Source organism: Lissotriton vulgaris, chromosome 3_1 (assembly GCF_964263255.1).
Source record: "Lissotriton vulgaris chromosome 3_1, aLisVul1.2, whole genome shotgun sequence".
In the NCBI taxonomy this organism is placed as follows: domain Eukaryota; kingdom Metazoa; phylum Chordata; class Amphibia; order Caudata; family Salamandridae; genus Lissotriton; species Lissotriton vulgaris.
In genome coordinates, this window is record NC_141689.1 from 1,711,088,335 (window position 1) to 1,711,232,513 (window position 144,179).

The following is a 144,179-nucleotide window of genomic DNA, read 5'->3' on the forward strand; positions in this document are numbered from 1 at the left end:
TTATTGCCTGGTGATAAGCGTTGTTAATAACGAGCTACCCGGGCGATAAAATCCTGCGATAGTCGGAGATAATTATCATTGAGCTACTTGCGCAAAGCGATATTTAGTGCACGTTGTTGGTAATATGCCCCTACATTATTTTCAATTTCTTGTAAAAAGGGTTAGTGATATTTAGGACCATCAATAAGCGTATGTTCCACGATGCTGCGATCTCCAGACATTTATGCCGGCAAACAGAACTTCTAGCTGGGCAAATTTGCTGTAATTTCAGCAACTCTACAATGCAAAATGCAAAAAGGATGATGCACCCTAAAAGTCAAGAGCTTTGTGGGCCTTTGCATTTTGCTCGTCCATTTGCATATTAGTAAATTATGTAAATTTGCTCCATGAAAACTTTGAAGTAAGTGATGGAATGGAACGCCAGCTAAGTTCATTAAAATAACTTCATAGGCTCATGACGGTTTGACGTCTAGTCTCCTGAAATAGGCTCCTTCACCAATATTCACTCTTTACCTTTACTAACTTCCAGTTGATTTCCTTATATGTTCAAGTGAGGCTAAGTTTTAGCGTTATCAAAGAAGTCTTCATTAAATTTGCAAGATTAAAATAATGGCCATCCTATTAACAAAATAGGTTCCAAGCTGCTGTTATCCTAAATGGCTCAACCGCTGAGAAATGTCATATGTCATATGCAAATGCATATAATGATATGCAACGTAACACTCCCAGGCATACACTTAAAGTAATGGCACAATAGACTAAGCAAACAAAAACTAGTTCGATTTAGAAAATATAAATTTTAATTTGATTTAAAAAAGGATAATAAAAATCAGTACATTGATCAAAGTTGATAAAATGACATTATATTGATACATGTGTATTCAAAAAAGAGATTTAAAAGAGATTAGATGGTATCCTGTCGACGCGTTTCGACATAAAGACTATGCCTTCATCAGGACTATTTACCATCGAGTTTCTAGCTGTACTCATGTACAACAGCAGTACCACTCTTGTATAACACGACTTTCTGGATGTTCTATTTTAAATTCTCTTATATAAAAATGGTTCTATATTTGTTGTAACTTTCAATTCTAGAAGCCAATTCACTGATTAATTTAGATCCTTTAACCGGCAGTTACCCCAAAATTTCGGGAAACTATTATTCTCTGGGTATCTACTACGTGAGGGACATCACAGCGGTATCCTGATATTAAAAAGGACCCTAAGGCAAAAAGTGCGTTGTTTGAAAATGGTCCGAATACCTCCTCGTGGCTTGAAATGAACGTATGCGGCGGCGGCGTGTCGTTCTACAGATATGTTATACTTTCTTTTGCAGCTATGTGCGCGCTACATCGACAAAAGTACACGAGGGTTAAGCGGTTCAGGAAACACTGCTGGCGGGTCAGTTTTCAGATTAATTGCATATATTGTTTACCCTGTCCCAGGATATCGATCCATATCAGGGGGTCCTTGTTGTTCACACAGTCAACCGCTGAGACAGCCATTTACGAATCATGGTGTTGGAAAATGTGTTAAGTATTCCGGATAAAGAGTGGTAAATATATGTTGCTTAAAAGTTGTGGAGTGCTGCGGGTGTGATGCTAACCAAATGCCAGTCAAATTTTCAGCAAGAGATATCAACCCAGAGCAAAAAATGTCACCTCAGCTTTCTTCTCTACCACACAAAACACCTCACTCTTGTGGAATCCTCAACCCTCTGCTATTTGACTGGTTTCTTACCACTTGGACCTTCAAAAAAGGGCTTTCAAGAAAGAATGGGGGCCTCGTCATGAGGTTTTGATGAAGGGCAGCGCCGAAAGGAATCTTGCTGCGCTGCCTTACGTCAAATGAAAAGGGAAGGAATGCGCCGTATCCATAATATACAGTACGCTCCTGTCCTTTTCGCCAGCGTCGGCGCACAAAGGGCTGCTGTGCGTCAACGCAGGCTCACTTACACCATGATGGAAGGTTGCCTGTGTTGCGGGGCTGATTGATTTTGAGCAAAAGGGGACACATTCCTGAACAAAATCAATCAACTCAGGTGATTCCCTCTTTCTATGTGTGATGCAGTATGCAGCACACATAGAAAATGGAAAAAAACCGAAGAGAAATTAAAACATTTCTCCTCGTTGCTCCTCCCTAACGCCACCCCTGGATTTCTCATAAATCTGGGAATGCTTCAGAATCCATGGATGTTGTATGGGAACACCTGCAGTAACATCCATGGAACGCCACTTTCATGCAGTTTTCTGAGTGAAAGGGGCAAATATTTACAGGAAATATGCTGGGGCACAATGCACCACCGTAATGTGAAAAAGTGATGTTCCAGTGCCCCAAGGGGTCTTTTCCACGTGATTACTATCATAACTAAGGGCCATATTTATCTCGAGGTAACACAGTGCAACAAGTTACCTTGCTGCTCTGCTTTACATGGAAAGGGCAAGAATGTGTTGTATTTATCCCAATACTGCACATTTCTGTTTTTTCCCAGTTCTGTTGCACAATGTGCTGCCTAACACCAACACAGACAGTCTTGCACCATGGTGCAAGGGTGCCTGCATTGTAACGAGGATTGATTTCACAAAAACTGTTCCCTGAGACATTGTCCTCCATCTATGTGTGGTGGACAGTGCAGCATACTAGAAAGAGGAAATAACGAGAAGAAAAAATAGTTCCCCTTGTTACGCTTCTCATGAGATGGCGTAGCATTTTGGTGCATTCCCAAGTCTACCAGTAATAGTAAACCTGATAATGCATTAAAATCCATGGGTGTTGAGTGGAAGCACCCATGCAGCACCCATGCAATGCCTTCCCGGGGCAGAGAAACGCAACACAGCAATGTGTGCATCATTGCATTACTATAGACTCATCAAGCCACTTAAGGCCATGCAAAGTAGCCTTGCAAGGCTTATTTAATTGCTTTTTAGAGTTGAGTCGCGCATGCACCACGTAGCACAATGCAACACATAGATAAATATGGCCCTAAGTGTTTATTTCATATGAATGTTGTGGTCCAGCTCCGTTGCAGTTATTTTTACATCAAATCAAATCAAAGATAGCTTTATTCGGTATTTGTTAAAAAGACCATAAAAGCACATAAAAATTCATGTTGCGTAGAATAATACAATTTGATATTTCTATATTACAAAAAAAGGAAACTTTAAAAGTTAAAAAACATTAAAAAAAGCATGTTAAGAAAAACTTCAGAGAAAACCTGGTTAATTAAATATACTGTTATGTATAGTAATGTACAGTCCAATGCTAACGTTATGTCATAGTGCCTCTGGTTCTAACCACATATTTCAGAAATTTAGCAGCTACATCCACAGTAAGTTCATCTTGTAACATGTAAAGTCTGATTAGTGCTGGTTTGCATTGTCGCAGACCCCATAACCTTAAAAGGGGTAACAAGATCCCTTTTCTCCCCTACTCATAGTATTTACAAAAAAAGATGCTGTGGATATTTGACTGAATAGATGTGTCATCGCAAGGGCATTTTGTTAATATGGCGGACCAGTCATTTGGGGTGGGAAATGTTATCAGCCTGTAAAAACAATCAGTTCTCATCCTAGTTAAAAGCATTCTTGAATAACTAGCGATTTCCGGGGCCAGGTATGGATGTAAGCCTGGGGCATGTAGAATGCGGCGATGGGAAATGATTGTAGACTTGTTTCCATCCAAGTACCACCGTCTGTCTTCTAGCAGCTCAAGACAAGTTTCTTTTAGAACTTTTTTCGATATTAGTGTACATGAGCTGGGGGTTGCAAAAAGTTCTGGGTGACCAATGGAATTCATGAATTTTTTGACATATTGGAGCCAGATAAACTTCATGGACGCTGATTGGTTCATGGAATCCTGGATCACGTCCCTGCTAAAAGCCGTAGCATAACAGGTGTTATCTTAATTAGATCTGTAATATGCACTCGGTTTAATTCTTTGTGGCATATGGTAGTAGAGATCGATCTTTGGACAGCTAGCAAGTATCTGAAAAAGGCATTTTCCGCTACTTGGATTTGTGTACAGTCGGCGGTCCCCCATATGCCGGCACCATAAGTCGCAGTCGAGACACATTTAGCTGCGTATATCTTAATCAGAGTGTCTATAGGTTTTCCTCCCAGACGTTTGGCAAATTGTTTTACTGCACCGATGGTGCGCGAGAAGGCCAAGTTACGTGTAGCTATGGCTGTTGTCCAGGTTCCTCTATTGTTAAAAGTAATAACTAAATATAAGAAGGTTTTGGTCAAGCCTATCTTAGTCTGATTAACGAAGGTTTTGCAGTCTATTTTTGAATTTTTCTTTGAGGTACAGCACATGGTAAAGGTTTTTCCCACGTTTACCTTCAAACCTCTGGACCCCATGAAAGTTGAAAAGCCAGTTAATGCCTTTTGAAGGCCGACCTGGGTTCGCAACATTATTACGTTTATTTTGGGATAGTCAACTTCCAAATTGATTAAAAAGTCTGCCACTTCGTTGATATACAAATTAAAAAGAAAGGGTGCAAGGATACATCCTTGCCGAACACCCTTTTCTATGGGGAATTTCCTAGTGCATTCTCCGCTTTTGCCATAGCGGACGGTTGCTCCTGCGCCTCTATAAAGTTCCTTAATATAATTCAACATAGGGGGATCTATCCCTAACTTAGTCAAGGTATTCCATAACAATTTGTGATTCAAGCAATTGAAAGCCGAGTTTAAATCGACAAATGTCATGTATAAGTTCCCTTTGTTGGCCAGCGTATATTTACTGGTTATTAGAGCTAGGTTCAATCCCTGCTCAACTGTGCCCAATCCACTCTTAAACCCATATTGGAATTTAGAAAGAACCCCTTCAGATTTGGCCCATGATTGTAGTTTGGTAAGTAAAACTCTCCCTGCTACTTTCATTAAAGAGTCGAGCAGGGAGATTGGCCTGTAGCATTTAGGGTCCTGCCTGTCGCCTTTTTAAAAAATGGGAATTACAATGGCTTCTTGCCAGGTAACAGGAAAGCCTGCTTGGCTATAGGCATTTAAGACATTTGTGAGGAGGGGGGCCCAGAGATCCATATTGTCTTTAAATAAATCAATAAGGATACCATCTGGGCCTGGGGCTTTTGAGTTTGTGCTCTCTTGTATGTCCTGCTCAACTTCTATTGAGGAAAAGACTATGTTCAAAGGAAACGTATCTATGACATGTGTTACTTCGGGCTGTGGGTCAATAGGGATGTATGATGAAGTTTCACGACAGTTTATCTCCAGTAGGTCATCCTTTTTGTATAATGCTGTGAAGTAATTGACCCACACGTCCTCGGCTATGGCTACTTCCAGGGAGTCAGTCTTTCTTTCTACAAAGAACGGGCGTTAACTTCTCTCCAGAAAGAAATAGTATCGCGAAGGGCACTGGCTTTAATTAATGCTTCCCATCATGATTTTTGAGTTCATTTTTCCTATTTAGAAGTGACTGTTTATAAGCTAACCTCGCTGCTCTAACTAACTTGATATCTTTCGGGAGAGTCTTTACAGCCTGCAATAGGGATGTATGGGCTTTAGTGCATGCAGAGTTGAACCAACGGTTCAATCTAATCGTTTCCACGTCTTTACATTTCCTATTCAGTTTTTCATTTATGGTTGCAGCTATCTTACCGTGAGCCATCTTAATCATATCGGGATTGAGATCTTGTTCCAAGCACGTCATAAAGTGCTTTTGATCTTTCATAATTATCTCTTTTAGAAAATTTTTGGGGTCGACCTTACCCCATTGGATGGCATAACTATTTCTTTTGGACAAAGAAATGGAGTGACGGTAGAGTTCATCAGGTAGACTCGAGACATGGCTATAGTAATTGTCAATATAAAAACTAATACTGATTGGGAAATGGTCGCTCATTGCTAGGTCTTCAGTTTTAAAACCCTGTACAAATCCCTGTCTGTTATTAGATAACAGCATGAAGTCAATGATGGTACCTGACCCATGCCCGTAGAAAGTTGTTTGAAAATCGACCGTAGGCTCGCAAAGCTCATTTGCGTGGACTAGATCCCAGTCGTGCCTTAATAGATTTAGCATATTACCTAAGATGGTATGTTCAAAGTGCGTGCTAGGTTCCCCCTTAAGGTCGGTTATGCCACAGATATCCGAGCCATTATGAGGGCATAGATGGCAATTGAAGTCTCCCATTATGAGGATGCAATCAGCCTGCCCTGAGCCCATGTTTAAGATATGGGTTAGGTCATCTATGATAGCATCAGCTTTTTCTTTCAAGATGTTATTGTATAAGTTAATCAGAAGAAGATGTATCCCTTCCCCTTTGACAGAAAAACCTTGCAGGGATTTGCACACTCTATTGTTTGCCCCCTCCCATACTAATTTCTTCACTGTCACGTTTGCCAGATTGGAAATATAAGTGCAAAGGCCGCCAGAGCCCCTGCCTCGATTGCCCTGGGTAGACGGAGTAAAGAGAGTACTAAAACCCTCTATATGCGACTCCTCCTGGTCCCAGCACTCCTGAAGACATATGATGTCAAATTTATTTACAAAGGATAGGAATGTTTGGTCTTTCAATTTCTTGGATAGGCCCGCGATGTTCCATGAGGTTAGAGACAATCTAGCTCTCCTTGCTGTTTGTGCTGATGGTATATCAGGATGATGTGGGCTAGTAATTATATCCACATTATGCCCTATCAGATCTAAAGGTTCTTTATTTAATTTATCTTGTGTGGAAGTTTCATATGCCTCTGGGAGTGTTTTAACATCGTACGCTTCAGGCATGGAGCCTGTGGCTAATTGATTTAAAGAGGGGGATGCCAGGGTAACTAATGGAGAGGGAGGATCTAAATTCGTGGTTGTCGGGGTAGGGCTGATATAACCGTGGGGGGGTTTAGTATTACACAAGTCAGGTGCGTTGCCTAAGGTTGTAAAGGCAGACAGGGAGATACGATCCTGTTTTGCCCTTGGTGAGTGCCCTAATGGTCAATCGACCATATCTAGACATTCATATCTGTTTCTTAAGGGAATGCCCCTCCACCCTTCCGGATTAAACTGTTCTCTTCTGGGAAGCCAGGGCCGTGGTTCCCAGTCTCTAAATCTGTACCTATTACTGTTCCAGTGACCCACTTGGTTCCAGGACCAGTCTGGGGCCTCCTCCCAGTTTGGGGGTTCTCCATTGTTATAGAAATTCAATGGTGGGTAAAAAAAGGAGAGACGATGAGCGTCAATCCCCCCCTTTTTTCCAATGCAGGCCGAGAGCAAATATAATCAACCGTGGCAGAATCACCACAGCTGACTATAATGCAATCGCCCGCTATATTTTTTCTTGAGTCCCCAATCCAGGATACTTTTCGAACTGAGGTGATTCTACTGGAATTTGGGGATTGGAGAGGTCTATTTATGCTTAACCACTGCAGCACCTTATTACGAAGGGACCAAGGAGGTTCGTCCGTATTTTCCGCCAACTCTGGGACCCCAGGAAGAATAACAGTGTAAGGGGTCACCTCAGGGGGAAGATGTATAGGACGCCTAACCCTTGCTCCCTTCTTGTCATTTCCCATAGATTGCGAAGCCGACCCTTTAGAGGGTAGATGTGGTGTAGGTTTCGGCTTAGCTAACTTGGATGGGCCTTTAATTGGACCTGGAGTGGCCTTAGAGATGTCTTGGGTTGTGTTGGGCTTTGCCTTCACGGTTTCTACGGTAATGTGGGTGGTGACTTGTGTAGGTTTCCGTTCAGATTGCACGTCAACGGGTTTTGGTACTTGTTTGGATGTTATTCGGGAATCAGATTGGGCTGATTTGACTGGTGTGCCAAGGGCTTTAGATTTACCCCCCCCCACACTTTTACGGGAACCCAGGGTTTTCTGAGTGAAAGGTAGTGTATTTAGCTTAGCTAATTGTTTTTCGATGTTCATTAAGCTTTTTTCTACTGGGTGTAAAAAATGTTTGAGAAGCTCTCCCACGCTATTTATTAATTGGGCATATGATGCGCATGTATTACAGGTGCCCCCAGCTAGCCCCATGTTATTTAGATTCTCAGGGAGTCCCAAGATATTAATCACGGGAGTATTACTATCATTTTGTGGGCACTGTAAGGAATGATTTGTACCAGATATGGGAGTATTTGAAGAGGTTGTGAGTTGATTTGAGTTGGATTTAGTCATTTTTTTATTCTTTGTCCGTTTTGCTATGGCACCCTCCCTCCTCCCTTTAGCATTATTTTCCGGTGATTCAGCATGGGTTTGACATTGCTGTAAATCAGGTGTTTTTTCTAGGTCAACAGATGATTGCAAATCAAGGGACAACTGGGAGGCAGAGAGATCAACCGTGCTAGGAACGGTATGGATCTCGGCTGTGGTTTCGGCTCGCATTACGGGGAGGGAGTAATCGGCCCTGGCTGTATTGGGGTTTGGGCAGAGGCGAGAGGGCCCATAGAGGACCTCCTCGCTATTGCCAGCTCTTGTGAAACCCTGCGCTCAAGCATAATTATGCTCTGATCTATCGCCTCATTAGTCCTAGTAATGAAAAGGTCTGTGGGGCCGGTTATCTGTGCGGCATTCTGCGCAGTTTTACTTCTTGAACCTCTGGTCATTGCCAAACAGAGGAGAAAGCAAATGAAAGAGTATTGTCGTCGATGTCAAGATGACAAACAGTCAAGTGATGTAGTTCTCCAGATGGGGCAAATGAGCGCAGTTACAAAAATGCAAATAACATGGCCCAGTCCAGTCTTACCCGGTCTTTAACGGGCTTAAACGGGCCCGCCCTTGGCCCGGGCTTCGCCCGGCGCGTCCCGCGCGCGTCCCCGCGGGACGAGGGCCCTGACGCAGCTTTAAGCGCCTCCTGGCGCGCTCGGTGCTGGCGTCAGCCTGGAGGAGCCAAGATTCCTGGGTAATGCAGTTTTTCAACTGACCGGCGGAGCCAAGCCCGGCCGGTCGTCCGAGAAGGTTGGGGGCGGAGCCAAGCCCGGCCGTAAATCAACAACAAACAGGTGAGCCCCGGTAGCAGAAACGAACAACAAACAGCAAGGGACTCAGCCCCTGACGCAGCTTTTAGCGCCTCCTGGCGCGCTCGGTGCTGGCGTCAGCCTGGAGGAGCCAAGATTCCTGGGTAATGCAGTTTTTCAACTGACCGGCGGAGCCAAGCCCGGCCGGTCGTCCGAGGAAGTTGGGGCCGGAGCCAAGCCCGGCCGTAGATCAACAACTAACAGGTGAGCTCAGGTAGCAGGAACGAACAACAAACAGTAAGGGACTCAACCCCTGACGCAGCTTTAAGCGCCTCCTGGCGCGCTCGGTGCTGGCGTCAGCCTGGAGGAGCCAAGATTCCTGGGTAATGCAGTTTTTCAACTGACCGGCGGAGCCAAGCCCGGCCGGTCGTCCGATGAGGTTGGGGGTGGAGCCAAGCCCGGCCGTAGATCAACAACAAACAGGTGAGCCCCGGTAGCAGGAACGAAGAACAAACAGCAGTTATTTTTACTTCAACTTGTATTGGGTGTTTTCTCAGTTTGCTTTAACTGAATAGGCTTGCATTCATTATTTACTGTTGTACAGAGTGACCCTTTTAGGGTGAGGATTGATCTATAATTGTTTAGTTCCATAAAAAAATAATTATTTAGATTTTTGTTGACACAAAACGGTTCTAACAACCGTGAACAAAAAAAGAAAAAAAGTATGCCTTTAAAGAATGATGAACAGTGAACCCATTCTATGGAAATTAGTACGTTTCAGGGCTGAATTACAGATGAAATAGGGTTTCCTATTAAAGAATACACTTTTCTACACCTCTAAAAAGTGAAAGATTAATCTACTTTGAGGCAATCTCAGTTTGTTTCATTTCTTTTTAAATATGTTACATGGAAGGGGTGGTCAGATGTGCAAGATAGCGGTCATTGTTAGAGAGCACCTGCCCCACTGCCGCCATGTAGCAAATATTTTAGGGCAGGGCTGGTTCTGCGGGGCAACAGATCTTTGTGGTGCAACCACTCAAGGATGTGAGCTCACTGTACAGGCAGCTGAGATGTGATACTGAGGGCCATATTTACCAAGGGCAAGGCAATACAAGCCTTTAACTGGGATTCACTATACCTGGCATGCACACGTTGGTTGGCTCTGTGTGGTTTAGTAAATCTAAGGTAATGGAGGGCAGCACATTTCGCTACCTTGCCTTAACATCCAGCATAGAGGTGTTCCATGGATGGAGTGTGGGAATTCCCATGGATCCACCAATGGATGGATTACCAGATTTGCAAAGAGTAATAAACCTGGGAAAACATTGAAACAGTTCTGAATCTCACACAATAAAAGGAAAATGCCGCTAAGGATTGTTTTTGTGCAAGATGGGGTATCTTACTGCTCAAACCTAATGTATTTGTATTTGTATTTGTATTTTGGTATTTGTAGAGCGTAACTATCGCTCCGTAAGGAGCATCCTGGCGCTGGTTAGATAGTATGCATACAATTACAGAGGCGGAGTTAGATGGCGGCCATAACATAATCGTCTGGGAGATTGAAAATCCATGTTTTTAGTTGCTTCCTGAAATGGATTTCTTTAGTCTGAGACCTGAGGTTGTGGGGCATGGAGTTCCATGCTCTAGAGGACAGATAGGTCAGGGTTTTCCCACCTTTGGTTTTTAAGTTGAATTTGGCTAGTTTTAGCAGGTTATTGTTGGAGGATCGTAGGGTCCTCAGGGGGTTGTAGTGGGGGTAACGTTTGGTTAGATATTTGGGGCCTGTGCAGTTGAATGCCCGGAATGCGATGATTAGGATCTTAAAAAATATCCTTTTGTGCAGAGGCAGCCAATGGAGGGTTCTGAGAGCGGTTGATGCTGAGGACCTCCTGGGAAGTTTTAGTACCAGTCTGGCGGCTGAATGTTGGACACTCTGCAGTTTTTTTAGTGTCGTTTTTTTCACTCCTGCCATTAGACCATTGCAGTAATCTAGGCGGGCGAGGATTAGTGCGACTGCTACTGCCTTTCTTGCGTCAGTTGGTAGGAAATCAAAGAATTTTTTAAGAGATTTTATAATTCCGAAGCAGCTTCCTGCTACATTCCTGACGTGTTGGTCAAAAGATAGGTCAGTATTGAATATGACTCCGAGGTTTCTTGCTGTTGTAACGGTCTGGGGAGGAGCGGTGGAGTCCTCAGGACACCATAGGCTCGGACAGAAATTGACATTTTTCCCCATAGGGAGGATTTCTGTCTTGCTGGCGTTGCATTTGAGGTGTTTTTTTTCCATCCAGTGGAAAACGTCCTTCAGGCAATTTTTAAGATTTTGTTCGGCATTAGTTGAGTTTTCATCTAACGGGACTATGAGTTGGGTATCATCAGCATACGATGTCACAGGTATGCCGAATGATTCGAGCAGGGAAATGAGAGGGATTAGGTAAACGTTAAAAAGCAGGGGGCTTAAAATGGAGCCCTGTGGTACTCCAGAGCAAATCTTTTTCTCTTCTGAGCTGAAAGGTCCCAGTGCGATGGATTGTGATCTGTCTGTTAGGAAGGATGTTATCCACTCCAGAGCCACGTCGGAGATGCCAATATCTTTTAGTCTGTCCAGTAGTATAGAGTGCGAGATTGTGTCGAACGCTGCTGTGAGGTCCAATAAAATCAGCACGGCGTTCTTTCTTTGGTCCTGTAGTAGTTTTATGGAGTCAGTCAGTTCAATCAAAGCTGTTTCCGTCGAGTGCTGAGGACGGAAACCTGATTGTTGGGGATGGAGGATGTTATAAGTTTCTAAATGGTTTTTTAGTTCTCTGTAGACCATCTGTTCCGTAATTTTTCCCAGTACTGGGAGGAGTGAGATTGGGCGTAGATTGGTAAGGTCTGAGGGGGATTTATTCGGCTTTTTCATCAAGGGCTTTACGATCCCTTGTTTCCATTCTCTAGGAACTACGCCTGTGCTGAGGGAGGCGTTTAGTATTAATTATTTATTATGGGATTCACTACTTCAATTCGCTGGTGGAGAATTCTAGGGGGACATGAGTCAGAAGGAGCTCCTGATTTGCACGCTAGAATTACTTCACGGGTTTGGGATAGACTGACCTGTGAGAACGTTTTTAAATTTCCAATTGTTTTTTCTGCTTGTTCCGAGAGGGTAGAGGTCTGAGAGACTTGGTATGGGGGAAAGTCTTTCTGAATTAGGTTGATTTTCTCTTCAAAGAAGTCCGCTATTTGATTGCAGAATTCTTGGGAGGGAGGTATTTCGGGCTGTAGCGCTTTGGGGTGAGTAAAAGTCTTAACTATTAAGGAACAGTGTTTTTTGTTTTTGTTTAGCCTCCTTGATGGCTTTGATGTAGAATTCTTTCTTGGCGGTTTTTATACTGGAATGGTAACTCTTCCTTAGCTGGATATAAGAGTTTTTATCCGTAATGTCGTAAATTTTACGCCAATTACGTTCTCCTTTTTTGCACAGTAGATGGGCTTTGGCTAATTCTGGCGTGAACCAGGGGGCATTTATCTTGCCTCTTTTATCTGTTTTCCGGGCACGTTTAGGTGGGGCGCGTACTTTGATCTCATGCTACATCCAGTTATGGAAGAGTTTTGAGTCGTGTTCTACGTCACCCGTCAGACTAGGGATCTGTGTCTGAATGATAGGCTTGAGTTTGAAAGTGTCCTCTACCGTTTTCCAGTTGATGTAGTTCTCTGGAAGTGAACTGGGTTTGGTTAAGTTCTGAGGGCGCGGGGTTCTGATGAAGAACGGGATCAGGTTATGGTCTGTCCAGATTTGTGGAACAGGAGTTTGGGTTTCTAGAAGGGGAAAGTTAGTGCAGACCCCGTCGAGTGTGTGTCCGGCTAGATGAGTGGGTTGTTTAACCCTTTGCTGAAGGTTGAAAATTTCCAGGGTTTGATGGAAATGTAGTGCCTGAACGTCAGCTTTGGAGTCGAGGTGCAGATTAAAATCGCCCAGGAGATTGAAGTGTGGGTATCGGGTTAGGAGCTGACCTAGAGCATCACTAAGAGTTTCTAGGAATCTAGTTGCAGTGCCTGGGGGGCGGTAAATAAGTCCTCCTGAAAAGGAAGAGGACTCGTTTAGTTTGATAGAAAAACCGAGGCCTTCAGCTCCTTTCAGGGAGTCAAGGGTGAAGGTATGGCATTTGAAGAGGTTGCGTAGCAGCACGGCTACTCCTCCGCCTCTCCCCTTCAGTCTGTCTTGTCTGAAAATGGTGTAGCCTTGTGGGAGGGCTGTGGCTAGGTCTGGGTTGCTGTTATCAGTGAGCCAGGTTTCAGTTATAAGAAGGCAATCAAGGTCTAACTCCAGGATGAGATCTTTTATGTCTTGGTTATGGCTACACATAGAACGGGCGTTGATCAACCCTCCTTTAAAGTGTGGACTGTTATCCACCGGGTAGATTTGGGGAACTGTGGTCTTGGGCGGGGAGGAGGTCCACCTACACAGCCTACAGCTGAACGACCCTTTGATGGTATTCATGGCGACCTTACTAGTACAGTTGTTACCAGTGTGTAGGCTTTGAAGAAAGTTGGCCTGGTACCTTACTGTGGGGGGTCCGTGTCCAGAGTTTCCTGCGCCTGTCGCGGTCTTGGCGCAGACGGGCGCAGACGGGCTTGCCTTAGGCAAGGCTTGCCTTGCCTTCGGCGTTCAAACGGCGCTCCCGCTGCGCGCGTCCGCTGTGCTTCCGGTGTAAGCACATTTTAGTATGCAGGGAGAGGAGGTGGGGCGGAAGGGCGTGGCCTAAAAAGGGGCGTGGCCTGTCTTGTGGCCGGGAATGGCGAGTGTCTTTGGCGGTGCAGCAGCGCTAGGATCCGCTTTGCGTGCCTTAGACAACAGTCGAAGTGCTCTCACTAGCTTGTGAGTGAAGTTAAAAACACAGTAAATCGTGACAATAACAAAATAGTACGTTTTTAAAAAGGTGATGCGCGAGTGCGCCTTCCGGCTTCCGCCTCAGAAGGTTGTTAGCAATCTATCTGGCTTAGTCGCTTGTTTTCAGAGGCTATTTAAGGCGAGGGTGGGTGTGGCCTAAAAAGGGGCGTGGCCTGTCTCGTGGCCGAAAAATGGCGAGTGTCTTTGGCGGCACGGCAGCGCTAGGATCCGCTGTGCGTGCCTTAGACAACAGTCGAAGTGCTCTCACTAGCTTGTGAGTGAAGTTAAAAACACAGTAAATCATGAAAATAACAAAAGAGTAAGTTTTTAAAAAGGTGATGCGCGAGTGTGCCTTCCGGCTTCCGCCTCAGAAGGTTGTTAGCAATCTATCTGGCTTAGTCGCTTGTTTTCAGCGGCTATTTAAGGCGACGGTGGGCGTGGCCTAAAAAGGGGCGTGGCCTGTCTCGTGGCCGGGAATGGCGAGTGTCTTTGGCGGCGCGGCAGCGCTAGGATCCGCTGCGCGTGCCTTAGACAACAGTCGAAGTGCTCTCACTAGCTTGTGAGTGAAGTTAAAAACATAGTAAATCGTGACAATAACAAAATAGTAAGTTTTTAAAAAGGTGATGCGCGAGTGCGCCTTCCGGCTTCCGCCTCAGAAGGTTGTTAGCAATCTATCTGGCTTAGTTGCTTGTTTTCAGCGGCTATTTAAGGCGACGGTGGGCATGGCCTAAAAAGGGGCGTGGCCTGTCTCGTGGCCGGGAATGGCGAGTGTCTTTGGCGGCGCGGCAGCGCTAGGATCCGCTGTGCGTGCCTTAGACAACAGTCGAAGTGCTCTCACTAGCTTGTGAGTGAAGTTAAAAACACAGTAAATCGTGACAATAACAAAATAGTAAGTTTTTAAAAAGGTGATGTGCGAGTTCGCCTTCCGGCTTCCGCCTCAGAAGGTTGTTAGCAATCTATCTGGCTTAGTCGCTTGTTTTCAGCGGCTATTTAAGGCGACGGTGGGCGTGGCCTAAAAAGAGGCGTGGCCTGTCTCGTGGCCGGGAATGGCGAGTGTCTTTGGCGGCGCGGCAGCGCTAGGATCCGCTGTGCGTGCCTTAGACAACAGTCGAAGTGCTCTCACTAGCTTGTGAGTGAAGTTAAAAACACAGTAAATCGTGACAATAACAAAATAGTAAGTTTTTAAAAAAATGATGCGTGAGTGCGCCTTCCGGCTTCCGTCTCAGAAGGTTGTTAGCAATCTATCTGGCTTAGTCGCTTTTTTTCAGCGGCTATTTAAGGCGATGGTGGGCGTGGCCTAAAAAGGGGCGTGGCCTGTCTCGTGGCCGGGAATGGCGAGTGTCTTTGGTGGCGCGGCAGCGCTAGGATCCGCTGTGCGTGCCTTAGACAACAGTCGAAGTGCTCTCACTAGCTTGTGAGTGAAGTTAAAAACACAGTATATTGTGACAATAACAAAATAGTAAGTTTTTAAAAAGGTGATGCGCGAGTGCGCCTTCCGGCTTCCGCCTCAGAAGGTTGTTAGCAATCTATCTGGCTTAGTCGCTTGTCCTGATGGTAACACAGGTACCCATGCACCATGGTGCATAGGTGCTTTCACTGACATTAGGCAGCACACATTGGAAAAGTGCAAGAAGAGAAGGCAGCAGAAACGCTCGCTATCTTTGTAAATATGGCACATTTATACTCACTGCATTGCATGAAATGCTGTGCAGCAAGTTGCTTTCCTGTGTTGCATTGCATGAAATGTTAATAAAACTGCCCCTCATTCTTGAACAGCCACTTTGGTGAGTGTAGAAGGGTTTAGTAGGTGAGTGATGTAGGGGGCTGCCACACCTGAGCATACCAGAGGGTTTCATGAACTACTGTATTAAAAATGAGTGACACTCAATTAAAAGACATATCACACAACAAAAAGCTACCCTGACTCAGTATCTGATTCTTACCAAAAGTTGAGGCATAATATGCAGATAAGTAGGTGGTGCTGGACATCTCATAAAAAGGTATTGACTGGCCTCACACACCAACAGGTGTCATGCCTTATCATTGGCTGTCCTCGCTCTTTAAAAACCATGTTTGATAAAGGACCGGCCTACACCTGGAGACAGGAAGGCACTTCTATAACTAAGTGGATGCCTGTGCTGAAAAAAGTGAGTAGGGATGTTAAAAATTCATTCATGATCCTGCGAGAAGGCTTTAATAGTGCAGAGCGTGCTCAGTAATAAAAATAATGGTGGAGATTAGGGGGTCTAGTACCTCCTCTCCATCTGTGTTGACAACATGTTTCTGCCACTACGGCCAGGAGGGTCCATTGCATTCATCAGGGTGTAAGTGAGAGAAGGACTCCTATCTTGTCTCTAAGTGACAAAGACAAATCTACTCACATAGGTTGGCTCTAGTCCAACTCTACCACAACATTTTCAGAACACCTGTAAGACAATGACATATCACAGTATAAGTAGAACAATTTTAAATACACTCATACTGGTCAGGAAGGAATTTGACAAAGAAACGTCATGCACTTGGTACTGCATACATGGTGCTCAAAAAATAGTTGCGAGACCAGCTCAAACTCTTACCCTATGAGCGGTATGGGGATGTCCCATGGGAAGGAAGGAGTAGACGGACCCCTATAGTCAAACTCTGTATGTCAAAATAAGTTGGAGAAAATTAAAAAGGGGGACATTAAAAGAATGCATACAATTGCATTTACTCTTATTTGTAGTGGTTGCTTGTTCCACCAAGCGGCTCAATCACACATCCATTCATCCCCTTCCTACATCAAGGTGCATCCATCTTGATGCTCCTAGGTCCTTCCTCACTGCTTCCCCACTGGTGAAAGGCTTGGGGAGGCTGTGTTGTATATATATATATATATATATATATATATGATGAGCAATCCAGTGGTAATTTGACTCATTAGACTATAAATGATTTACACCTGTGACGCCGATAGAAGAGTGTACCAGATGCTTTGATATTACGTCGTACTTCCGCTGTCCGCATAAAACTGCCTCATGTAAGCATCATGTTGTGTGGCTGTCAGGGGCGTAGCTAGAGCTTGTGGTGCCCGGGGCTATCCCACAGGTAGTCGCCCCTGGGGGTTGGGGAAAGGGGTGCTGGGGAATAAGTACGGCGAGCACTTGAAAGAGGTCCGAGAGACATGTAGTATCGCCGCTAATAGTTACGTCAATCAATCATGCAAGTTACATACATGACACGGGCCAAGGCTACACAGTTGAAAACACTGGTGACCGGCAGTACAAAGGAGAACACACAGACTGCATAATCGAACTGGGGACTCAGAAAAACCGCATGTAACATCCATCAGAGAGCTGCATGAACGATTACCTGGTAATCCCCGTTGCACAATGCAAACATACACATACATGACACTGTTCGGGAATCCATCATCTGCAGCTGACATTAAATGACCAAACATCATGGTCCCCCCATTAAAGCAGTGGGGACATGCACAAACGTGATGTGCTCTGACTTGAGGTGAAATAATGCTATGACGAATTCAGAACAGCATGAACTACTGAGGGGAGGTGGGGGCAGGGTGGTACACATATAGCCTGGCCTTAGAACATATTCACACCAGTCATAACCACACCATTGCAGCCAGAGACTTTCTGCCAAACTCCTGGTGCCTACTGCTTGGTGCTGATCTAAGTTGGAGTGTGTGCAACAGCTAAGTTCAATTCAAGTCAAGGGAGATTTCTAATTTCTGAGTATCTTGTCACCAACCTAGGATCAGCCTGCATTAATTGAGAGTTGCACTAGTGGCCCACCACAGCAGCAAGCCACTATAGCAACAACAAAGTTCGACCCTGCAGGGTTACAGCATCACCATCCACCAAAGCATCCAGGCCTATCAACAGTGCCGGCTTCTTAACGGATGTGTTCTCATTCCTTGAGAATCCCAGGCCCCGCCAACTTGCCTTACCAGCACCCATTAGGATGCAGAGCCGTAGCGGAAAGGCACCTGAAATCAAACACGGAAATGGAAAATATAGCAGTGTATGCCAAATAAGAACACACCCCATGACACGATGCGGGCAGAGCACATCTCCCTTAACACCCTTGACACCAATCCATGCTGTTGCCATGTCAGCACGAGAACACATCTCCCTGCCCTTCACTTTAGAGGGTGTCAGAACACATCCATCTTGCTCTCCCTACACCCAGGGCATGCAGCTGTACGGAACACATCAATCTTGTCCCCCCTAAGCCACATTGCCTGGCGTGTCCACCTCACCCTACTGTACAGCAGTGTCACAACCATTCGTTTTTTACAAGCCCCTTTGTGAAGCATAAGTACTTGGGGTAGATTTGCAAGCCTCTTTTGCATCACTTTTAACATGGGGAAATGTGACGCAAAAGTGGCGCAAGGGACTTGTAAATCTGCCCCTTGATTTTTTCCATAGACTCGTTTGGAAGCCTGGCCTGATGAAGAACCAATATTTTGAACAATCAGAGTTGAAACCCACAGCATTCACTTTCAACAAGGACAACCACTTTTAGTTTTGAGTCTGGGAGAGGCAGAGAACTGTGGCTTTACTCCTAACAAGACTGCAGATGCTGCCCACTCTGCACGGATTTCAATGGCCACAAGGCAATGACCATATAGCCCAGTCTGTTCCTACTTTATTTTTATTATTATTACTGTCACCATCCACTAAATATCACGGCTGCATTGTACTGATTATGAACACTACCCAGGCTCTGCACAAATAAGGAATTCAACTTTTCTGCCTCTAGGATTTCCACTGTGCAACTGACATGCCTATGCCAGGGCAATTCAGTAAAAATAATCAAGCTGCCCGTTTCCGCCTGGAATTATCTAGCAATCAGAACAGAAAACGAGACCCACCAGATTTGCGTGGGGGCTGCAGCCAGTGCCCCTTTCAGTATGATGTGGGCGCTGTTCTCTTATTACATTCATGAGGAAAGACTACATGCATGCACACACGACCTTTCTCTTGTAACTCACTGTTTGCTACCTCTGTTGTCATCCGAACGAAAGATCATGCACGCCTATCCGGTTTAGTTGTTTTATGAACAATGCATGCGCAGATGACAACCGGAGTGTTCCGAGTGTCGCGCATTCGTTTTACAGCCCAGAACGAGTGCGGGCAGAAAGTGGGGTGCTCTCTTGTTAGTAACTGTCCCCGGATTGCCACTACCCAGGTTGAGGGTGTTAGTTAATAACAACCCAGCGCAAAAGGTTAAAGGTAGAGCTGATGAGTTCCAAAGTTTGAAAAAGAACAAGCAACAATGATCACTCAGTTTCTGATTAAACATGCCTTACGACTGCTCCTAAAAGCATGGGACCCTAAAGGAGGGGAATATATAGACTGTAATAGCACTCATAGTTTGATGTATGGGTAAAGTGAATGGACGTGAGGGACCACATACTTAAGATGCATGGTCCATCTGCATATATGTCAACGCAACTATTTACAGAAGGTTTTTTATATATATATTCATATGCACATCATTGCTTGTCTCTAGTCTGAGTTGTTGGTTTGTCATAGAGGTCATGCTGTCATATGGGTCTAACCCATGTGGAGCCATGGTATTTCGTCATTTAACCCCTGGTCATTAGATTCTAGGCAGTACACCCACCTCTGTTCTCAAATGTGCAGTATTTGTTGTAGATTGGGACTGTAAGGATTCATCTTCACCAGCACTACCCACTCAGGGTGTTTGCCGCAATGTCCTTGCTCTAGAAAGTGACGTGCAAGCTTTGTGTTACTTTTCTTGCATCCTATGGTGCAACAGTAGTTCAATGTCGGAATCTATATATGATGGTCAGTACATTTTCTATCGCCCGATCAGGAAGAATATATTTGGCGTTTATGGTTTTATCATCCTCCTTTGACTGAGTTGACAGTTATGGGAGACCTTGTTGCTCGTGGGTGTGGAAAATGACATTCTGTTATTCTATCGAGAGCTGCATAGGGACACCAGAGCAGAGGTGCGGTACTCCAGAGACTGTAAGATTACCCAACAGTTCCCCATTCATAGAGGAGTTTAACAGGGATGTATCTTGGCCCCATGTTTATTTATTTTATATATAAACAGCTTGGAGAAAGTGTTAGTTGACACCCAGGCAGATTTCCCCCAGGAAGAATGGAGGGGTCTGCCTGTATTATTATTTGCAGATGATGCAGTCCTTAGGGCCAGGACGGCGAGGGAGCTGCAAATTCTGCTCAATTCCTTTCTAGAGTTTATGGAGGATCGGGATATGCTGGTCAACAATTCTAAGTCATATGCGATGAAGATGGGGCCAATTTCTAAAAAGGATTTGAACTTTAAGGTCGGGGACATCCCTATCCCTAAGACTAGTGCCTTCTCATATCTGGGGGTTATGATGGATGCTATACTTAACTGGGGCCCCTTGAGAAATAAAAAGAAGGGAAATTTTTTAAGGAGTAATGCAGCAATTTTTAACTTTGCCTCACGGTTAGGTAGTAAACCCGTGGGGCACTTTTGGAGATTTATAGGGCTAAATGTCTAACTCAGGTCTCCTATGGAAGCGAAATACACCTTTCATGAGGAATTGCAAAGAGTAAAAAATGGGTTTATGAGATGCCTCCTCTCGGTTCCACAGGTACATGAGGAATTGGGTATGCCTTATGTGACTGATATGTCTGGATGAATAAGGGATCTGCCCTAAACAGAGAGATCCTTAGGGATTGCATGGCTTTGGACCATGCTCATCATATTCCCTGGTTAAAATATATCCGGGAGGAATACAGAACCCTGGGTAAGTTAGACCTGTATAGTAATCCGGACTCTATGGTAAGAAATGGTCTTCCATGGGCCAAGGAGTCCTTTTTCAGACAGAGGTTGGTGAAGAGGGAGGAGAGGAAGCTAATGAAGCCCAGTGTCCGCAAATATGTGATCCTTAAAACCATACACATATCAGAACCATATCTCTTATGGCTCCGTAACACTCAGGATAATTTTTTATTAACTAGACTTTGTTTCAATTCCTTTCATCTTCTCCTTGCTCACCCACAGGGGTGCAGTAAAGGTGAGTCCCTGTCACCATGTAGTTACGATGGTAAATCCCCAAAGGATATGACCCATTTTCTCATGTTTTGTAACTTTTATGAGTTGCCAAGAAAAACTTTTACAATACCTGTTTTAAAACAAGCTAATTTTATGCAAGGGTGCCCCGCTTTTATCTTTTTAGTTATGCTCTTGGTGTCCAATTTATGGCATGTTCTTAGCCTTTTAAAGGTCGCAATCAGCTGTCCTTAGTATTGCATGTTAACCCTGGGTTTAGGACTACCCAACACTCACGTAGGTTGCATAGTTTGCGCAACTACGTGCTACACGAATTGCAGATAGCACAGTGCAAAAACGCGTAGTGTAGCGTATCGAGCATTTTTTGCTTGCTCGCAGTCCTCAACGTCAAGTTGGTGACCACGAGCGAGCAAAATGACATCCCGGCAAGACTTTTTCCTCGTTTGTGATCAGCAACATCAAGTTGCCGATCGTGAGCATGGAAAATAAACCTCCCAGTGAGATTTTCAACGCCGGGAGGTCAGGTTTCTCATTGCAAGGGGTTGCGTATGCTCGCGACCACTCACGATGAGAAACTACCAGTCCACGTTGAGAAAACTGCTGCTTGAGTACAAATCTACTGACCGCTTGCACTGTGCAAGATGCCATTTGCAATGATTGCACAGTGCGGACAAGCATCCGGCACTGTGCAATCAGTGCAAACAGCATTTTCCCTACCGCACTACGCAGTTTGCGACTACGCAAACTACGCCCAGGATAATTGCATGTATGATGTCGGCCGGATAATGTGTTTTCTGTTAACCTAGTTACATGGGCCTCTTTAGAGAACGTATTATTTCATGAATTAATTTGCACAGGAGCTTTTAACCTATTGAACTTTGGACTTTTATGGTTTTAAATCCAAAAGGCGAACAAAGTTGATTTGATTTGATTTGACTGTTTGAGTGTTCTGAGTGTCATGCATGCGTTTTACAGCCTCTCTTATTATTAACTGTCCCTGGATTGCCACTACCCAGGGGGAGGGTGTTAGTTAGAAACTACTCATCGCAGAAGGCTATATAAATGCTAAAGATAGAGCGCATGAGTTTCAAAGTTTGAAATAGAGCAAGCAACAATGATATCTCTGTTAAACATGCCTTAAGACTGCACCTAAAAACACTGGACCCTAAGGGAGGGGAAGATATAGACTGTAATAGCACTCATAGTTTGATGTATGAGTAAAGTGAGTGGATGTGGGGGACCATGCATGGTCCAGCTGCATATATGTCTATGCAACTGTTTACAGAAGGTTTTTGTTTTAATATTCATATGCACACCATTGCTGGTCTCTAGTCTGACTTGTTGGTCTGTCCTAGAGGTCATGGTGTCATATGAGTCCAACCCATATGGAGCCATGGTATTTCGTTGTTTAACCCCTGGTCATTAGATTTTAGGCAGTACACCCACCTCTGTTCTCGAATGTGCAATTTTTTTTGTAGATTGGAACTGCCAGGATGCGTCTTTTCCAGCACTACCCACTCAAGGTCTTTGCCGCAATGTTCTTGCTCTAGAAAGTGATGTGTAAGCTTTGTGTTACTTTTCTTGCATTTTATGTTGCTGCGATGTTCGTTGATTCTGACCTTTACTTTATGGAGTGTCATGCCCACATATAGAAGGGTACAGGGGCACCTTAACAGATAGACTCACTCTCACTGTTACAATTGGTCAGATTCTTCAAGACCCATGGTCTGTCTGTGTTGATTTTGACCTCTTTAGTAGGATGAGTAAATTGGCATGCTACGCAGCTGCCGCAGGGGTAGTGGCCAACAGGTCTTTTCTGATCCCACAAAGTGGTTTGTGTCTGTGGTGGAGGTGGTGTAATTTTGGAGTGGGCAAGTGCGTCCCGGATGTTCGAGTTTCACTTGAAAGCAAATAATGGTGCGGTTCATTGCTTTCCTGCTCCATTCAGTATATGCCATTGTTTTTGAATGAAGTTTTGGACTTTGTTGGAAATTGGGGTGTATGTTGTGACACACACTATCCTATTACTCTCTTGTTTCTTATTTTACTCCAGCAACACCTCTCAATTGTTGTTCCGGGATATTTTTCTTGCCCTCCTGACCATTTGTTGGGGGTAATGGCATTGAATCAGCTTGTCTTCTAGGGTTTGGGCATGATGGTTGTCGGTTTTTAATGATGAACAGTTCCTCCTCACTTGGAGGAATTGGCCCACTGGGAGATTCTGTCTGAGTGCTTCAGGGTGAAAGCTTTCGTACATGAGAAGGCTGTTCTTGTCAGTGGGTTTGATGTGTACTTTCGTACTCAGTCCTTCTTCATTCAGGGTAATCACGAGGTCCACAAACACCACTTCATTCTTGTTAATGTTGCACGTAAATTTGAGATGTTCGTCTCTTGTGTTGACCCACTCGCAGAAATCTGTAGCTTGTTGGTGATTCCCATGCCAGATGATGAGGATGTCATCAATGTATCAGCACTACATCTTCAATTGTTGTCTGAAGGGGTTTTCCTGGTTGTATATGAAGTCTTCCTCAAATTGCTGTACATAGAGGCACCCCATACTGGGAGCACAGTTGCTTCTCATAGACGTATCCCATATCTGGTGGTATATGGTGTTGTTGAACTCGAAGACGATTTCTGTCAGAGCCATTTCTGCTCATTTCTTGATAAAACTGAGAGGGGTGATGACGTCCTATTGCTTCTCTTGGAGTATATGTTCCACAAAGGATAGGGTGCACCTTTGGGTGATGCTCATGTACAGAGCCTCTATGTCCATTGTAATTACCCAGTGTTCTCCTGGGTCAATCTCCATGTCTCTAATGAGGCATAATACATCCTTTGTGTCTTTCAGATATGATATAGATGTTTGAAAAATTGGTTCAAGGAACCAGTCACAGAACTGTGAGAGGGGTTCTAGTACCAAAACAATATCTGACACAATCGGTCTTCCCGGTGGTGGATCCTTGTCCTTGTGGATTTTCGGTAGGGTGTAAAACCTTGGGGTCTGTGGGGTGTCACCCACTAGAAATGAAACCTCATATTTTGTTATCCAATTGTTGGTGATACCTTCTTCAACAAGGGTTTTGATCTTGGTAGAGAGTCTGGATGTGGGGTGATTTGTGATGATTTCATAGCTGTCTTTATCCCATAGAAGGCGCATGCATTCAGCATGATTGTTGTCTTGGTCCATAAGGATGATCGCTCCCCCTTTATCCGCTGGCTTGATTATCAGATTGGTGTTTCTGTTCAGGTTTTCTAACGCTATCTTCTCACCGTGCTTCAGATTTTGAAAACCCCTTTTCTCTGTACAGGTAATTGCATCTACCTCTTTCAGGACTGCTTGTTCAAAAGCCTGTATATGGCATGAAATAGCCTGGGTGGGTGGTACAAAAGTGGATTTTTTTCTCAAGCCAGTGTGTTCCCTATCATGTTCTTTTCTCCCTGCTAAATTGTGATTATAAAATCACCCAGATCAGAAGGGTTTTATCAGGGGTCGTCAGCTTCATGAGCTAACACAAGAGCTAATTTTGGCAATTGATATAACTACAGCCCATAACTGTCCCCTCTCGATTTTCTTCTTTCGACGAAGCTTTTGATCGAGTGAACTGGCCTCTTTTTAACATATATGACTCGACGGTTTGGGTTGGGTGACTATTTTATTAGAGCGATTAAAAAAATCTACACAACGCTCACTGCCAGACTTATTATTAAAGGCAATCTCTCTCAATCTATTAAGCTAGAAAGAGGGATGAGGCAGGGATGCCTGTTATCCCCTTTATTATTTAATTCATACATAGAACTCCTGGCTTGTAGCATCAGCACCAACAATATATTTACACCTTTTAGATGGGAGGGTTGGGGAAAAAAAGTCACCCTATATGCATATGACTGGTTGATCTTTTCTAGCGACTCCCCTGCTAGCTTACCCTGCCTGGAGAATCTACCGCCGTGTTTAGGAAGGATCTCAGGGTATCTAAATAATCCTCAAAAAACAGAGATTATGACATGGAACACTATTGTAAGTTCAGTTACAGCAAAACAGCAAATTCGATATCTTGGCATCCATTTTACTCATGACATTACTAAAATGACCCGGGTAAATTTAGATCTTAAACAGAAAGAAATTATTATATTATTAAATTTGTGGAATATTCTTGCACTATTTATTTTGGGCCGTTCTAACTTAATCAAGATGTCAATTTTGCCAAAGTTCACTTTAATCTTTAACACAATCTTTATCTTTTGCTCAATCTGCTTTAAAAAAAAGTAAAAGGGTTAATAATAGTTTTCTCTGGGCTAATAAGGGGGTGAGGATTGCATGGCTAAAGTTGAGATGCTCAAAGCTAGAGGGTAGTATTGCCAGGCTGGGTCTCAGGTTTTACTGTCTTCTCTTTCAACTGCTGCTAGCCATGTCTAAAAATTAGTTCTTTTTAAGTTTGGACACCTAAAATTCTTTAAAAAAATAAAACAAAAGGTTTTAGGTTCGTCATGTGAAGTTTGGTTTCAAATCAGGAAGATCCTGAAGATCTCTTATTATAGTGCAGGGGCCTTCATTTGGAACGCACCAGGTATGCCAATCTTCTTAAAAGACTGCCTATCTACTGTATTACAGGTGGAAGGTATAATGAGTTGGGACCAACTGCTTCAAGGAAATAAACTCCTCCTGTGGGACGTGTTGTATAATACTACAAATCAAAGAAATGCAAGATTTAAGTTTTATCAACTATCTAGTTGGGCCTCACATTTGGACAAAAAAGAAGAAGATAGTGTAGATCATAAACTCTCTCTTCGTGGCCGTCTATCGCAACAAAAGGAGGTTTCCAAATGGTACTGGCTTCTGATTAAGAGGGAACCCCCTTTGGTATCTATGGAGGAGTCCTGGACAAGAGACCTGCCCTCGACCAACGTAACACGTCTTTGGCAAGTATCAATGCACACTCTTTGGAAAGTGGTTAAAAGCTGCCTATCTTAAGAGAAACCATCTGCTCACCCTCCATAGGGCATATTGGTCTCCAAAGAAGCTGGACAAATAGGGAGGTGCTCATCGAAATGTTTGTCCAAAGTTTGAGTCTGGTGATGTGGATGATCTGCTCATGTTTTGACAGTGTCCTTTTATCCAGGACTTCTGACAAGACATAGGTAAGACTGTTTAAGAAGTTTTGGCGTGTGAAATTAAGGTAAGCTTAAGTCGGGTTATATTTGGGGTCCTATTTTAGGAGGATATTATTTATAATTTGTCTAAGTCACAGGCTTCTCTTTTGTTTGTGTGGGTTCTTTTAGCTAGGCGTGAACTTTGCCTTAAATGTATTATACCACAATCACCAGTAATTTTGGATTGGGTGGCTTCAGTTAGGCGCATTCATAATTTAGATATGGCTAGTTCATCAAGGGAAAGATGTAAAATATGAAGGAATTGGGTTGATTGGGAGAATGAGGTTTGGTAAAACGTATTTCGCCTTTTGATTTTTTACACATAAAAGTCCAATGATCATTACGTAAGTGAGTGCAGAGTTAGTGTATTTATCTTGCGGTGTGAAAGGTATCCCCCGCTACACCTATCACTAATCTCTAGCAGATTCTTGGCAACTGGTTTTGTTGGATCGCCGAGGGCTCAGCAACTCGAAGGTATCATTATATATGTACGGTGATCCTTAAATAAACCTTGGTTTGCCTTAAGATTTCTCACTTATTTATGTTAAAAGAGGACAAAAAAAAATAATTTTCGAGATCCTCTTGCTGATGTTCCCTTGTCTCCAATTTCTCTGCTGCTCCTCTCGTCTCCTGACCTGAATGTCCAGTTAATCGCGGTTGGTCTGGGTTTGTGGTTTATCATAGTACTCGTCTGTCACATATTGGTTTGTAGTCTAATTTTTAAACTTCTGCACATCCTTTTTAAGTTTTGTCAGTTTGGTTGTTTCTTATTTGAAGTCTGGGTCGGTGGTTTATCATAGTACTCATCTCAACTGTTTGTCTTGATAGATTTTTCGAGGTCCTCTCAACGATGTTCCTTCATCTCCACTTTCACTGGAAATCAAGAAGAACTTCCTCCCAGATATTGTGGTAAGAGGGCACTTTTCTGTGAGAAAGAAATGATCAAGAATCCGACAGAATGGACTGATTACATTCACTGAAGCTCAGTCACAGATGTATCAGCAAATGTCTGACAAAATGTCAATACAAAAAATATCAACATACAAAAATATCGCAACAAAAATATCGATTTCAAAAATATCAACATCCTATCTCCAACAAGGGAAGTACAAAAATATAGAAAAAAAGTATTGAATGTCAAAAATATCATAATTAATAAATATTGTTTTTTTTATATAAAAAATATGTAAAATAAATTAAATAATACTTATACATAAAATAAACATAGTTAAAAATTGTTTATAATATTAAAAATTAATATTTATACATCATTTAATAAAAAATGCATTAAACCTATACCTATAATACATAATATATATACTTACTTAATATGAACTTTTATTAATTATTTTAATAACTTATAAATAATTTAAAATATCATTAATTACAAATGTATCTATAGACATAAAATGATAATATAAATAAAAAATAAATAAAAATGTAAAACAAAATGAAAAAAAGTAAGGAGAATGTTGGATAGCGTAGGGGCAAACAATTACTATTCCAACTCCAAACAGTGCAACAGTAGGGAAAGTGTTGGATAGCGTAGGGGTAAAAATTACTATTCAAACTCCAAAGAGTGCAACAGTAGGGAAACTGTTGGATAGCATAGGGGTAAAAATTACTATTCCAACTCCAGAGATTGCAACAGTAGGGAAAGTGTTGGATAGCGTAGGAGTAGAAATTACTATTCCAACTCCAGAGAGTGCAACAGTAGGGAAAGTGTTGGATAGCGTAGGAGTAGAAATTACTAGTTCAACTCCAGAGAGTGTAACAGTAGGGAAAGTGTTGGATAGCGTAGGAGTAAAAATTACTATTCCAACTCCAGTGAGTGCAACAGTAGGGAAAGTGTTGGATAGTGTAGAAGTTAAAAACAACATACTTAAAAATAATTAAAATATTAAAAAATATTAATGAATTAAATATTAAATACCTATAAACTTTTTAAAAAATACCAGAAAATAATTGAAAACATAATTACCAATGAATAATTTATTGACAATAAATCAATATTACATACCAATAAATAAAAATGAATTAATAATAATTAACAATTCAAAAATATATTTAAAAAACATAATAACAAGAACACATTAATTACACAACATATTTACCAACTAACAAATATTAACAATTAAACAATGTTGTATTCCGAAATAAATTAATAATTACAAATAATTACCAATTAATAAAAAGGTATTACCAATTAATAACAATTAATTACCAATTAATACAAATTAATTACCAATTAAAAAAAATGATTACCAATTATTGAAATTAATTACCAATTATTAAAACATCATTTCCAAATAATAATGAATTAACAATAATATAATTATCAATACCAATTAAGAAAAATACATTATTTATTAATGACATTTAAATTACTTCCCACCCTATTCCCCTATGAAACCACACCCCGCTACAGAACTTAAACAATAACATTAATTAAATGTATTTATAATTAATAAAAATGAATTATTAATTTACTATAATTAAATTACTTCCCACCCTATTCCCCTATAAACCCACAACCAGCTACGGTAATAAATCACAAAATTAAAATATACATAAAAAATTATAAACAAAATACATGAAAAGAATCCAAATATCGATATTAGTAACAGTGATATATTTGATATTGATATTACTAACTTTGATATTAAAAACATTGATATTACTTACCTTAAGGTCGATATTCTGTCCATCGAAATTATTGACATCGATATTTTGTACCATGGAAATTAAAACATTGATATTATTGTATATCGATATTTTAATTTCAATATTTTGGCTACGCACCGTATCAGCGCCTGTCTACTGTAACTTTGACTAAATGTAAGGCAATCAAACTCCTACAGGTTTTCTACAAACCAAAAGCATCACCCCAAAGGGTCTGTCTGACACTTTTCACATGAGAGACCAACAAACTGATATACGGAGTCCCACAAGGATTGTTCTTCAACTCTACCCTTTTCAACATACACATGACAGTGCTCACCAACGTCATCTGTTCAGAAGACATCACTATTATCTCCTACGCAGATGACACCCACCTCATCCTCTTCCTGATGGACAAGGCAACCATTACCAGAACTAACTTCACCAACTGCATGACCATGGTAGCAGTCTGGATGTGAACTAACTGCCTGAAGCTCAACTCTGACAAGAAGGAAGTACTGATCTTTGACAACAAGAAGACCTTCCCGTGGGACTCCACCTGGTGGCCGTCAGAGCTAGGACCAACACCCACAGAATATATAATAAATCTAGGGATCATTATAGATGACAAGTTCAGCATGACGGGCAGGTTAATGCTGTGTACACATCCTGCTTCCACATCCTAAGCATGCTGCAAAGATCTTGAAATGTCTGCCACAGAACACCAGGCGGACCATCATGCAAGCACTCATCACCAGCAGGCTGGACTACAGCAATACTCTCTATGCTGGAATCTCCAGGGAACTCCTACACAGACTCCAGACTATCCAGAACACCACTCCAAGACTCAGACTCATTCGCCCACACTGCACACATATCACACCACACCTCTAGAAGTTTTACTGGCTGCCCATTCACAAACACAGCCAATTTAAACTTCTCACACACACACATATATAACCGTACACAACACAGGACTAGAATACCTGAACAGCCACATACTCTTTCACCAATCCACCAGACACTTACGCTCTGCCTCACTCTCACACCCATGACATTGAATGACCTCCCTCAAAACAACCTAGCCTCCTCCTCATTTCTTGAGTTCCACAAGAAGCTCAAGACATCCCTCTTCCTATAAGCTTCTTGGGGAACACACACCTACACACCTTCCTGGACACTGTCTCAGTGGTTTATGTGTAATGCAAATTAACATAACATAACGGAAGATGTATACATGAGGGTGTCTGTCAGACTGCAGTTACAGTGTGAGGTCAGTGGTGCTCCATCTGCTACCTGAAATAAATTTTAGCCATCTTGGGCCTTGAACCAGAGAACAGCAAAGGCTCGCAATCTGGAGAAACGTTTATCCCACTGCCTACCCAAAAATGATGTTAAATCAAGGGAGGGTCTAGGGGCTAATTATTAGGTCAATTACCTACGCTCCAGAATAATCGTATTAACGTGAAAGGGGGAGGCTATTCCTCCAGGAGAAGGAAATTATATTAAACTGTCCGTTTGGACTAGGTACCTTATCATAGGGATCCCGAGGTGGGGGGGGGGGGCAAGTGATCAAAAATGACCCCACACACCCAGATGGGTGACATGGATGTCATGCTTCATCATTGGGCTGCTTCTAGTTGGGCCAGCATTACAATGCTCAGCGGGCCCTTCAAAGGAGCTCTTTATCATAGATCTTATAATATTAGCCGCAATGTTGAGTGCAAGTGAGTATGTAAGTGTAAAGTGGCATACTAATGAGTTAAAATAGCCTAAGGTTTACCGAGGACAATTTTCGTGCCCTCCTGACCATTTTTACAGGGTAATGGCGATGACAGGGATAAAAGCTATCACAGGAGTTAATATGTTTAGCCAGCTTCAATGTGAGTGGTGTAGGGTCAATATGTATCATGTCTTATGGCCCCACAGGATCTTAGGCAATTCATAAGAACCAGTTGTTGAAGTCTATCCTACAACTGATTGGGGGCAAGGAGTCCTGGAGGCAGAGAATGGTAGGTCCTCGATTAGTTACCCAGTTGGTCCACTTTGTTTCTTCAGCTAAGTTTGATCCTCTGCTCTACCTAAGCGGCATTGTTACAACTCAAATAGTGTCCTGTACTACTGCTGGTGCTGTTGACACATTTTGATTTGGGCATGTTAACTGCACACTCTTTGCTCCCAATCAGTTATAAGGTTGGTGTTATCACCTAGCCCTGATGAAATGCCTAAGATTCTGCTGGTGTGAAAATGCACTAGACATGTGTCTAAGTGACCGCAATTCACTCCTGGGAGTGTAAATCAGAATTCTTTAGTAGTGGATACATTTTTTAGCAATTTTGAAAAAGAGTACACTCAGTATTCAAACGTAGATAGGATAAAATAAAACATATAGTTCGTTTTCTTTTGATTGTGCTTCTTTTAAATTGAAACAGACGGTTCATCCATGGAAAATGTTCAAATTCACGAAATCCAGGTTTTAGGTATACAATTCTATCTACGTTTGAATACTGAGTGTACTCTTTTTTAAAATTGTTAAAAAAAGTATCCACTACTAAAGAATTCTGATTTACACTCCCAGGAGTGAATTGCGCTGTGCATTAGGTCACTTAGACACATGTCTAGTGCATTTTCACATTTAATGACAAAAGGTTTGCAGGACCTTTTTCCTTTTGCACGCAATTGAGTATCAAGTTAAGAATTTGTTTCTATGTCACAACCATTACTGACTACTTGTTTAAACTGAGTGCATCCAGGTTGCCTCTATCTCCTAAGATTCTGCTGGGCCATAAGGCATGAAACATGTTGGGCCAAATTCACAAGGGTAAACTGGGATGAAAGTCTAACTTTACAACTTTTGGTTTTCACAGAGGGCATTTACTACTTGTAAATGCCCTTTGTGAATACAAAAATTTGAACTTTATGACTTTCAGAATTCACAAAGGGCATTTCCGAGTAGTAAATGCATTTTTTGAATACCAAAAGTCATAAAGTTAGACTTTTGTCTCATTTTACCTTAGTGAATCGTGCCTGTTCCTACGTCACTCACATTGAGGCTCACGCAATGCCAAGCTCTCCAGCTGTTGGAGTTGGGTGGGGCTATTAGTGCTCCTCCGGCACATTAAATACAGGTAGCAGCGCAGTTGTGCTGCTGGCACGCCCAAGGCACACCAAAAGCAAGCCCATCTGCACCAGTTAGTGCCTGGAATGGGACTTGCACCAGCCTTGCTTTCCATTTTGCACCACTGAAGTCAGGGAGACAAGTCTATGGTAAGGAAGCTTTATTAGTCCTCCACCTGCCATATGGTGGTGATACACTGTTATGTTCTTAGGAGGCTAATTTCTGGGTGCGATGTTCTAAATTTAAATTTGAATAGCACACCCTGCCTGGTGCCTCAGGGGCAGTTCTTTATGATCTTAAGTTGCCCCACTCTCAGAGTTGTAAAGGGGTCTTTTGTATCATCAATGGAGTTAAGCGCATTTCTAATTTGTGCCAGATCTCTTTCCAAACACTAAACACATATCTGGGACCTGTTAAATAATGATGACTAGGAAACTATGGGGCATATTATTAAAACGGCGTTAAAATTATTGCCGGTTTAGCAGCTGAAAACTGCAGCTAAAGCGGCGATAATGGGTTTGATAATATGCCCTGGAGAATTCCAATAGAAGCCCATGTTCACACCAGAACATGGACATGTTCTTGATGCCAACTCAGGCCCAGATATCACTCTGACTATAGCACAACGCTACTTGATCTCCCATGTAGATCAACCAGTAGGACAAAACAGTGGGATCTCCAATATTTATCCTTTGGAATTCAGCTGTACCACTACTAAGCTTGACAGTCTGGAATGTATTGAGGGGTGGGTTCTCTCCCTCAAAATTTAAGACAATTTCTCCATTTTGGGTGCTTTAGATTACTGTCCTCCTAAAGCCTCCCCTAAGTCTTTGGATGCACTTATCAATGCAATCAACCCTTTCTGTCTGCAGTACTGTAAGTGGTTTAGTGAGACTTACTTCAATATACACATGGATGACAACAACTGCGGATTGACAGAACAGTTAAAGAAATCAATGGCAGATCTCAATTTAATTCAATTTGACATGGGTGCCACTCATAAATATGGGCATAACACTAATCATCCCTCCATTGTTATGGGCCCACCTCTTCAATTAGCCTGGACTTAATACTTCCTTCCTTCTTTTTTACGTGACAAATGGAATTGTCCGAGTCAACATCATTGAGATCAAGGGAATTTCTAGGCCTTCGGATGCTATCTCTGACTTAAGTGTGGCCAACTTGTACTCCAAATTACGATAAACGCGTCAGAATAGATAGAGCTCTAAGTTCCTTTAATAATGCCTTTTTTCCAGCATTTGCTTATTTGGCAACTCTAAAACCTGTACTAGGAAGATAACTGCAGCCTTGGCAGGCTGATTATTAGCAAGTCTTCAGGTAGAACATTTACATGCAAACAACTTGAAAGGAAATGGAGGTCGAATTAGCCAGTGTACAGTATTGCTCTCAAGCAAATTCGTAAAGATATTAAGAAAGCCAAAATAAACTTTTTTACCAAACAAATAGTTGCCTCTGAAAATGACCAATTTTTTAATTTTTTTTTATTGTTAAAGCATTCCTGCAGTCAGAGGTTCACAAACAAGCCATTCTACCTCTCAGAAGTTGGCAGAAGACTTATCCTTATTTTTTCCCATTAAAGTGGAAAAAAATAGTTCTAGCTTTGATAAGACAGTGGAGCACCCTTCTCTGGGCTTAAATTCTAACCTTTTTTAGGATAAGGAACATCTGATGGGTGAATCATTCGAAGAGATCATGACAGCTGAATCTGAACATGTAATCTAAAAAGTCAGTGACCTCAATCAATCAATCAGCAGTATTTGTAAGAGCAACACTGTCACCCCTAGGGATATCTGAGCACCATGTCTCTGTCCAGTAGCCAGCTCTTTCTGAAGTCTGTCAGCGAGGAGGTTGTGCCGAGCTGGAGTGGAAGGTCATTCCAGGACTTGGCAGAGATGTAGGAGAAGGGCCAACCACTGTTGTGGCTGCGACAGATGTGGGGTGTGTGTGAAAGGGTGAGTGAAGAGGAGAGCAGATGCCTAGGAGGTTGGTGTACATGTTTTCAATGGTTGATGTAGGCAGGTCCTAGGTAATGGAGGGGTTTGTAGGTGTGCATGAGGATCTTGAACTGGCACCTCTTCTAGATGGGAAGCCAGTGGAGGGTGATGTGGGTTTGTTTGGGGAAGTCCTGAATGAGTCTGGCTGCAGTGTTCTGTATGGTATGGAGTCTTCTGAGGAGCTCAGTGAAGATGCCTGCATAGAGGGTGTTGCAGTAGTCGAGGTGGCTGTTGAAGACGGCCTGAGGGATGATATTTCAGGTGTTATTTGGGATCATCTGAAGATTATGCAGAGCATGCAAAGTTTGTGAAGCAGGAAGAGGCAAATGCGTTGTCTTTGCAGGGTCAGTTGGCTGCTGAGGATTAAGCGGAGGTTGCATGCATGGTCGGTCTGTGTGGGTGTCGGTATGACTTTTGCAGGCCACCAACTGCGGTCCCATGCAGAGTTGTTCTTCCCATTGATCAGTATTTCAGTTTTGTTGGCGTTGTATTGAAGGCATTTATCTCTCATTCTTTTGGCTACATTGGTGATGGCGAGCAGAAGTTGACTTTGGCATTGAAGGGGTCCTCGGTGAGTTAGAGGATCAGGTGGATGTCGTCTGCCTAGGAGATGATGGTGAGTCTGAGGGAACTGATGACGTCTGCGAGGGGGGACATGTAGAGGTTGAACAGAGTGTGGCTGAGGTATGGTACACCGCATATGATGTCTATGGGTGCGGAGGTGAAGGGAGGCAATTGGATGCTCTATATGAATCCTGTACGGAAGGAGGAGATCCGCTTGAGGGCATCTTGCTGTATGCCTGTGTTGTAGAGTCTGTTGATGATGGCGTTGTGGGAGACGGTGTCATTCACCACATAGAGGTCAAGGAGGGTCATGGCCATAGTTTCTCCATGGTTGAAGAATGTTCTGATGTCATTGGTGGTGGCACTCAGTCTCAATGCTGTGGTTAGCACAGAATACTGATTGTGAGGTGACCAGTAGGTGGCTTTGTGACCAGAATTCGGTGAGATGCTGGTTGATGGCTTGCTTGAGTACTTTGGCTGGGTAGGGGAGCAGGGAGATTGGACAATAATGTTTGAGTTTGTTTGCTGGAGTCGGCAGAAGCATTTTAGAGGAGGGTTCTGACATCTGCTTATTTCCATCAGTCTGGAAAAGTTTCTGTAGAGATGGAGGCGTTGAGGATGCTGGTCAGTTGCATGCTGCTTGGGTTTGTTGCAAGCTTGCCGAGGAGGTGGGGGCAGGGGGCAGTGAGTGCCCCGGAGTGGATGGAACACAGGATGGCTGAGGTGATAATGGCAGTGAGCAGAGACCAGTAGGTAATAGTTTAGCTGATGTCCACTGGTTGGTTGAGGTTGGTTGGTTGAAATTGTTATAGGTGTTGGTGATCTTGCTGTGGAAGTAGTCTGAGAGGGTGTTGCAGAGTTCTTGAGAGAGGTGCATGCTGTTTAAGTCATAGAATTTTATGTCTATTTTGAAGAGTTACTATATGTGGTTGGCCGCAGAGTCAATGTGGGTGGTGATGGCTGCTTTGTTGGCTTCCTTGACGTGCTGGTGATAGTTGTTAGGAAGCTGTTTCGTGATTTGCTCTGTAGGCAGGGTTCATAGTGGTGCACCATCGTTTATCCAGTTGGTGGCAGTTGAGCTTGGTGGTTCTATGTTCTCGGGTGTTCCAACAGGCATGTTTGGAGGTCTTGTTAGATTCTGTACACTTCAGTGGGGCATTGTCGGTGATCCAGGTAGAGGAGATCTGACGCCTGGTGATATTGGGATTGGCATCAGCGATGATGAAGTGTACGATGGAGTGGTCAGTCCAAGTGAGATCTGTGGTGTGGCTGAATTCGATTCTGTCACTTGTGGTGAAAAATGGGTTCCAGTGTGTGTCCGGCTTTGTGTATGCGTTCGGTAGCCAGTTGGCTGAGGCCAATAATGCTCAGGTTCTCTAGGAGAGCAATGGTGTTGGAGACTTTGGGGACTTCGATGAAAAAGTTTAGGTCGCTGAGTAAAACTGAGTAGTGAGAGTCAATTGCTAGGGGATGAGGAGGCTGAGTATGAAGTCGTAATGATGCTGCTTGGTGTCTCAAGGGTCTCTAGGTGAGGGTGCCTCTTATTTGGGTCATTGAGCCAGTTTAAAGTAGGATGTTGAGGTGTACATGAGAGAAGAGGGGCCACCATTGGTGATGGTGCATCTGATGGTTTCCTTGGAGATGATGGTGATATCTCCACCTTGCTTCTTGACCGAATCTCAGTGTATCATCTTGTAGCCTTTGGGAGTGGCTGTGGTGATGGAGGGGTTGAGACACCTTTCCGTGACGAAGGCAACATTCATGGAGAGGATTGTGATGGTATCCCAGATTTCTCTGGCATGTTTGCAGAGTGAACGGGTGTCCAGCTGGATAACATGGAGTGGTTGTGGGGTGTTCTTGGTCTTGGTCTTGTGGGCAGGCGTCCTGCGTTTTGAAAGGTACCTGTGGTTATCACCAGCCACTCCCCACCGCTGCCTGAGGGTTTTGCATAACACTATGGGGGAACTATGGACCTATGGCGACCCTACTAGCGATAACAAAGCAGTCAGGGTAAAAGCTCACGAATATCTGGTTACTGTCAATTTTACATTTCGAAACAATTGTGCCGCCCTATTATATTTAATAGGATCGAACATCGTTTTTTTGAAGTTTACGGCAATAACTAGTAGATTTGTACATGGTGCGACAGAAATAGACAACATACTCTACCACCCGGCAGCGTCCCATCGGGCGCGGCCATTTTTTGTTAGCACTCTAGCCTTTCATACAGGTCCCGCATCACCATGACACAGCGCGCCAACTTCCAGTATAAGATGTCGGAACCAACCGCGTATCCGGTAATTCATCGGAGCTGCCGAAGGGTATGGAATGACTTGTTCTGCTTGAAGCGGTAACGTAAGTGAGACCCTGACCTCGGGTCTGTAAAAACATGGTCTGATACTGTTCTACTTGTACTGGTGAGAAAAGCCACACTCTTTCACTGGCACCTCAAGTGATTACTCCACAATTGTCTCCACAGTAAGCCGCTAATGCCCTAGACGCAGGCTCATGAGGCACGGAACACATCTGCCAATGTATGTATTCTGAGCGTGACATCAGTTCGGATGGATGTCTGTCTAGATGAATCGCCTTAATTTTGCATTTCCTAAAAGCCATGAGGAATAGGCTTATTTTATAATTATTTCTTGACTACCGCAAAAGCCCGAAGACGCAGGCTCACTAAGCGTGGCACTGACGGGCTGAATGTATGTGTTTTAAAAGTCATACCAAGTACGGACGGATGCTTGTTAATTTTCGTTAACACCTTCAGTGCGGCCCCGATTTCCTCAGTGTGCTGGACATTCCTTAACTGGGTGCGGTTGTGACTGAACCATTCCGTCATCAGCACAGCTCAACCGTGACTGATGACAGAATGGTTCCGTCACCAGCATCGAAGGGGTTAATTGAACCATTTTGTCTTTACCATTAAATCCACATTGGTTTTGACCCAGAATTACCTCTTTTCTAACGAACACCAAGTTTGGAACCTCTTGTTTTATTCAGTGTGAATGTGTGTGTGTGAAGTGGGTCTAAGCGTGAGCTCCGACTTGTGTTGAAGTATTTACCAACAAACCAAGGGGTATAAATCGTATCTCACTGTTTCAATATGAATTTGAAGGCATATATAGTGTACATTGTGACTCACGCAATCAGTGAATCCACAACATCGCTTGTCTTAACCCCTTCCAGGCTCATGACGAGCTGGGCTCGTCATGGAGTAGCCTCCTCAAACACTAATGACGAGCCCAGCTCGTCATACATAATGGGAGTAACGATTTCTCAGCACAGCAGGGGAATATGCTGAGCAGCCATGGGGTTAAATGTTTTGTTTTTTTCCCCATTCCTTTACAGAGACCACAACAGGTCTTTTTTCAAAACAGCTCCGCTTGGGCCAACTCATGCCCAGAAGCAAGAGCAGACAGCCGATTTTTGCAAGAGGTTTCATAGAACAAAAAGAGATTGTTTGCAAGAATGGCAAACCTAGGACTAACCTTCACTGTAGAAGAAATCTCCAACCTCATGGCTTCATTGGGGACTTTCGAAGGCCTAAATTCTTCCACGCCTAGCACCAGCAACGGCGATTGGGATGAGTTAGAAGAACTGAGGAGAATGCAGATAAAAACGGCACTCCATGGCTTACTCATGTCCAAGTATCTCAGAGTAAACACAGCGCTACCAGGACTGGTCGTTCACAACGAACCTTACATCTTTCTGGAAGATAAAACCTTTAAAATCGACTGGTCCCAGATATCATGGAGGTGCACCCGGACTGGATAGTGCTTATAATAAAGACTGAAAGAAGACTAGCATCAGAACTCAAAGTGGAGATCCAAGCCATTGAGGTCCGACTAAAAAGCTGAGTCTCCGGCGGCTGTCAAAAAACACCTGGACGAGTTAAACAAAACCCTCAATGATTTTGAGACTTCATTAAAATTAAGTAAATACGACAAATTCAAAAAAGATACCGCAAGATGGACACTAGAAAAGATCTACCCCTATATCAAGGATGACTACAGATCTGCCAGAAATAACACCACAGATGACGATTCTTCGGACAGTGGATCCACAGGCTCGAACTCAAGCAGAAGCAAAGGACGAGGAAACCAGGGAACTCGCCAGAACTACAGGTGACCGAGCTATCACGGGGCGAGAGGATGGAACAACCAACCACCGCCAATGATGTTTCCTCATCATCAATATGGCCCCCGCCATTCCAACACCCACAAGGACCTTACCCACCATGGGCATACCCACAGCAGGATTATAGCTACTACAACCATAATCCTTTTTTAGGGGTGCGCCAAGGGGCGAGCAGGGGATGCAACCGGAGGGGCACAACCGTGCACTGGACCGAGGAAGAAGAAGAACCACCAAGAGTAGCGACAAGAAGCATGACGGGGGCGCAGAAGAGCAAGAAGTGAGCCTTGTGGTCAACCTGACTAACTACACCCTAACAGAGGCAGAGACAAAGGTTTTGGAAAAAGGCTTAGGTTATGTCCCCACAGCCAATATGGACAAGTTTCTCCTCTGCAAAGAGGTCCAAGAATTCATTTGACGCTTGAAAATACAGGTTTTCTTCAAAGACAAGGAGAAGGAGACGCAAATGGGTGACACCGGACTCAGGCCCAAGTCAAATTTCACCCCAATGGACAACAGCTTACCCGTGGAACTTCTAACGTTTGTAAAAGCTGTCATGAAGTATCTAAATGACCTCGACCCAAGAGAAAGAAGGGTGTACCAGAACATTACCAAGGTGGAACGTGAAGCCTTGCATGAACTGAGCAACAATCCTGACCTGGTAATAAAGCCAGCAGACAAAGGTGGAGCGACGGTTATACAAAGTAAGGAGCAATACAACAATGAATGCGTGAGACTACTTCGGGATCAGCGCAACTACGAGATACTGAGAACTGATCCAACTGAGAAAATCCAAGTGAAAATCAACACAATGGTGGAAGAAGCACTAGCCCACAATTGGATAACCAAGAAGGAAGGGGATTTCTTGTGTCAAAAGAACCCAAGAATCCCGTACCTATACACATTACCCAAGGTACATAAGCAACTGGCCAACCCCCCTGGACGACCAATCGTGTCAGGCATCGGGTCAGTGCTGGAACCGGTTTCCAAATTTGCAGATGCCTTTCTACGACCAATGGTACAACGAACATCTACATACCTCCTGGATACCACAGATGTATTGAATCTTTTGGAAGATCTCCCCTTTGATCCAGACTCCCAATTATTGATCAGTTGTGATGTGGAGAGTCTGTACATTAGCCTCCCACACAACGAGACCCTCGACATCTTCGAGGACGTCCTCTTTGAGGATGATTGGGAATACCAGACGCAAAGAAAAATCATTATGCAATTTCTTTGAGTATGATGGGACACTCTACTTACAAAAACACGGGACCAGCATGGGGAGCACATTTGCTCCCAGCATAGCTGGTCTATATGTGTACAATTTGGAAGTCAAAAAGCTACTCCACCTTAACAATCCGTTCAGACAATATATAAAACTCTGGAAAAGTTCATCGACGATATCCTTATCATCTGGGATGGCGATGAAAAAACATCACAACAATTTTTGACATGGCTTAATCTCCAGGACGATTTCCTGAGATTCACAAGTACCGTCTCCAGAAGCAGTCTAGTTTTCCTCGACCTCAATATCTTCCCTAAAGAAGCAAGATTAATGACTACGACACACTTTAAGAGTACATCAAGGAATTGCCTGCTCATGTACCAGAGTTTCCATCCGAAACATCTTCGAGATAACCTGCCCTATGGGCAATTCCTCTGTCTCAGACGGAATTCCACAGAGATTGAAAGTTTCAAACTCCAATCAAAAGACCTGAAGAGGAAATTGGAAGTACGTCGTTACCCAGAGAAAATCATCCATCTGGCCTGCAAAAGGGCACGCAACAACTGCAGGGAAAGCCTTTTGGAGGAAAAGATACCAGAAGAGGAAGAAAAAAGACCAATATGCATTACCACTTTCAACACGTGCTCTGATCAGGTCTCCAAGATTGTCAATAAACATTCGAGAATCTTAAACAGTGGGGGCCTCCAGCTACCCAAACCTATGTTCTTGCACAGGAGGGGTAGAAGAATAAGAGATATGCTTGTACACACCAGACCAAGAAACACAAATACCAACCAGAGCCAGGGAACGGACTTCGTTAAAGGCCACCATCCATGTGGCAATTGTAAGGTTTGCTGCTTGACAAAAAAGAGCAAGAATCTGACCTTCAAAAACGGTTCTACCTGGGAACAGAGAAGTTTCACCACATGTAATAGCAGCAGCGTTGTGTACCTCATCACATGCCCCTGCCATCTAGAATACGTAGGAATGACCAGCAGGGCAATAAAGACCAGGATTGGGGAACATAAAAGTACAATCAAATGTCAGCGAGCCAGTACTAAACTGACAGCACATTTCCTGGAAATGGGGCACAAACCAGAAGACATTTCTTGGACCATAATAGAACAAGTGGCGAGAGAAGAAATGCATCTGGAAAAGGAACAGAGGTGGGTGTTCCGTTTGGACACCAACAACATCGGTTTAAATGATGGCATTCCACGGGGGCAACTTTAATTTTCTCTCTGCCCTCCCCCTTTGGACAATACTCAGCATGCATCGCCAATTTTTTTGACCAATTCAGAAGGACCCAATGATCCCACCTGCGTTTTGAAAGGTACCTGTGGTTATCACCAGCCACTCCCCACCGCTTCTTGAGGGTTTTGCATAACACCATGAGGGAACTATGGACCTAAGGTGACCCTACTAGCGATAACAAAGCAGTCAGGGTAAAAGCACACGAATATCTGGTTACTGTCATAGCCTGTATGTTAATTTTACATTTCGAAACGATTGTGCCCTTTTATATTTAATAAGATCGAACATCGTTTTTTTGAAGTTCACGGCAATAACTAGTAGATTTGTAAAAGGTGCGACAGAAATAGACAACAGACTCTACCACCCGGCAGCGTCCCATCGGGCGCGGCCATTTTTGTTAGCACTCTAGCCTTTCATACAGGTCCCGCATCACCATGACACAGCGCGCCAACTTCCAGTATAAGATGACGGAACCAGCCGCGTCTCCTGTAATTCATCGGAGCTGCCGAAGGGTATGGAATGACTTGTTCTGCTTGAAGCGGTCACGTAAGTGAGACCCTGACCTCGGGTCTGTAAAAACATGGTCTGATACTGTTCTACTTGTACTGATGAGAAAAGCCACACTCTTTCTCTGGCACCTCGAGTGATTACTCCACAATTGTCTCCACAGTATGCCGCTAATGCCCTAGACGCAGGCTCATGAGGCACGGAACACATCTGCCAATGTATGTATTCTGAGCGTGACATGAGTGAGAACGGATGTCTGTCTAGATGAATTGAATTAATTTTGCATTTCCTAAAAGCCATGAGGAAAAGGCTTATTATATAATTATTTCTTGACTACCGCAAAAGCCCGAAGACGCAGGCTCACTAAGCGTGGCACTGAGGGGCTAAATGTATGCATTTTAACAGTCATACCAAGTACGGACGGATGCTTGTTAATTTTCGTCAAATGAACCATTTTGTCTTTACCATTTAATCCACATTGGTTTTGACCCAGAATTACCTCTTTTCTAACGAACACCAAGTTTAGAACCTCTTGTTTTATTCAGTGTGAATGTGTCTGTGTGATGTGGGTCCAAGTGTGAGCTCCGACTCGTGTTGAAGTATTTACCAACTAACCAAAGGGGTATAAATCATATCTCACTCTTTCAATATGAATTTGAAGGCATATATAGTGTATTGATATGTGGGTACTATGCCACATTGTGACTCACGCAATCAGTGAATCCACAACATCGTTTATCCTAAATGTTTTTTTTTCCCCCATTTCCTTTACAGAGGCCACAACAGGTCTTTTTTCAAACTCATGCCCAGAAGCAAGACCAGACAGCCGATTTTTGCTGCCGGGTCCTAGGACAATAACTTCACTACATTTAGTCAAATACTGAGTACTTTTCTGTAGGGACAAACAGAGGTCCTGATGAGTAGGCAGGAGGGGACTGCCTACGAAACATGTCATGTTGACATAAGTAGACTACACGTTTTGTTCTACTTACTAACCCCTTTTTAACGTTCCCAGCCTGCGAAGCCATTAAATTAATTTTTTTCGACTAGCCAAGGAATTTTATAAACCTTTTTTGCACCAACACTCACTTATATAGGTCCCTACACTCCCCACTGTCTGCACCAATCACATAGCCTATCGTCAAATAACTAAGTGCTCCCGCATATCACGTAGGTTGTAGCACGCCCCGCCCTGTAGAGGGACGGGAAGACCCCAATGATGGGAGAATAACACTATGGGATTCATAGTGTGTGAGGGGTATTTTAACAACACATAGTGCCCTCTTTCTGCCATTTGCAGAGAGGCACTTTTTCCCACTGTATAGATAGATAGTCTACACCTATTTATATATAAAAATAAACTATAAATTATTCATGCATTCACATTGATAGAATCTACTTGTTTGCTTATAACGTTCTGGAGGGTGATTCTATCATTGCCTCTACACTTCCTCAAGTGATTTTTGGGTTTCGGGACTGAACGTGCCCTCTCAGAGGTTACAGAATATAGTAAAGGGAAACTTGAGCTAGGACATAACGCAGTTCTTCCTTTATTAGTCCTATCTGCTGCCTTAAACACTTTGTGCCATAAACTCCTTCTACAGAGATTGGAAGAGTGGGCAGAGCCTCAGATTGACTTTGTTCCTACTTATCTGAAAGACAAAAAACTGTTTTTTTTAAATCATCATTCAGCTCCCAGTTCAGAGCCACAGGTTGTGTTGTCCTGCAGGACTGTGTTATTGGTGTATGCATGATTGGCATATTGAATTTACCTGCAAGTCCCTTATAAAGAGGTATACCATAATCTAGGACATGTAAGGTAAATGCTACAGTGGGCTTGCAGCACTGATTGTGACACCCACAGAAAAGACTTTACAAACCTATCTCAGGCCTGCCACTGCAGTGTCTGTGTGTGCAGTTTACTGCCACTTCAACTTTTCCTACACCTATGCCATCCCTCTGGTGGGCCCCAGGTAGCCCTAATGTCAGAGTGATGTGTGTAAGTAAAAGTTAGTACATGTACTTATGTTTGAAAGTCCTGGTAGAGACAAACAGCTACATTTATTTTTCACCACTGTGAGGCCTACCCATCTCATAGGTTCACATTCGGAATCCCTCAGTACACTTTAAGCTGTAATTCCTGATCAAAGAGGAGTTGCCAGTACATGTTTTATATCTTTGGAACGGTGATGATAAATCCTCCTTACTGGTGAAATTGTGTTAACATTACTGTTTTAGAATGTCCACTTTTAGAAGGTGAAAACAAGGAGATGATGGACAGAGTGCTGAATCTTTTCAAACGCTCACCTCCAGTCAGAGATTTGGGTTGAATCCATCATCATTCTTTAGTTCACTTCACAGCCTCAGTTCAGACCCAGCTATATGCAAATCAGTCTTGACCCTTTGCCTGACACTGACACTTTTCAGATGCTCACCCCCAGTCACAGATCTGGGTTGCATCCATCATAATTCCTTGGCTCAAATCACCACCTCAGTTCAGACCAAGCTATATACAAATCAGTCTTGACCCTGTGCCTCACGGGAACAGTCCAACCATAACTTTTAGAAAGTGGACATTTCTGTGCACTTACTGCTCCATGTTCCATACAGTCTGTCTCTACTACATGTTGGGATGGGTGACAGCTACACTTTGTGCATATCGTCCCGCCACCCATAAACACAGGATGGCTAGGTGTGTCTGAGTACCCATCTACATACATCTGCATTCTGATGGCCCTGTCTGGACTGCATGGAAGGGAGTGGCAAACAATTCACCGAATAGGTAGTGTCCTGTCCTCAAAGCAAATGCCTGATTTATCCCCCCCCTCCATAAACAGCCTGTCAGATAGGATCGGATTGAAAGGATACTTGTATACTCCAATGACCACTATTTGGAGTCACCTCACACTTCAAAGGCACTTTTGGGAGTAAAGATTTACCCACAAAAATCAGACACCACTCAACTTTTAACTGAAGCTCTGCCAGAAGTACTGCTATGCTGCTTAAAAGACTCAATTGAACTGCTCATCTGGAAGGCCTGCTTTTATGTTGGTAGGCCTGCAGCCTACTGCTCTCTGAATTTCCTAAAGTGCGCTCCAAGGATTTTTTGACTTGCCTCCTGTTGCTTGAGACTCAATCCCCTAAGAGTCCTCCACAGGTCCAGAAGTGAAGTGAAGAGTCGGTCTGAGGATCTGGTTTTTATACCTGGTGCAAGCTTTGAAGTGGAATACATGTTTTCTTCCACAGATAGTCCTGGAATTGTCTGCCAGCCTTCCCAAGGTCCACTGTGTCTCTGGACAGAAAAGGCTTGTGTGTGTTGTTATTATTGGCCCTTTTTGCAAGGTTACCCTAAACCTTTTGTCTCCCTCCCCCTATTTTTCTGACTCTTTACACTTTACCACTGCTAACCAGTGCTTAAGTTCAAGTGCTCTCTCCCTTAAACATGGTACCATTGGCTCTCACCCATGGAATATTTAATTTACTTATAAACCCCTCGGGAAGAGCACTACATGTATCCAGTGCCTGTAAATTTAATGCATGCTACTTGCGGGCCTGCAGCACTGTTTGTGCCACACACATAAGTAGCCCCTGAACTATGTGTCAAGCCTGCCACTGCATGGCCTGTGTGTGCACTTTACTGACACTTTGTATTTAAAACTACTCGGCAAACCTTTTATTACACACAGTTCACCCTTAAGCTAGGCCCTTGGTAGAACTATAGGTAGGGGCTGTGTAAATAAAAGTCAGGACATGTACTTGTAAGTTATAAATGTCCTGGCAGTGACAAACAGCTAAATTCATTTTTCTCCACTGTGAGGCCTACTGCTTCCAAGGGCTCACATTGGGGATTCCTTAGAACACATTTTAAGCTGTATGCCATATTGGAAAGGAATAACTAATTTGTTTTTAATATCTTTGGAATGGTGCCGATAAATCCTCTTTCATGGTAGAGTTGGATTTGACATTACCGTTTTAGAAATGACACTTTTAGAAATTGGACATTTCTCTGCTCTTAACTTTGATCTGTGTGCCTTCAGCCTGTCTCCAATACACGTCTAGGCTGGGTGACGGTTGCACTTTGTGCATTCCCTCTAGACAGCTGCAACATAGGAAGAGCTGGGAGTGACAGGGGATACATCTGCATACATCTGCATAATGATAGCTCTTCCGGACAGGAAGGGGGAAAGGCAGTTCATACTTACATCTGAATAGTTTGCGTCCTGCCCTCTCGCTAAAGGTTGATCTACCCCCTTCTAGTAGTCTTTAAACAGGGCTGGGTTAAAGGGGATCCTTGTGCACTTCAGAGGGCTCCTTTGAACTCACCTCTTTTATCAAATCTACTATTAGGTATAAGTGCCAGGTCTCTGGATTTCTCGAATCAGTACACTACTGGATCTGGGAAGAACTCTGCTGGAGTAAAGACCGCTATGCTGAAGGGATTGCGACTTTGCTGTGACTGACTTTTCTGAGCCACTGCTTCTCTGCTTTGCTAAGCTACTCTGCTAATATGTGCCCTGCTGAGGTCAAGGACTGTACCATCTCACTTGAGACTAGGGTGACTCTAAGAGCTTGCTGGCTTGCCTTCTGTTTTCTGAAGTTTCAAGGATACAAAAGACTTTCTGCAATCCTGCTGGTGCTGCTGAACTCTGCCATCTGTGAGTCCTACTCTTAGGTGGCCGCTCCAGTACTGGGCTTCAGAAGTGGGTTATGCAGCTGATTTCTGCAAAAATCGACACATTGTCTTGACTTTGTGAGAACTTCAGGCCCACTGACGCTTTGATGCCAACTCAGAGGCTGTTCGATGACGAAGAATCCACAGCCTGAATGACTCAATGGCAATACAAAGGCAGTTCAACATCAAAGCTTTGCATTCACTTCAACGGACTTGATGACGACGTGGGATCTTCTCTGTGCAGCTCAACAACGAGGCAGAAGACTATCAACAACAACAAAAGCTCCATCCAAGGTTCTTCTTTAGTGGGATCTGTCTGGGTCCTGTAGGCGACCTGACCTCCATTATGGTCGGGCCATACTTTGACTCTGCCTCGGTCCCTCGAGACTTCAAGTAACCTTTTGACTGTTAGCGACTTCTAAGCACTCTTTTTCATTTATTCTTTAAAAATTCATATCTTGGCTTCTACTTATTGGATTTTTGTAATGTGGGGCTAATTTTGCTCAGATAAATATTCTCTATGTCTGCCATGCTACCAGAGGGTGAGTGAGTATGTATCTGACTTACCCCGAGTAGAGTGATGGTCCATACTTGAATTTGGTGGAAACCTCCCCAACTAGAGACCCCATTTCAAACATGTGTGCTGAGGAAGCTCCTTTGAAATCCAAGTGGGGCTGTGCACAGCTCCACCCCTCCCATCCCATCAACATGGCCCATCCTCCCAAAATTAGTCCCCCTTTGTGATACTTGCTGTAAGGAATACAAAAAGGCCAGTTACACTTAGTCATGTGACCCAGGAAACAGACTGCAGGCACCAAAAGCTTAGGACAAGAAAATGCCAGCTTTCAAAAACTATTCATCCAAAAAATGTTCTGGCTGTCTGTTTGAAGTGTCATATGCATATAATGATCAGAACCAATCACTTGATTTCCTTTGCTCTTGTATTTATTAATTTCGATTCTTTCATTCGTTTTCTTAAAAATACACAATAGAATTTATGTCAGAAAATGGGCCACAATAGATTTTTGGGATATGTAACAATCGCTTTTTTGTGTGTCAAATTAACAAGAATTATGAACAGCTTTTTAAACAAAACAAACCAACAATCAGAAGAAAATAATTCAAACAAGGTAAAACAATACATGTATGCACTTTTCACAAATACTTTATCCAGTTATATATTTATATAATCAAACAGTAGTACAAAAAAGAGGAAGGTACAAAGTTCCTTGGCGGTATGTTAACCACTCAAAAATGTCCTACAGGTGGGGCTCCTCACACACCCAGCAAGCTAGATGTCATCCAGCTTGCTGGGTGTGTGAGGGCCCCAGATTCAACAAGAGGAATCCCCCACCTCCTCACTACCTGCAGTACATTTTGAGTGGTTAACATACAGCCAAGGAACTTCGTACCCTTCTCTTTTTTGAGACTGAGCCTAGGGCACGTACGTTGGACCTACACAAGCCCTATTCGTCCCTCCTTTTGCTTAACAAACAGTAGCCATAATTCCGGTGTCCAACATGGTTTTATAATACTTTTGAAAGCTCTTGGGAACTGTTGCTCAATTCTAAAGGTTGAAAATTCAAAACCTTTCCCCTAGATAGTCCTATTATTGCAGTTCTTTTTCCCAAGATACTGTGCTGTGCTGATGTGTTTCATACCCCATTATCTTTATTGGGGTTATCTTCATAACAATGACTGTGTATGCTCTGTGAATGATAATATGAGAATTTAGATTAGTGTCCTTTCTTAGTAACCCTCTATCTCCACTCATTTTGCTTATTTGTGGTTAATAATCAACAGTACATTGTTCGTAATGGAACTCTTCTGCTCGTTGTTATAAAAAGGTTTCCGAAATGTTTTATCTATTTGTCAAATATTCGATCAAAGATCTTCTGCATATTGTGCACTTTAGTATGGGCTTACAAGTAAATGAAATATGCCAAATAATGATAAGCCAATGTTACCATGTTTAGACTACAGTCCAAATGTACTTTAGCATTTGTTAGCAGTGATAAAGTGCTCAGAATGTTCAAATCAGTAAACAAGGAGTTCAGAAGGCAAATAAATCAGGGGAAACGGCACCAAGGATGCCAGTTGTAACAACTTGTTAACTTTGGTAAAGTGCGCAAAGTGCTCAGGGCAACAAAAACATATTCAAATTAACAAGAGAGGAGAAGGCAAAAGGTTTGGGCAAAGAACACCCTAAGGCTGACAGGTCTAACACTGTACTAACTCAGATGCCTCTCTCTTCAGCGTTTTTTTTCTCTTGATAATACATCATGCCTCAACGTAATAAAAACCCACACCTTCCCTCACCTTTTTAGCCGTTTTGTTAAATGCCTGCATTAACATCTTAATGTTGATTTACTTCATATTGCTCTTTAGGAAATTCAGCACTTATATTTTATATTATATTATATAGTATAAATGTATGATATCATGTGTTCCTTAGACTAGTTAGGAGAAGACCTTAGAGATGCTTGCTGACTTTAAAATGAGAAGTCCCTTCTTGTCTCTGCTAATCTCCACTGCTTGAGTACTAAGGGGCAGCAGGGATGCGCCAGAACAGATGTGACACGCAATTCCCTCTATGCGCTACCATAACTGCATCGCATTTACAATGTGGCGCAAGGATAGGGCGATGTGTGTTGCATCCAGTGGCTTAAGGGCGGCGCATTGCTGTAGTCTTGTCACAAGCGCGACGCGGCTCCAGCAATAATCAGGGGTGCCCTATGCCTAACATGCTGCCTCATTCCTTAGGCCTGCTTCAAGCAGGTGCAGGTTATTGACGCAGAATGGACGCAAAAGTGATTCAGTGAAATCTTTTACATTTCACTGCGTCACTTTTATAAGCCGTTCCTTAGACAGAACGCCCACCCTGCGCCGGTACGCCCACATAAAACCTAACGCAGGTTTCATGTGGTGCAGGGCTTTACACGTGACGCATCTCCCTAGATGTGACACGTTGTAAATAAGGCGCAACGTGGCACATGTTTTACGCCGCCACTTCGTCACAGAAGTGACGTAACGTCGGAGTAAGTGTGGCACATAAGGCTGGAAAATCTGCCTCACAGACTTCATGCTTATGCACTTCGGTTCTCTCATCAAAAACCTTCGTTTGGGATTTCTGAATGTGACCCTTTACCTTATTTTGCTTCATTTAAATGCCAGTCGCATTCAAATGTTCTTTAATTTAAATTACGGATTTTACTTTATAGAATACATTTGCTGTATATTTTACATGCTAATGTAATTCTTACCAATGTGCTATCTTATTTAGAAATAGTGGGGCATATTATCAAGGGGGTTTATCTCCGCTTTTTTGGCTTTAAAAGCCAAGAAAGCGGAGATAAAATTATCTCCCTATTACCTAGCTGTCGCTAACACCAGTTAGCGACAGCTAGTAGGAGATAGCGACCATCTTGGGCCCCACTTTGCATGTCAGTGATATTTATCACTAATGACATGCAAAGTCGCTACCATCGCTATCTCCTATTACCAACTTTTGGAGATATTCGCGCTAAGCGCGAATATCTCCAAAAGCTAACACCTGCCCTGAGCAGTTCTTAGCCATGTTATCCAATGGGAGATGGATAACATGGCTAAGAGCATTAGCTCAATAATGCATGAATATCGCTGACTTTTCAGCGATATTCATGCATTGTGGCCGATTTTTATCGCATCTGCGATAAACCTTGGTAATACCAAGGTTTATCTGCGACAAAAATCGCCGCAGCTCAGCGGTAAATTTTTGTCTCTAACCAAGGAATAGCGATAATTATCGCTATTGCTTGGTAATATGCCCCATAGACTTTTAGATTATTTTAGTCTGTAATACCGATTACTAAAATTCTTCTTGTCATTTCCTGTGAAGTCCAAATTGGTCTACACTGTTTATGGAAATTAATTTAAATGAAAGCTCCTTATCCACTCTCTTTGTTGACTAAAATTGGCTCATACAACTAATAGTGAGGGTTGTATGGCCATTAAACCCGGTAATTGAGATAGAAGAATTCCCAACCCTGCAGTACCAACAAAATTATTTTTAATGTGAGTAAAATCTGTTATCACTCTTTTAATGTGCTCCTTTGTGTTGCACCTTAAAACCTGGCATTCAGTACAATGTATTTTAATGGTGGCCATGGCAGTAATAACATGTTGTCCATATTTTGGCTAAGTTATCAACAGGGGGGTTTCCTTTGGGACCACCAGCCCCCAAATGCCCCTTAGGTCATGCTGTTTTACCTGATCTATTTTTTTTAATTAGTTTTCAGAATACAGGAACAATGTCCTTAAATACCGTAATGGGTGCCACAACATATTGGTCAGGTTTTGGACAGGCATTATGGATTGACTTGTTCCCTTTTAATTGGCCAATCACAGCATATCTGAACACCAACTATCCAGATATACCTAACCTTTAAACCCCTTCATTACCACTTTGAGCACCTCTTTAAAAAAAAGTTCTCAAAAAGGGCTCAACAGATTTCTACTAAAAACATAATGCATTCTAAAATTAATAAAAATTCTCTGAACATAAAAAACATAATGCATTCTTTCGGAGTAGAACGTTAACATTATGCAAAATTTGGTGTTATTCTGTTCAACTGTTTTTTGGTATCACTTCCCAAAATTTCCATTAGGAAATCCATGTTTTGAGACCCCTTCTTTTATATGCCCCCCTTGCATCTTTTTAAACAATGGTACACAAACAGGATTTATCTACTTTGTACAATAATGATGAGCATCTTAAAGGTGTAGTTTCATTTTTCTAGTCAAGTCAAGTCAAAACCACATTATTCGATTAATTAAAATCATAAAAGTTCACAAAGATATCACATATAAAATACAATAGGGTGATACAAAAATGTTAAAAAGCAAGGAACAATCTCAGTTAAAACAATTTCATACTCTTTAAAAAATCCAATGAAATTCATATTTCAATCAGTGCTGGGCATCTTAATTTTCTCAACCGAACAGCAGCTACAATAAAGTTTGCGGTATTAAAAATGTTCCAGGGGTTGTCAAATAATTGTAAGTACAATAGAGCAGGTTTAACCTGTAGAAACCCCTTGCCTTTTAAAAGTGGAATTATGAACTTATTTCTGATATCGGAATAGAAGTCACAAAATAATGTAAAGTGCGTAGTGTTCTGGGTTGAGCTGCCGTCACAAGTACAAAGTGCTGCATCCTCTGGTTTACTCCAGCCTTGAAAGTTCCCCAAAGAAAGGTGAATCAGATTGAAACGGAATCTAGTCAGTAACCAGCGATGAAAGGGCTTTGTTACTAACCATAAATAGGGCTCAATAGATGGTGATGTAATTAATGGAAAATGGGCCCTGACCAGAGTTTTTTTTTAATTCCTCACCCTCCCGTTCCAGGGCCCTTAAACTCTGGAAATGTTCTTTAACCTATCTAATATCACCTTTAACAATTCCTTCCGGTTTTCCAAAAATTTCTGGGCGCCAAAGTTTTATGAACATTGCCTTAATAGACGAAAACCACTGTGTTTCATTAACTGTATCTAAGTTGACACAATCTTTTAAAATCCGGCGATTTAATGTAAGTTCTGGGTTCAGCCATGTTTTTATCCAGCAAATTAGGGGAGCCATGCTCATCCGATCGAATACATACCCCATCCCCAACTCCTGGAGGATGGCAAAAGTCGGATTTGATTGAGGGATGGACAAAAGTGAGCGAAGACATTTATTTTCAGCCTTCTGAATCTCTTCAGCTTGCTTATACCCCCATATTGCTGCACCATAAGTTGCTATTGCCAAGCATTTTGCCTTATAGATGGAAAGTATCGCCTCGTAGGGCTTCCCTCCTAGTCGCCGAGCAAAACCTAACAGGGCAGATGAAGATCTTCCTACAGCATTCTTTTTTGCTAAGAGCTGGGGGGCCCAAGAACACCTATCATGTAACAGGACCCCCAAATAAGTAAAAACCTTCACCCTTGTAACCTCAGCCCCTTTACAGTAATAAGTACTGGCTTTTTTCTTACGTTCTCTCATGGTCAGAATGTGTGATTTAACGATGTTAACTTCCAGATACAAAGAGTTCATAAACTCTCCAAAGGAGTTCAGTAATCTTTGTAGTAGACCTAACGAGGTGCAGGCTAGTAGGACGGCATCATCCGGGTATAGGAGAACGGGATGGTACTGTTCCCTACACGCGGAACGTCCAAACTAGCAGTGTCCAGGGTTTTATCTATGGCATTTATGTAAAGAGTAAATAGTAAAGGGGCCAGAATGCACCCTTGTCGAACCCCTCTGCCAGATTTAAAGTGTCTTGTGCAATTGCCCTCCTGGGTCACCCTAACGGACGCAAACAAATCCCGGTGAAGATCCGCTAAACAATATACCAGACAGAGTTCAATCCCTAAATCAAGCAAAATGGTCCACATCCTCAATCTGTTCACCAGATCAAAAGCTGTGGATAAATCCATAAAGACCAAGTAAATATAGCCCTTAGAGGCTACAGTATACTTATTTATTCACAGATACAGATTAGGACACTGGTCCAGGGTGCTTCTACCAGATCTAAATCCATATTGGAGATTGGACAGGATCCCATTTTCTGTCACCCTGTCTGACACCTCAGTCAAGATCACTTTGCCCAAGATTTTAACGTAAGAGTCTATTAATGAAATAGGCCTATAACACCTAGTATCCCCTCTCTGTCCTTTTTTAAAAACAGGGATGATAATAGAGTGGGACCAAGAAACAGGAAACCCCTGAGAAATACTAGAGTTAAAAACATTACTTAAAATTTTAGCCCAAAATTTAACATTGCCCTTATAAAGATCGGCAGGGACGTCGTCTGGGCCAGGAGCCTTATTACTTGCAGATTCATTTATTGCCCTTTCCACATCTTCCTCATTGAACACTAATGCGGGTCAACGGGAACTACTGGCAGGAGCTGTAAAAGGTTCAAATACCTTGTTACTCGCATAAATACCTTCACAGTGAGTCAGCCACTCATCTACTGGGATGTTAATTTCCAGTGGACCATTCTCCTCACCCGAAAGCAGCGGGCTATTAACAATAGCTCAAAACTTTGAGCTATCCTTTAAGACTTCATTAGACGTTAAAGCGTCCCATATCTCTGTTTTAATTTAATTTGTATGAGTCTGTATAATTAATGTATATTCTTTTCTGAGGCTTACTATAAGGGCCTTATCCCTGGGTTTAACGTTCAATGATTTTACTAAGTTTTGGTGGTCCCTAGAGCATTTAGAGACAAACCATCTTTTTTCTTGTTTTGGCTTGGGCCTAGAAGTTATGGTTAGGTCTGTAGCAACCTATCTGCATATAGCTTTAAAGTCCAAGATAATTTCCCCCTCTGGGGTAGAACAATCTAAGCATTTTGTGATATCATCTTTAACCTTCACACTTAGACTATCAAGAAAGTAATCAGGGACTACTTTTGCCCATTTAAGTTTTCTCCCTTGATCTTTAATTATCACAGTGCTAGGCCCCTTCTTATTGGCTATAACATCCATACAGGAAAACCCTTTATCTAGCTCTATGATGACCGGATTATGATCACTGAAAGGAGAACATATGGCATTATAAAAAATTACGTGCCCTAAAAGTGCAGGTGATATAAATATATAATTGATAATCGACTCGCTTTCCCTTGCTTCAAACTGATATCAAAAAAACCTGGCACATAAAGGTCAGCAAGTGAAAGACGTTCTTCAAAGTGAGGAGGTGACGAATAAGAGGGGCCATGAATTTAATTAATTTGACAGTTAAAATCACACAAATGAGTATTAAAATCACCCATAAGAATAGTATAAACATAAGTGGTTTGCTGCGCTTTATATGTTTCTAAAAAACGTGTCAGGTAGCAGAGATGCTCATTACTGTAATCACTTTCCCCAGAATTATAAAAATTAATTATCAGTATTTTGGGATAATTCGAGGTAGTGAGCTCGGCTATTTGAAAATTAGGGGAAGCTGAGTCTAAGATCATTACTGAACCCTTTAATCTTACGGAAAAAAGGAACATCAACCCTCCCTTTGCTCTAACCACTGGGGTTGGCGGGTGGCTGAAAGTAAGATTTGAAGCCGTCCACCCAAAAATTATTATCCTTGTCCCAGGTCTCTTGCATGGCTATAATATCACAATCTCTAATAAACCTTAACCATTTCTGGTCAGCCCTTTTAGACCGTAGCCCGGCAATGGTCCAACTCATTATCCTAAATTTAGCACCCACCTCTGCATTGGTACCATACTCAAGGGTAGGGAGTCGAGGGATAGTGACTGTGGGCCTTAGTCAGTCGTTTTCATCTAATCGAGTCAAGGGGGAAAACCTGTTCGATAGAACTGTTGTCTCCTTTCTCTGAATTACCTGACTACCAGGTGCTTTAGGTGAGAAAGGGACTCTAGGTCTGCCCCAGTCAGAATGATGTTCGCTGTTAGGGGAGTTATAGGTAGGTGTGAGCGGGAAATCCGTTACGCTCGCGGATTTTTGGGAAATCCGCAATCCGCGAATTTTGCGGATTTCCCGCAAAATCCGCAAAAAAAAATCCGCGAACGTAACGGGTTCAAAAGTTGAACCCCCACTCATGCAACTATTTTACAATGGCGCCAGCAAGCTGCCAGCGCCGTTGTAAAATAGTTACAAAGTTAGCTTGCACAGGAACCACTAGATAAAACGAAGCAGGTGCTGCTTTATTTTATCTAAGTGCTTCCTGTGCAAGCTAACTTTGTAACTATTTTACAACGGCGCTGGCAGCTTGCTGGCGCCATTGTAAAATAGTTGCATGGCTGGGCACAGGTCTGCAGCTCACTCAAGGGACCCCTGCGCCCTTCGGGGCGATTGCATAGTAACACACACACATGGTCGCTCGAACTAGTTGATGCTCAAATTCAGTGACTCATTCATTAGCCCAAAAACAATCGTGAGCGTCGTCGAGGCTGGACAGGTGTGCCTTCTTCCCAAATCTACTGTGGAAAATCAGCTGTGATGCTGGATAAGCTTTGCATCCTTGACTTTCACGAGTGCAATACCCGTGCTGTTCCTGTGACCAGGAGCTTCTTTCTCTTCATCTGCTGAACTGATCTTTCTCTGACCTTTTATTCACACAAGAGGCACATACCCTACTGGGCACATTGTGTTCGCACGGGTTTCTGCAAGTTCGCACGCGTTTTGTACAATTTCGCAATTTGCGAAATTGTACAAAACCCTCGCGAACTTGCAGAAACCCGTGCGAACATAAAAAAAAAAAATCCGCGCGGATTCACGGATTTTGCGGATTTTGCGGATTTTTGCAATCCGCAAATTCGCAAATCTGCAAATTTGCGGATTGCCAATCCGCAAAATCCGCACATGCCTAGTTATAGGGGATCCGTGCTAAACTCCCACACATCTGTTCTGGACAAAGTCTTATAACTGCATTTGACCGTCTGGGGGGAGGGGCAATGATAAGGCCCTAATGCTTCCTTCCTCCCTCTTCCGATCTGAAGCATCCCACAGGAGACGGGGAGCAGCATGAGAATTATCAAAATTGATGATAACACAGTCCCCTTTTACTACCTTTTTGGAACTACCTAACCAGCCAACCCGCCTGGCCATTATAATACTGGCGGAAAATTCAGTGTCGCCAGAGCAATTGAGGTCACACCATTTTTTAGTTACTGATAATAGCGCTTCTGTTGATTCTACCTCTCCCTCTACCAATGGAGGAACCCTCACAAGAACTGCCACCAGTGGAGCTGCTCCAGGGGGTAGATTAATGATAGGTTGGATGACAATTTTGCTCCAAGACTGTTGATCCGTGGGTTTCCCCCTGCTCCTGGGTAGAGCTAGATTACGCCGTATCTCAGGAATCCTTACTGGGCTCCTCTGTGAATCCCTATCCCATTATGATCGTGATGACCGCTTTTACTGGTTGATCCAAAAGGGGGCTCAAAACCATAGACCCTTCTCCTTCCCCCGTAGTTTTCCCAATGAGTATTTTGGGGTTACATTTAGGGGGCACAGATGTCTGAACCAAATCAGATATACAGTTAGGCACATTTAAAAAGGAATTAATACGTTCACATTTTTCTAATAAACCGGCCACACAAATGTTCAGAGTATCAATATTATCCTTATCAATACCGGTTAGAGCCATCTCCAACCTAGAACTAAAAATTTCTTCCACCATGTCCCGTACAGTTGTTTCTATGAAATTTGTTGTAACAGGCCCTTGTTTCAGAGAGGCATTTTTTGAGGCTTTATCTCGCTTATTCGATTTCTTCGTTACTCTCTTTGTCACATTGTTCTGTTTGTTAAGCTGCCCTTTAGCAACTGGAGCCTGACTGGAGCTATAGTGGGAGTGTCACTTGCAGGTATCAAAACCCTCTCCTCAGAAATGACATGTGGTGACTTCTGAACACTATATGGGGGATAAATAATTACAAGGGGCTCCAGGGTGACCGGGTTTTAAAAGGTGATGTCCAGGGGAGAGGAGTCAGCTACTTGAACAACGGTCGGATCCAGCCCAAGTTCCCGCTCTGCAATGGAAATTTCTGTAGTCAAAACACCCACCGCCGAGGTTAAATAGGAAATGATAGATGCTGATTTCCTTGGGACTGTGGCTTTAACCCCACCCTCGTCTTGTGAGGTATATAGTTTCCGCTTACCCATGATGTGATTCACGCTAAAGAGGGGTGGCCCGACCCGGCCTCTTCTGGCCCCTGACGGCCACAGACGGCCCACCCTTTGCCCAGGCTTAGCCCAGCGTATGCCCGCGCGCGTCCTGCTGGGCGGGAAAGGGCTATTGGTTAAATCACCCCAGTGACAGGGGGAGGGGCCGCTTGTCTGTTCCTCGGCCCACAGCCTCCTGGGGCTTGCAGTCCTGGCTCAGTGTCCTTGCCCCCAACCAGTGCTGATGCGATACCTCTCCCTATTTGTCTAGTCACACATAGGGGTTAAAAAGCCCAAGCATGATTTTTCACTTCTTGTTTTGAAATTGGGCCTGTCAACTAAAATATTTTATACCGAAATTTATAGGTGGAGTTAAGAAAATGTAAACTGTTCCTTTGTCAATTCCTTTACGCACAGGTCAGGGAAATTGACAAGCATTGCTTTGTGCTGTCTGATCTAGGGTCAGAAGTATTGCATTTTTAGGGTGAAATGTACTAGGAAGTGGAGGAGAGAGTTGTTAGCCGTCATGGATTTCTTTCTCTCTCCTCCACTTCTGAAATGCAAGGCTGCACCATCTTTACAAGAATGTAGTGCAGCCTTGCATTTCCCCCCTGCAATGGCGCTAAGTTTAACAACAATGGGCTCCATTAGGATGATGGGCGGACTTTGCCTGCCCGTCATCCCATCGTAAATCGGGACTGCCCGCCATAAGGGCGGGGGTCCCAGGGGTGCCATTAGGATGTGCCTGCCACAGTGGCGGGCACATCCTGTATTTTCAGCATTGTGGCGGGCGGTGCTCTCTGCACTGCCCACCACAATGTTGAAAATGCACTTTAACATTGTCATTTGCAAAGCGGCAGGCACCGCGCGCTGCATGCCGCTTTGTAAATGATAATGAAGGGGGGTACCACAGGTACCCCCCACGTGCACCCCTCACTTGTACTTCACTCTGGGGGCCCGCAGGGGACCAACAATGGCAAGAATGCATGCCTTTCAAAGGCACTGCACACCACTCATCATAATATGTCTGGCGGTGTCTATTAGACACCGCCACCATATTATTCCTTTTCCGCCCCGGCCACAAGGCGACCAGGGCGGAAAAGTGGCGGGGGCGGTGTTTCCCTCCTTTGCGGTCGCCCTGCCATTGTAATGTGGCAGGGGGGAAAAGGGTGGCGGGCGGGCATTTCATGGCGGTGGCGATTCGCCCGACATCATAATGGAGCCCTTTGTGCCAACGCAGGCACCCTTGCACCAGGGCGCAAGGGTGTTTGCATGCAGGGGAGGATTGTTTATATGTAGGAAGGTGTCCTTTCCTGCACATAAACAAACCTAGAAATGCCATTCTGTCACTTTCATGCGTGCTGCTTCATGCAAAATGGAATTTTAAAAAAATATGTTCATGTAGAGAAAAGGACACCTTCCTATACATAAGCAAACAATGGCATTTTGCTTTTTTCCATCTGTGCTGCACAAGGTAGCATACATGGAAAAATCAAGAACGAGGTGAAATATAGCATTTCTTCCCTTTCGTCATCCTAAGACCAGTTTTACCTGGTCTTAATATTGGCGCAGCCTCCTATGTATGCCACCCCTGTACATAGGGGGCAGAATCAAAATGAATGGGGGTTGCTGTGGAATAAACCACCGCAATACCTACTGTCCACCCCTTTGAAGCTAACCATAACTTGAAAAGTAGCCTTATGTACAAGGCAGCGTTACGCCATGTTAAGTGGCTTAACGCTGATTTGTACATAAGGATAGTAAACATGGTAAGATTGGTCTTCACCTGTTTGGCGTATTTAATTTACCTGTCAGTCCCTTGTAAAGTGGTATTTCATAAACCCAGGGCCAGTAAATAAATGCTACTGTTGGGCTTGCAGGGCTTCTTGTGAAACCCTACAAAGTAGCCTTTCAAACCCGTCTCATGCCTTTGCCAGTGCAGGGCCTGAACGCCCAGTTTACTGCTGCTGTGATATGGCACTTAAAGTGGGTGCCACGTCTGTGACTCCCCTTTTACCACATGTCAGTCATCCCTAAGGTAGGCACTAGCTGGCCCTATGGGCAGGGTGTGTTGTAGGTAAAAGGTAGGACATGTGCCTTAACTGTGTGGCATGTCCTGATAGTGACAAACAGCCATTATGGTTTCTCACTACTGTGAGGCTGCCCTCTCTTAGGAATGCATTTTGGATTCCCTGATAAGTGGTTCAGTGGTAATTCCTGATATGAGAGGAGTAGCGTAATCAAGTTTGGTATGTTTGGAATAGTGGTAATAAATGCTCCGTAATGGTGAGCGCAGATTTATTATCACTGTTTTAGAAATGCCACATTTTGAAGTGGACATTTCAGTATACCATGTGTCTTTGTGCTTGCCTGATGTGTATTGCATGTCTGGCTCTGGAGTGACAGAGGCTGGTGAGGTGCAGTGGCACCAGAGCAGCTGGGTATGTCAGCACTGGGCTGAATAGGCAGATCTGCATTTGTAGAAGTTGGACGGGTAGTCCGTTACCATGAATAGTCCTGTGCCTGCCTTGTACAATGCTGGCTCTGTCCCCCTGTGGTGTGTGTGGGGCCAGAACCTGCAATGTCAAAGGGGACTGTTGTGCACTGTAAATAAAAAATTGAGTGCCCCCCAGGACTAGTTTTGGCTTGATTCCCAAGCCCTGTACCAGGGCAGAACCAAGATCCAGCTGCTATAAATATTGGGGCGGTGACCCCATGTGGGGGTCCGTGGGTGCTGACCTGGCTGCTGACCTGGCTGCTGGGTTGCCGGGAGGTAATGCCATGTGACCCAGCTGCTGCTTCCTGGGGTTCCCAACATGCTGGCCTGCCGGTGCCCAGATGACCTGGGACTGAGTGCCTGGAGAGTGCTGGAGCTTACCCCTGACCGTAGCAGCTTGGGGGCCCCTGCGCTGGAAAGCACGAGAAGAGCGCTGTCGGGCCTTGGGTGATGTCTCCATGGTGGAGACTGGCTGAGTGCTGTGTTTACCCCACCCCCCTTGCCGAGAGGGGTCTGTTAGTCCAGCGGTAGGAGAACTCCTGTTTTTGGGTTGTGGCCTGCGAAAGGTGCAGTGGCCGCACCTCCAAGGTGTGTGGCGGGCCCTATTTCATTTTATTTCCTGAGCCCAAAGAGAGGGGGCGGCAGGAGCAATGGAGACTTCACTCCGATAATCGGCAAAAGCTGGATGTCAGGCGACTGTTGTTTGGTTGTGGGCAGGACCATTGCCTAATTCTACCTGTCAACAGGAGCAGGCAGAAGGGGCCGCCCGAAGATGGGCATAAGTTTGGGCCTGGTTGTAAGTGGAGCCAGAGGTCAGGCGAAGGTGCAGCCTGTTAGTGAGCAGGACTCCAGTGTGATTAGCAAGAGCCCCATGCTCTGCCTAAAGCCTGCCAGAGAGCGTGTCAGTGTTAAGCATGGGCGGAAAATCCGTTACGCATGCAGATTTTGCGGATTTTTGGGAAATTCGCAATCCGCGAGATTTGCGAATTTCCAGCAAAATCCGCAAATTCGCACGCAGCGGATTTTTTTTGCGGCTCGCGTCGTTGGTGATATAATTTTTGCGGCGCGCGGCGTTTATCATCGTTTGCCGAGTTGTTTTTCTCGATATTTTGCGAGTGCTGCGCCATTTTGGATCTTGCTGTGTGATCCCGCGGGAATTTGGCGAGCGCGATTACGTCATCGCGGCTTGCCAACTTGCACAGCGAGAGTTTGTCAACGCGAGTACGGCGAGATTACGTCTCGCGGTACTTCGCAATTGCGAGATTTGAGATGCGGCGAGCAGCAACAATCTCGCACAAGCGGAAATATGAAATTTGCAATTCTGCACAAGAAATCCACCAGCAAGCAGCATAAACCTTCTTGAAATGATGATTTTTATCTGAATAACTCCTTAGGTTGACATTTGCCTGCACTTTTTTAGCGAGGAGTCCATTTTGGGGAGGGGGGAGGGGGGTGGGAGGAAGGAAGTGCCCCACAGTCTTCAACTTCCTGTTCCTGTCCAGCAGGCTCCTCCCAGTGCTTTGTCCATCTCCTGGTCACTTTTCATTTGGATCTGGAGCTGGAAGGATTACTTTTTGTGGATGCTGCTGGATATTTGGATTTGAGGCCTTTTTGACTTTCTTTGGATCACTGTTGGATTAGAAATTTTACAAGTAAGTTTGTTTGGGGCATTACAGTTGCTGCAACTAAAATTTTGGAATTTTCGATTTTTGGGCTGTTTTGGGGCCTTTTGCCCAGGGGTACTCAGTGGTGGGTGGACTGAGTCTTTCTGTGGGTTGTCTTGAACTTAAACATCATGGAGGGCATGGATGGATTGGGATTGTGCTGATTTATCAGTGATTTTCGTTTTTTGGGGCTGTACTTGTGGCCTTTTCACCAGGGGTATTTGAGTCTAGCATGGGCCTAGTCTTTCTGTGGGCTGTCTTGAACTTAAACATCATGGAGGCCATGGATGGAATGGGATTGTGCTGATTTTTCAGTGATTTTCGTTTTTTGGGGCTGTACTTGTGGCCTTTTCACCAGGGGTATTTGAGTCTAGCATGGGCCTAGTCTTTCTGTGGGCTGTCTTGAACTTAAACATCATGGAGGGCATGGATGGAATGGGATTGTGCTGATTTTGCTGTGTTTTTCGATTTTTGGGGGTGTTCATGGGGAGGGACAGGCCATGTGGCTGGTGGCCATTTTGAGTGCTGCTACAGGCACTGGCCATGTGCTGGGAGGCAAGTGGCCATTTTGAATGCAGGCTTTGTTGTTAGGCCTGCAACCATTTTGCCTACTTTTCAACCTTTATGCCCAGCGGTAGTGAGTCTTGCATGGGCCTAGTCTTTCTGTGGGTTGTCTTGAATTTAAACATCATGGAGGGCATGGATGGATTGGGATTGTGCTGATTTTTCAGTGATTTTCGTTTTTTGGGGCTGTACTTGTGGCCTTTTCACCAGGGGTATTTGAGTCTAGCATGGGCCTAGTCTTTCTGTGGGCTGTCTTGAACTTAAACATCATGGAGGGCATTGATGGATTGGGATTGTGCTGATTTTTCAGTGATTTTCGTTTTTTGGGGCTGTACTTGTGGCCTTTTCACCAGGGGTATTTGAGTCTAGCATGGGCCTTGTCTTTCTGTGGGCTGTCTTGAATTTAAACATCATGGAGGGCATGGATGGAATGGGATTGTGCTGATTTTGCAGTGTTTTTCGATTTTTGGGGGTGTTCATGGGGAGGGACAGGCCATGTGGCTAGTGGCCATTTTGAGTGCTGCTACAGGCACTGGCCATGTGCTGGGAGGCAAGTGGCCATTTTGAATGCAGGCTTTGTTGTTAGGCCTGCAACCATTTTGCCTACTTTTCAACCTTTATGCCCAGGGGTAGTGAGTTTTGCATGGGCCTAGTCTTTCTGTGGGTTGTCTTGAATTTAAACATCATGGAGGGCATGGATGGATTGGGATTGTGCTGATTTTTCAGTGATTTTCGTTTTTTGGGGCTGTACTTGTGGCCTTTTCACCAGGGGTATTTGAGTCTAGCATGGGCCTAGTCTTTCTGTGGGCTGTCCTGAACTTAAACATCATGGAGGGCATGGATGGATTGGGATTGTGCTGATTTTTCAGTGATTTTCGTTTTTTGGGGCTGTACTTGTGGCCTTTTCACCAGGGGTATTTGAGTCTAGCATGGGCCTAGTCTTTCTGTGGGCTGTCTTGAACTTACACATCATGGAGGGCATGGATGGAATGGGATTGTGCTGATTTTGCAGTGTTTTTCGATTTTTGGGGGTGTTCATGGGGAGGGACAGGCCATGTGGCTGGTGGCCATTTTGAGTGCTGCTACAGGCACTGGCCATGTGCTGGGAGGCAAGTGGCCATTTTGAATGCAGGCTTTGTTGTTAGGCCTGCAACCATTTTGCCTACTTTTCAACCTTTATGCCCAGGGGTAGTGAGTCTTGCATGGGCCTAGTCTTTCTGTGGGTTGTCTTGAATTTAAACATCATGGAGGGCATGGATGGATTGGGATTGTGCTGATTTTTCAGTGATTTTCGTTTTTTGGGGCTGTACTTGTGGCCTTTTCACCAGGGGTTTTTGAGTCTAGCATGGGCCTAGTCTTTCTGTGGGCTGTCTTGAACTTAAACATCATGGAGGGCATGGATGGATTGGGATTGTGCTGATTTTTCAGTGATTTTCGTTTTTTGGGGCTGTACTTGTGGCCTTTTTACCAGGGGTATTTGAGTCTAGCATGGGCCTAGTCTTTCTGTGGGCTGTCTTGAACTTAAACATCATGGAGGGCATGGATGGAATGGGATTGTGCTGATTTTGCAGTGTTTTTCGATTTTTGGGGGTGTTCATGGGGAGGGACAGGCCATGTGGCTGGTGGCCATTTTGAGTGCTGCTACAGGCACTGGCCATGTGCTGGGAGGCAAGTGGCCATTTTGAATGCAGGCTTTGTTGTTAGGCCTGCAACCATCTTGCCTACTTTTCAACCTTTATGCCCAGGGGTATTTGAGTCTAGCATGGGCCTAGTCTTTCTGTGGGCTGTCTTGAACTTAAACATCATGGAGGGCATGGATGGACTGGGATTGTGCTGATTTTTCAGTGATTTTCGTTTTTTGGGTCTGTACTTGTGGCCTTTTCACCAGGGGTATTTGAGTCTAGCATGGGCCTAGTCTTTATGTGGGCTGTCTTGAACTTAAACATCATGGAGGGCATGGATGGAATGGGATTGTGCTGATTTTTCTGTTTTTTCCCGATTTTTTTTGTGATGTATAACTGAGCTGATGTTCCTCTGTCTTCCATTGTTTTTAGGTGCACAAGACTCAAGAGAACCACCAGTGCCAGGAAGAAGTCCTGCAGCCGTGTGTGTGTGCAGCATAACGTCACGCGACGTCACGTCTGGCCTCAGAAAACTCTACAATTCGTGCAACTGCGGCCTGCTGTCTGACCTGCTCTGAAGAAGATGGCCCCAAAAAAAGTTCTCCGTAGCTCCTCTAGCAAGAAAGTTGCTAGTAAGGAGCAGAAGAAGCAAGTTACCAAGGAGGCTGGTGTGCCAACCGCCACGTTTTTTGGGAGCAAAAAAAAAAGTATGCCTGCAGCAGCAGCAGGATCTGCTGGGGACCAAGCTGGGAGCAGCACCCCTGCTCCATTGGGTTCAGTGCCTCCACCACCACGCCAACTTAAGTCAAAGCCCTTGAGTGCTTCAGAGGCAGTCAGTGTACTTCTCCAATCACCATCGACCAGTGATGTTGGCTCATCGCAAGAAAGTAGCAGCAATGTCCCTGAATCAACACAGGTTGTTGTAACTCATCTGACAAGTGTTGAACAACCACAGCCGCAACAACAACACCATGTGCAAGTACACGCCCAAGTACATGTGGAAGGAGAGGCAGCAAAAGGAGATGCGCAAGTAGAGGTGCATGGAGGGTCACAAGTGCCCACAATAGTTGTTCCTCCCGAAGTAGGGGCACATCAGGAAATTGACAATGAAGCCGAGGTATCATTGGAAGCCACTCCTCCTGATGATCATTCATTGTCTTCCACATCCCTAGCAAGGAAAAGATCAAGGGGGGTGTCTACATCTTCTTCAAGCCCACCTCCTTCTGATGATACGGATCCAGCTTGGGAACCACCACTGCGGTCTGAGAGTGAGGCACACCATGATCTGACAAAGGTACCTAAGCGTAAAAGGAAGGTCGTCGAAAAACTCATAGCTCTGGAGTGTGATGAGGCTCAACAAGAAGTGACAGATACTGCTGGTGATGAAGCCTCTCATGATGACGACGAGCCAGTCATCACAAAGGTCACTGCAGCCCCACCGGGCATGCAGCAAAGAGACATTTTGACCCTATCCCGAGAAGCTGCTGAGCGTGATGATGATGTCGACGAGGAGGCAATGGAAATGGAAACACAACAATCATTAGATTTGGAGTTAAGTAGTACACCAACACCTACCGCTTCCATATTTCTTTCTCGCAAGAAGGTACCCACCTCGACCTCAATTCGTGGTGGTGAAAGTGCAAAACGTACTGAAGTTCGGCAATCCACATTCTCCACTTCATCTGGCATTAGCAGCAGGACCACCACCACCAGTATAGCCGCCTCCTCCGGCCCCCAAAGACATTTCAAGTCTCCAGTTTGGGACTTCTTTAGTGTTTGCCCAAAAATGGAAAACGTAGCCATTTGTAGCATTTGTAAGCTTCGAGTTAGTCGTGGTAAGCTTGGTTCTAACTATGGTACCGGAGGCCAGAGAGGTCATCTTAAGAGAGCGCACCCTGTCCAATGGTTTCCGCACCTAGAAGAGTTCAAGGAAGCCGGAATTGCACGTAATGAAAACGTTGATTTTTCATCTGATGATGACGAGGAGGAAGAAGACGATTCAAACACTTCACTTACACCCAGTACCCCTGTCAGCAGCACACCCCATGTGAGGCACACTAAGAGTGTGGGAGAGAGTGAGACATCAATGCGGAAAAGTTCATCAGCGAGCGTAACTGGGTCGAAGATATCATCATCATCCCGTAAATCCTTGGTCCAGGGCAACATTAAAAAGATGTTGTTTACAGAAGCGCAATATGAACGCAACCACCCACTGACGCGTATGTATAACACTAAGCTGGCTAAAATGCTAGCTCTGGACCTTCTCCCTTTTTCTTTTGTAGAAGGGGTTGGTTTTCTAGAATTAGTGGCAGCGCTCTGCCCTAAATGGAAGGTTCCTAGCCGGTTCTATTTTGCCCGAGTTGCGGTTCCAGCACTACATGAAGATGTTCTGAAGGTGATTGGGGCAGCTTTGCAGAAGAGTGCTGTTCACACTATACATATGACAACAGACATGTGGACCAGTGGCGCAGGCGCTGATTACATGTGCATCACTGCACACTGGGTCTCTTTTTCAGGGGCTAAAGCAAAGCTAAACACAGGTGTTGACACGGACATTGTTTTTAAAGCTGCTCGGAAACATGCAACACTAGCCATGTTTGGTTTGGAGAAACGTCACACAGCAGAAAACATTTTGGATGTCTTTAACACAAAGGTCCTTAACTGGCTGTCCCCACTAAAACGCCAGGTTGGTTATGTTTCCACGGACAATGGCACCAATATAGTTAAGGCCATGAGGAACGGTAACTATTTCAGAGTGCCGTGTTTGGCGCACTGTATAAACCTGGTTGTCCAAAAATTCTTGGGTAATAAAGGCAGTGCAGCGTACAGCGTATTGGACACCTGCTGAAAAATGTGCAAGCATTTCAGCCATTCTTTTAAGGCCCGGAAGCAGCTGAGGAGCCTGCTATATCAACGTAAAATGCCAGTGAAAGCACTCATCCAGGAGGTGGTAACTCGTTGGAACTCAACCTTCTACATGCTTGAGCGTCTGTATGAGCAGTATACGGAACTCGATCAATATTTCCTTACAGAGGGTACAGAGGAGCTGAGGATGGGTGTGGCGCAATGGAACATAGTTCAAAGCCTGACACGCATGCTTCGTCCTTTTGAGTTCTTCACGCTTGCAGTCAGCAAGGAGGACTGTAATTTGGGAAAAGCTATCCCATTGTTGTACATGCTGGAGGACCAACTGAAGGAGGTGTGTTCTGTGTTTGAAAAAGATGTAAAAAACCAAGACTCTTTTCTTCTGGCTGAGAAATTATTAGAGCTCCTACAAGGTGATGAACGTCTTAAAAAGATCCACTCAGAAGAGCATTATATTTGTGCTACTATTCTGGATCCACGCTACAAAAAGGCGCTGGCAGGCCAAGCATTCTTTCCTTTTGATGATGAACATGTTCCAAAGTACAAACATTGGCTAGCCTTGTCAGCCAAGAGGTTTGAAAGAGAACGGCTGGAAATTGAAGGAAATGGCAGTACATCAGCAGGCCATCCCCAGTCAAAACAATCCACTTCTGCACCTGTGGCTGTGGCACAAGTGACCTCTCAGCCGTTAAAGACACCGGCAACCGGATCATCTGCACGAGACACAACAGAAACATTGGAGGCTGAAGAGGATTGGCTAGCTCTGCGTGGGTTTGGTTCTCAAAAGGTCAGAGGCACAGCAAGAGCTAAGCAAAGTGGAGGAACCTTGGATGAGGACCTTGAGTCGATGGTGAAGGACTATCTGAATGACTCAACAGAGGTCTATGTTAATTCTGACCCATTGGCGTATTGGCATGGGAAAAAAGAATTGTGGCCACAGCTCACCAACCTGGCTTTAAACTACTTGTCTTGCCCACTCGCAAGCGTGTCTTCTGAACGGGTTTTCAGTGCTGCTGGTGGCATTGTAACTCCCAAATGGAGCCGCCTCTCGCCCAAAAATGTGGAGAGGTTAACAATGATTAAGATGAATCAGCACCTCATACCACCAGATTTCAGAGTACGAGAAAGCGTGCCGGATGAAGAGGAGGTGGCCAGCAACATAGATGAGGGAATTTCTACTCTGTCAGGTGGCACTGAGCTCACCCTGCCTGAATTCGCAGAGTATGATGACGAAGCCTTATTCTCATTCCTGGACCGTGATACCGAGCCCTGAAAATGAGACAACGAATCAATAACTTTCTTTTTCGTCCTTATTCACTTTTATTCCTGTGTGTCTGTCTTTCTTTGTTGTGCACAGTTAATATATTTCAAACTTTAATCAGATAATCACAAAAACAAGCAAATCAGCAGAACTGTCTTCACTGGTTTGCTAATTGATTTGAAGTTGCCGCAGTCTGCATTCCTCAGGTTCATAAGTTCAGAAGAACATGCTCCTCTATCCTCCTCCTCCGGACTCCTATTTCCATCAAACCAGAGGGCTGGTTTATGCCCAATGAAGAAAGACTCAGCACTTGTGGGGGTGTTGTTGTACCTCTTTGCAGGTGAGTTGACGGCTCTGGGGCCATTGCTGGGAAGCTCTAATACCGGATAAAAGTGGTTTGGACCAAATCCCAGGCGGAATTTTTTTTGTGTTTTTGATGACTTGCTTGCCTTTGAGGTGCTCTTAGGGGGGTTCCGTCTGTTTGTGGTTGAGTTTCGTGGTCTGGGAGCACTGCTGGGACACTCTAATCTTGATTGCATTTGCTTTTCAGGAAATCCGTGGTGGCAACCCCGACTTATGGCCTAGCTACGCAGCGCGTTTGGACCGAAGGCCGAGAAATATTGCAAGTATGAGATTTAGCTTTTGGCCTGTTTGGGGGTGTTATGCTTCTTGGCGGGTGGGTTGGCGGGTCTTGGGGCATTCCTGGGAAGGTCTAATACCGGGTAGAAGTGGTTGGGACAAAATCCAGGCCGATTTTCTTTTGGCTATTTCTGACATTTTGCTCAATGTAGCGTTTTTGGGGGCCTGTTTGGGGGGCTTCCTGGTGTTTGTGGGTGGGTTTCGGGGTCTGGGCGCACTGCTGGGACACTCTAATCTTGATTGCATTTGCTTTTCAGGAAATCCGTGGTGGCAACCCCGACTTATGGCCTAGCTACGCAGCGCATTTGGACCGAAGGCCGAGAAATATTGCAAGTATGAGATTTTGCTTTTGGCCTGTTTGGGGGTGTTATGCTTTTTGGCGGGTGGGTTGGCGGGTCTTGGGGCATTCCTGGGAAGGTCTAATACCGGGTAGAAGTGGTTGGGACAAAATCCTTGCGGAAAAGCCTTTTGGCACTTTTTGTAACTTAGGGTTCGTTAGGGTTAGCCCTCGCAGCAGGATTGCATGTGTTTCGGGGTGTTCTAGATTTTTGCAACTGAGTTCTGGGGTCTTAGAGCACTCGTGAGAATGTGTAATTTTGGTTGCAAGTCATTTGAAGAAAATCCATGGTGGGAAAGGGGGGATTTGGCATAGTTAAAGAAAGCCTTTGCCACTATTCTTAACTTAGGGTTCGTTAGGGTTAGCAGTATTTCAATTGCATGTGTTTGAGTGGGGGGGATTTCGAGTCTTGGAGCGATGCTGGCTATGGATACTTTTGCTTGGTTGCTTGCAAGTGGTTTGAATGCAATCCACGGTGGGTAAGGGGTAATTAGTAAGGGGGTACTTCGGCGTACTTTTACTTTCAAAGTAAGTTTTGTCACCAGTTTTCTGCTAGGCCTCGTTTTTTGAGATTTGATTGGGGGTCTTCTACATTTTTGCGACTGGCTTTAGTAAGGGTCTGGGTGGGAGCACTGCTAGGAAGATCTAATTTTGTTCTAAAACAGTTTACAGTACACCTAGCTTGAGGGGAAAGATCCGCTACATTAATTTGCCCCTACTTATTTATCCTTCAAAAGGTGACTCAGACAGAGTACGCACTTTCAAAAATATTGTACTGTCTACTAGGAAAATCAAAGTGTGACTTTTTGCACTCCACAGCCTACATACCTTATATTTATTTATCAGTGGTGTTGTAATATTATATCACTTCCTGTTTTTCGTTGAATAATTACAGGCCGGGTTTCAGTCTCTGCAATGGGGAAAAAAGGATTGAGTCAGGCTTCACATTAGCGAGCCACAATTCAGCATCAGGCAGGCAGTGGACAGGGTGTCTTCTGGTGACCAACATCGATGGACGAAGCGTCGGCTGCAATGGAGGAGTGCCGCTAATAAGAGGATTTTTTTTCTGCAGGCAACTTACTTACCACTTCCAACTGGACAACTACAACAACATAGATACAGTATCCCTTGCCTTTTTCTCTGACTGTGACTGCATTTCTTGGATCTCTCTCTGCTTCTAAATTGATCCCTTAACACATCACTTTGTCCACTCCACTATCACATCTGCACCACACATAGTCATTTGTAAGTGCTCCTACGTAATTCGCAAGTCGCAGCACGCCCCAGCCCGTAGAGTACTGGGATGGCCCCAATGATGAAGCATGTCACCAAGGGGCAACCCTGGTGAGTGAGGGGACACCTAGAAAAAAAGCAATTTCTCCTTTTCTATCTACTATACCTTCCAGACCAACCCCATTGAGTGTTGTTGTGAATGGTTTTATAGAGACCAGCAAGGCTCTCTGGTATCTGGCTACAGAGACCTTATGTTGAATATAGTTATCAATAATTCCACACAGGCCCTGTACTGTCGCATTCTTTCTTCCACAGTTGTCGAAAGTACTACTTACTTTTCACTGACATGCATGAAGTAGTGCATGCACTTTCAAAGATTGATGGATAGGTTTGTACCCAAATAATTGATTATGTTCAATTGTTTGTCTATGCTGTGCTTTTTTTACAGGGTGTCTTCTGGTGACCAACATCGATGGACGAAGCGTCGGCTGCAATGGAGGAGTGCCGCTAATAAGAGGATTTTTTTTCTGCAGGGAACTTACTTACCACTTCCAACAGGACAACTACAACAACATAGATACAGTATCCCTTGCCTTTTTCTCTGACTGTGACTGCATTTCTTGGATCTCTCTCTGCTTCTAAATTGATCCCCTAACACATCACTTAGTCCACTCCACTATCACATCTGCACCACACATAGTCATTTGTAAGTGCTCCTACGTAATTCGCAAGTCGCAGCACGCCCCAGCCCGTAGAGGACTGGGATGGCCCCAATGATGAAGCATTTCACCAAGGGGCAACCCTGGTGAGTGAGGGGACACTTGGAAAAAAAGCAATTTCTCCTTTTCTATCTACTATACCTTCCAGACCAACCCCATTGAGTGTTGTTGTGAATGGATTTATAGTGACCAGCAAGGCTCTCTGGTATCTGGCTACGGAGACCTTATGTTGAATATAGTTATCAATAATTCCACACAGGCCCTGTACTGTCGCATTCTTTCTTCCACAGTTATCGAAAGTACTACTTACTTTTCACTGACATGTATGCAGTAGTGCATGCACTTTCAAAGATTGATGGATAGGTTTGTACCCAAATAATTGTTTATGTTCAATTGTTTGTCTATGCTGTGCTTTTTTTACAGGGTGTCTTCTGGTGACCAACATCGATGGACAAAGCGTCGGCTGCAATGGAGGAGTGCCGCTAATAAGAGGATTTTTTTCTGCAGGCAACTTACTTACCACTTCCAACAGGACAACTACAACAACATAGATACAGTATCCCTTGCCTTTTTCTCTGACTGTGACTGCATTTCTTGGATCTCTCTCTGCTTCTAAATTGATCCCTTAACACATCACTTAGTCCACTCCACTATCACATCTGCACCACACATAGTCATTTGTAAGTGCTCCTACGTAATTCGCAAGTCGCAGCACGCCCCAGCCCGTAGAGGCCTGGGATGGCCCCAATGATGAAGCATGTCACCAAGGGGCAACCCTGGTGAGTGAGGGGACACCTAGAAAAAAGCAATTTCTCCTTTTCTATCTACTATACCTTCCAGACCAACCCCATTGAGTGTTGTTGTGAATGGATTTATAGTGACCAGCAAGGCTCTCAGGTATCTGGCTACAGAGACCTTATGTTGAATATAGTTATCAATAATTCCACACAGGCCCTGTACTGTCGCATTCTTTCTTCCACAGTTGTCGAAAGTACTACTTACTTTTCACTGACATGCATGCAGTAGTGCATGCACTTTCAAAGATTGATGGATAGGTTTGTACCCAAAGATTTGTTTATGTTCACAATTGTTTGTCCATGGTGTGCTATTTTTTCTTGTCTCCCAAAACCTTTCCCAAAAACCCCCGTACCCATCCATTTTTCAAACCCTAACCCTCTTCCCCCGGGCTGTGTGGTTTTGATTGATGTGTGACTAAATTACAGCAATAAATCCACACACTTGCTGGGGAGGATAAGGTGATAGCAACAGGCTGGTGAAGAAATCCGAGGATATATTCTTACTCTGCTTGACAAAGACCCATGGCTAATGTCAAAGAACTTCAACCGAATTAGTAGTTATACTTTACCATTTGTTAGGCTACAATGTGGCACTGTTCTAGTGTACTTCTGTCACCTGCTATATTCTCTATTGTACCGTTGAATTGCTCAGGAGGACAAACCAGATTTAATTTTCTTTTTTTTCATAGGCATGCAACTGCCACTGTGTCACACCACTAGTACCACCGCTATGAGGAAATTTTATCCGACCAAGATTGCCAACCTTATTCGCTGTTTCCCGTGGAGCCAGCCCTGGGTCTAGCCCTACTTTCAAACACAAATTACAGGTAAGATAAGCGTTTGGTGGTTTGGGGGTATAATGGAGTATTAGTAGGAGAGACGAGAGACTGACGGTAGTACTACTAAAGTCCTAGGACTCTTGGATTCACTTCACGTACTCTGTGAGAGGCACTTAGTGTTGAAAACATTTGGGCATTTACACTTAAAGGAAGAAAATGGAACTAAACTTTCAGGAAAACAAAGTCACTGTTAAACCCCCACCCACCAGGCAAGCAGTAAGAAACGGGTATGCTCAGATAAAGTTTGAAAAAGTATATTTATATCCCTAACAAAATAATCTCCCGCAAGACCCTCCCTAACCCCAACGATTGTCCTTCAAAAGTCCCCAAAAACCCAACTCCCAATCCCCACCCCCCAAAAGTCTCTAAAAAAGGGGCAAGGGACACTATGGGTGGATGCTGTCTACTTTTTGGGCCAGGGCATCATGCTCCTGGCGGAGCAAGGCGTGCTCTACGCGGAGCCCCTCCAACACGTTTGAAAAGTGGTGGAGCTCCTGCTGGAGGCGGGACACCATCAGGGTACTGCGGCGCAGGCGTGCCTTCACTGCCTTGCAGGTGCAACGGCTGTGAGAGGAAGCTGTTGTCCTTGCTACTCGGCGGTGGCGTTTGGCTTTGGCAGCCCGGCTCAGTCTGGGTGGACCACTGTGCTGGGTGGCAGCCCGTGGGGGCACGGAGGCCGATGCAGACGACGTTGTTGTGGTCGACTGCACACTTTCTTCGTCCTCCAGGGCCACCAGCCGCCGATATTCGGCCACAGTGGCATCGATCCTCCGTTGCCGGGCCGCTCTAGCCAGCTCCTTCCTCCTTGTTCGTTTGGAAGGAGAATCTATATGAAGAAAGAAAGACATAGTCTGTAACCAATGCTCTTTAAGATTAACTCAATCATTCAGCAGAAATTTGTGTTGCAGTACAACTAGCAACTTGCAAGCGCATTACATAACTATTGAGGCCAGTATCTATCTAACCTCACACTTCTTCATCCTTGCTCTAACATTAGTGGGAGTTTAAGGAACAAATTCCAGTCTTATTCTTCTTCTTGTCTCTTGTTTAGGAAAATTGGTACGTTAATCTCTGCAAGCCGGCATAATGCCAGCGCAGTAAACTTGCACCCGAGAAAAAGAGACGCACGCCATGATGAGTGACCTAGACTTGCGTTACGTTACTGTACCCGTCCAGTACATGCAGGTGGTGAAGCTCTTACTTTTCTATTACGGGTGGCACTGAGAATACTCTGTTACAACTCAAGGGCTACTGCTTAATTAATTTAACTTTCACCCTACAGTGGAAATGAGTACTAGAAATGGAAAATTGAAGAAGATAAATAATCTGATTATCTATCACTTCACATGGGATGCTTTTGCTTATATATGGGATGACTTTAGGTGCTTTGCTTTTTATTGAGTGACCAGTGATACATCCACACATGAATGACTGAGTACTACTAAACTTATTAAGAGAGGTAGGGAGTGGCCACCGTAATAACCAGATCTATGCTGTGCTTGCAATACAAACTACTGCTACTATTGATGGTAGTATTTGGACAAAATTAAAACTTCTTTTCCTTGCCTTTCCTACACTGGAACGGACGTGCGGGTTCAGTGTTACATGCTCTTCAAAGTTACACTTAGTTCATCCACTGACCGTCTACTCTCTCTAGATCATGGGTACTCACAAACTTTCTCTCAGGGGCTAAATTTACAGTGTAGTTTGTGGCCGAGGGCTGCACTGGTGGGGGCGGAGTCAGAGGGGGCGGGGCTAAAGCAAAACGAAAACTTGTGACCATGAGGTTGCACACAGGTCCCTGCAGCAGATGCCTTCATCCACTGAGCCACCAGACCCAGCATTTAAATACATCTCTCTCACTCATGCTCTCCCTCCTGCCCTCCCTCTCCATCTCTCTCTCCCTCCTGCCCACCCTCTCCCGCCCCCTCTGTCATCTCACTGTGTGTGTGTCTGTCTGTGTCAGCCTTCAGCCCGGGCTGAGACAGCTTCCTCAACGCGCACACACAGACAGCCACACCAAAGTACTTAACAGGTCTTTAAAAGACCATTAACATATTATTGAGACTTTGTTTGTTGTAGCGCCCCTGCATCTCCACCCTGACAATCACTGCTTGCCCGGCCCCACAGAGCAGAGGCTTTGTTCTATTTCACCTCTTTGTGGCCCTGCATCTCCACTCTGCTCTGTGGGAGCTGGGGGAGCAGTGATTGTCTGCAAGGTCTGCACACCGCCAAGGAAGGCTTGCCGGGCCGCCACCGGCCCGCGGGCCGTACTATGAGTACCCCTGCTCTAGATACACATATGCTTTCTAAGAGTCAGATAGTAGCATGATCCAGGTATATGGACACATACAGTTTCTGTGTCACCCACCCAGGCTGTTGTCCTTCCACCAATCATTGCTTCATCATTCACCCAGCCATGCATCTCATATTCTTTCCTTCCCAGCCACGTCTTCAATCTCAATAAGTAAGGAATATATAAGAGCTTACCTTTGCCCGCCACCACCACCGTCTGAACTCTCACAGCCGGCACTGGAACCGCCGCATCCTCCCCTGAGGAATTGCCCTCCGCCTCCGTGTCGAGCACCACCACCTCCGCGTTGGCCCCGCCACCAGATGTTCCACCTACAAAGTACATTTAAGAATGTTAGAATAAACCACTCACTAGTATTTGGTCAAGGAATGAAGACATGTGAAAACAATGTAATGCAGCACTTTTTGGCACAACTGATGAAGGCTGGCTTTTTAACACACACCATTTTTTTCCACACAGACAGAAGATGGACTTCTAACAACAAGATCAAGTTGAAACAAGGTGAGAGCTCAGCTTGACCACAAGAAATGTCTTCAATTAATCGTCAGCACTAACCACTTTTACATTCTCAGTTAAACGTTTCGTTTTTTTATTATGACTTCACTTTAATAAATGTGTTTACTTTTAATAAAGCTTTTAAACTTAGAGAGACTCTGTGTTTTTTGGTCCAGAGTGACTAGAGTGACTGAGCGAAAGGTTTTGCAATTTTTGCAAGCATGAGTCCGTGCCTCTGACACTTCTTGACTCTGACTCCGTACTCTGCAGCTACGTTGGATAATAATCATCATTGGGGATCAATGATCGATGAATTCGGGAGGTAAATGACTGTGCCACACTATGTAGTCAGTCAGTAAGGACATTGGGGGTTCAAAGTCTGTTATCACAGAGGTATGTGGAAACTCTAACAGCGCCTATTATAATTGATAAGCAATGCACTATTTATTGTCCATAGTTCTGTTTCTGCAGAAGAATTGTCCGCGCCACTGTAGTGGTATGGATTGTTCTCCTATCCAAACCAAAAGGTAGTATCGTATTCTTTCTTGGTGGTCACTCACATTTTATAGTTGGGAATTTTCAAAGCAGATAGAACACTTCAAAAGACATTATGGACAATCCCAGAGGACTGCACTAAGTTGATAGAGCTATTGCTGACTAGAATGGGAGTTTCGCCAACCGTGCAATCTTAGTTAGCTACACAGACAGACTAATAAGAATAATCTAGTAATACCACAGGGAGTCATAGTAGAGGCAGGATAAGAATTTAGATACAGTGTACAAGAAGATCAAAGACGATTTTGAAAAAATCAAATGAGGAACGCTAGGAAAAATAGGTACTAGTCTAAAATGAAAACTTACTGGGGCCAGCAAAGGAGCCCTCGCCTGCCTGATCCTGGCCCTGTTGAACAGCATCCGCCGCCTGCTGCTCCTGTGTCCTCCCCTCGCCCCTGGGGGGAGCTGACGTACAACATGAAAGAAAGAACAGAAAACATGGATGATTGTTGCTTGTCAATGTCAACCAAATCAAACATTTCAAAAGAACAATAACAAAATATTTCCGCTAAATTATATTGATTAGGGTTAGTTTTCATTTATTTGCGGACCTGTGACTTCAAAAGTCACGTAACTCACTAAACAAAGTACTGAAAGGTTCACCTAGGACTGGCAGGCAGCAGTCCGCAGGCAAGACGCAAAGTGACAGACAAACTCCATTGTGATTTCAGTCAGATCAGTTGCCTGCTACATTACCAGTCATTTAAATAGTCAAACTATCAATCCACCGCCACTATTTTTCTTATTGTCAGGGGTACAAAGGAAGGGGCAGATTTAAGCCCCTTGCGGCTCTTTTGCTCCGTTCTTGCGTGACTTTTGTGACGCAGCAGCTAAACAAAAAAGGGCGCCATGGTGCAGCGTATAATATTATAACAACGTGACGCATTTGGGAGATGCATCCCGTTATAAAGCCCTGCGCCATCAGGGGGCGATCCGGCGCAAGGGAGGGCATTCCTGCGCTGGAACACATCCTAAAAGTGGCTGAGGGAAATCTACAAAATTTCAATCAGTCACCTTTAGGACAATGATGCGTCACACAAACCCTGCACCTGCTTGAAGCAGACGTACGGCTTGACCCAGCATTGGGGAGATAGGGTACCCCAGAGCATTGCTGGAGCTGTGCCATCGTTGCGACGCAACTCCAGCAGTAAAGCTTCGGTGACGTTTTGGGCCCATGGTGCGCCGCATTGCAAATACGGTGCACCATGTTTGGTGGTGGTAGCGGGCCGCACAATTAATGGCGCATCCCTGCTACTTTGCAGGGATGCGACGGTAATTGCAATTCTGCCCCTTAGGGGCATACTTACTTACGCGTTCTGGCGCATCTCCAGAGATGCGCCAGATCAAATGCGTCACACAAAACTACCCTAGCGACACGGCAGATGCGCCTCATTTACAATGCGGCGCGCCCTGGTGCAAGGGTTGGCACTTGCGTGACGCATCTGGTCACGTATCGCATCGCATCGCTGGAGTCACGTCGCCAACGCAATGCAACTCCAGTAATGCTCAGGGCCACCCAATACTTAACATGCTGTGTCAGTCCTTTCGCCTGCTTCAAGCAGGCATAAGGAATTGAATTGACGTAGCAGCGTCGCAGAAGTGCCTGCGTTAAATCTTGTAGATTTCACGAAGGCAATTTTGCGAGGCGCACAGCCGCCGGACCGCCCACCCTGCGTACTAGGAAGGCACCCATTGTGGTGCAGGCCCATGGCTTTATAACGTGACGCATCTCCCTAGATGCGTCATGCTGTAAATGACTCGCAGGGATGCGGCACGTTCACGCCGCTGTTGCGTCACGCAAGGCAACAGAAACGTGGCGCAAGGGGCTTGTAAATGTAATCTGCCCCCTAGTGTCTAGCATTACGCAGTTCTGTAAAGTACACTCATACATAATAGTTACTCAGGCCAATGAGACCACAAAATAGAAAACAAATAAGCATAGTAGCAACGCCACTGAGAAGGAGAGCAGTGCACCTGAAATGCACAGTAGATTTTGAAATATAATTTAACTACAATGTAATCATCATCAGCGGCATTATTGGCTTGCTCCATGTAAAAAACAAATATTTGCAATACAACAACACAGAGCAGGAGAAAACATCATAGTAGTGAGTGATGAAATGGCTACTACTACTCACCAAGCCCGGGGATCTCTAAGCCGAGCTGGTCCAGCAGGTCGCGCTCCCGGTCCAGGAGGTCCGTCCAGCGATGGGTGACCTGGCTGTAGGTGCGCTGGACCCCGTAGAGGTGGGATATGGCCCAGCACACCTTCTCCCACCGCTTCCGGCGCTCCCGCATGTTGTAGCCGCCGGCCGCGATCCTGCCGCCTCCCGCGATGGTCCTGGGCAGGCGGCGCTGGACGAAGTAGAACAGCGCGCCCACTTCCTCCGGGCTGAAGATCTCCCATCGCATCACCTGCTCCCCCCTCAATCGACCGCATGGTGTCCTGGCACGGGGTCCAGGACTCCTCCTCCCCGCCGCCGCTGCCGCCCTCAAGTGCCTGGGCAGCTTCACGGCGCCTGGCTTCACCATGGTCTGGGCAGGTAAGGTAGGAAGTAGAAAATTAAGAAGGAATAATATAGGGAAGAAGAAAAGAAAAGAGTTTAAAAAAGTAGTTTAAAAGTAAAGAAAAATAGCAGAAAAGACAAAAATATACAGCTAGAAAAAGAGAGGGATAGATAAGAAGCAAAATCGAAAAAAAAAACTGAAAACAAGCAAAGGATGGCAAAGATAGCAAGAGGATTAAACACCATGCCCAGACACAGGAAATGAATGAAATACAAGATGGCCGGTGCCCGTTCACGAGCGCGAAAGTAAGTTTGCGCGACATTTTCCTCGTGATCTCGTGCGAACTTCTACTCGCAATGCGCTTACTGCGAGAGATTATACATAGCGGGCGGAAACGGAAATACGTCACGCAAACAAAATGGCCGCGCCCGTACTCGACCTTAGGGTAAATTCGCGTGTTGCGCTGCAAGCGGCTCGCGAATACTGCAAAAAACTCGCGAAACAACAAGCCGCAAAAAAATAAAAAGCTCATTCGCACGAATTGGCGGCTTCCGCGGTCGGTTTCGCACGACGCAGCGCCCCGTGAATAGCGCGAAAAAACCGAAAAACAATTTTTGCAAATGCAAAAGCAATGAGCAGGTGCAAAAGGTCAACCTCATGATTTGTAACGATTCCCTGTAGTGCTTCCTGAGGGAGCCCTCCAGAATTCGGTTGCCTGCTTGCAACTATTGTGTGACCCTGCTCTGACCTTAACTGTATGCCACAAAGGTCCTGATTTACAGCTAAGGGAGCAGACAAGCAGGTGCCAGGCTGGAACTTCAAATTCAGTGACACATTAATTAGCCCCTACTTCATTATTGTCAGTTGGGGCAGGGCAGGTGTTGTTAATAAACTAACCCCAAATTAATTCATGTCAGTTCAAGCAGGGCAGGTGGGCTTGCTTTTTCCCCCATCTTCTACAGTAATGATGAACCAGAGGGTGGCATTGATGTAACAGAGGGTGGCATGGGTCAAAGAGAGGGTGCCAGTGGTGAAACAGAGGGTGCTGGGAGGCTGTGATGATGAACTAGACGTAGAAACAACATAGTCGCGACCGTTGCGAGCCGACAAGTAAGTTCGCAATTGCGAACTACTACCAAATCCTCGCAAACTGGCAGAAACACTTGCGAACACAAAAAAAATCCGCAAATTCGCGAAAATTCGCGGATTTTGCGGATTGCGAATTCGCAAATCCGCAAAATTCGCGAACGCGAGATTCGCAAAATTCGCCAATGCTTAGTCAGTGTCTCAGGAAGGACGGAGCCTCGCGGGCTCAGCCAGCAGCTGGGGATAGGAGTGGAGCCTATCAGGCTCTCCTCATCGAGCTTCGCGCCTTTCCTTTCAGCCTGCAGTCCCTCGTGGAGGAGACCAGAAGCCTCAGTGAGTGGGGCTTGCTTGGGTGCTCTAGCGCCAGGTCCCTGGGAAAGGAGCTCCGGGAAGGAGGGTCTCCCAAGGCATTGTTGGTGCCTAAGTGTTGGGTATATAGCTGTACCACCGGATCACGGCAGCTGCAACGTTGGAGGCATTTTTGCGTCTCAGGAGAGACAAGGGTGAGTTGCACCCTCCCCCCATTTCTGGCACCGGCCTGTGGGACCTGTATCCTGCTGCAGTGGCAGCATGGTGGCAGTTGGAAGTCACAGACTCCTAGAGCCCTAACTCTTTGGACATAGGGCATTGCAGGGAAGTCCCAGACGGGCCCGCAAGGAAGGCCATTTGGCCTGTGAGCACCTTATGTGCTGATAGGGCGCAAGGCCCTAAGGCGATGTATGAACCGGGGGAGTGTTACTGAAGTTCATCACTAATGTGATGTATACATACTGTGATTTTATGTCCAAGGTGATGATGCATAAGTGCTAATACCAGTAGTTGCTGGGTATTTTGTTTTCACTACTTGCATTCTGATGGTTATGACAGTGGCCCAATTGCCCTGTCATGTATATAATCTCCTGTAAAGTTATTTCTAGTGGCAGGTGGCACATTGTACAAATGTGATTACATTCTAATGTGTTCATGAGTAATACAAAGGCTATTTCTTATATAACTTTGTGTGGAGTTTCTTTTGTGGTGTGCCTAGTGTGTTGCTGCTGTGTGTGTGTGTTGCGCAAAGGCTTTACACATTGCCTCTGGGATAAGCCTGACTGCTCGTGCCAAGCTACAAAGGGGGTGAGCAGAGGTTATCTTCAGCATGTGACTCCCTTTCCCTGGCTAGACTGGTGGGTTCTGCCTGGCTTAGGCACTTGCCCTAGCCAACCAGAAATCCCATTTCTAACAAGTAGTAATCTTACTACCCTGTGTAAGTTACCTTCGAGAATGAGGCCCAGAGTGTATGTGTCAGCTCACAAGTTTTGAATGCACTAAACCCAAATTTAGAGACTGCTAAAATGCCTCTATTACTGGATTCCAAATCACAATTTGGGAGGAGCATGTTGTGTCCCTTCCAAATTGCAATTCAAATCCCTCCATAACAATGCTTTAAGAGCAGAATTACAATTGAAAGCAAATGCAAACGGCTGATAAGATGTTAAATCATTTCTAAAAGGGAAAGGGTCACTCAAGCACTTCTTCCCCTTTGTGTATTACACAAGTAGTTGAGGGAGATTAAGCAGTGGCAGGGACCAAAACCAACTTTCCCTGAACTTTTTTGGAAATGAAAAGTTTTTTAAACCAGTGGCACTTCCTTTAGGAAAATTAGTCTGCTTTAACAAAAAAAGTTTTCGTTTTTTTTAAAGGCACGGGGATGGTTGTCTGCTGACCCTAGCAGGACACCATATCTCTAATTGTACCAAATGACATTAGGACCTGCCTAATTAGTATTCGATAGGCAGGTCTCGCTGTGACCTACTACATTTCCATGTTTCTAAAACTGACCTATTAGTACATAGTGAGTATGCAAAAAAAGATTCTGGTTGCAAAAACTAAAGTCGCAATTTGCAACCACGTTTGGCAAGCAGTATTATAATACATCAGGGCCCATGTTTATATTGTTTTCGCGTCCCCTCTGTGCCATGCAAGGGAGCATAAGGGCTTTACAAAACCTAGAATTGTATTTACCAAGCCATGCGAGGCCACCTTGAGTTGCCCTGCATAGCTTGGTAAATGTGGAGTAACACAAAGCAAGGCAAGTCACTCCCTTGCATTTCTCTGCTTCAGTAGGGCAGTACATTGGAGGACATCGGGTGTTTGCATGATCTACTCATGTATATTGGTGCATTCCCAAATTTACCATTAGTGGTATCCCTGGGAATACATAAAAATGTAAAGCCTCTTCAGGAGAGGTGTAAGGAAGAGAAATAAGTTGATTTTTTCTTGTTTTTCCCTCTGCATTCCGCAGAACACTGACAAAGAAATGCCACTGAGGATTGTTTTTGTGCAGAAAGGTGTTCCTTCCTCCACAAAAATAATCCTTCCTACAACGAACACACCCTGGCACCATAGTGCTAGGGTGTCTATGTTGGCGCTAGGCAGCACATTGATGGCTAGCACACGCAGAAAGAAGGAATGCACTGTATAATGTTAACTGTGGCATATTCCTGCCCTGCTCCTTTCACACAGCGTGGAAAGTGGCTTCCTGCATTACGTGAAAATGTGGTATATATGCCCCCCTTAGTCCCTCTTAACTTGTAATTTTTTTCATATTTTAGTGCACTTGGTTTACTTGAGGGCAGAATGACTGCACAACACAGAATGCTCTTTCTGTTCACTAAGTGTTGTCATGCTCATATTGAGTGATTGAACAGCCTTGCTTACAAATACCTCACCTCTGGGCCACTGACGAGCTCATTTGTAGTACACAAACATACGTAAATGGATTTGAGCAAAAGCAGAGTGAGTCACCAATATACTAGTTTTTTAAATCATACAATTTTAGTATGAAATGTACAAAAGGTATGCACTTTATGCCAGGTACTTTGTTTACTTAGGCATGGCAGTGATAAACCTTAGAAAATTGAAAGGAAATGATGGAAGGAGCATAGACAATACAAGCACTCACCCCCAGTCAACTGATCTGGGTTTAATCCATCACCGTTCTTTAGCCACCTCTGCCACCCCAGTTCAGACATAGCCATATGCAAATAAGTCTGACCCTGTGCCTCATGGGAACAGTCCAGCCCGAACTGCCAAGCCATGCCTTCCCTGGATCGGAAACTAGCTACCGAGGACCGGTTTCTGGCATTGCAGCCATCTTCAGCCCGGCTTGCTTGAATCCAGTGGCAAAGTGAGCAAGGGACTCACTCTGAGCATACCCTGCCAACTTATGGTGAACAAAGAAAAACCAAAGGAAATGATGGACAGAGCGTTTACAATACAAGCACTCACCCCCAGTCAACTGATCTGTGTTTAATCCATCACCGTTCTTTAGCCACCTCTGCCACCCCAGTTCAGACATGGCCATATGCAAATCAGTCTGACCCTGTGCCTCATGGGAACAGTCCAGCCCGAACTGCCAAGCCATGCCTTCCCTGGACCGGAAACAAGCTACCGAGGACCGGTTTCTGGCATTTCAGCCGTCTTCAGCCCGGCTTGCTTGAATCCAGTGGCAAAGTGAGCAAGGGACTCATGTCTTAGCATACCCTGCCAACTTATGGAGAACAAAGAAAAACCAAAGGAAATGATGGACGGAGCGTTGACAATACAAGCACTCACCCCCAGTCAACTGATCTGGGTTTAATCCATCACTGTTCTTTAGCCCACTCTGCCAACCCAGTTCAGACATGGCCATATGCTGTGCCTCATGGGAAAAGTCCAGCCCGAACTACCAAGCCATGCCTTCCCTGGACCGGACACAAGCTACCGAGGACCAGTTCCTGGCATTTCAGCCGTCTTCAGCCCGGCTTGCTTGAATCCAGTGGCAAACTGAGCAAGGGACTCACGTCTGAGCATACCCTGCCAACTTATGGCGAACAAAGAAAAACCAGAGGAAATGATGGATGGAGCGTTGACAATACAAGCACTCACTCACAGTCAACTGATCTGGGTTTAATCCATCACCGTTCTTTAGCCCACTCTGCCACCCCAGTTCAGACATGGCCATATGCAAATCAGTCTGACCCTGTGACTCATGAGAACAGTCCAGCCCGAACTGCCAAACCATGCCTTCCTAATGATGCCCTTGGTGAGATAGTTTATCTACAGAATCCAGCCCGCCTAAAAGTTATATTTAAAGAGACTACACGCAACTTCATATCTGAAATTCAGGCCCAGGCTTACTTAAGAGAGATTACTGATCGAAAAGGAGATACAATTAAGGACTAAAAACTAAAGAATAATCCCTTTTTATATATTAATGTAGAGTTCTTATATTGCTTACAGCTTCTGGCTCTATTTTTATCCCTCTCCTTCCTTCTTTTCAATAGCTATATAGCTTGATTGTGCTGAAAATTTATCCGACTAGCATAAAGAGGAAATGGGGTGTGGAGGGGAAGAGGGGAAAAAAAAGAAAATGAAATGTTTTATTTGGATTTGTGTTTAACACTAGCAATAGTAATGATTACTGCATAGAAATAGCTAATTAGCTAGGACTGTAATATAGAGGAGGGATAGCAGAGAGCGGGGTTGGACCGGGGAATGCACGGGGTCAATATCATAAATCTTGTTTTTCACTTTCTTACACCCTAAAAAAGATCACTAAATGGGGGGCAGGAAGAGGAACTCTATGTCCTCGGTGTGCATTATTTCGGACTGATTTAAATTATATTTTTGCCTCCTGTGATGCTCTAAGTAGGTTAAAACAAGAGATTTCCAACGAGGTACTAGGAGTTGACTACTCCTCTCCTTGTCCTTGATTGGACTTGGGGTGGACCAAGAACTGTACGCGAAGGCAGAAGAAAAACTCATGTTTATTGGCATGGCTATACTTCGCCTATGCCTGGCCTCGGCCTGGCTTGATCCATCCCCCCTGGATTTCACCATGGTATTCTCGCTTACTGGCAAATGACAATTTTGAAAAAGCTATTTATGAAAAAAAAGGATTGCGGTCACGATTTAAATACCTAAATATGTGGGCTCCACTGACCAGATGGGTCGAGAAGAATAGGTAAATCCCAAATGTTCATTTCATTTTCTTTTTTTTTTTCAAAGAGCGACGGGAAAGGTAAAATAAAGCAGGAAAAGAAAAGGAAAAAAACGCTCATATATAATAGTGTGAGTCCGACTCCTAGTGGGTGGGATGGGGGGTGGGGTGGGTTTAGCTTTGGGGGGGGGGGGGCAGGAGTGCAAATAATAAGAAAAATTGTGCATAATTCTCTTAATATCTTTTCCTTTACACCCTTGTTTGCTTTTCTGCTTTTCTGCTTATCTGTTAACGAATTGTAATTTTTGTATATATGTTTTTCAAATGATGCACCAATAAATGTTTAAAAAAAAGAACTCTGGGACTTTTGTGGAAGTCCAAATGAACCATATGCACCAGGTATATTGGGACTCACTCTCCCTACGAAAACTTCTAATGAATTGTTACAAAACAGCACTTACAAGCTGAAGTTCTTGATTCATTGACTGAAGAACTAAGGGCCTGATGTACCAATGTTGGATTCGCAAATAGCAATTTGTGAACCAACCTTTTGTGTATCCAATGTGATTTTGCAAATCTACATTTGAAGTACTCTTCCAGACTTGCCTGCCTATTCCAGCTGTAGTACAGGATTCTTTGACCATGCCTCTTATGGCTCCCAAGGCCATGAGGTTGTTTCAGTACAATGAATATGTGGAAGGTTTCACAATTGCTAGCCTATGCTTGTCTAATCGAGGTCTCTTCCTCCTCTGCCAAAAGGGAGGGATCAGGGGTGATGTTTGCCGGAGCGGGGACTGGTGCTTGCTCTGTCGTTTAGGGCATTTCATAACACTTGCCTATCTGCATTTACCATAATGGATTTTTAAACGCCTCATGCATTTCTTGAATGTGACAATTACTGGCCAGCTTAAAGAAAGAGTTGCCAGGATCAAACTGCATTACACTTTAGGGTATAGTCACAAGAAGGTGTGATAACTGCAGCAAAAGAGGCGTGTAATGCAACATCGCAGCCTTTCGCCGGAAAGTAACCCCTTGTCAATGTGAAATTCACAACAAGGTGGTAGCATGCGATAGACACCAGATAACGCGTCAAATGTCCATGTGAAAATCAACTCCATGCCCAAAAATGTGACACACAAACGCAAAACAAAATGCGATGAGGCAAATTGCGGGACGAAAATCTGTGAAAACCAGCCACAGGCCTGCAAATCCCACGCATCTTGGGGAAAAATGCACTATAAAAGAAATTTAAAAAAAATAAAAGAACCAATTCTAACAGACTGAGTGCAGAGGTCAAGCCAAAACCCACAAGACCCAAGGAGGACCAGCATGGATCCCGTTTTCAGGGAAGGCAAGGAGGAGAGGAAGACGGGGTTCAGCCCCCAGGAAGACTGGATCATCATCACGTAGGTCCTAGGACATCATCAACAACTGTTCGGCACCTCCACTGTGGCACTGGAAACCCAAACGGAAATATGGCAGGCCATCGTCACCAACGTCAATGCAGTCGGTGTGTCGAGGAGATCACTGGAGGAGGTCAAGAGGTGCTGGCATGAAGTGCACAGCCAAACCAAGGAGAAGCTCTCCGCCAACAGGAAGGCAGCAAGGGCGACTGGAGGTGGGAGTCCAGTGACACAGAAGAAGCTGGATGACCTGGAGGAAATGGTGGGCAAAGTCAGTAGTGTGGAGACGGTGGAAGGAATTGGGGGTCTGGTCACAGCAAAATACAACCTGACCCAACAGCAACAGGGTGAGTAAAGACCAGGGACGGAGGAGGGAGGGAGATGGGCACAATGGCACACATGCACAATTATGTGTATCACACCGCACACTCACAATAATCGTGGATCATGTCACTGATAGCCTTGGCACACTGCAGCACACATAGAAATGTCAAGTAGGCCCCCGTCCACAATTTGCACAAATGGGACCCCTTCAGGTCACCAATATCACAACTGACTCATGCACATGTGCTGATTCCAGCAAAGCAGCAGCTCTGTGACCCACACTGACTATGCAAGTAACACTGCATGCCTGAGAGCATGCAGCAGACCAAAAACATGAGATGGTCGAAGAATCGACATAGAGGTAGCCCAGTGCAGTTCACATCTGTAAAGGAGCACGTCACACTCTGACATGTCCATGTGCAGACACAACCCATGCCGTACAACACACTCAGCAGACGATCAATGCACCAGGCCACAAAATCTGTCCGAGAGCACATATGATCCAAGTCAAAAACAAATCAGGCCCCAAAAAGCCCACAATTCAAAGGCACTCTGCCTCAAAGGGAGAAGGCTACACAAAATCAGAGGCCCCTATAGGACACCCCCTGTACGCACCATGATCCACCAAAGACCTTGGCTGACTTCGCTGGGGCCATGAATCTACTACAAGAACTGCACCATTGATTACAGCACAGAGTTGGCACAGATGTGGAGGCCAATGTAGACCATGGAGCAGATGCAGGCTGGAAGTATGTCTCCCACGGCTGGACACCAGTGAGTAGTAACTGGGAATGTCAATGCCCTGCATTACTTCATCTTGCCATTGCTGCCACTGAGCCGCTCTCAGATGCCTGCAGCAGGAACATTGACACACACAGCTCCGACCCCTGATGTGTCCGTAGCACACAGTGATGCTGCCCCCTCACCCTCGCAGTGTTGTGTCAGTGGCACACAGTGATGCAGCCATCACACCGCCACACACACCAGACACACCTGACACCAAACCTGTATCAGGGAGTAAGAAGGGGATGGAAATTACTGTGTGCAGTAGCATCCATCACCGCCATATGCCCTGTCCCTGCCTGGTGATGACCTATGCAGCATGCCCTGGGAAACACCTCCTACTGATCCCCCGAACACTCAGCGACATTCACACAGACCCCGACACGGACTCCCATTTCATCACTGCTGGCCAATTACACAGCAAACCTGCCGTGGACTGCACCCTCCCACTTCCTAATCACTTCTAAACCCCCAAAGGACTGTGGTTTGCCCAACACTGCTCTTCCATGTGATGTGGGCTTGTATGGCCATGTACAGCTCCAGCTCCGTCAATCACCTGAATGTGAATAAAACATTCTGAATCACACAGAAGTGTCTTTACTATGTTCACTCACTTATGGATGTATGGCTGGATATAGGGACAAGGATTGCACATGAAGGCACACCATGGTAACTGATATCTATGCGCATGAGTATCCATGAAACACATCGCAAATTGAATGACTGTGAAGGTGAGTACCAGCTGCGGCCCCATTTCACATCAACAACAATCTCACGAACCCCCAACGTAGGCACACATCCATGTGTTGAATAGGGATATGTGTAGCAGGGCAGTTTGGTGTCCTACATCACATGTGACAGCAGAACTTCTGACACACATCTGTGTGGACATATTCTGTTATGATATATGACATTGCTCCACATGGTCAGAGGTTGGACACCATACTCACATTGCTGAAGTCACATAAGTGCACATGTCGGCCAGCACCAATTTCAAATAATGTCTGGCTCACAGAGCTTGAGCTCACGAAAGGGACCCACCCCCATTGCACATGCGTCAGTCCGTTCCTCCCTGTGTCTGGACGATGCTCATTGTGGCACATGAGTGGACAATCAAATCAACACACCTCACAGTTAGACACCAGTGGGGTGGCAAAGACTTTATTGGGATGTGCGTGTCAGTGTGAATGACGCAAAGGCCACAACAGTCAGGGACATGCTTAAGACACTTGCACGCAGCATGGGTACATGTTGAGGTTCAGGAAATGGTGGTGCTAAAATGTACAACAATCATCACCAAAGGCAACGCTCCTAGACCACCTTGCCTTGCTGGATGAGTCATGTGTTATTTGGTGTCTGCCCATTGCCCTGTGAGAGGGGGCACGACTCACTGCCCATGGGATCTGTGCAGTGCTCTGCCACCGGAGTGCGCCGTTTGTCTACTCTGCTGACAGTGTTCGGGTGAAAGGGTCCCACAGGTTCATATGTTGTGCTACAGCCAAGTGTATGCTCTCCCCAGCAGTGTGTCCAAATTGGCAACATTGCCAAATGATGCTGTGTTGCTCCAACCATGACCTGCATCACCTTGAACAGGTGTGTGTACACACGCATTGTGCAACGCACATGCATCCAGAGTCCGGACGATAGCAAAAGTGTCCTCTGTTGTGGTGGGATATCTGAGCAATCCCCACAATGCAACAGATTGTTCGGACATGTGCTGTGGGTAACAATTGGATGTGGCTGCAGGGACGTAGTTACTCGCCCATGAATGCCTAGTGCTGCTTCTTGTGCAATGTGTTCCAATAGTTTGCCATTGTCCTGTTCAAGGAACACCAGGGTGAGCCAATCTATTAAATGGTCCAGGCAGGTGTGCTCAGCCCACGTCATTTCACCATCCGCAATACTGCGCAATAGGGGAGCCCCACTATGTGGTCACTGCACACGAGGAACTGTGCAATCTCCCATGCACAACTGCCAATACATACGCAGTATGTCAAGGCATACCATGCACAGCTTTCTCCGTTACACTCCTGTTCGTGTTCCAACAGGGGATGCACACTCAAGTCATAGTCCAATTCATCTACGGTTGTGTTGGATAGGCAGACATCCATGGTTCACTTGAATGTGCATGTTGGGCAGTCGAACCAGGGCTGGATGCAGGTGACGTAGGCATTGTGGAAGATGAGCCGGTAACTGATCCTCAGCATACGTGCACAGTAGTGTTCCATGTGACAGAGTTGTGCATTTGCCCGGTAAGGCCTACCCTTGCTTTGGTGTGTCTCATGGGACTGAACTGTGGCATTTATGAGGAGGATATTCGACTGCTCCGAGCAATGATTCAAATGTGTGTGCAAAATTGGCCTGAATGGGTTGCTGTTTCCGTGAGAGTCAAGAGCATCCCATGTGGTGGTACCTTTGGCTTCTGTGTGTGGTGTGGGAGTCGTCCACAGCTGCCACGGCATCTCTCTCAGGGTGATCCAGGCTCGTTCTGGACCGAGGTCAGAGGTGCAGGTGTCCTCCCGCCTTCTGCATTGGGACACTGGAGTTTTCATCACTGCTGTGTGTCTGTCTTTTACTTGCTTTTTCATAATGTGATGTGTCTTTGGCGCTGAGATTGGGACACAACCTTAGGCTCATGGTGTACAAATGGTGATGCACACACACATGTTGGCATGTGGAGCCAGGTGCCCTGCTATGTCTTGCACTGCTTGTGCTCCCTTGCTCTCTCCCTCTCTTTCCTTTGTTGGGCGCATGGCACACATTCTTCTCTTGTATTTAGTGATCCAGTCTGTTTCCTACGGATTGTCTAGTGAGGACCCGCTAGGTCTCATCTGAATGATTGTTTTGGCATTTGTTTGTGTGGTGTTTGTGTTGGTGATTGCATTGCTGTATGACTGGATCTCCATTTTCTGGCATTTATCATGACTTTGGCTGCGCTGAATTGCAGTTAATTTGGGAATGGCTAATAGTTAATATGCCCCTTTGTTTTATCCTGGGTACAGATGAAGCATTACCGGGACTAAGTGGGACACCACAATCTGCAATTTCGGTAACTTTGTGCAGGGCTGGACAGGGCAAAGTAACCACAGATTGCTGCTTGACCGGCCCTAGCAGTGGAGGGGGGGAGCTAGCAGGAAGCTCTGACTTTGTAAACATAACTTACAAAAGATACTGCCCAAAACATTAGGGCATTCTTCTTTCTCATCACAGAATATCCAAATTACAGTGCGTAAATATTCTCTAGTTGACTTTTACTGCTCTTTACAGTAGTGTGCAATATTTAATGGTTGACACAACTTACATAATTTGTGGTAGAGCAATTACATAAAATAATAGAAAAATCAAGGGAGATTTAGAGGAATTACGCAAGAGGCGTAACCCTGCATTTAGTGCTAATTTGCTATCGCAAAATGCACCGTCGCATCCAAAATGAACCCATTGATGGATTTTTCTTGTGACATGTAACAGAATATGAAGAGCAGCAGCCAGCAGCTTCTTGCACTTTGTCCCTGTGCCCTTGGGTAGAGATTTTCTACCTAAAGTACCCTAAATCACACGAGCACCGTAATTTCTGTTTTTATTTCACAGTAGTAACGCAAAATGCCCCTGATTTCTCCGGTGTAATCAAAATTTCGGCCACACCAATTGATATGTGGATTGGGTTCAATTGGTTGAATTTGATTGGATCTCATCCGTTAGAGAAACAGCCTGTCTCAGTGGTGTGGCCTAATTATGCACTTTTTTTAGTTGCTCTCTCTACACAACATAGCATAAACTGAGAAGTACTATTTATGAAAGGTATGTTCATTTTGACCATCCAGTACTTCTTCAGGAGGACAAGATGGGGACAGAAGGCAAAATACGCAAAAAAAGTTTCTATTAATTGTGCGAACCAGAGAATCCCGTGGGGGCGTGTTTGCTAACCAGAGCACACATTTCTGAATTCCTTCATCAAACTGCTCTCGCTGTCACGAGAGCACCAAGAAAGGAAGCAAAGACCTCTCTATCTGTCCTCTCACAATGACACCCTTTCTGTCGGCAGCACTGTTCACAGAAATGCCATGGCCCAGATGCCTAAAGTCAACTCTATTACAAGACGTCAACAGCAGCGAGGCGGTTCTAGAACACTATTTGCTACTATGAATTTCATTTTGATGAGTTTAATTGGACCGAAACTAGACATGTCTTCCCATCAACAAAGGGGTTAAAACGGATCCATTCAGTATTAGCTCATTGCTGCATATTACTTCAGGTGATGAAATATGGAAAGTCTAAGCAATATATTCTGTTTAATGAAACAGAGAAAGGCCATTGTTATGTAGTCCGATTAGTTAGGCTTTCATTAACGCCTGAAGCATGTATATATTTTAAGCGAATCTATTCTTAAATGTACTGCAGTCGTTTCATCGGTATCATATTCACCGGTGCTCAATATTTATGGGCGATGAAAACAGAAATATGAACTGAAAATAATATATTTTGACAATCAGCCAATCTGGGCCAATTTCCATCAGCTCTCAAAAGAAATTATTTCTTGGCCTCGGTCTCACTCTCCTGCATTATATTTGAAACAAAGTGTGAATTAAACACCATCACGGGTCTCTCATGTTCAAAGAACCAGAAACCTCCAATTAAAAATCATAATGCATAGAGTTTCATTCCTACTTTATATGGAAATTATATTGTAGAATGTGTACAATTTTAAAAATGTCTCATATTTGACCGCAGAATATTACATTAATACAATTTGCAAAATGTAGTGCAGTCAACTGTTGGTAAATTCCATTCTATACTTTAAAAGATTAAAGGTATGCTAGAAAACTAAAAAATATGAATTCAAAGTTTGGAACTAATTGTATTTACTTGTAAAATAGAAAAGTCTAAAAAAACGCTAAAATACACATGTATTAGCGCATGTACCATTGACAATATTAACAGTAATAGAAAAACATTTTATCTAGGGAAAATATGCCTTTGCTAAGGGGTTGTTTGAAATGGTGGTCTCCAGTTGGCAAGGGTTTGCAGCTTTGTCCAAGTAGGGACCCTTCTTCCTAGTCAGGGTAAGGGAGCTATACTCTTAAAATAACCCCTGCTCACCCCCTTGGTAGCTTGGCACGAGCAGTCAGGCTTATCTCAGAAGCAGTGTGTAAAGCAGGTGCACATAACCAACAGTAATACAGTGAAAACACTACAAAAGAACGCCACACCAGTTTAGAAAAAAATCCAATATTTTTATATATCCAAAACAATACCAAAAACGATAAGAATCCAACATACAGTGTTTAAAAATATATACTTTGCAAGATATCCTCACAATTGCAGAAATACCTCCAAAACACAGTTCGTACAAGTCGGCAGCTCAGTCCGGGGCTACCTTGAGGCTCAAAACAGTTCCAGCTGACAGTGTCGGTACGGGCCAGTGAAAAGGTGGACAGACTCAGTAACCACACCTGTCTCGTTGCGGCTGACATATTGGTGTGAGCTGGTCGTGGCAATCGTTGTGGTTGTGTGGAAAAATGGAAGTGGTGCAGGGCGCTCTCGATGAGGTGCAGTCTATGACAATCATCCAGGCGGCGCAGGTGAGACCAAGGCTTATGGTGCAGGGTGAGGCGGTGCTCGATGCGGTAATGGCAGGCTATGATGTAAGCGACAGAGCCAGTTAGCTGGAGATGGCGTTGGTTGGCCCAGACTGCTCTGTAGGTCAAGGCAGTGCGTTGCGAAACTTATGAGTGGTTCCCCCAGCCACAATGCAGTCACAGGTGTCGAAGTGAGGAGCAGCAATGGGGTCGGTGAGACCAGCATGGCAAAGTGAAGTGAGGTGGTGCGGAGTGTGGGGCCCACAGGTCACACTGCAGGCAGCTGCTCTGTGGCGACAGAGATTCGGTCGTTGTCATCGGTGAGACCAGGGTTCCGGTGCGAGATGCGGATGGTGCCTTCTGCAGTGCCGTTGGGACACAGAGCCAGCGATGGAGTCGTTGATGGACTCAGTTGGGTTTCCCTTCTCTGTGGCAACTGAGACAGCGGTTCCAGAAGCGGTACACAGAGGTTGATGAAGTCTTTGCATTCCCTGAGATTTCAGTACAGTAGGCAAGCTCTACATCAGGCCCTTGGAGATACTCAGCTCAAATAAAGAAAGTTAATTCCAGTCCTTTCACTACCCAAGGCAAAAGCAGCAACTGCAGGCCAACCCTAAAAAGCAACATCACAGTAAAGGGGCTGTACTCCTCCTGTCAGTTCTTGCAGCACTTCTTCTTTGAAGGTTCCTTGATTCCAGTGAGTTCTAAAATTGGGTGGTTTAGTCCCCCAAGTTTATACTTAGTTTCTCTTTGTTCTCTCTGGCAGGGAGTGCCTGTGCTTAGTCAAAACTAGTCATGTCATCTCTGGCCCAGCTTCCCAGCAGGAGGTGGAGATGGCATTGTTCAAGGCAGACCAGGCTCGATCAGGTGCAAGGAAATCTCCTCCCACTACTATAAATGCTGCCTTGGGCTATTCAGCCCAGACCTGACTCATCCAGACTATCTGGAGCCACTGCACATCCCCAGCCGCTGTCCCTGCAAAGCCATACAGTCAATCCACAAACCCAGCAGAGACACACAAGTTGGCTAAGCAAGAAAATACCTACTTTCTCAAAGTGATATTTTCAAGCCTAGAACATAAAAATCATTCTTACTAAAAAATGCATGTTTACACCCTGAGTACAGGCATACAAAACTCAATGTCTCTATCTTGTCCCATTGGGAAGGTATGCTTGTAAGATGTTATAAGTAAAACTCCCTATCCCTCCAATGGAACAGATAGCTTTACAGTGGTGAAAAACTTAATACACTATAATTCACCACCAAGACATGTCCTCTCACACCTGCCCAGTCCCCTTAAGGCCTTGCTGGGTGCACCCCAAATCCTTCTCCTCCATATTGTGAATTGCAGCCTACCTGTGCCCCGGATTGCAGTGAGCAGAGTCCAGGAAGTGGTAAGGAGACAGACTAGTGCTGTCTCTTCCCAAAACAAAAGTTGTTTAAAAACGATTTTCCATTTCTGTGGTTACTGTCTTTGCATGCGGTTGTTACAGTTTAAAATTACTGTTTTGACCTGCCTGTGATTGCATATTTTATCACCTGTTTTGTGTTTTAAACTTGTGGTTTTTCCTGCCCGTGATTGCTTGCATTTAACGTGTTGAATTGTGGAATTTGCAGTCCAACCTCTGTAGTTTGTCCCTCTCATTCCTTGGTGACAAATCTGTTTTCCCTCCAAATACATCCTCTGCTCTGTGCTAAGACCTGTGTGTTAAAACAGTGCAACACCAGGCACCTTTTTGTGTTCACAAGCCAGTGAGGCCAGCCCCCCTGCCCCCCCCCCCCCCAGCAACAGGGATATTCTACATCAGAGGGTGCTTCTGTGAGCTGTTTAAACTGTATTTACTGGGGCCTGTGCATTTCTTTTTTTGGACAGCAGGGGGAGTAAAGTTGTATTCAAACAGTATTGTTAGATTTGGAGTTAGTGAAGCCTTTACCTGCAGAAGTCCGAAGTGTGGATTCAGCCTGTCTGTCTCCTAGGAGATTCTGAACAGGAGAAGCAGCAGCCACAGCGCCCACCCCCAGGCCAGCAGACCTTTGGCTATTCAGCTGCCAAGCAAGTCTGAGCCCTCCTCTCACACCTGCCCAGGCCCCTGAAGGCCTTGCTGGGTGAACCCCAAATCCTTCTCCTCCATCTTGTGAATTGCAGCCTACCTGTGCCCCAGATTGCAGTGAGCAGAGTCCAGGAAGTGGTAAGGAGACAGACAAGTGCTGGCTATTCTTACAAGAAAAGGTGTTTAAAGAACGATTTTTCCTTTCTGTGATTACTGTCTTTGCATGTGGTTGTTAAAGTTTAAAATTGCAGTTTTGACTTGACTGTGATTGCATATTCTATCATCTGTTTTGTGTTTTAAACTTGTGGTTTTCCCTGCCCATGATTGCTTTCATTTAATGTGTTGAATTGTGGGATTTGCTGTCCAACCTCTGTAGTTTGTCCCTCTCATTCCTTGGTGACAAATCTGTTTTCCCTCCAAATTTCTCCTCGCCGCTAAGATCTGTGTGTTAAAACAGTACACCCCCAGTCACCATTTCGTGGTCACAAGCCAATGAGGCCAGCCCCCTTGTCCCTCCCAGCAACAGGGATACTCTACATCAGAGGGTACTTCTGTGAGCTGTTTACACTGTATTTACTGGGGCCTGTGCACTTCGTTTTTTGGCCAGCAGGGGGAGTAAAGTTTTATTCAAACAGTATTGTTAGATTTCGAGTTAGTGAAACCTTTACCTGCAGAAGTCCAAAGTATGGATTGAGCCTGTCTGTCTCCTAGGAGACTCTGAACAGGAGAAGCTGCTCCCCAGCCCCCACCCCCAGGCCAGCAACCAATTGGCTATTCAGCTACCAGGCAAGTCTGAGCCCTCCTCTCACACCTTCACAGGCCCCTTAAGTCCTTGCTGGGTGCACCCCAATACTTCTCCTCCATATTGTGAATTGCAGCCTACCTGTGCCCCGGATTGCAGTGAGCAGAGTCCAGGAAGTGGTAAGGAGACAGACTAGTGCTGTCTCTTCCCAAAACAAAAGTTGTTTAAAAACGATTTTCCATTTCTGTGGTTACTGTCTTTGCATGCGGTTGTTACAGTTTAAAATTGCTGTTTTGACCTGCCTGTGATTGCATATTTTATCACCTGTTTTGTGTTTTAAACTTGTGGTTTTTCCTGCCCGTGATTGCTTGCATTTAACGTGTTGAATTGTGGGATTTGCAGTCCAACCTCTGTAGTTTGTCCCTCTCATTCCTTGGTGACAAATCTGTTTTCCCTCCAAATACATCCTCTGCTCTGTGCTAAGACCTGTGTGTTAAAACAGTGCAACCCCAGGCACCTTTTTGTGTTCACAAGCCAGTGAGGCCAGCCCCCCTGCCCCCCCCCCCCCTCTCCCCCAGCAACAGGGATATTCTACATCAGAGGGTGCTTCTGTGAGCTGTTTAAACTGTATTTACTGGGGCCTGTGCATTTCTTTTTTTGGACAGCAGGGGGAGTAAAGTTGTATTCAAACAGTATTGTTAGATTTGGAGTTAGTGAAGCCTTTACCTGCAGAAGTCCGAAGTATGGATTCAGCCTGTCTGTCTCCTAGGAGATTCCGAACAGGAGAAGCAGCAGCCACAGCCCCACCCCCAGGCCAGCAGACCTTTGGCTATTCAGCTACCAAGCAAGTCCGAGCCCTCCTCTCACACCTGCCCAGTCCCCTGAAGGCCTTGCTGGGTGAACCCCAAATCCTTCTCCTCCATCTTGTGAATTGCAGCCTACCTGTGCCCCAGATTGCAGGGAGCAGAGTCCAGGAAGTGGTAAGGAGACAGACAAGTGCTGGCTATTTTTACAAGAAAAGGTGTTTAAAGAACGATTTTTCCTTTCTGTGATTACTGTCTTTGCATCTGGTTGTTAAAGTTTAAAATTGCAGTTTTGACTTGACTGTGATTGCATATTCTATCATCTGTTTTGTGTTTTAAACTTGTGGTTTTCCCTGCCCATGATTGCTTTCATTTAATGTGTTGAATTGTGGGATTTGCTGTCCAACCTCTGTAGTTTGTCCCTCTCATTCCTTGGTGACAAATCTGTTTTCCCTCCAAATTTCTCCTCTGCGCTAAGATCTGTGTCTTAAAACAGTACACCCCCAGTCACCATTTCGTGGTCACAAGCCAGTGAGGCCAGCCCCCTTGTCCCTCCCAGCAACAGGGATACTCTACATCAGAGGGTACTTCTGTGAGCTGTTTACACTGTATTTACTGGGGCCTGTGCACTTCGTTTTTTGGCCAGCAGGGGGAGTAAAGTTTTATTCAAACAGTATTGTTAGATTTCGAGTTAGTGAAACCTTTACCTGCAGAAGTCCAAAGTATGGATTGAGCCTGTCTGTCTCCTAGGAGACTCTGAACAGGAGAAGCAGCTCCCCAGCCCCCACCCCCAGGCCAGCAACCAATTGGCTATTCAGCTGCCAGGCAAGTCTGAGCCCTCCTCTCACACCTGCACAGGCCCCTTAAGTCCTTGCTGGGTGCACCCCAATACTCCTCCTCCATCTTGTGATTTGCAGCTTACCTGTGCCCCAGATTGCAGTGAGCAGAATCCAGGAAGTGGTAAGGAGACAGACTAGTGCTGTCTCTTCCCAAAACAAAAGTTGTTTAAAAAACGATTTTCCCTTTCTGTTACTACTGTCTTTGCATGTGGTTGTTACAGTTTAAAATTGCAGTTTTGACCTGCCTGTGATTGCATATTTTATCACCTGTTTTAAACTTGTGGTTTTCCCTGTCCATGATTGCTTGCATTTAATGTGTTTAATTGTGGGATTTGCAGTCCAACCTCTGTAGTTTGTCCCTCTCATTCCTTGGTGACAAATCTGTTTTCCCTTCAAATTTCTCCTCTGCTCTGTGCTAAGACCTGTGTGTTAAAACAGTGCACCACATCCACCATTTTTTGTTCACAAGCCAGTGAGGCCAGCCCCCCTGCCCCCCCACCCCCAGCAACAGGGATATTCTACATCAGAGGGTGCTTCTGTGAGCTGTTTAAACTGTATTTACTGGGGCCTGTGCACTTATTTTATTAGCCAGCAGGAGGAGTAAAGTGTTATTCAAACAGTATTGTTAGATTTCGAGTTAGTGAAGCCTTTACCTGCCGAAGTCCAACATGTGGATTGAGCCTGTCTGTCTCCTAGGAGATTCTGAACAGGAGAAACAGCTTCCAACTCCCTGGCCAGCAAACCTTGTCTGAGGTCACTCGGACCTTATATGGTCTGCTAGTGGTTGGCACATGTGTACACTGATTGGTAGTTGTATCTGGTGTTTCTATTGGGTTAGGGTTTATGTCCTCATTGTTTGGGTATTTGAGTGTTCTGATTGGTTTCTGGGTTTGTGATTCAATCATTATAGGGTTGGGACTAGGGCTAGTGTTAGGATTTCTATTGGAAGTAGGGACTAGGGCTTCCTATGTTATTGGTTGTGGGACTAGGGCTAGGGTTAGACCTTTAATTGGAATTAGCTATTTAGGTCTTCTGGTGTGATTGGCTGTTGGACTAGTTGTGGGACTAAGAGTAGGGTTAGGCTTTCTATTGGAAGTAGGGACTAGGGCTACCTGTACCATTGGCTGCTTGGACTTGGGTTGGGACTACTGGTAGGGCTAGGGCCTTTATTGGACGTAGAGATCAGGGTTTTTGAACTGATTGGGTGCTTAGACTAGGGCTAGGATTGGCTGTAAGGTCCTGGTCTCCTATTGGTTCTAGATTTTAGGGCTAGTGTTGTGATTGGATAGTCTTAGGGCTAGGGTTCCCATTGGCCAAAGGGGTCACCTGATTACTAGGGCTATAAAAGGCCAGGGTTAGGGTGTCCCATCCCGGGCGTCAAGACTAAGGACGGAGAGGACAAGGGTAGTTGCCCGTATGAGCCTGTCCGAGACTGGTCGGGACTAGGGCCAGAAATGCTGCCCTTTTTCTCACTTAGCAATACCCAGCCTACACCATCCACATCCACAAACAGAGCAACACACTCGCACCAAATGTACACCACGTACAACACTATGCACAGACTAATATACCAGCCTGCACTACAAACCCAACCAAACCACATCTACGCACCCTACTATCCCAACTACCACACATATCCACCATCACCGACAAACATTACACAACTCTATCCTATACCACTAATCAATACACTCATCACTAACACAACGCCAATCAACACCATACATAACTACATCCCATTCAGACACACTCTCCCTGCTGTAATTACACCTAACAGACCACCTTTTATCACTAACAAACATTTAATGATCCTTCCATCAGTTGTCCAACAAACACCCTCCTCCACCTTCTACCATTATAACACTAACACACAACACACACACTGCACACCACCACACTTTGTAACTCTTGCAACAAACCAGTTTAAGATAAACACTCTCACCGCTACTCCATTCCCTCCTACACACAACATGCACTCTAGTCATAAACACAACACCACCCCCTCTATGTCACAACCTCCTCTCAAAAACAATACTACACAACCAAATCCAGTGCATGAACCATATACATCAGCACCCCTTTTCACTACACCTCAAAAGCAAAACATATCACACAAACCAGCACAACAAGATCTTCAGAGCACAACACCTCATAATACTTACCATCACAAAATACATAACATTGACAAATCCCACCATACAAGAAAAAAACCATGGGTGGCACATTCTTCTCTGTTCAAGCAGCCAAACTATGGAACTCTTTACCCGCCCAACATAAGATCCACCGACAACCACCTTATCTTGAGAAAACTACTCAAGTTTTGGCTCTTCCCCACCTAAACACCATACGGAAACAGACATTTACAGCATATTCCTCTGTATATAAGCATTTGGTTTCACTATAGATATGTACCTATCTTTGAGCATTACTTTCTAAAACATATAAAACAAATATGTTGTTAAGAGAAAATAGAAAAAAATGTTTTTATTAATAATAATATTAATCAATAAATAAAAAAAATCTTTGGTCTACATGTACATACTTCCATTGTGCATCTATGTACCTTCCATGTACTTGGATCTGTGTGTCTGTTACTTTTCTCCTGAAAAAGCATATCCAATGCACTACCCTATTTCTCATTCTGTGCCTCTATCAATATATTTAATCTAAATATACTTATTTCCTTTATGTAGCTATATACTTTTAATGTACTTACGGATATATATATTTATCACTTTCTTCTATTTTAGCATTTCCAATGAACTAGCCTATTTCTCAGCCTATACTTCGCTCAATATATCTTCTAACCCAACCTCCTGACTCATCTCAAACTTCTTTCTACTACTCCTTCCAATGCACTACCATAACTCCCATCCTATACATCTATCAATATATCCTCTACATCCACTCTTTCATTTATCCCAAATACCATACCACTACTATGATCGCCAAAATAACCCTTTCTAGACGCTCTCCTGCTCTACCACTCCTTGCATCATCTGACACCTCTTTTTACTACACCGATCCCCTAAAACAAACCTTTCTAATGTCTCCCCTCTGACTCCTCCCCTCCAAAACTCCTTTTTACTCATCCAAAAGCCTCTTCCTACTGCTCAGACTTAACAAAAATAACAAAAAATCCTTCACTCCTTATCCCTCCACTATCTTTTTCAATCAAAATGAACAGACTAACATGTTCACTTCTCAAATACCATATTCAACTATACTAATATACTGCCCAAATAACGGAATAACATATCTACTACTTCATATTTATACTATATTAATTTTCAACACTAATCCTTTAGGGGTTCCGGATTGGCGTGCTACTCGCCAGAAAAGCGCTTCAACACCCATCAGGGGTAACAAGTGCTATATGAATGCAAATCTTCTACCCCTTTTATCCCTCCGCTATCCTTCTCACTCCAAGTAACAGACTAATATCCACCACTGAAATTACCTCATATTTCAGCATATTAATTCACCACTAATCCTTTATAGGCTTCCTGAATAGCGTGCGTCAACAAGCGATAAATACAAACCTTTGTCCTCCTCAATCCTTCTGCTATCATTCCAAATCCAAATAACTGACTAACCTATCCACCACTTAAAATGTACTTGCATGTTTCACTATACTAATTCAAAACTAATCCTCTATGGGTCCCGAAGTAGCGTTCTACTAGCCGAAAAAAGCGCTTTGACGCCTCATCAGGGGTAGTAAGCACTATATAAATGCAATTACAATTACAATACACAGAGCCCTGCCCACAGAGGTTCCTTGGGCCTACTTAGGGGTTACTTATGTGTAAGAAAAGGGAAGATTAGGGCCTGGCAAGTGAGTGCACTTGCCAGGCGACATGGCTGTTACAAACTGCGCACAGACCCTGCAGTAACACGTCTGAGATAGCTATTCAGGGCTACTCATGTGGGTGGCGCAATCAGTGCTGCAGGCCCACTAGTAGCATTTGATTTACATGCCCTGGCACACTCAGTGCACTTTACTAGGGGATTTCTAGTTAATCAAATATTCCAATCATGGAAATAGCAATCCATAACACTATTTAAACAGAGAGCATAAGCACGTAGGCACTGATCAGCAGTTGTAAAATGCCTAGAGACAAAGAGACAAAGAGAGGTCAGAAAAACATAGGAAGGAGAAGTAAAAAGTTTGAGGATAACCCTGTAAAAAGTGCCATTTCTAACATCCTATTATGATGTTGGGCGGACTAACATCCACTCAATACCGTCTCGGTTGCAAACTCCCATTTCTCCATGAGACCTTATGCTGCAGCTGGAATCCAGGTGCAGCACAAGCTCACAAAGAGAAATGGAAGTTTTTGTGAATCCCTACAGAGTGGCAGGTAGCACATGGTGCCTGTCTCACCATGCAGGGATATAAAAGGGGGCACCATAAGTGCCCCCCAGGCCCTCAACCAGACGCCCCTGAGTGATGGGGGCCCAGCTGGGGTCCCCCCAAGTTGCGTTCTGACAGGTTCTCCATGTCAGAAAGCACATAGTGGAAAGCCTATCTGAAGCCAACATCATAATCCTGACGGTGTGAAAGCCATCCCAAAGGGATTATGAGCAGCCTCCGACTGGCTGACGGGCTCGTTGAGCCCATCAGAAGCCAGCTGGAATGACTGGCCATTTTAAACTCACACTGCCTTCTTTGTAATAAGGCAGTCAGAGTTTAAACCAAGGGTGTTGGTCAGAAAGGCTTTCTGCCCAACAACCTAATCGGCCGATTTGTTGGAAAAAAAATTCCTTTGTCTCTAGATTTTTAAAAAAGGGATTGGCAGCTATTCCGAAATCCTGCCATAGAACGAAAAATTGACATATTTTCCTTGCTGAGTACATATCCCCTATCCTAATGCCACCAGATTTTTCCTTTTGTCTTCCCTTTATTATAGCTTTGAATCTTCATTGATTTACACACCTTACTCCAGACCCTCCAGGCAGTAAATAGACACGTAAACTAAACTTTTTTTCAAATAACTTGGCTCAAGTTGTCTTAGGGAAACACCACTTTCTGCTGTACCCATAGCGAGCTCATAGATGGAAGGGGGGCAAGCAATGTTATTAAACCTCCCTGTTCGTACTTCCTGCTAGAAACAGTACTCCCATCTGCTGTAGCAGGGCCAGCAAATAGTAAAGCAAGAGAATAGAACTAGCCCAACCACGCCCTTCTTGAGGAAGAGTAAAAACTTTAAAGTTCATCTTATCTTCTTATATTGCCATATACAATTTATAAAGATAGAATCCAATTTCCTAATATAGGACCTTGGATCTCAAGGGGAATAGAGTGGAACAAATAGAGTATCTTCAGTTGCACTATCATTTTAGGAATGTTGCATCTACTGATTATCGATAGGTGCAACTCCCATTTCTCTATGGGAGCTTGTGTTGTGTTTAGAAACCGGCTGCAGCACAAACTCGTAAAGAGAAATGGACGTTTCTGTGAACCCCTGCACCGTGTGGCAGGCACATGACGGTGCGTGCCTCACCATGCAGGGATTTAAAAGGAACAAAAGGGGGTGGTGATCGACAGAGCATCTGAATTAATCAAACACTCACACCCAGTCAAAAGATCTGGGTTTAATCCATCACCGTTCTTTAGCCCACTCTGCCACCCCAGTTCAGACATGGCCATATGCAAATCAGTCTGAACCTGTGCCTCATGGGAACAGTCCAGCCCAAACTGCCAAAAGGAGGCACTATAGGTGCCTCCCAGAAACCCAATCAAACACCGCTGAGGGATGGGGAGCCCTTGCTAGGAGCCCCCTAAGGCACTTTCCTTGTTGGCAAGCCTGGCATGGAGAGCCTGTCTGAAACTGACATCATAATCAAACTTTTTTAGATAACTCAGCTCAAGTTGTCAGAGAAGAGCACCACTTTCTGCTTATAGATGGTGGGGGAGCGAGCAGTGTTCCTGAACCTCCCTGTTCATACGTCCTGCTAGAAGCAGTACTCCCATCTGCTGTAGCAGGGTTGGCAAATAGTAAAGCAAGAGACTAAGGACATCCCAACCACCCCATGCTGTGGAGTGTCCTGCACTCCGCGTTACGCATGGCTCGTCGAGTTCTGAAAAACTCCACTTCGCAGAGAAGAGCTTTTTCCTCGTTCACGCTCGTCAATGTCAAGTTGGCGATCGCAAGTGTGAAAAATCATCCTCCCGGGGAGATTTCTTAACACGGGCGGTCAGATTTCTCATTGTGTATGGTCGCGTATGCTCGCGACTTCTCGCATTAAGAAACTGTCCATCCGCATTCAGAAAGCTGCCGCTCGAGTAAAAATCTACTCAAGTGGTAGAAAGGAAGCAGCGTCTGCTTGAGCTGTGAATGTTGCTGTTCACAATGATTGCACAGTGTAGACAAGCACCTGCCACTGAAAATCATTGTGAACAGCATTTATCTAATGCACTTCGCTGCTTGCGGAGCTTCGCGTAGAGCGGCAGAGTTTTTTTCCACTTTGTGGATTTCCACATTGCAGAATTCTGCAAAGTCTGCCCAGGCTTAGACCAAACCCCTTTTGCTCCATAATTCCCCAAAAATACCTTCATGACACTCAGTTGAAGGCTTTTCCACATCAGAGAGGATCATAGCCACGTGGCCACCAGTTATTTCTGCAATATCAAATAGGGAAATGGCACGCCTGACATGATTGATCGTTCCCCTACATGGCATGAATCCATATTGCCATGGTGTAACAAGATGAGCTATGAACCCCCTAAGTGGACTATCACAATTTTAGAATAAAGCGTGGCTTCCAAGTTTATGAGAGAGATTGGTCAGTATGAGGCTGGTTTATCAGGAGGTTTGCCTTTATTTGTAAATATAACAATATCAGTGCCTTGCCAAAATTGAGGAGGCAAATGCAAAAAGAACAGATTATGGCCTGAATACTGAATTATTCAAACATTCCCTCCCAGTTACAGCTGTAGGTTAAATCCATTGAGAATTCCAATAGAAGTCTGTGTTCTGGTGTCAACATGGGCTTCTATTGGAATTCTCAAGGGCATAATATCAAGCCCATTATCGCCCCTTTAGCAGCAGTTTTCTGCCACTAAAGCGGCGATAATTTTAACGCCGTGCTTGATAATATGGCCCAAATTTTTGGGCAGTTGCTACTCATCCACTTCCCGATATGAAGCATACAGTCATGAAACTGAACTGCAGTGGCCCCGGGATTATGAGGGACAGATACAACAATCTGTGCGACATCCGCATATGAAATCAGAGAGAAGCCAAATTATCTGATTAGAGCTGCAAGTGGGGTGACATAGAGATTAAATAAAATGGGGCTCAAGGATGAGCCCTGAGGGACCCCACAGGACAAAGACAAGGCTGGTGAGGTAAAATCACAGAGAGAGACTGTCTGGATATGGTCAGTCAGAAAAGAGAAGAGAAACTTGAGTGTGTTGTCTTTGATCCCAATTGATTCAAGGCAATCAATTAAAAGAGCTTCATTAACCATATGAAATGTGGCTGAAAAATTCAAGAGGATCAGAGCCGCATTTTCTCCACTATCTATTGTCTGCCTGATTTCTTCTATAGCTGTGATCAACGCTAGTTCGGTACTATGATGACTATGAATTCCAAACTGTGTGAAAACAAGACTCTTTGTTTGATCTAAAAAGGTTGTTAATTCCTGGTTGACAATCTTTTTAACCAATTTGGCAGGAAATGGTAGTCGAGTAATTGGTCAATAGTTGTTGGGGTCAGCAGTATTTTTTTTTTTTAATGATGGAAGAATAGACCCTATCTTCCAGTATATTAGAAAATATCCTGCTTCAAATAGGTTGTTCAACATGCCCGTGACGTGTGTGGCTATCACCTCTGGGACCAAGAGAAATATTCTAGCCGGACATGGGTCCTGTGGTGTGCCCGATTTAATTTGCATCAATTTCTTTTGCATCTGATCCACTGTCAGCGGCCCAAAATGGGATAGGGTACTGATGTTATGCTTGTCCTTCGCCGGTCTGTTGTTTAAATCAACAGTTTGAGTGATATCTAGGAAAGACTCATACACCGATTTAACTTTGTCTTGAAAGTGAAGTGCTAGTTTTTAACATTTGCAAATAACTCACAGCTCATTCTATTTTTCCCACACAATATTTCTTTTTTTCAATTAGAATAATTTTTTGTAGGTCTGTAAATTGATTTTATATGTCTCTTTAGCTTCTGGTTTATACTCAAGTCTCCATTTACGTTCATGGGTATGTGAATGGGTGTTGAAGTGTCTCTATGAGTTTGTGAATGGGTATGACAGTGTCTGTATGGGAGTCTCAATCGATCTAACAATGACTGTATACGTTTGTGAATGAGTGTTACAGAGTCTCTATGGGTATGTAAATGGGTGTCACAGTGTCTCTATTAGTATGTGAAAGGGTGTAGCAGGGTCTGTATGGATTTCCGAATAGGTATAATGTTATGTTTCATATAGGTACCCTAATAAAGGTCCAAGAAACATCATAACCTTCCACCTACATCACCTCCCCTACATTAAACAGTAACTAGCATTTTAAGGATTGAACACCTTTTATGGACTGAACCTTTTACCTAGTTCTAGTCCAGGGTGCAAAAGGAAGGTTTCCCTGAACAATAGTGTTCTATGACTTCATATTTAGATTAACACAGTATGAATGAATATTCATAAGGCTACTTGGAAACTAGGCAGGGGCTATACACCACCTTCCTAATATCTACGCACAAGGTTAATCACATATGTCATCCTCATACCCAACAATGGCTAACACAAGAACAAGGGACAAAGGGACAAATGGACTCCTTATACCTTTCTGTATAAATACAGTACAGTTGCTTGCAGTAGTTAGAGGGAAGCAAGACTTCCAGGCCGACACACAGACCAGAGACCCTGAGGCTCCTGCATGCAGATGCTACAGCTGACAGTGGTCTGAACATCCCTTGCGGGGTGTCCAACTTGAGACCAAGTAGGGCTTCGACATTCTCACAATTCAGGTACTGGAGTTCGACTAAATCCTAGAGGGATTCTTGGCTTCACACCTACTTACATGCTAGGTACACTTAGGTACATCTAGATAGTCATCATAGGAGTACGCACACTTTTATCATGCATTTTATATTCATGTATGTATTCATGTTTATTGCAAAATGGTAGAACTGTACTATTCTTTTACATTCACAGTACTGCTAATCATATATTACTGCTACTGTCTAATGGTTGTTGCAGCTCATATATTTCACACAAAATTAACAAAAGTTGAATAAACCCTCATTGAAATGCCCAGACTGCTTATTCTGTGTATCTCTGAGATAAACTAAATGAGCACGAGTGACTGAGCGAAAGTAGTACATTGTTTCCACTATCTTGAGGGATCAGGGTTGTCATGTTCTAAGGCTGCCAGAAACTAATCTCTCCTTTTATGCAAACAGGCTAACTTTTCTTGGTGGGGGTGTACGGAACTAGTCTGCCACCAATCCCACAGTTTATGTTGTCCAAACGCGCAGGTCCTGCTTTGGTACTTTAGGAACTACACGACATGGGTCCTAAGATTGGTACAGCAATTTTTTAACAGTAGAATCTGAGTCGGTTTTTGCTGCTGGTTAATCAAGCTTGAAGGACATAATGTTCCTAAATTGTGCATAACACCTTATCTTAGTGACCTTGAATATACTTCATTGTTTCAAAATGACTGTCCTGGGGCTTAAAATAACACAGTTGTAGACCTGCACCTCTCAGGAGAAGAGAAGGTGGATGGAATTCCCATTCCACCTAAATTCAGACATACTATCATCCTAAAACTACTAGAACATGGTTTATCATCTAGGGGTTGCTTAGTAGCCTTTGTGATTGAGGTACACAAATCAAACAAAACAGAGGTATTCTATGTGTGGGTTACATTCCCAGAAGCAGATACTAGAACCCACACATTTCACTCTTACAGAGAGGGAGATGCACCAATGGAATATGGTCCTTGCGAAGACATAGAAGTTCCACTCATGTACCAGGAAAATTTTTACTGGTTTAAAGGTGCCCTACCCCACTTAAGACACATAGTAATATTAGGCCGGCTCGAAGGAGACGGGGCACCATAGCCTGTATTAGCAGGCTACACACCACAAATTGACCATCGATACAATGCCATAACCAGACTTACTCACACAACACAAAGATCTAATTAGAATCTACAGAAACTTGACACAATACATCATGGGAACTTTCACAGTCCAACCAACAACAGTTGCAACAATAGTACTCAATCTCAGGGTACAGCAAGAACAATAACCCCACAAACATTACACGCAGTAATGGGCAAAATGTCCACGAAACGTGAACAAATACCATTCTGGGTAGCTCCGAAAATAGCTCAGCTCAAGGCTGTATTACAAAAAACTACCACATTTGAGAAACACAGAATGTTAACACCACAGTTAGAGGATAACAACTCTTGGGGTACAGTCTTTGCTGCCATATATGCCAGAACACATGGTATTCCTTCATCAACGGTGATACCCGATGTATTAGGACAAATACAGAGTGAGTACGGAGCAGAGCCTGCTCTGAGCTTAGGGATGAAGTTATTAAATAACTACTACTAGGGATCAGCCATAATAGTAGCTAATATGAAAGAGGAAGTGGCAATCTGCCAACGCCTAAGGGCGTTCGATCCATTAGGTCAACAACACAATCTACCCAAAATAATTAAAACTGCATATGAAGAATTAGGATGAGAGTTTGGGTGGGAATGCTTTAAAACCACAACTGATGGGCAGTCTTGAAAAGGACACTTCTAACCAGACACCTGCTTCTTCTTCCTCTAGAAAGAAGTGGGATAATAAAAAACAATCAAAATATACAGAAAAAATATCTCAATCCTGAGGTAGATCTCCTCCAGAGGAACCCTCTGAAAAGAGGTATAATCTCAGGAATAGGGATAATATTAGGAAACCTCACAGGTATCAGGATACTGATACACACTTCTCTCATTCCTGTCACAAGTATATCCTCGATGAACACATCAGTGACAGAAGGACCGTCAGAACACAGAGAAGAGTGTACAAAGTCCAAAGTCCAGAGACAAGCAGCACGCTCAAGACTATACTTCCAAAAAAGAAGTCAACCCAAAATCAAAACCTCAATTTAAGAAAAAGAAAGTTGCAGGTCTGAAGATCAGACATGCCCAGAATACAGAGGACGCAGTTTCTGAACGGGGAATGGGCTCTGACGATGTTAGACAGTGCAGAAGTAACAGTCACTCACCAGAACTGGGAGGAATTTCTGGTGACAGCCTATTTGAATGAAAACATCACAGTGGAAACACCTGACACAAGGTTGAGCATCCCACATAAGTTACACGAGATAACATTCCAAATGGAGGGGGACAAGCCCAGGAAAGTTAAGGGTCTCTTTTGGGAAAATCTGTCATCGGGGTATAAGAGTCTATTAGCAGAACAAGATTGGCTGCCAGCATTCGTTATGGAGTGCCCTAGTGGGGAATTTTTCCAGCATTTTTTGACCTCGGTCCCTTACATCTTAAATATGCATATGCACAGGAGCGGGAAGTAGCCCTAGCTCCAGCATTGTATAAAAATCATGCAGGGTGGGATGAGGAATCAACTCACCATGTAATTCTGTTAAAAGTTTCACCAAATGCTCAGAGGCAATACCCAATAAAGCAAGAAGCTAAAAAAAATGGTCTGGGAGATCTTAGATCAACTTGAATACCAAGAGATCATCGAAAATTGCACCTCACCAATGAACAATCTTTTGTTTCCCATATCAAAACCAGATAATTCATATAGTCTAGTTTTAGATTACAGACATTTAAACACTTACACAAAGACATTCGCTGTCCAAAATGCACACAGTGCCACATTAATGAATAACATTGTGCGGAAAAAATACAAAACTACACTTGATATCTCAAATGTATTTTTCTGCCAAAATAAGCACCTGAAAGCCGAATTTGACCACATTGTCAAAGTTAGGGTCCCAGCAACAATTTTGTCATTTCCCACAGGGGTAAAAAAAACAGCCTGGGGGTATTCTCAGCAAGAGTAACTGAGTTACTCCAAACTTTGGATGAGGAAGCATTGTCTTTGTGGATATTTATTTGATGGACGATGATTTAATGAGCCACTTGACCAGGGTTAGCACCATTATTATGGGATTTGCCAATGAGGGCTACAAGTTTAACTTTAAAAAATCAAAAATAGCCCACCTCAGTGTCCTATTTCTAGGATACAAGCTTTCAATTGAAGGGAAAAGCCTAGCAGCAAACTTTTTAGTAAAGTGTGCACTGCCCCAACCTCCAAAAACATTCAAAAATTCACAATCAATCCTGGGATTCCTGAATTTCAGCAGAACATACATTTTGGATTACACAGAAAGATTAAAACCTTTCTAGGACTTAATAAAACATGACTTTTCAGTTAGAAAATGGACACAGGAACATTCCAATATCCTATGTTCATTACAAGAAGACATGATTGCTTTCAAACACTTACAGACATGGATAGATGCACGCAACTTGGTGATCCGTGTAATAGAGGGTCAATGCGGGTACAACTATTTAACTTTCAATGAAGGCGAAACGGTACCGATTGCATGCAAATCACACCTGTACGCAAACGCAGAAATGCGTTTCACTTCAACAGAGAAAATCCTGAGAGCAGTTCCGACCTCTGTAGCAAGGGAAAGAGCACTGGCTCAGGGGAAACGCATAATAGTTGTTACACCGGTAACAGCTTACAACGGATAGCTTTCTAAATGCAAAAGCCTTACATCCGAGTTGGATACAATGAGCTAATTCTCTTACTGCAATGGACGTTGAATACAGATTTGATCCAAGTCTAATAACACAATCATTCCTGCAATATGAACAAGTATATCCCCTACTAAATGAAATCAGTCTCGCCTCTAGCTCACCATGAATACATTATTTACACTGATAGATTTGCTCAACCGGCCATAGGAAGTAAGCAACAATACAGAGCAGCATGTGCTATCGTTAAAGGTTGCATGCAGGATGGAAAGTTCTATCCAAGTTGCACACAAACGCAATCTCGAGGAGACTGCACAGCTCAATTGGCAGAACTAAAATCACTTAAACTGGCACTTGTAAATACGGATCACAAATTCCGCACACTAGTTGTGTGGGATTCCTTTTACTGTGTACACGTCGTACAATGAGTACTTACATCATTGGGAACTAAACAGGTTTAAAGATGCGAAAGGAGGTACAATTAAGCATAAAATGGTTTGAGAACAGGTAGTTGAGTTGAAAAACAAACTACCACAGGCTCGCGTGATCCATACACTCATCAGCATGATTGCGTTTACGTTGAAGAGAATTCATTGGCTGATGAAACCGCAAAGGGAGCTGTATGCACGGCTTCCGTAGCTGCAATCACTCACTCTAAATTGAGAATAGATGGTGATATTATGGCGGCTGTCATTGCTTCAGGCAAGGGAAGCACAGCAGTACCTAAAAACTTTCCACTTAAGTACTGCTTTAAGTTAGAAGCACAAAACATTCCATATGCTCAGATTCCTGGAGTGGGTGATAGAGTAATAACAAATATGGATCATAGGCAAGGTTTAATACTAGCAGCACACAAGGGATTGGGGTCTGCGGACATGCAGGTGTTAAAGCGAATATTTCTTTATTGAAACAGCGCTATTGGTGGCAGTTCTAGCAAAAGAAAATAAAGACTATGTCTGGAAATATGACATCTGCCAGCAGATGAAGGGGTCCACCATAGCACGCTCGGCACAGAAACCATTGGTAAATCAGATAAACCTCTTGCATGGGTGTATTTGGACCACTGCTGCCCCTTACAATCTGATGGGGTTAAAAAGTATATCATGGTTGCAGTGAATTCATGCTTCAGATTCCTATAGGTTTGGCCTCAGCGCTCGGATGACACTCAAACTGTTATAAAAGTTTTGCGAGTTTTCATACGGAAGTACGAAGTTGGAACTTTACATTCTGACTATGGCCTTTCATTTAGCTCTTGGGCTTTTAAAGAGGCCATGGAAAATGTGGGCGTAGCTCTGTGGTACTCCTCTCCGTGCCATCCTGAGGGAAATTAAGTCATGGAGAGGAAAAACCAGGACTTAAAGCAATCTTTAAAAGTTAAGGTACTAAGCAAGGGTGGTAGTTGAGTCAATCACTTATGTGGGGTACAGAGAGCCCTTAACAACCAACCAAGAAGTTCTCTAGGGGGTGTCAATCCATACGAGGTCCTTTTTGGGACAAGAATTTTTGTACCTGATCTTGATTGTGAAGGTGCAGTGGCGGATGGGAAACCATTTGATATTCATGATTGTTTGGCTGTTTTACAGGATCTAAGGCCCACATGCATCAAGCATTTTTGGAGTCGCAAACGGTGCGATTCCTTAAAATCGGCCGTTTGCGATTCCAAAAATGCTTTTTGAGATGCATCATGCTTTTTTAGAAATCGCAACTTTTTTTGCGATTTCTAAAATAGCGATTGCATTTAAGGAATCGCAATTTTGCGATTCCTTAAATGCAATGCATTATTCTTAAAACATTTGCGATTTTAAAAATTGCAAGTGCAAATTACCACGAGGTTGAACCTCGTGGTAATTTGCGAAATTGTTTAAAAATGCACAAAAATGCATTTTTTAAAAACTGTTAAGTTACAGACACACATGTCCTTAGGACATGTGTGTATGTAACTTGTACTTAAAAGTACATTTCATGGATGCAAGGGGGGTCATTTGGACCCCCCCTCTCCACCCTTGAAATGCATTGATGAATTGCAAATTTTCAATTGCGAATTCGCAATTCACATTGATTCCTATGGGCCTTTTAGCCCATAGGAATGAATGGGAATTGCGATTTCGCAATTGAAAATTCGCATTTTTTTATGCGATTCGGTAAAAATTGCGATTTTTACTGAATCGCATAAAAATAAGGAAAATAATAATGCATAGGCTTTTGCGAATTCTAATTTGCGAATCACTATTTTTCGCAAATTAGAATTAGCAAAGGCCGATATTGATGCATGTGGGCCTAAATGAATCGAGGACAAGACAAAGTAACATCCTTTCAAAATAGACCGCCAATGAGGAAATCAAGGCTGTCACGTCAAGACCTGTCTGGATCCCAAAAGTCGGGAATCTGGCCAGAGAAAAATAGCGGACAAGAAAGAATTCGGGCCATCCTACAGAACACCTTAGCCTGTCCTAGCAGTACAAGGAATAAGAACTGTGCTGTTCCTGCCTCTTGCCGGAAAAAAGAAGAAGCAATTTGTTTCAATGGACTTAAACAAACCACACTATGTTGCCGATACTAAACAGTAGGCTTCGTGGACCCCACATAGCAGAAGCCCTCCTCTCACTACAATCCAAGAAGTTTAAACAGAAAGACTCAACACATTTGAAGAGCCACCTGTATGGAATGAAGGACTAATCAACAATACTGTGGAACTCGTTCCCCTTGAACCCAAACTTCAAAATTAAACTCAAAGCAACACCCAAGTTGCAATTAGACCAAATACTGACGTCTAATTTAACATGCCTCGATGAGAGCAAAATACAATTTCAACCAATTCCGATGCAATTCGTACAATTGATCGAACTGCTTCTGGCTACTTTATGAACTTTGATACGTTTTCTTTAGGTCCAAGTGAACCTGACACGACTCCAGCCAAACACCACTCAAACTACAAATCAAGGACTTTCTTCACTTACTTTAAAAGACATACCTGCTATAGCCTTGGTTAGAACTCTGGGTAATTACTAGGATACTGTTTTTTTCTTTTCTGGCTAGGCTTGGTAATAACTTTTAGCATGCTTATTAATGGAACATGCCTTGAGCAAAGCTCTACAGCCCAAAAAGTCAAGTAGATTTTAAAGCCACATCAATCATCACACTGTGAACAAAGATACTTGTCATCAGTGAACTTTACAGCAGTTCCTATGCCGAATGGTATAGTGTAGGACAAGGTTGATTTCGATATAATCGGCCCGACCAAATTTTGAAAAATCTCTCATTTATTTATAATTTCATTGCGTGGTATCATTACCTTCAGTATTTCTTTCTGAAACTGTTAATAACATGTTATCTGATTTAGAAAAAACTGCAGCATTTCCAAGTACTGAAGTGTTAGAAAATAATTTAGACTATGACGCATTGTACTGTAACCCACACTATGGTCAATATTTTCTGTACAAATCTATTTCACCTAGAAATGTTTTCGAATACCATCAGTGGGAGCATTGCTCTACTCCACCAAAGAGTAGTTTGCATACCTTTGCACAGAAATGTTAATGCTTTTCAGGGTTTAACACTACAGACCCAACCTCATATTATTATAAGGTTACACCAAAATCAGCACTGAAAATTATGCTTACTCTGCTTCCTTTATTCCCAATTGTCTGAACAGGGGTTTGTCCTATGGAAAGACACAATAGACTTACAATCGGTCTAGGGATCTAGGGACTGGCAAATCCAGGGAACAGAAGCACTATTTAGAGCATGCCTCATTCCACAGCAGATGATATTTCTAAACGAAACTGTGCAACAGACATCCTGTCTTGGATTAGCCAAAATAAAAGACCTTAACACAACTCGGTTTCCAATACCATCACAGGAGTGGCAACATTCAAATACAAAGTAAAGGGACAACAGTAGATGACATTTTACAATACAAGGGATAAGACCCAAATTGAAAGAATGGGTGGTTTGCTCTTTAGACACGAACATATGTCATAAAAGATTCTTTGGTATCCCCGAAGGGTATAGTATACACAGGCCAGACCCACGTTATGTACAACGAGAGCACACAGGGGTAGTGACATCCTTCAGTGTTGGGAAGTTGTGCCTTGATTGGCTAGAAACCTCAGCACTCACAGACGTGAAACAACACCTATCTTTACTCTCACATGACATGGATCTTAGAGATTTTTTATTAGGTCCGAGAAAGACACGTCAGAAACATTTTATATATGCTGGCATCTACTCCGTCTACAATGAAATCTGGAAAATATCCCACCAGGAAGTCACAGAAAGAATACGGGAAATAGACCGTATTAACTTAAAAACATTGTTAGCTGTGGTGGACATTGGGTTAACAACTTTGTCCTCCAGAATATATTCTTTAGGCAACATTGTGTCTTTGGCGATAGATGCTGCAATCATTGTGTGCAAGCTTTGTCCCTTGGCGTTTTATAAACACCAAGTCTCGGTTTTCTGAATATAATCTAACAGATAAACAGGTTGAAATGGCATAAAGGGGGGCTAAATATACAATACTGCGTATTGAAAAACTGGACCCACTACCATTTACAGTAGCGGAAACTCCGCAAACTGAATGGCTTATCCATGGCCACAAAACTCTACCGGTCACTACAGTTCAGTTTCAATATTGCCTCAAGCAAAGGCAGGCGGGCAAATATAAAAAATTGGGTAAAGATTACATTAAGGAATCCTGGGATTTACCATATAGATTTCATTGAAGGAGTGGGGATCAAGAAGTGTTTCTACGTGGTAGAAACTGCAAGAATGCTTTCAGCTGTTCTCTCATGTGCCAGGATATTTTGTTGTATGGGGCTTGTAATGGGTCGGTAACAAATTTGTCTTGCCACATGAAAGGGACTCCAGCTGGCGTGATTAAACCGGTGTTCGAGCTGCTCTTGAATGGGAGTTACTTGATGCTGAATGATCAAGTTTGCTGTGGTATTCTTCCGGGCATTGCCTATCTGGTCACTGTGAACTCCAGGGTTACTTGCTGCATGCAAGTATTGTTTCCCCCTACGAACACAATCAGGGAGGCACAGTAATGGCCTTCGTTGATTTTCTCTTTTATACAATTTGATACTTTGAACAGACTGAAAGCCATGCTTATACAGCAAACTGTACCCTTAACCTGTGCTCGAGAGACCTTTGATCTTCAAATTGCAAGGACTTTAACTGAGATACCACTTTTACGTACAAACTGCCCCATTCATTTAGCAGAAATTGTGGGTAATATCTTTAATATGTCTAATACGAGTGGTATTGTACACCTATTTAAGGTCATAGAGTCAGGATTTCTTAGCACCTTTCAGACAATCCTCTGATTTATTCCAAACTTTATACACTCCATATTTGGAAGCATCTTTGGAGGTCTACCTCTGATCCTGCTAGGAATAGCAAAATTCCTGATTGTTGTTTACCTGATACGCAATGGACAGCCCAATCACTAACAAGATGACAAAAGTGCTCCTGGAGCCGAAATCCCACGAATGCATGGTACAGCATCTAGGCATATCTCGCCTAAGGGAACAGAGCGCCTCTTGGTTCCTATCGTTTAGACCAGTCTAGACGGATTGCATCTTACCTGTTCTTTGATGCCTGTTTTGCAGTGACAAATGCCTGTTGTACCTATGTCTGGCACGTGCCACGGACACGCCTGCGGACTTGAATACCAGGCTGAAACACTTGAGGCATTCCTATACTAACACCTGCATTCCTTGAGAATACGCAGGTGCCTTTTACAACTGGAGCAAGCTTTAGCTCCACGATTATCGATTGCAGCTCCGGCTGCCTCTACACCAATTGTTGGCAGTACTGAATATCATCAGTGCGCCATTGACGTACTTTGCGAGGTCTTAAATGGACCATCCCCTGCAGCAGTAAGCAGCACAGATGTTGCGTCTCCCTGCCAGGACATTCAATCTATAATTGGCACAACGTGTGCTGGGAAAGAATTCTGATGCTCCTTTCTTTAAAACGTAACTACATTTGGAACATTTCCTATAAATTTACACTTTCCCATTGAAAAGCATGGCCTTTTTGACGCTTGTAGAAATTCATCTTATATAAACAAACTCAATTAGAACTGTGGCTTAAGGGACAATTTAAAACACACTAAAGGGCAGATTTACAAGCCCCTTGCACCACTTATGCGTCACTTTTAACATGGCAAAAGTGATGCAAAAGTGGCACAAGGGGCTTTTAAATCTGCCCCTAAATTCATAGAAAAGTTCTCTTTTTCTCTTTTTAAACCAATTTTTTTAAAGATTTTTGAAATATTTTAAATGGCTTATTAAAAATGTTATGCGCTAACACCTAGTAAAATGAGTGGATAACTTGCATATTATCATTATTGACTATTCAGAAGAGGAGTGGAGGTTATGTTTCATATGGGCACCCTAATATAGGCCAACCTACATCACTTCTCTCACATTTAACAGTAACATGCCTTTTACGGATTGAACGCCTTTTATGGACTGAACCTTTTAACTAGTTCTAGGCCTGTTTCCAGAAGGAGGGTTTCCCTGAACAATATTGTTCTATGACTTCATCTTTAGATTGACACAGTATGAATGAATATTCATAAGGCTACTTGGAAACCAGGCAGGAGCTAAACTCCACCTTCTTAATTTCTACGCACAAGGTTAATCACATACGTCATCCTCATACCCAACAATGGCTAATACAAGAACAAGGGACAAAGGCACTCTATATACTTTTCTGTAGAAATATAGCACCTCTTGCTAGCTGTAGTTAGAGGTAACCGAGACTTCCAGGCCCACACGCTGACCACAGATGCTGAGGCTCCTGCATACAGACGCTCCAGCTGACAGTGGTCTGAACATCCCTTGCGGGGTGTCCAACTTGAGACCAAAAATGGCTCTGACATCCTCACATTTCAGGTAATGGGGGTCGGATAATCCTAAAGGGATTCCTAGCTTTACACCTACGTATATGCTAGGTACATCTAGATAGGCATCGTAGGAGTATGCACACTTTTATCATGCATTTTATATTCATGTATTTAGTCATGCTTATTGCAAAATGGTAGAACTGTACTATCCTTTTATATTCACAGTACTGCTCATCATATATCTCTCCTACTGTCTAATGGTTGTTGCAGCTCACAAAAATAACAACTGTTCAATAAACCCTTATTGAAACACCCAGACTGTTTATTCTGTGTATCTAAGATAAACTAAGTGAGCACGAGTGACTTAGCGAAAAGTAGTACATTGTTTCCACAATCTTGAGGGACCAGGGTTGTCATGTTCTAAAGATGCCAGAAACTAATCTCTCCCCGATAAAAGGAGATGCTAGTGGAGCTGTGAGCTAGCTTATATGCAAACAGGCTAACATTTCTCGGTGGGGGCGTATAGGACCAAAAGAATGGCCCTAATAAGCTTCAGGGAGGGAGGCCTGTTTGCCCCCTCCCATTGAAACTATATAGTGCCTTGGGGGATGGAATCCCAAAGGCCTTATGTGGCTCAAGGAGGGCCACCACTCCCCTTTCAAAGAGAAAGGTCCCTGAGGGATGTGGTTCACAGGGCCTTTTAAAGGCTTAAGAGGGCGACAGTATGGCTCCCTCCCCAAAAATAACCCCTGAAGATGATATTCCAAAGGTCTTTTAAAGGCTTGGGCTGGGGGCCACTCAGCCCCACACAATCCATAAAAACAATGTGTGGCGGGGTCCCCAGGGGCTCGGGGAGGGCGGAACACTTGCCCCCTAAGTAGGGTACGTATTTTCAAACTTATAAGGCAGTAAAATGTAGTGATATATTAGGCCATGGCATACCACAATAATTCTGAAGTACTTGCTGTATATGATTGGCTAATAGCTGTTTCCACAAAAATAAAGGAAAGCCATGTTATCTACAGCACAGTTTGCTCTGTTCTGGGTTAGGGCCTTATCTATCTATGTATCTATCTATCTATCTATCTATCTATCTATCTATCTATCTATCTATCTATCTATCTATCTATCTATCTATCTATCTATCTATCTATCTATCTAGCATCTATATCCTTACCTATTACAACTTTGTAAAAGTGGTCATAGGTAAGGAAAATTACTTATATGTTTTTATTAGTTTAAAGAAAATAATGGTGTACAGTTAGAAACAAAAATGTAAAAAAATTACATTGAATCAGTAAAGAACAAATTCAACTGTACTGCACTATATATAAAAAATATAGTGTACTACAGTCTATGTTTTTATTTTCTACATATTTCGTTTCTCCTGCAATTACTTCAGTCATTTGTAGTTGCAAGCACTGTACTTCGTTAACATTAAATAATATATAGTAGAAATATGAATAATTTCTCAACCTATTAACCTATTAACACTTTAACACATTAGCACTTTAATAAAGTAAAAATAGGTAGAGAACAACAATGAAACATAATACTTACCTGTATCTTATTTATTTATTTATTTTATTTATTTCAAAGGTTTTATATAGCGCTACTGGACCCAAGAGTATCAGAGCGCTTTACAAGGATGGTAAACATAATGAGATAAATTAACAATAAAGTGAAAAAGAGTTACAGTATGATAACACATTCAACAGGGCTAAGGGGCAAAGAAAACAGAGAGATAAAATTAGGTGGAAAATGAAAATTAAAAGTTAGGAGAGAGAGGGGGTGAAGAGAGGGGGAGTGAGAAAATGAAGGGGTTGAGAGTGGGTGGGAAGACGAGTGGACAAGGGAAGAGAAAGGAGTGAACATGTTCAGAGTCATTAACATTAGATACCCCAATACTTGTTTAGAAGAAGTACTTTGAGTTCCTTTTTAAAGAGAGGGTGAGAGGGGTTGCAGTGAAGATCCTTAGGTAGAGAGTTCCAAATTGTAGGAGCGTTACCAGAGAAGGCATGGGATTGGGTCTTTTCACATTTGAGTCTGGGTGGAATCCAGACAAGGGAGTTTGTGCTCCTCAGGGACCTGGAGCAACCAGCTTTGTGTAGTTGTGTTGTAAGGTAAGAAGGGGTGTTTTGCTGAAGAGCTTTGTGAGTGATGAAGGCAATCTTGTAGGTGGATCTTCCTTCTATTGGGAGCCAATTGAGATTTTTGAGGATGGGGGAGATGTGATCAAATTTTTTACAATCAGAGATGAGTCTCGCAGCTAGATTGAGAACAGATTTAATCGGTGCAAGATGGCTTTTAGGGGTGGCAGCCAAAGTGGCGTTGCCATAGTCAATCCTGGAAAGGACAAGCGATTGGACAACAAGTTTGAAATCGTCTGCTGGAATAAATGGTTTAAGTTTCTTGAGGTGGAGAAGGGTGAAAAGCGCACTTTTGGATGCATTTTAAATGTGGGGGATGAGATTTAGATTCTGGTTGATACTGATGCCTAGGTATTTGACTGAATTAGAGGTGGAGAGTGTGCAGTTAAGAGCTTTGATGTCATTTATCCAGAGTTGAATGAGAAGGGAGTTGTTTTGGGGGGAGAAAAGGATGATTTCAGTTTTTATCGGGTTCAGTTTGAGATGGTTCCTATGGAACCAGGTTTGAATTCTGGTCAGGGTTTCATTGAGGTGGAGAATGTCTTTGTGGGATTTGATCTTGTAGTATAATTGGGTGTCATAGGCATAGAGGTGGTAATTGATATTAGCTTGTTTGAGGATAATGGTGAGTGGTTCCATGAACAGATTGTATAGGGTTGGGGGGAGGATGGATCCTCGAGGGACGCCGAGTGATACAGGTTGAGGTTTAGAGAGAAAGTGGCTGAGCTTGATTTGCTGTGATCTGTTTTGAAGGAATGAGGATAACCATTTGAATAAGTTGCCATCTAATCCGAACCGGTCTATGAGAGTGTAGAGAAGGGTGTGGTGGTGGACGGTATCAAATGCAGCTGAAAGGTCGAGGATGATTAGTATTGAGGATTCCCCTTTGTCTAGGGAGCGATGAATGTCGTCAGTGATATTTAGCATAGCAGTTTCTCTACTGCATCCCTTTCTAAAGCCGGATTGGAAAACATCAAGGAGGTTGAAGGAGGCGATATGTTTCTCTAATTGCAATAGGACACATTTTTCTAGGGCTTTAGAGAGGAATGAAACGTTAGAGATAGGGCGAAGGTTGTTAAGGTCATTGGGGTTAGCAGTGGTGTTTTTGAGAATGGGTGAGATTTGACCAAGCTGAAGGGAGGTGGGGACACAGCCTGTGGAAAGAGAGGATTTGATGATTTGGTCCATATTGGGGCAATGATAAATTTAAGTTCTTTAACCAAAAGGGTGGGAAGAGGATCTTTGGAGTGGGAGGAAGGTTTTAGTTTGGCACTTATATTAATGATTGTAGATTCTGATACTGGACTAAAATCACTCCATGAGGCATTTTTTTTAGCAGGGTGGCTTATTTTCGGAAAGGTATCTTGTTGGGGGAGATCAGGGAGGGGATGAGAAGGATCGAGAGGTGCGGAAAAAGTGGATGGAGGAGAGTCAGGAGTGATGGGGAGGGTGTATAGGATGGAGATAGGTTGTAGTGAGAGTGGGAGGGAAGAGAAGGATAGTTTTATCTTGTTGATTTTGTTCGTAAAGAAACTGGCAATTTCTTCACATCTGTCAATAGAGGCTAATATTTGAGGAGGGCCAGTGGAGGTTTGTTTTTTAACAATGTTAAAGAGTTCTCTAGGGCGGTTTCTGGCCTGATCAAGATGTGATCGTAGAAAGGAGGCTTTCTCATTAAAGATATGTTTTTTTGTACTGGACTCTAGCAGTTCTAAGGAGAGCCATATTGTCAACGGTTGGATGATTCCTCCAAACCCGTTCAGAATGTCTAAGGGTCTGTCTTTCGATATTAAGTTCAGAATTGAACCAAGACTTAGGAGGGTTGCTTTTTTGTTGTTTGAGTTTGATTGGAGCAATTTGGTTGAGGGCTTCAAGAATAGAATTGTTATAATGGTTAGTTAGGTCAGTGGTGCTGTCAGAGAGAGGGGGGAGAAGTAAGTGGGCCTTAATTGTGGATTCCAATTCGCTAGGAGGAATAAGGTGAAGGTTGCTGTGGATTTCTTAGGTAAAGAGCTGATGGGGGCGGGGCGAGTCATGGATCTATTCATGGTGAAGAGGATAAGGTAGTGGTCAGACCAGTCTATCGGAAGTATATTTGAGAGGGAGGCCAGATCGTTGCTAGTCATAATAGCATCAAAGGTGGCACCTTTGTTATGGGTGGGAGAATGGCAAAGTTAGGTCATATTGGTGATGTCCATGGTATCATTAAATAGGATGACAGCAGGATCATCACTTTTGTTCCAATGGATGTTGTAGTCACTGAGGAAAAGATTTTTAGAATGTGAGAGCGATGATTGTATATTGAGATCAGTCAGCTCTTCCGTAAAGGGGATGTTATTTCCAGGGGGATGGTAGATAATGTGCAACCGGGTGGTGGGGGAGTCAGTCATAATGAGATCAATGCAAAGGTATTCAAAGGATGAAGGGTCTTGTAGATGAACAAGTGAGATGTTAAGTTCAATTTAAGTTCCTCCTATTTGTTCGATTCTATCTTTTTTAATGATAGAGTAACCAGGGGGGATACGCAAGTCGAGGATGGGAGTGGAGTGGGAGATGAGCCAGGTTTCAGTTAGGAATGCAATGTCAATATTTTCACTAAGAATGGTTTCAGCAATCTCAGTAGCGTGGCAGGAGGTGGATCGGCAATTAATCAGCATGCAACAGAGGGGAGTGGGGTCAGGCGATTTGGAGGGTGGACAAGGGGGATAGGTCTAAGTTGTTGGGGTGGTCTAGAGGAGGTCGGAGGAACGGGGAGTCTGCTTTATCCTAAGAGAACTGGGATGGTAGACAGTTGGGTAGGGGGGATAGTGGACGAAGGTGGTGAGGGAGAGGTAATTAAGTTAGTGGAACTGTTAGCTTCAGAGGTTATTAGGTGAGTACCAAGTTGTGGCGGTGTGGGTATGTTGGTATTGTTGGGAGTGACGATTAAGGAGGGTTGAGTAGGTAAGGTGCTGGTTGTGTAGTTGCTAGAAATTAAGTTATTGGTACTGTTAACTTAAGAGGTTATTGGGCAAGTAGTGGGGGGACAAGAGGGGATAGGTCTAAGTTGTTGGAGTGGTCTAGGGGAGGTCTGAGGAACGGGGGAGTCTGCTAGTTCCTAAGAGAACTGGGATGGTAGACAGTTGAGTAGGGGGGATAGCGGACGAGGGTGGTGAAGGAGAGGTAGTTAATTTAGTGGAACTGTTAGCTTCAGAGGTTATCGGGCGAATACCAAGTTGTGGCGGTGTGGGTATATTGGTAATGTAGCGAAGGACGATTAAGGAAGGTTGAGTGGGTAAGGTGCTGGTTGTTTAGTTGCTAGAAGTAAAGTTAGTGGAACTGTTAGCTTCAGAGGTTATTGGGTGAGTACCAAGTTGTGGTGGTGTGGGTATGTTGGTATTGTAGGGAGGGACGATTGAGGAAGGTTGAGTGGGTAAGGTGCAGGTTGAGTAGTTGCTAGAAGGAAGAGTGTTTCTGTTGGGGATATAGTTTGGCGGACAATATGTGGATGTGTTGAGGAGCGTGTCGCTGTGCGAGGAGATGGTTTTGGTAAGGAATGAGATATCGCTTCTGAGTGAGGAGAGTTCTAAAATGAGGGACATAAGGACAAGTTCAATGGTAGGGGAAGCCAGTGTGCGTGTTGATGAGTGCTGTGGATCCATATTTATTGGGCTGTTGGTCGAGTTAGGGTTGTTTAGGAGGGGATAACGTGTGGAGGATGAGGAGGAAAGCCTGGAAGGGAGGTGGTATTATAATGAAGGGGAGGATCATTTTTGGAGAGCGGCGGTGAACAAGAGGAGGATGTAGGAAAGGTATTCATTTCGGACAGACAGTTCGGTGAAAGTGACATAGAGGAAGTAGGAGGTGGTGTATTTGTTGGATTGTGAGTTGTTGAAGAAAGCAGGAAGGTGTTGGAGGGTGATTGTGGGGGATATGTGGGGACAGTTAAGGGCGAGTAGGAAACTGAGTCAGAGATAGATGTGGTAAGGAAGTCAAGGGGAGGAAGGAGCATAGAAGAGAGTGTGTAGTTGTAAAGGGGGGTACCATGGGATAAGGGGAGAATTGATAAGGGAGTCAGGGGGAGTGTATTTTTGGAACAGGGGGGAATCTGGGGATAAGTGGCAGAGGGGTAAGGGATGTGGGAGTCAAGGGGGGAGGGGCATAGAAGAGAGTGCATTAATGGGATATGGGGGTCCCAGGAGGTAAGAGGCAGAGGGAGAAGCGGGAAGGGAGTCGAGTGGAGGGAGGAGCGTTGAGTAGAGGGTGTTTTTGGAATCAGGGGAGATCAACTGGTAAGTGGGGGATGCAGGGGGTATCGTTGTGTGGATGTAAGATGTGGTGCAAGGAGGGTGGATATTGGAGAGGTGGTTGAAAGGAGAGGTGTGTGTACAAGAGCTTATCAAATTAGGAAGAGGCGATAAGGGGGAGGGAGAAGTGAAAGGAGATGAAGACAATAAGAATTGGGGAAGGTCAGAGAGACGAGATAAGGGGGACGGGGATGATATGGGGGTGATGAATCTAGGGGTCGAGGGGGTGAGAGGGCAGGGTTTGGGGATTGTGTGAGGGTTTGGGATAAAGTGCTAAAGTGTTGTTCATTGGTAGTAGAAGAGGGAGGGGGTAAATCAGGAAGAGGCGATAGGGGGAGAGAGAGGTGAAGGGAGAGGAAGGTGATGAAAAATTGGGGTTGGTCAGAGAGACAAGGTAATGGTATCGGGGATGAGAGGGGGAGTGATGAGTCTAGGGGTAGAGGGGTGAGAGGGCAGGATTCGAAGATATTGTGAGAGTTTGGGATATAGTGCTAAAGTGTTGTTCAAAGATGTTGAGGTGCTTTTCAGACGCTTGGATGAGTATAGTTCCAGATTTGAAGATGGAGATATCTATTTGGCCTGGAAAGGAAGAAGATGTTGTAGTGGAGAGTTTTAGACCGTATGGGATGTTGCGTGAATTAGAGATCAGGAGGTGACTTGGACATATGCTTTTCCATTTAGATGGTCGTTTGGTGAAGAAGATTAAGTTGGTGATAAGTGAGGAGTTAAGGCTGTTATGGTGATGAGTAAATAAGGTTTCTGGGTGGAGACAGATAAGTTTGTGTTTGAATTTTTTTTTACCATATTTAGAGAGATGGGGTGGGTAGAGGATGGTCCAAGAGTTAGGGCCGAGTTTAGAGATGTGTGTGGTTGAGATTGATGGTGGAAGAGTGAGCGGAGGCATGATTTGGAGAAAAGAAGGGGGAGAAAGAGAAAGCACAGTAGATTAGATTGCACTGGTCCTCGAAGTGAGGATAGGAGGTGGTGAAAGGGGAAGCGGGGGTTGATTAAGTGAATCCAAAACAGACTCAGACAGTGAGAGGTGTGGGTGGGGTTTCTATTAAGCACAATCGGTGATGGGGCAACGTTATCGTAGGAAATACAATTTATAAAGAGAGGACATAATGGTCAACTACACATAGTAACATCAGGATACACATTGGAAACAAAAGCATAGTGACAAAAGGATATAACCTAGAGGGCAATCTGAACAATAGCTTGAAACATATTACAATGATAGGAAATGAGGGTGTTCTAAACAGAGGAACATCAAAATACACAATATAACAAAATACATAACGAAAAGAGAATATAGCGTAGTGAACAGTCAAGGAATACACAAATTAACGTTGAAAAAGATTAAAAAAAAAACTATTCGACTGTATACCACTCCACTCTATACTATTCCACTCTACACCACTCAACTCAACCCCACTGTACACCACTATACACCACTCCACTCTATGCTATTCCACTCCACCCACCTCTATTCTACAGCCCTCCACTCTTCAACCTTCCACTTTATGCTTTTCCACTCTACTCCACTCCACTCTATGTTATTTCACTCTATGGCGCTACACTCCGTCACTCATGTATGCCTCAACACTGTACTCTACTACACTCATAGCACGCCACTCTTGTTATATGCTTACCATGTAAAAGGTATGGCTGAGTATTAGGACTGCAGAACTTCAGAATGTCCATCTACACCATCTAAGGCTATCCGTTGGCTTCCTGGCTAGCTCGCAGTGCTGCACCCAAAACCCTAACCTCCCTGGGTTTGCATGTGATTTTATCAACCTCGCACAAGACAATCTGACTCCAAAGGAATTGTTGAAACAGATTTCACCCTTCTGTGGTTTATTTATGCATGCTAAAGGTAAACACAAGAAAGATATGAATAAAGTTTTCAATACATTTATTGAAACAATTGTAGTCTTGCAAAGAAAGTTTATTAGGCAGACAAAACGAAGCAATGTGACCAGCATTATGAACACAGTGAAAAGAATACACAGTCCAACCATGACAGTCTGATCTCTACATATTTTTCCTATCCCTACCCCTACTCAGAGGGTATAGTGGGGGTACCTTCTGCCCGATCTCAAAGGTTAGGTTAGCTCTGAGCCCTTATAGCTGAAGAAGTAAGCCAGGGAATCAGTCTGTAGTGGATTGCCAATACTTCTCTTCAGAATGGTAGATCATCATCAGCAGAGCTGCATGTTGAACACAGGATTAGTGCCAGGACAATCATGACCGGAGTGCTCTTCTGACCCGTAAAGGGCAGTGCATGATTTATAAAAAAAAGAAACCAAACTTTCCTAGATTTACAGCTCTGATGCAATGATTTGTCTGGATATTAGGAGCTGTCTCGGCATCCTGACTAGCTCCGCAGCGGGAAAACCATAATTTAACATCTGAATTTCCACCCACTTTCTGTCATCGATCTGAGAAGCTGACGCAAGCGGCAGGTTGATGCTGACAACTGCGGCTTTTGCAAAGAATGCCAGAGATCGCATCAGACACATTGCGATCTGGGTAAGAGCCAGGTCGAGCAACTCCCCTCCCTCTGACCCCATCTGTCTTATTTCCCCGCATTGTAACTGACCCCTCGCCCACATTTCTTTTAGGCACCACAGTTCATTGCAACTGACCAAATCCAGGGAGAGTTAGCACCGCTACGGCTGTAGCGTGCTATAACAGGAGCTAAAAGCAACTTTTCTAGCTCATAACAGGGAGGCCAGGGAGAGATTGTCTGGGAAGCGACCTACTTTTGTTTTCTATCAGGAACTAAATCTTAGAAATGGCTTTCAGACATATTTAACTGTAGTGACAAGAAATTCCCATTGCTTTGTTTTGACGCGCCTTAGGTTAGGAATTGTTCACCATCTTGTGGCCTTTCCAAATATGAAAAAAAGCACTAACTCTGCATGTCCATGTGATAATATTTCGAAACAAAGCTGCTGCCACTTTTTAATGTTTTGTAAATTTAATTATTTTATAAGAACATTTTATTTGAAACCTATCTTTTTAAAATATAATGTCCGGTCCACTAAAAACGCAATGAAGTTAATGTCTTCTTTGGAAAGCACATATATCTGTTTTTATGTTGCTTCATATATTTTAAAATGTATAGCTTCTAGGAAATCTATTATCCTGTGAGCATATATCCTGTTTTTACATTATAATGCAAAATGGTTGTTGTACTAATATTATGGTATCCAGTAATAGCTGTACAGGGTACCTTGGCAAGATTTGCAAAATATGTATGTTGTTAGCATTTGGCACTTTATTGCGAAATTTGCACATGATGCATTAATTGCTAAACACTTGCCACTTTGTGAATTGCTTACTACCTTTATATGGTACTGTATTGCCTCTTTGCACATTGTGTAATATAGGAAGTACATGGCACTTTCTTGCGGTTTTTGCATTTTTCGCGAAATTTGCACAGAGTGCATATTATTGGCATACAACACTTTACTGCAAAATTTGCACATAATGTACTAATCCCCTATACTTTAGATATCGTTCTTGCTGGCAAAAGGTATCAAATGCGCATATAGAACATGAGGGTTTGTAATGCGATATTTGTACATTTTGTATTATAGATGGCACCTTGGCATGTAACTGTGATTTCTTGTACAAACTATGGTACTGTTCTGTCCTTTTGCAGATTGTGTAACATAGGAAGCACATGGCGCTTTTCATGCGATTTTTGCACCTTTTCGAAATTTGCACAAAGTGCATACCATTGGCACATGACACTTTATTGCGAAATTTGCACATAATGTATTAATTTCCAGCACTTTAGAAAGCCTTCTTGATAGAGAATCGTATGGAAAATGCACACAGTATATAAGGTGTTGTAATGCGATATTGGTATATTTTGTATTATAGATGGCATTTTGGCATGTAATGATGTTTTTCTGCACAAATTCTATTTAGGTTGATGTGTAATTTTGGTGTTTTTAATACGATTAGGCCACAATAGTATTGTATTTTACTGCTTGCTTATATTGTTGTGTTCTACAAACCAAATAAAGCATTTGAAACTGAAATCAAAATAAATAAATTGTGTTTGGGTCAGCATATTTTCCTTTGCTTGTGAGGGGGTAAGTTTAATATAAAGGAAACTGGGTCTAAAGAATTATGACCAGAAAAATATGCAAACTTGTCCATATATGTTTTGAAGCTACGCACCGGGGAGTCTGGCAATTTTCCCATTGTGTAAGTTTGAAAACTGTATGTGGAACACTAGCTTTGTGTACATAGTGATGTGCATAGCAATGATAACAAAATATTTCTCAATAATTAGCAGAGTTAAGGTACAGATCTTTACTTTCAAATATAGCATAATATTGAAGCTCTGACAGCATTGATGTCACAGGTTTTATACCCCAATCATCAGAAATAAAACCAGGGGTAATCACTTCACCTACTGCAAACTTAAAAACTTAAGGAATCTTCAGAGTCTCTATAGGACCAAAAATATAATATTGGGCCTTGTCCCAAGCAATTTCATTAAGCACTGGAAAAGCAGTAATGGTCACAAGGGACAGGTCTCTTCATACTTTGTGTGAAGACAGGTGAAATTTCAACACCTCGATTACCAGTTTTGCAGCACAACACTCTGGGAGATAATATACATTCATTACAAAGAAGAAAAAAGTCACAAATTGAATCCAAAGATGCAGGAAAAGTAATGAGATGGAAATCAAATGTGAAACCATAGACAGATCAGATAACTGCATTTCAACTAAAGAGAAAAATAACATACACCATGTAGTGAAGTGTGAGAAGAATCAGAGGAAATATCATCAGCATCCACAAAGTAACCAGAAGCAGTCTGTACAAAAACAGGGGCCTGGGTTGACAAAAGAGAACTGGTAGATACCTCAAAAGTTGGTTCATCAAAAACAACTCTGCTGTTTGAGGTAGCAGAAATAAACTGTATACTCACGTTTCATGTGTGGCTTATATTTGCAGTGGTAACAGGAATCAATCAATAATTCATTCTCAACCCTCCCCAGCCTTTAACAACATTAGTGTTGCTCAATACCTGTATTCTTCTGCAGGCTAGTGCGAGGAGTCAGGGAACTACCCAGGAGTCAATGCGGCCTACTGTGTAGAACTGGGCACATAATGCAATTTTACTTGATAAATTGAGACAAGCAATATGTTTTTACAACCAGCAAAAAGTGGTAAAATCACAGTTCTTGATCCTTTAATGCTGAGGACTGCCACTGTTTTACAAAGACAGCAAAGGTGTTCATCTGCTCCCCTTTTCCAAGGTACCAGGCGAGGTAGTATTGGTAGGATGCCGAAGCGCAGATTTGGAAATTTGTCTTTTGTCTTTCGTGTAAGACCCATTTTCAGGTATTCCTGAGGTTTAAGAGCTTTGTAATCTTTCAGCACTGTCCATCCATGAGCCCTCTTGGCCAAAATGTCTTTATCTTCTATGGATGATATCATTTTGAATATTTTTGTTACCACCTCTTTGAAGCTTTTCTTGTCCGAGAGATCCCCTAGGGGATGATTAGCTTGCGCTTTATAAATGATTAAAGTCAAGTAAAGTAAGTCTGTGGATGACTCCCAGAGGTGTGCTTATTCCAGGTATTCCAGTGATTCTAGTAGATACTTCTTAGCAGGTGAGTTCTCTCGAGTAGTCAGTTTGGTACAAAGGTGGGCGTTTAGAAATCCTTGCTCTACGCCTCTGATTTTGCGCCAACTTTTTATGGAGGCGCCTCTTCTCTCCACCGTTTGTCTCTGGAGACCAAATTTGAGGTGGATTTGGGCAGGCGACACGTAGTTCTACAGGTGAAGATTGCCCTGTATGCTCTACTGATTATTTTATCTAGAGCAGTCGCGTCTTTCACTTGCATGGGTTCACTATCGTATGTGAGCATTGGCTCTAGACATGCTCTGATCACCTGTAGGATGAGATCCAGTGATCGATCAGGAAGAACTTTTTCAAGGGCTTTATTGAGAAGTAGAATGTGGTGCCCTTCCAACGGATGGCCTCTAGTTGAGGTTTAAACAAACCTCTACTGTCTAATAATACACCAAGGTGTTTATAGTTGGTTACATGATCTAGCCTCTGTCCATCCAGGAACCATGTAATTTTCTTAGTGTTATTATAGTTCACTGACATAACTTTTGATTTGTTTAAGTTGATCTGTAATGTATTGTTTATTGAGAACTGGTTGGTGGTGTCCAGAAGGTGTTGTAGTCCAATTGGGGACCAATTTATTAAGACCATGTCATTCACACCTTCTTTGCTGACCCTACCTGCTGCTGTCAGAGGTGCCGCTGCATTGCCGTGAGCCCCGCCACTTTGCACAAGACACTGCCCAAGATACTGCGGCCATTCTTGCAACTTTGCCCGGGACTCTGCCGCCCCTCTCGCCATCTGAGCTGGTTGCCTGAGAGAGTTTGTGACAACGAGGACCATATCTCCTAGCGTGCTTGGGGCCGCGCACATCGGGGGACGTCATCGAAAAGCGCCCGGAGGCGTTTAAATCAAGGCCGCGCCTCCCATTCATACCTTTTTTGCTGACCCTACCTGCTGCTGTCAGAGGTGCCGCTGCATTGCCGTGAGCCCGGCCACTTTGCCCAAGACACTGCCCAAGATACTGCCGCCATTCTCGCCGCTTTGCCCGGGACTCTGCCGCCGCTCTCGCCATCTGAGCTGGCTGCCTGAGGGGCTTTGTGGCAATGAGGACCACATCTCCCAGCGTGCTTGGGGCCGCGCACATCGGGGGACGTCATCGAAAAGCGCCCGTCGGCGTTTAAATCAAGGCCGCGCCTCCTGCGGCGCAGGTTGCCTGCGGGGGCACCCGGGCAAAGCCTGGGCCAAGGGCAGGCCCATCCGTGCCCGTCAGTGGCCGACTGGGGCCGGGGCCGGGCTAATCCCCTTGGTTCCTATATTTCCTATTGCACTTTTAATATTGTAGTAACAATCATTTGAGAGACTAGAGTGAATATTGCAAAAACGCTAAGCAGGAACTTAGACATAAGTAGAAAAATGGGTAAAAGGAAGCATGCTAGTCCTAAGCCTAATGGGGGAGGGAGGGCTATCGCGGACTCACAACAAACATTGTTAAGTTACTTAACGGGGGCGATGGGGGCCTTAGACAATCAGATAAGCTCAGCGGAGGAATTAATTAAGGCCAATTCCCTGGAGCTTAACCTTCCGGCCCCTACATTGAGTCCCAGACACACAGCCTCAAAGGGAAATAGTTACGAATGGTTGTGTTCAGCATACTGCTGATAGAATTTCCTTAAGTGACTCAGACTTATCCCAACAACCTCCCCAGAAAAAACAAGGAAACCCAACCCTCGCGGGTAGTAAGCACCCATTGAACTCCACAACCCACGCCAACATACACTCGCTTTCAGGGTATGAGGAAGAGACAGCAACCCCAAAAAGGAAATACACCAAACAAGAAAAGAAGAAAGTGGGAGCAGGGAAATCATCCACACAAGCACAAAGGGCCAATGACAGGGGTACGGCAAAGGCCAAAAATTATATCAAGTCCCTTATCATAGTGGTGGAAAGGCTGGATATGTATCTTAGGATAAGGCTGGATCAAATGGAAGATAGATTGATGCAAATAGAACAATCATTATCATCGCACCCAGGGCTCCTTAAAAATAATACCCATTCTGTCCATAACAAACAAGCTCCATTAGCTGAAGGGCACAACCAGACTAACGGGCATCCAGATAAACACCAGAACACCAACATAAGATCAAATACTCAGATAACTAACGCTCCCCAAACTATAGACCGAGGAAAGGGTAACAACCCTGTTAGGGCTACTATAGACATCACCTCAACAGGAAACCCTGTCCACCCCCCTTGTGCTTACCCATTTTCCTTCTCTAATTCTGATTCTCAGATTAGGGTAAAATCAGGAAGAGATGAAACTTTAGGTCTTCCTCCTGCAGCAACACCCAATGTAATAGTGTTGGCATATGTTCCACGAAAGACACCTCTAGAATTAGAGGGGTGGGAAACGCTTAGAAACAAGGCCTTACAATGGCTAGGGCTCAAAACAGGCTTAGATGACTGTTTATTCAGAGAATTTAAAATGGCCAGAAGGGTGCAGTGGGTGGGACCCGGTGTAAGATCTCTCGGTGTAAGGGGACTGTATTGTACTGAACTTTAGATCACCCTTGCTGGTCAAAAAAATTCTCTATGAATTGGGCAGTAAGTACATCATGAGGGGTGAGATAAACATATTCCCGTTGGGTTTTTTCAACCCCGCTCCTAACTGTATGTCACACATTCCGAGCCTTGAACTCTTTAAGAGACACAACCCAAATCAGGCGCTTCCCACAGCAAATAGATTCAGTATACTTTCTGGACTGGAAGATCAAGATTGACTCCTTAAAAGCTACCCACATCGCAGGCCCTCACAGGGACAAGAGACAGAGCTACCTGATGATGTTATGGCAGAACCTAATATCACATACGATCCTGTAGAAAACACTAGTGTGACCTCCCAAGGGCTCCTTATAATGGAATATCCCGATAAGGCCGAAATAAGTTTACTCTTCTGGAATGTCGCAGGTCTGAAATCCAAAATAAATAATGAAATTTGGATAAACTTTATTATTAAATTCAACATTATATGTATTCAGGAGACCTGGGCAATAACAGCAATGCACATAGAGGGCTACAAAAGTTTTTACTCTATGGCCCTGCCCTCAACTTCTGGAAGAGCAAAGGGTGGATTAGCCGTTTTTGTTTCGAACACCATAAAATCACTGAAAGGTGACCAAATTAAAGTAGCGGCAAACTATCAAATTATTACCCTGAAAGTTGATAAAACTAACCTTATAGCACTTGTGAATTTTTACAATAACCTTAGTCAGGGTGAGTTCACAAGTGTAACAACTAAGATCCACAATAGCCTGCTAGAGCTAAAAAGTAAAACAAGGAAGGACTTAGTTATAGTGTGGGGGGGGGGGACTTTAACCAATATATATGTGGGCACAGTTTCAGTCCAACATAAGGTCTCGAGGATGAAAACCATATCCCTCGTACTCATTTCCTGCACATCCCATTGGGGAACTCCTTAAACGAGAAAATGTTTGCCCTCGAAATGGGACTAGCAAACAAGCTAGTGCACCCCCCGATTCCACTTACAAACACATATCATGGGAGAGGTTCCTCCAGTGTTATTGACTACATATTAATCACTACAGCTTCAGCGTTCCGATTATGATATTTTGTAACGCATGATATCACATTAAGCGTAAGGGAAGGACAGTGGCAGTGTCTCCCGACCCCGCTTGGTGCCAGGTAATGCTTGTGAAAGCGGAAACTATATTTTAACTTTGTAGAGCACGCTGCAGACATTGAGACTGTTTGAAATTGATTAATAATTTTAAAAGCACTGCGCCGTTTAAAATTGATTTCTACTCATTTGAAACCACCCACACTCTCACATTTGGGAATAGAATTGATTGCTAAATCTAAATCCCACACTCACCACGCATCCTCCATTCAGCCAGAACTGTCAGGGGCTTCAGGGCTCTTCGTAGAAGTCTGTGCTCAGTGTTTCAGCCTGCCCGCCCTGGTCCGACTCGGTATCCAATACCGTTGAGCGGAGGGCGGGACAGGTACGAGTCAGACACGCCCAGGCACCCCGGGTCAGTCAGGCGGTTAGCGCTCTAGCCTATCACTTGGAAGGGCTATTTAGGCGGCGAGGAGGCTTGGCTCATCGCGGTAAGGGAAGGACAGTGGCAGTGTCTCCCGACCCCACTTGGTGCCAGGTAATGCTTGTGAAAGCGGAAACTATATTTTAACTTTGTAGAGCACGCTGCAGACATTGAGACTGTTTGAAATTGATTAATAATTTTAAAAGCACTGCGCCGTTTAAAATTGATTTCTACTCATTTGAAACCACCCACACTCTCACATTTGGGAATAGAATTGATTGCTAAATCTAAATCCCACACTCACCACGCATCCTCCATTCAGCCAGAACTGTCAGGGGCTTCAGGGCTCTTCGTAGAAGTCTGTGCTCAGTGTTTCAGCCTGCCCGCCCTGGTCCGACTCGGTATCCAATACCGTTGAGCGGAGGGCGGGACAGGTACGAGTCAGACACGCCCAGGCACCCCGGGTCAGTCAGGCGGTTAGCGCTCTAGCCTATCACTTGGAAGGGCTATTTAGGCGGCGAGGAGGCTTGGCTCATCGCGGTAAGGGAAGGACAGTGGCAGTGTCTCCCGACCCCACTTGGTGCCAGGTAATGCTTGTGAAAGCGGAAACTATATTTTAACTTTGTAGAGCACGCTGCAGACATTGAGACTGTTTAAAATTAATTAATAATTTCAAAAGCACTGCGCCGTTTAAAATTGATTTCTACTCATTTTAAACCACCCACGCTCTCACATTTGGGAATAGAATTGATTGCTAAATCTAAATCCCACACTCACCACGCATCCTCCATTCAGCCAGAACTGTCAGGGGCTTCAGGGCTCTTCGTAGAAGTCTGTGCTCAGTGTTTCAGCCTGCCCGCCCTGGTCCGACTCGGTATCCAATACCGTTGAGCGGAGGGCGGGACAGGTACGAGTCAGACACGCCCAGGCACCCCGGGTCAGTCGAGCGGTTAGCGCTCTAGCCTATCACTTGGAAGGGCTATTTAGGCGGCGAGGAGGCTTGGCTCATCGCGGTAAGGGAAGGACAGTGGCAGTGTCTCCCGACCCCACTTGGTGCCAGGTAATGCTTGTGAAAGCGGAAACTATATTTTAACTTTGTAGAGCACGCTGCAGACATTGAGACTGTTTGAAATTGATTAATAATTTTAAAAGCACTGCGCCGTTTAAAATTGATTTCTACTCATTTTAAACCACCCACGCTCTCACATTTGGGAATAGAATTTATTGCTAAATCTAAATCCCACACTCACCACGCATCCCCCATTCAGCCAGAACTGTCAGGGGCTTCAGGGCTCTTCGTAGAAGTCTGTGCTCAGTGTTTCAGCCTGCCCGCCCTGGTCCAACTCGGTATCCAATACCGTTGAGCGGAGGGCGGGACAGGTACGAGCCAGACACGCCCAGCCACCCCGGGTCAGTCGAGCGGTTAGCGCTCTAGCCTATCACTTGGAAGGGCTATTTAGGCGGCGAGGAGGCTTGGCTCATCGCGGTAAGGGAAGGACAGTGGCAGTGTCTCCTGACCCCGCTTGGTGCCAGGTAATGCTTGTGAAAGCGGAAACTATATTTTAACTTTGTAGAGCACGCTGCAGACATTGAGACTGTTTGAAATTGATTAATAATTTTAAAAGCACTGCGCCGTTTAAAATTGATTTCTACTCATTTTAAACCACCCACGCTCTCACATTTGGGAATAGAATTGATTGCTAAATCTAAATCCCACACTCACCACGCATCCCCCATTCAGCCAGAACTGTCAGGGGCTTCAGGGCTCTTCGTAGAAGTCTGTGCTCAGTGTTTCAGCCTGCCCGCCCTGGTCCGACTCGGTATCCAATACCGTTGAGCGGAGGGCGGGACAGGTACGAGCCAGACACGCCCAGGCACCCCGGGTCAGTCGAGCGGTTAGCGCTCTAGCCTATCACTTGGAAGGGCTATTTAGCCCCTCGTTGGCTCAAGCGTGCAGCGGTTGCGCGCAGAGGGGTGCCTACGTCAGCGCCTAAGACAAGCCAAAGACCAGCCCGTCTGCGCCCGTCCACGCCAGGACGGGGCCAGGAGCCATGGAGGCTGCTAAAATTATGCCTCACATACCCTCCCCGAAAAGGAAAACCTACACCCCGCAGGTACTGTTGGGACTTAACATATATCTGCCATTGGGCGTTAGATGTGGCGATCTCCCGGAGGTCGAAGGTCCTTTTTACTGCCACCATTGCCACTCCCAGTTCTCCACGCATCTGAAGGAGACCTACAATAGAAGTTGCCCCAAGCCCTTGAATCCTACTTCTACTAAGGCTGCAGAGAGCCCTCCCTTAGGGAAGAAAAATATCCTCTGTAATATCAGGTCTAAACACTCCGCGGAGGTTTGGGAATTAATTTCGTCCAAACAGCCAGACTTATGCTACCTTACAGAAACATGGCTCAAACCACACTGTACCCCAGCCATAACTCTAGGAATCCCGAGTAACTATAAAATACTCAGATTAGACCGTCCCTCAAAAATCGGCGGTGGGATCGCTATTGTACACAAAGAAGAGTTGACTATTTCGGTCCTAGAAGAACTCAGTTCCTCCGAAATTGAACTTCTGGTTTTTAAAAAAACCATGTCCCCCAAAGAAAGTCAGAAAGGTGCCCTAGTATATCGCCCGCCTGGCCCCTGCAATAATTTTTCCAACATACTGGTAGAGCTACTAGCCCCACATGGTAACAACGATAGAGATTTCATATTAGTCGGAGACTTTAATGTACTTAGCGAGAGGTCAGACTGTAGCGAGGCACAATCCTTATTAACTGACCTATCCTCCTTAGGATTAACACAAAGGAATTATGGATCCACGCATCAGGCAGGTCACACCCTTGACCTGATACTCTCCAAAAATCTGCTTGTCTCCTGCCCACCTGCAACTCAGGTGAGCTGGACTGACCATTTTATTGTAGAATTCACCACCCAACACTATGTACCCATGCCCAACCTCACTCCCTAGTGTCCGTAGACAGTGGCACAAAGTCACCGACACCACCTTTAAGGAAAAATTTCATCCCCCGCTTTTCTTACCTCAGGATAACATCGAAACTGCCCTCAATAAATTCGAAGGAGAAACTAAGGAAGTCATAGACAAAATTGCCCCTTTGAAACAATTCAATTCTAGACCCGCCAAAAAACAAGAAATCTGGTTTTCTGCCCATCTAAGAACACTTAAACTAAGTGCAAGAACATTGGAAAAAAGATGGAGAACCTCCCACCTTCAAGAGGACAAGAAAAAGTATTGGGATGCATTATCCTCTTACCACAAAGCTATTCGCATAGCACGTAAAACCCATATTGCTTCACAAATAAAAGATGTAGGGAACTCCCCTAGGGTGCTCTTCCAAATTTTGCAAACGTTCGTTAAGCCTACTGCATGTGAATCCCCTGAGATGGCATCTCAACAGCTATGCGACGAAATCTCCTGCTTTTTCACCAACAAAATTGACAAAATTTATGACAAAATAATTTGCGCCAACCTGGTAATCTCCTCAGATCTGGTGCCTTCCCAGATAAATACGGAACCTAAACTGGATATATACTCCTTAGATATCTTCCCTCCCATCTCTGTACAAGAAACCTCTTCACTAATACAACAGATTAAAAGTGGGAGTCCAGAGGACACCATCCCTGCCAAGATAATGCCCGTCCTAGCAGAACAACTCTGCCCAACGATTGCAAAACTGGTGAATCTTTCACTCAATTCAGGCACCGTCCCCAAGGAATGGAAACGATCCCTTGTTAGACCCATCAGGAAAAACACTGCCACCCCATGCACCGACTTAACTAACCTAAGACCCATCTCCTTACTACCATTTTTGGGGAAACTGATTGAAAAACATGTAAATCGTCACCTATCCGGACACATTGAACTTGCTAGCGCCCTGGACTACTCCCAGTCGGGATTTCGCCCTAAATATAGCACCGAGTCCACCCTCCTGTCTGTCACTGATGATTTACACATGTACCAGGACAAGGGCTTCTCAGTCATCTTGGTTCTATTAGATCTGTCAACACCGTGTCTCACACCATCTTGACCGAGCGGTTGTCGAACGCTGGCATTAAGAACAAAGCCCTTGACTGGCTGAAGAGCTTCCTATCTGATCGCACCCAGAGAGTCACCATGGGTGCGTATCGCTCAGCGGAAGTAGAGATCTCTAAGGGGGTGCCACAGGGCTCCTGTTTGAGCCCTACCCTTTTTAATATCCACGTGGCACCCCTGGCAGGAGTGATGCGCAGGTATGGCTTCATCCCCGTACCATACGCAGATGACACGCAGCTCCTCTTCCCTTTAAAGACTCTCTCCGCTGATGTCAGGAACTCTTTCTCTTCAGGCATGAAGGCAGTGGCAAACTAGATGTCCTCCAACTGCCTTCAATGTAACGTCAGCAAAACGGAGGTAATGTTGTTTGGGGGGGCTAAAATGCTATGGACTCCGGAGTGGTGGCCACTAGACCTAGGAGCAGTTCCTGAACCCAAACAGGTCGTGAAGAATCTGGGGATTCGGTTTGACCAAGATCTGTCGCTCAAACAACACACGAACTACATTTCAGGAATATGCTTCCATACTATCAGCCTATTACGTAAAGTCTTCCCTTTGTTACCTGACTCTGCTAGGAAAACCCTTGTTCAGGCACTGATCCTTAGTCGGATCGACTACTGCAATGGCCTGTTGCTTTCTGCCAACGAAGGGGTGTTGGCTAAATTACAGGTCATTCAGAACACGGCAGCTCGCCTTGTTCTCAACACCCCCCCCCCCCCGAGAACTGCCTCAAAACCCCTCCTTGAGCAGCTGCACTGGCTCTCAATCCGACAAGGAGACAAATTTAAAATATGCTGCCTGATCCACAAATGCCTGAATGGACAGGGGCCCGCCTATCTCGAGCGGAAATTTGTCCCTTATGTCCCAACACGATCTCTCAGGTCCAGTAACAATCTCCTTCTAGTGGTTCCCGTGCCAAAAAAAACAGACATGGGTGTAAAGCTCTATCCATTACTGGACCCAGTCTATGGAACAAACTCCCTCTGTCTCTGAAACAATGTAAAGAACACCTTACATTCCGAAAACTTTTGAAAACCACACTGTTCAAAAACGAGATCTAGTTTCCACTCACCCATCTCACGCCTTCTGTTTTACCGGCTCCAAAAGCGCAGAGATACTCCAGCTGGAGTTCATTCAAGCGCTATACAAACCAGCAAATAAATAAATAAATAAATAATAGTGTTACACTATTTCTACCAAGCACCATAGACAGAGGGAATCCCCTAGAACATCTGGGCCAGGCAATCCTGTCCCTCGATAGACTAAATGGCTATGCACTTAAATGGGGAAAAATAGATCCACAAAAAATTACAAATAAGATAGTGATGAATTCCTTTGGAACCATCGAAAAATGTCTCAACCACACTACTGAGTATCAGGCGGTCCTGGAAAATTTCCAGATAATCACCCACTCTGTAAAAGAAGCTCTTACTGCCAACGCAAGACCGAAACTGCAAAATTGAAGGGATGGTTTAATACAAATTGTACTAAAGCATACTCCAAATTAAAAAGAGCCCTTTGCAGACCAATTAGGGACAAAAATGAAATATCAAAGCTCACAAGAGAATATAATAGCGCACTAAAACAAAGGAAAAAGGAAAGGAAAGAGGAGTTATGGGCAAGTCTTCTTAAAAGCTGTGCTACAAATGATAACATTGATTTTTGGGCTGTAGTTAAGTCCCCCTTTCTTGTGGATAATAAAAGCAATCCCAAGTTAGATGTAGTAATTGATGAAAAAACTTGGATTAACCATGTTGCTCCGATTTTTGACTTACCTCACAAAGAAGATCCTCTCTCGATGATCGAGAATGAGGGAACTATTTCGGATATTAATCCCCCCCTTCCCTATACATCTTGACTTTACCTTAGCGGAAGTAGAGTCCGCACTATTAGCAAGTAGGAGTAGTAAAGCTCCGGGCCCCTACGGAGTTCCCGTAGATCTATATAAATACAACCTGGAACTCTGGGCCTCAATTCTAACTTGCGTACTGGAAGCATCCTGCATAGTGGGACTGCTTAACACATGGTCCGCCAGTATCCTAGTTCCAATCTTCAAGAAGGGAGATAGTCAATCCCCCTCTTGCTATCGCCCAATATCACTTCTGGACTCACTAGGTAAGGTGGCGGGCCGTATTATTTTAGAGCGACTCCAACTATGGGCAACAGAGAACATGGTCCTATCGGACCTCCAATTTGGATTCCGCAAGGTTCTGGGTACTACCGAACAGGTATTAAACTTAACACTTTTAGCAGGAAAATATGTGTCCGCAAAGGGTGGGTCTCTGCAGCTGACATATGTCGACCAATCTGCAGCATTTGACTGCGTCAGCCACAGTAAGTTATTGTCTGTTCTGCAGGAAATGGGGGTAGAACCAGCTATAGTGAATTTTATACTTGAACTTTATTCTGGAGCAAGAGCCCAAGTAAGGTATGGTACGGGCAGACAGTTGACTGCGGCGTTCGCTGTACGGCGGGGAGTAAGGCAGGGCTGTGTCCTGGCACCCTTTCTTTTCAAACTCTACACCAATGGCCTTGAGTTAGCCATGGTGGAAGGGTGGCGGGAGCTACCACAAATAAAAAAACACCCTATACCTGCCCTGCTCTACGCCGACGACGCAGTCATCTTAGCCCGTACTCCCAAGGAACTGCAGCGCGCCCTACCTAGATACCACACATATATGGCTGACCTAGAGTTAAAAATCAATATCAATAAAACATATGTCATGACCTTAGGCAGCACCTTACACAGGTCTAAGACAATATTCGTAGACAACCCTAAGCTGGAAAGCGCGAATACGTACCCCTAGCTGGGCATCGTGATAGAAATAAGCAATCGTGGAAACAAGCCATTGATACCAGGAAATTGCTGTTCACAAGAGCAACCGCGGCACTAATGAGCTTTTTGCATAGACTGGAGTAGTGACCCCCAACCGAAATAATATATATTTACAAAGCAAAATGCATAGCTACGGCAATTTATGGGGCAGGGATATGTGGGCAAAGGAATGTTAACTCACTACAAAAAGTGGAAAATTTCTTTTTAAGATATCTCCTTGCACTGCCACAGGGCTCCTCAACCTATTCTTGCCATGCAGAGTTAGGTCTGCCATTCCTGACAGACCTGATAAGAATCCAGCCCCTCTTGTTGTGGCATCGAATTTGGTCTTCCACGAAAACATCTTTCTGCCAAAATCTCATTCAGGATTGTCTTTCACTGGACAAAGCGCCCAAGATAGGATGGATTGCCTATATCAGGAACTTTCTTTACGATCTGGGAATGGCAGACTTTTTTCATATGCCCCAAGAAATCGCAAAGGTGTCTGGAAAATCCTTCAAATTAATTTGTATGACCCACTTAGAACAGCTGCGACTAAGTAACGAGGTGACAAAAAAGAGTGTACAACACTTGCTAATGATACAAACTACACTCTTCATCCAGCCTTATCTTACTTTTAACCTGACCTCTTATGATAGGTTACTTTTAACTCGGTTTAGGATGAAAATTTTCACCATTTTGTCACCTTTCCCCGAACGAATGACTGGGCAAGAAGTCTATCCCCATGCCCATGTGACGACATATCCACTCAAACAACTTTTCATGTTTTCTTGTTTTGTAAATTTTATACAGTTCAAAGAAAACGATGGCTAATCCCCATTTTAAAGGCAATGAGTTTACGCAGATGTCGCCCAGCATTCCTTTGATTGCAATTTTTAGGGGAAGTGTATACAGCAAACCTGGTAGCTAGGGGGCATATTATCAAGCCTGTGCGCTAAAATTATCGCCGCTTTATCGGCCGAAAACGGCCGATAAAGCGGCGATAATGGGCTTGATAATATGCTCTGTGGAATTCCAATCGAAGCCCATGTTAGATGTCTTCACATCTAACATGTGCTTCGATTGGAATTCGATAGAGCATATTATCAAGCCCATTATCGCCGCTTTATCGGCCGTTTTCGGCCGATAAAGCGGCGATAATTTTAGCGCACAGGCTTGATAATATGCCCCTAGATTCCTGAAATCAACATTAAGATGTAGGGCCAGCTTAGACCGCAGTATGAATTTGACACCGTGATTCTGAACTTGTATTTGCTTAAAAGCTATACTTAACTTTTTTTTACTTATGAAGAGACTGTTACTTATTTAATGCACTTTATGCTCATGTAATTTTAAATGTTCTCTTCTTTTTTAAAAATTGTTGTATTTTTTTAATGTACCTTTATGGTTGTTCTAAACTATGAAAACCGAATAAAGTATTTTTTTAATTTGAATTTGAATTGAAGACCAAGTCATCTGCATAAAGGAGATCTGATATCGAGATGTCTCCCAACCGTGGGGCATGCAATTTGGTTTTGTCCAGTTCTCCAGGAAGGTCTGCGAGAAAAAGGTTAAACAGCATGGGGGCTAGAACGCATCCTTGTTTTAGACCTCTGGTGGTGTTAATTTGCCTCGAAAGGTGAGTTCCAGATCCCAGTTTGATTTTGACCCAAGTGTTGGTATGCAGTAGTATCCAGTTTCTGCCAGAGTTTGCTACAGTCTACGAGGTCAAATGCTGCACTGTAATCTATGAAGCATAGAAGTAGCGAGCTCTTAGCTGTCTTAATCGCGTCAATGAGTAGAGTTAGCGCCATGATATTAGTTATTGTGCCCTGGCCTCTGCAGAATCCGGTTTGGTTCACTGGGATGATGTGTTTTAAAGTTGCCCAAGATGTTAGTTCCTCCAAGAGGAGTCCCGTATAGTACTTTTCCTTTGTGTCAATTAGGGCGATAAGTTGACGATTACTGGGATTACTCCTTTTGCCCTGTTTATAGATCAGACTTATTATTGATCCTCTCCAGGATGATGGAAATATCGCTGTTTCCCTAATTTCCTGGAAGACTGGTGCCAGAGTATCGCACCAGAAGTCAGCATCTTGCTTATACATTATTGGCGGGATTGTGTTGGGGCCGGGGGCTCCTTTCAGTTTCCCTTTTGCTTTGTAGCTTGATCCTAGCCGCTGTTACTACGTGTTTTTTTTCCTTCCTGCCTGATGGGAGTTTAGAGGTTGTTGTTCCTTCCTCCTCCAGATTTGCAGGTTTGCACAAAATCTCAGCCTAGTTGATGTCGTTGTTTTCTTCGTGTTTGTTTGTTCCTATGTTTTTAGCACGTGTTCATCGTGATTGTCTGAGTTTTTCCTCTAGATGGGTCCCCCTTTGTGTTTTATCATTGAAATGATTTGATAAGTAGTGGGCCCATTCAAATTCAGATATATGTGAGTTTATTCCATTATCGCCTGGCCGTTTTTAGGCTATGGATTGTTTTACCGAATCAGGCGGTGTTCTTCTGTTTCGAGTCATACACGATTTTCTCGTTCGTCGTTTGTTTGCCTTTTCTTTTCCCAAATCATCTTTTGTTGCTGAGCCTTTAGGGTTCGCAACTCCTTTTGCAGGGCTTCATTGCTCGATTGTTTGCGGAGCTGCCTTAAGGTCTGGTTTATTTTCTGTTTTAGGTTTTTTATCTCTGATGTGGTTACCTTTCCTAATGTGTTGCAGGATATGTTCCCTTTGCGTTTTTTTTGCTCTGTAGCATATGTTGTTCCGAGTTCCATGACGAATTCTTACCAAGCCTCTAATGGGTTCTTTGCCAAGCTTGTTTTCCGGTGAAAAATTATATTTGCATTCATTGTTAGTTCTTCTAATTCATTGGTCTTGCACCTTATCCGTCTAAAATTGGAGGTATACTCTGTGCCGATGCTTTCTCTTGGTTCCATATCGTTCCCACTAGTGACGCTTAACTTCACTTCTTGTGGTAGGTGGTCGCTTTGACCATTTCTCCAACCTTGAACACATTTATAATATCAAACAGTGTAAGCGTTGCAAGGGTGAAGTCGAGGTGAGAAGAAGTGGTTGAGGAGAAATATGTTAATGCTGGTGGTGTATCCTCTTTAAATCAACCATTTGGTACCCTCAGGTTTAGCTGCTCCAGATCTTTCAGCAGTTGATTTGAGCATCTTGTTTGCTTGTTTGCCGAGGCTGGGGCTTGATTTGGTATTCCCCATGCAATGTTAAATTCCTGTGCTATTTCGTCCTCCTGGAGTTCTCCTCATCATCTGTTCCAGTCCATGTTTTGCAGCAGCAAGGTGCGAGGAGAGGGCTGTGACGGCGAACGGCTGTAATTCGGCCAGGAAAACCTGCCAAGCCAAAGCCACGGAAGCTGCCACTGAAGCTGCTGGAAAGCCGCCAACTCGCAGCGGCAACCGCAGCCACAGCTGCACATCAGCCGCACATCAGCCGCAGACTGGTGAGTCGGTAAGCCGGGGACCAGGCCCCTTTCACCTGCAGCAGCGGTAAGCATTTTGGATTTTCTGTGCCGCCGCACGGTTAACGCGGCAGGAGGCGTACACTTGCACGTCTCCTCACTGCAAGGAGCGTGGTGAGGGGAGAGGAGGGAGAGAGAGGGTTGTGAGTGGCTGGGAGCCGCTAGCTGCCGGCTACTCAAGAAAATCTGTAAGACCAGGGACTAGCTCGGCCCTCGCAGTCAGTTCTTACTATTCATGATAATTTTGCTGCTTCTTGTCCTCTTTTTATGAGGCCATTGAGATCCGTAAGCTTTCTTTCTATCCCAGAGGGAGCGTCTGCTAACTTTTGGAGGACAGTCAGCTGCATGTCTAGTTTGTCAAATTGGTACTGCAGTGCTCTTGCCGACAGCTGGATTGTGTTTAGTAAGGTTACACAGAATATGTCAGTGGGACCTTTACTCCCCTCAAAGTACGGATTGGCAAGCTCTTCAGTGGAGCTATTGAGGGTGGGTTATACATTGTATGATGCAACTAGGTCCTCCCATTCTTGTGACGCCAAAAAGGTCATGTCACTATCTGTGGTGCACAAGTCCTCGTATAGCGAGTGTGGCGGGAGATTTGCTGGGTCATTACTCCTTTGCTTTTTCTCAGCTGTTGGTCTGTTGCCTTGTATAGTCAGTTGTTTGTGTGGAGAACTATTTTTTGCGTGAGATGTTATGATCACTCCATCATGTTTGCCTCTGTTTTCTGAAATAGATGCTGCAGTGGACGGGATCAAGCAGAGGAAAGTGGGCAGCTGTTGCAGATTGAATGCAGAAGGAGGAGCTCTTCTTCTCTCAGCCCCCAAGAGTGGGGGCGAGGCACGGTGGGCGAGGATCTCTGTCTCTCTGGCTCACTGGCAGGGCAGGGCAAGTCAGAGGCTGTGTCCGTCCTGTTTGCCTGACCTAGTTGCTTCTGTGCATCTGTGGATTTCTCTTGTAACCACCAGTCTATGGTTACACTTGCTGTTGCCACCTTATGCCTCCCTTAGTAGTAAAGCGCTGAGGTCAGGGAGTGGGGCAGGCTCAGCGTAGAGGAAAACCTGTGTGCAGCTCCTGCTGTGTTAAGCGTCAACACAGTGGCACTGAGGGTCAGGTGGATTGAGTGCTGCCAATGGAGAGGGCGGGGGGAGGGTCAGGGGCAGCCGTACTTAGAAGAATAGCCTGCCAGGTAGAGGGCCGAGCTAGGCCCCGGTCTTACAGCTTTTCTTGAGTAGCCGGCAGCTAGCGGCTCCCAGCCGCTCACAACCCTCTCTCTCCCTCCTCTCCCCTCACCACGCTCCTTGCAGTGAGGAGACGTGCAAGTGTATGGCTCCTGCCGCGTTAACCGCGCGGCGGCACAGAAAATCCAAAATGCTTACCACTGCTGCTGGTGAAGGGGGCCCGGTCCCCGGCTTACCGGCTCACCAGTCTGCGGCTGATGTGCGGCTGATGTGCAGCTGTGGCTGAAGTTGCCGCTGCGAGTCGGCGGCTTTCCAGCAGCTTCGGTGGCAGCTTCCGTGGCTTTGGCTTGGCAGGTTTTCCTGGCCGAATTACAGCCGTTCGCCGTCACAGCCCTCTCCTCGCACCTTGCTGCTGCAAAACATGAACTGGAACAGATGATGAGGAGAACTCCAGGAGGGTGCTGATTGAGTTAAACTGTGCAAAAGCCCCCTGCGTGATCTACAGAAAGAGCTTAATACTGACACCGTCCAGACGCGAAACTCAGAGGAATGTTGTGGAGTTTTTCGGTAACTCCATGGAATTCCACAGAGTACAACTCCACAAGCTTTTCTCAGGCCTTAACAGGACCTGGTAGATGGTATGGCCACCAAAAGATAATCTAGGCAGATTATTTAATGCTCTCCAGATCCCATAGAAAATGAA